General features: G+C 41.8%; 2 protein-coding genes and 1 pseudogene across 3 annotated transcripts; 2 read left to right on the top strand and 1 right to left on the bottom strand.

Annotated features, from left to right (window-relative positions):
* Positions 1-45803: 45803 nt before the first annotated feature.
* Positions 45804-46448, top strand: LOC119804423 (testis-expressed protein 13C-1-like). Its single transcript, XM_038315841.1, has one exon. It carries the CDS (start codon positions 45804-45806, stop codon positions 46446-46448), a length of 645 nt encoding a protein of 214 aa, XP_038171769.1.
* Positions 46449-71354: 24906 nt separating this feature from the next.
* Positions 71355-120527, bottom strand: Lamp2 (lysosomal associated membrane protein 2). Of its 2 annotated transcripts, none has more exons than XM_038315983.2 (9): positions 120326-120527; positions 105848-105963; positions 103562-103775; positions 94710-94868; positions 92797-92990; positions 91465-91587; positions 84642-84705; positions 83613-83777; positions 71355-71873 (listed from the first exon to the last, which is right to left on the bottom strand). In XM_038315983.2, exons 1-9 carry the CDS (start codon positions 120387-120389, stop codon positions 71734-71736), a joined length of 1239 nt encoding a protein of 412 aa, XP_038171911.1. In that variant the 5' UTR covers positions 120390-120527; the 3' UTR covers positions 71355-71733. The 2 variants fall into 2 exon arrangements, with proteins under 2 accessions (XP_038171911.1, XP_038171912.1); XM_038315984.1 differs by lacking the exon at positions 71355-71873 and adding an exon at positions 78758-81111.
* Positions 101559-101734, top strand: LOC119804586 (annotated as a pseudogene).
* Positions 120528-144179: the final 23652 nt, after the last annotated feature.

The following is a 144179-nucleotide window of genomic DNA, read 5'->3' as shown; positions in this document are numbered from 1 at the left end:
CAAACAAAAATAGGGCTGTTATGCCTGTGGCTGTGTGTTAAGAAGGCTAAGATATGTAGTTCCGTGTCTCACTGGAGTGAGGAATGTAGATAAGAATCTGGTTTACGATACCTTCCCACAATAAAAAAGCTGATGACAAATAGCCTATGATAGCAATCCAATTATATTTTTAGACAGGATCTTGCAATAACGCCCAGACTTTCCCTCTTCCTGCCTCTGCCTCCAAGGTGTGCAATCACACTTAGTTCTTCTAGTGTTTGTTTGTTTGTTAGAGGCTTTCTCTACATAGGCCGGGCTAGCCATGAACTCAAGTCACCTCAGGTCACCTTGTCACCTTGTCAATTCTGGCTATAAATGGATAGGTACAGTGATCTCTGATTAGGAAGAACATAATACTAGAGGATCAGACTGCGATCAAGCCAGTCAATAGGTGGGCCACTGAATCAGTCAATGGGATAACTGGGATCTAGGGAAGAGAAAAGAAAAATGTGTTAGTGTTCTCTAAGGGAACAGAACCGATAGAATGAAATACATGTGCATACATATATATTTATGTGACATATATGCACATACACACATGCATAGACATATATGGATGGGGATTTATTAGAGTGCCTTTCAGGCTGTGGTCTGGGCAGTTCAATAATTACTGTCTCCTGATGGAAAGGCTAAGAATTAGTAGCTGTCCACTCCACAAATCTAGATGCCTCAATATTTCCAACCTGGTGTCAGAGAATTGGGAAGTTCCTAGAGAGCTGATGGGCTTCAGTTTACACTGGAATCTGGAGGAAAAAGACTGTAACAGCAGTGAAGGAATGTTTTGGCAACAGGATGGACGAACTTGCCAGTGACCACGTCTTAGTGTTCTATTGCTATGAAGAGAAACCATGACCATGGCAACTCTTATAAAGAAATCATTTTATTGGGGTGCCTTGCTTACAATTTCAGAGGTTCAATCCGTTTTATCATCATGCCGGGGAGCGTGGTGGCGGGCAGGCAGATGTGGTACTGCCGACAACTGACATACTGGGTGGTATCCTGAGCATGTGAAACCTCAAAGCCCGCTCCCACAGCAGCACACTTTCTCCAACAGCGTCATACCCACTCCAAAAAAGCCACACCTCCTAACAGTGCCACTCCCTAGGAGGTTATGCGGGCCAATTACACTCATGCTACCATAGACAGTGAAGGCAAACAGGCAGAAAGCAAAAGCTTCCTCCGTCATGTCCTTTTATGTGGATTGCCACCAAAAGGTGTGACCAAGGTTTAGGGTCCTCAAATGTTCCAGATTTGGGGTGTGTCTTCTCATCTGAAGTGATCCAATGAATAAAATCCCTCACAGGCATGGCCCAGTGCTTACATTTTAGTTGATTCCAGATACAATCTAGTTGAGAACCAAGATTAGCCAACACAAGAACTATTTCTTTGAGTTTCGGTTTGTAGCTCTGGGAACAGGTCACAGCCTTGCCCATGCTAGGCCAATGCTGAAACACTGAGCTACATCCCCAGCCCTTGGAATTAGCTTCATTTTAAAGTTTTTCCTTATCAAAAAACCTCAAGGGAGTCCTATAAGGCATCCTCCCAGATATTCAAAACAAAATGTAACAAAGAAGATAATACGTGTTTTTCTTTCTTTCTTTGTTTACATATCAAAATACGTGTTTTTCTTTCTTTCTTTGTTTACATATCAACCACAGTTTCCCCTCCCTCCTTCTCCTCACATCCTCATCCCCCAACTCCATTCTATTACTTACCCCTGCCCGCCCCCCGCCCATCCACTACTCCATCTCCAATCAGAAGGGATAGAGCCTCCCATGGGAGTCAATAAAGCATGGCATCTGAGGCAGGGACAAGCCCCTCCCTCCTGCATCAAGGCTGAACAACCTATCCCACCAGAGGGAATAGGTTCCAAAGAGCCAGCTCATGTGTCAGGGACTAGTCTTGGTCCCACTGCTAGGGGCCCCACAAAAGACCAAGTTACACAACTGTCACCCAGATGCAGAGGGCCTAGGTCATTCCCATGCCAGCTCCCTAGCTGTCGGTCCAGAGTCCGTGAGCCCCCATTAACTCGGGTCAGCTGTCTCTATGGGTTTCCCCATCATGATATTGACCCCTTTGCTCATATCATCCCTGCTCCCTCTCTTCAGCTGGACTCCAGGAGCTCAGCCCAGTGCTTGGCTGTGGATCTCTGCATCTGTCTCCATCAGTTACTGGATGAAGGTTCTATGATGACAATTAGGGTAGTCACCAATCTGATTACAGGGGCAATCCCTTTCTAATTTTATCTTCTAAATGTGAGAGAGAGGGATGGAGAGAGTATGCATGCGTGTATCTCATGTGGAGGTGAGAAGAAAACTTGCAAAAGTTGTCTTTTCTACCACGTTGGAGCAGGGCACTAAACTCAGGCTGTGAAACTAGGTGGAGAAGCATCCTTATCTGCTAAGCCATCCCACTGACCTACAATGTTGTTTTTAAGTAATTCCACTTTATTCTCTTGATTGATTTTTAAGCCATAGTATCTTTTTTATAAGGCATCTGTGGTGGTTTGAATGAGAATGGCCCCATAGACTCATAGACTTGAATGCTTGATCACAAAGAAGTAGCACTATTAGGAGGTGTGGCATTGCTGAAGTAGGTGTGGCCTTGTGGGAGGAAGTATGCCACTGTGGGGTGGGAGTTGAGGTCTCCTAGGCTTAAGCTATACCCAGTGTCACAGCTCACTTCCTGTTGCCTGCAGATCCAGATGTAGAATCTTCAGTTCTTTCTCTAGCACCATGTCTGCCTGCACGCCACCATGCTCCCTGCTATAAGGACACTGGGCTAGATCTCTGAAACTGTAAGCAAGCCCCAATTAAATGTTTTTTTTTCTTTTTAACATTGCCATGGTGTCTCTTCATAGCAATAGAAACCCTGACTAAGACAATGTTGCTTTTAACAACCTTAGATATTTTGCTATGGCAACACAAAACAGAATAACATGAGAATTTTCAAACATATACTTTCAGCTTTATGCCATTATTTTCATTCATTTTCTTCTATATATTATAAATATCATGCTACATGATCATGTTTGCTTTAACAAATTGTGGTTTTATGCATTATAACTTCTGTATGAAGATATTATTTAGAATGTATTAGAATTTATTTAACCATTTCTAAATTGTGTGTTATGCTTGTTGACACTGTGTATTAAAAAAGAGCATTCTTGTGTAAAAATGAATTTGCATACTTCTGGTTATTCAGGTTATGTTTTTGTTATAGAAAAACTCACATAAGTCATATGTGATAGCTAACACCTGGAATCTCAGCACTCAGGAAGCTGAATCACAGAATTGTCATGAGTTTGAAGCAAACCTGGACTACATAGTGAGTTCCAAACCAGCCTGGGCTACAGAATGAGACTTTGTTTCAAAGCAATTTTGAAAACAAATAAAACTTGTCACCTTAACCATTTTAAGTACATATTTCAGTGGGGTATAGTGTATTCATATTGTGAAACACAGCTCTGTAGCTTTAAAATTTTTTATTTAAAATATATCACTTTTCCCTTCCCTTTCCTTCCTCCAGCCCCTCCCATGTTCCTCCCTCCAATGCCTCCCCTCCTCTCAGCCCCACTCAAGTTGATGGTATGTTTTCTTTCATTTAAATCTTGCTAGTTTAAAATTCTATATGCCTTTACAGCATCCCCTCCTCCCAACCTCGGGTATCAACGATTTTATTTTGATTTTTTTGTGCATCTGGCTATTTGGATATCCTACAAAAGTGAAATCATATACCATTTACTTTCATGACTGACTTGTTTCATTTATCTTCATGTCCTCAGGGTTCACCCATGTTAGAGCATATGTCGATATTTACTTGTGTGTGTGCATACATGTTCATATGTGTAACCCCACTTGGCAGGGTCAGCTATTCAGGGTCCTCTGAAGGGGCGTTAACCTGAAAGACATGAGCTGAAAAGAGGAAGGAGACCAAGCAAGATTTTATTGTCAAGGACTCCGTTTATTGGGGTGAAAGTTACAGCTTATATACCCCTTGAATGGGGTGGAGGTAGGGGTAGGCTGGGACTCTGCCAGGGTAACTGAAGGTCATCAGTCAGTACCTGGTGTAAGCTGAAACATGTGATCCATTAACATTGGAGTAAGGGGCGGGTTCCATTAACAGATAGTTCTCAAGATAGTTGGGATGAGGGGTGGGATCTCCGTAAACATCCTTAGGGCAATGACCTCTGCTATCCTTTAGGACAATGGTCCCTGACAAATCCCAATGACCTCTGCTATCCTTTAGGTCGATGGTCCCTGACACATATGTATATAGGTACATGTATGTGCCCATGAGTGCAGAAGTTGACATCTAATATTGTCTTAGTTAGGGTCTCTATTGCTGTGAAGGCACACTATGACCACAGCAACTCTTATAAAGGAAAACATTTAATTTTAGTGGTTTACAATTCAGAGGTTTGGTCCATCATTGTCATCATAGCAGGAAGCATGGCAGTAAGCAGGCAAATATGGTGCCAGAGAAGTAGCTGAGAGTTCTACATCTGGATCCCCAGGCAGCAGAAAAAGAGAAAGAAAGAGAGAGACTGGGCCTGGATTGAGCTCCTAGCTAATTGGTCTGCTCCAGGGAGCCCCTATTTCTACCTTCCAACCACTGGAATTACATGAGCATGCATGTTCTCAGGAACACCTGTACTATTCTTTTCAAGGGGGCTGCACCATTTCAGAGTCACACCAGCTGTCCAATTGCTCTCATTTCTGTACATCCCGACCACCACTTGTCATTTTATAATTTTCATGATAGTAATCATGAAATGAGAACTTCCTGTGGCTTTCATTTTCATTTCTTTGATGATTAGTGATGTCGAAGATATTTTCATTTGTCTGTTGAGCACTTATAAATAGCCATACTGAATATCTGTTTCATTACTGTTACAAAAAAGACAAGTTAAGGACAAAAGGTTTATTTCGGCTCACAGTTTGTGGTGTAGCCCATTATGGTTGGAGCTCAGCAGTAGGAGCTTGAGACAGCTGATCATACTGCAACCACAAACAGGAAGCGGGAGATAAATGTTCATTCTCAGCTCCTTTTCTCCTTTATACTCAGTTCCAAACCTCAACCCAGGGAATAAAGTCACCCATAATTAAAGTGAGCCTTCCCACCTTGCTTAACCTACTCTGGATAATGCCTCAGAGACATGCTCAGAGGCTGTCTCCTAGGTATTCCAGAACCTGTCAAGTTGTCAATATTACTCATAAAAATAGCATCTTTGGAAAGATGTCAATTCAATCCTTTGTTCATTTTTTACTTTACTTTCTTTCTTCCTTCCTGTTTTATTTTTCGTCATTTAGTCCAGGCCAGCCCAGAATTCACCATGTAGTTCATCCAAACTGGCCTTAAACTCATGGCAACCCTCCTCCTTCTGGCCCTCCAATGCTGGGATGATGGGTATGCAGCATCATACTTGGCTTTGTGTAGCTGATTGTTCATTACTCTTTTTGAGAGGTCCGCCACCTAGCTCCCACATAAATAAACAGAGACTTATTCTTTCCTATGAATGCCTGTTTTTCTTAGCTTGGCTTGTTTCTTGCCCATTTTTCTTAAATTATCCCATCTACCTTTTGCTTCTGGGCTTTTATCTTCCTAACTTTTGTATATCTAACTTTCCTTCTTACTCCATGGCTGACTGGTGGGTGGCTGGGTGGCTGGGTGGCTGGGTGGCTGGGTGGCTGGGTGGCTGGGTGGCTGGGTGGTTGGGTGGCTGAGTGGCTGGGCGGCCCCTAGTTTCATCCTCTTCTTGTTCTCTTGCTGCTGCTCCTCTTCCTGTTTCTATGTCTACTATGTCTACTCTCTGCCTGTCAGCCCCACCTACCCTGGCTCCTGCTTCACTATTGGCCATTCAGCCCTTTATTAAACCAATCAGGTGTTTAGATAGGCAAAGTAACACAGCTTCAGAGTTAAACAAATGTGGGGGCTGGAGAGATGGCTCAGAGGTTAAGAGCACTGACTGCTCTTCCAGAGGTCCTGAGTTCAATTCCCAACAACCACATGGTGGCTCACAACCATCTGTAATGAGGTCTGGTGCCCTCTTCTGGCCTGCAGGCATACACACAGACAGAATATTGTATACATAATAAATAAATAAATATTTTTTTTTAAAAAAAACAGAGTTAAACAAATGCAATATAAAAGAAAGCACCACATCTTTGCATCATTAAACAAATGTTCCACAGCAGAAACAAATGTAACACATCTTTAATACTCTACAACAGCTTTACCTTTCTTTGAGACAGAGTCTCTCGCTTGGTTGTAATGAATTTCTGAACCCCAATAATCTTTCCACCTCAGCATTCCAAATGCTGGGATTACATAGCCATCACTCTTCTTCTTTTTCTAAAAAAACATTTATTATTATTTTATTTTATGCATATATGTCTATGTGTATATGCACACATGCATGAGGGTGCTCAGAAAGGCCAAAAAATGGCATCAGATCCCCTGGACCTGGTTGCAGCTGGTTACAGTCTGCCTTATGTGGGAACTCTGCAAGAACAACAAGCACTCTTAAGTACTGAGCCATCTTTCCAGATCAACCGCTCTTTGTTTTAGTTGTATTGTTGGATTTTTATACTATCCAGATAGAGTTCTTTGTGTCCTGAAAGTTAACCTATCAGATGCATGATTTACAAAGAGTCTCTCATATTCTGTATATTGCCTTTCCACTGATATCTGTGTCCCTTGATGCACGGGAGTGTTTAAATTATACATGGTCACATTTGTCTAACTTTATATGTTTAGGTCTTTAACTCATTTTTAGTTAACTATGTGTGGTGGACAATAAGACCCCAATTTCATTGTTTTGCATGTGGATATATAGTTTTCTCACAACCATTTGTTGAAGAGTCTATGCATCTCTCATAGAATAGTGTTAACATCCTTATGAAAGATTATTAGGCAGTACATGTGGAAATTTATCTGGGGGACTCTATTCCATTCTATTAGTCTATTTATCTTTGTATTATATCACATTGTGTTGATTAGTTTTGTTTTGTGATATATTTTGAAATTAGAAAGTGTGAGTCATCACTTTGTTCTATATATTTTAATATAATATTTTATTGATTATTTGCAAATTTCATATATGCAAACGCTGTATCTTTACACTTATCCCAACTCCTCTCCTTTACTCCTCCCAGATATACTTCCACTTCCCTTTTAAAGATTTTTATTTTTAATTATTTGTATGCATGCGTGCTGGTGCACATGAGTGTGGGTGCTTGTGAAGTCCAGAAGAGGTTTTTGGCTCTCCTAGAACTGGAGTTACAGGTGACCTAAGTGCTGGAAGCAAAACTCATGCTCTTTACCACTGAGCCATCCCTCTAGTCCCAATCTGTGCTTCTTAACTTCATGTTGTTGTTATTGTTGTTGTTATTGTTGTTGTTATAACACACTGAGTCCAATCTGTGCTACCCATATGCACATGAACTTGGGGTCATCCATTGGAATTTGGTTCACTTACTGGGGCCACACCCTTAAAGAAAACTGACTCTTTCTTTCCCTCAAACCATCAACTGTCAATATCTCTAAGAAGTCAGGGATGGGAGACTATGAACCCCTTTCCACGTTATGCTAGAATGTTGACTGGCTTGCTCTTGTGCAGGTATTGTGCAAGTAACAACACCGGCTATGAGTTCATACATATAGTAGCTATGGTGAGCTCATGAGTGCAGTCATCTCCAGATGATAATATTTTGGCTCTGTCTGTCCAACCTCTGGCTTTTACAGGCCTTCTGCTCCAATCCTTCTTCTAAGATGTTTCTAAATCTTGAGAGGAGGGAAAACTTTGTTCTTTTTAATCGTTATTTATCTTTATTATATGCGTGGGTAAGTGTACCTGCTTGTGTGTGGGTAACCAAGGAGGCCAGAAGCCCCTGGAACTGTAATTATTATAAGTGGTATGAACTACCGTGTGGGTGCTGAGTATTGAAACCTAGAGAAGAAAAGGGCTCTTAACAACTGAGCCATCTCTCCAGCCCTAAACTTTGTTCTTCTTAAAAATTTATTTATGAGAAATTGCCATACTGATATCCAAAGATGCTGTACATCCACGAGCAATGCAGGAGTGTTCCCTTTACCCCACAACCTCTCCAGCATAAGTTGTCATCAGAGTTTGTGAGCTTGGTTATTCTTACAGATGTAGGATGGAATCTGAGTTGTTTTGATTTGCATTTCTCTGATGACTAAGGATGTTGAAGATTTCCTTAAGTGTTTTCAAACATTTTAGATTCCTCTGTTGAAAGGTCTCTGTTTAGGCCTGCACTCCATTTTTATTGGATTATTTGTTCTTTTGATGATAAATTTCTTGAGTTCTTTGTATATTTTGGAGATCAGTCCTCTGTCTGATGTGGGGTTGGTGAAGATCTTTTCCCATTCTGTAGGCTGTTGTTTTGTCTTGTTGATCATGTCCTTTGCTTTACAGTCCCATTTATTAATTGTTACTTTCAGTGTCTGTGCTACTGGGGTTATATTTAGGAAGTGGTCTCCTGTGCCAATGCGTTCCAGTGTACTTTCCACTTTCTCTTCTATGAGGTTCACTATGGCTGGCTTTATGTTGAGGTCTTTGATCCATTTGGACTTGATAGATGTGGATCTATTTTCATTCTTCTACATATTGCTAACCAGTTATGCCAGCACCATTTGTTAAATATGCTTTATTTAACATAGACCCAGCAATACCACTTTTGGGCATATACCCAAAGAATGCTCAATCATACCACAAGGACATGTGCTCAACTATGTTCATAGCAGCATTGTTTGTCATAGCCAGAACCTGGAAACAACCTAAATGCCCCTCAGCCGAAGAATGGATAAGGAAAATATGATGCATTTACACAATGGAGTACTACACAGAAATAAAAATGACATCTTGAAATTTGTGGGCAAATGGATGGAGCTAGAAACATCATATTGAGTGAGGTAACCCAGACCCAGAAAGATAATTATCACATGTACTCACTCATAGGTGGTTTTCAAACATATAGCAAAGAAAACCAGCCTACATTGCTGAATGAAGAAAATGTGGAATATATACACATTAGAGTACTACTCAGCGGTAAAAAAAATGACATCTTGAATTTTGCATACAAATGGATGGAAATAGAAAACACTATCCTGAGTGAGATAACCCAGACCCAAAAAGATGAATATGGTATGTACTCACTCATTAGTGGACTCTAGCCATAAACAAAGGACATTGAGCCTATAATTCACAAGCCTAGAGAAGCCAAATAAAAAGGTGAACCCAAAGAAAAACATATATAGATCCTCCTGGAAATTGGAAGCAAACAAGATCACCGGGCAAAAGTTGGGTGCATGGAGGTGGGGGTAGGAATTGGGGTGGGATTGGGGGAAGGGGAGAGGGGGGAGAGAAGGGAGAAGGGAAAGACTGGGGAGAGCTTGGGGGAGTGGGAGGGTGGAGATGGAGGATGGGCATATACAGGAGTGGGGAAGAAGATATCTACATTAAGGGATCCATTTTAGGGTTGACAAGAGACTTGGCTCTAGACAGGATCCCAGGTATCCACGGGGATGTCCCCAGCTAGGTCCTTGGGCAGCAGAGGAGAGGGTTCCTGAACTGGCCTTGCCTTACTATCACACTGAAGATTATCTTGACTATCACCATAGAAGCTTCATCTGGCGATGGATGGAGACAGAGACAGAGACCCTCATCAGAGCAACGGACTGAGCTCCCAAGGTCCAGTTGAAGAGCAGAAGGAGTGAGAAGGTGAGCAAGGAAGTCAGGACCGCGAGGGGTTGGTTCACCCACTGAGACAGCGTACTTGATCTAATGGGAGCTCACCAAATCCAGCTGGACTGGGACTGAACGAGCATGCGATCAAACCGGACTCTCTGAATGTGGCTGCCAATGAGGGCAGACTGAGAAGACATCAATAATGGCACTTGGACCTGTTTCTACTGCATATACTGGCATTTGGGGACCCTAGTCTATTTGGATGCACACCTTCCTAGACCTGGATGGAGGGGGGAGGGCCTTGGACTTCCCACAGGGTAGGGTACCCTGCCCTCTCTTAAGGAAGAAGGGGGAGGGAGTAGGGGGAGTTGGGGAGCGGGAGGGCGAAAGGGGAATGGGAGGAGGTGAGGAAGTGTAAATTTTTTTAATGGAAAAATAAAAAGAGAGAGAGAGAAAGAAAGAAAGAAAGAAAGAAAGAAAGAAAGAAAGAAAGAAAGAAAACCAGTCTACAATTCACAATCCCAGAGAACCTAGACAACAATGAGGATCCTAAGAGAGACATACATAGATCTAATCTACATGGGAAGTAGAAAAAGGCAAGATCTCCTGAGTAAATTGGGAGCATGGGGACCTTGGTGGAGGGTTGAAGGGGAGGGAAGAGGCAAGGAGGGGAGCAAAGAAAAATGTAGAGCTCAATAAAAATCAATACAAAAAAAGAAAAAAGGAAAAAGAGAAAAAATTAAACTTCTAAGCAAAGCTCTATGACTTCAGAGTACCATTCTAACTGCATAGGAGTCCATCGAGATGTGTGGGGTTTGGACTGGGGCAAGGGTTTGAGTGGTTTCCTTAAACCAGCTACATGACGTTTTTTATTTCCAAATTAAACACTGTTTTACATTTGAAATATTTGGGATTATGGCTGGCAGACAAAAAAAAAATAAGTACGTTCATCCAGTATATCTTAAATTATGTAGTTCTCATATCTAGAAAGTCTACTTCCTTCTAGTATTGAATGCTTTACTTGGCTTTCAGATCATATGAACTATATTTATATTAGTGTCTGTTTCTACAAATTTCATTGTCTTTCTTATTTTTTTCTTCTCAGTGTCTTGTTTTGGTTTGGTTTTTGAGACAGAGTCTCCTGTAGTACAGACTAGGCCTCAAACTCCATAGCTGAGGGTGGCCTTGAACTCCTGATCCTCCTGCCTCTGCCTCCCAAGTGATGGGATTATAGGCATGTGCCACCACATCCATCATGGTTTTGATTTTAGACAAGTTTTCATTATTTGGCTCATGATCCTCTGCCTCAGCCTCTCAAGTGTTGAGATTTCACAATTGTCCAGCTTTAGGGTTGGTTTTGACAGATAGATAGGCATATTGCCTTGTGGTGAGTTAAGTTTCCTTTGAGGTTTGATGCCCTATAATTTTGACTGGATGCCCAATGGTGTCAAATTTTAATTTGGGGACATTACAAATACTCTTGCAATTTGTTTTTGGCAGCTAAGTTCATGAAAATGGTTGCATCCTTTAGTGTCATGGGTAAAGGTCTTTCAGATGAATAAAGACCTTCAGTTACACGTGATAGTGCACACCTGTAATCCTGAATATTCAGGAGACTAAAGCAGGAGGATTGTCAATTTGAGGTCAGCTAGGGCAACTTAGCAAAAACATCTCAAGGTTTGAAAGGGCTGGGATGCTAGCTCAGTGGTAGAATACTTGTCTAGCTATCATGTGTGAGACCGGGAGTTTGACTCCGATGGTTGACTGTTAACAAAAAAAAATCACTGTATAGTCTTTTCTTCACTACTTAGGCAAGGCCTTCTTTAATGCTTTTCTATTTCATGAACTGTAAGATTTTTGCAGTTTGGCTAAAAGGAATAGACACTACTACTGCTTCCAGATCTGGGTGTTCTAACCATTCTGTGCCACTAATTCTTTAGCCTTGGGTAGTTTCCTCAAGTGCAAGCATGGATCTATAAAGTACCTGGGAGGACCATCAATGTACAAGGGTGCCCTCTGCAAGTCTATGCAGTCCCTTCTGCACATACATTATTTCAACTTAGTGCTATGCCTGGCAAAATCTACACTCTGGTTGCTACAGATTCTCTACTCTTCTCTTCATTTCATGGGTCTTCTCAATTTTTACCTGGTCTCCATGCCAACCTTCTGCAAGGCTGATCACCTAACCACAACATCAAGAGGTTGTTGATCAACATGTGAAGAGGTTGGAAGGTTTCAAGTTCACAGACAAATTACCCTGGTGCAGCTGCATCCCCTTTAATAGCTATTTAATACCTTCTTCTGTATGTGGCCTGACATCTTTGTGACCATTAGACATGTCCAAACATCCTCTTGGTTTCCAAGCAGGCAAAGGACTGTGAATGCTGTCAGATTCTTAGCTGAGGCCTACAGCAGAGTTTTCCCTGTTTTGCTGTAATGGACCTACCTACCGCTTCCACCAATGTATTTGAAATTATGATTTATGACTTTCTTTGTTCTGTTACTATAAAAACTTTATCAAATCATTACCACGTCAGAGTGTGGAATTTGGAGTAACCTAATTTGTGTTCCTGAGCCATGGTCACTTGAATTTAGCTCTAAAATAAACTTTCATCCCCATTGAGGTGAAAATTTTGCTTTGTTTTTTTATTTAATTTGTTGTTTTTGTTTTTTAGTATTGACAATCCAAAAGAAGGATGCATTAAGTTACTTTTCTCATTACTTTAAATAAACACCTTATTAAAAGCAACTTAAAGGATGAAAGATTAATTTGGCCTTATAGTTTGAAAAGGTATTATCTATCATGGCAGAAAAGGCATATCTTTGGGCAGCTGTTTCCTCACTTTTTGGCATACCAAGGGGCAGAAAGAACAGGAAACAGATATTGGCTATAAGCCTTATGACCCACCTAGCAGAGATCTACTTTCTCCAGCTAGGCTTTGCTACCAGAGGTCTACGACTTTCCCAAACAGTGCCACCAACTGGCACTAAGTGTTCAAACACATGAGCCTGTGGGGGACATTTATCTAAACCAAAACAAAATAGAGGGTAGTTGAAAACCCTGCTGCTATCTTATACCAGACAAGAGACAGTGACCAAGCTCCAAATTGAATACTGCTTCACTTCTGTCTTCCACCTCCCACAAAGGAGTTTCCTTGTGGCCCACCCATATGCAAACATGAAGGAAAAAGGCTAGCAGCTGAGTCTAAACTAAGTTTACCCACAGTCTTAGATTTCTGTGCTAGACCGATAACCATAACCAAAAGCAAGCTGGAGAGGAAAGGGTTTATTTGGCGTACACTTCTACTTCTTGTTCATCACTAAAGGAAGTGAGGACAGGAACTCAAACAGGGCAGGAACCTGGAGGCAGGAGCTGATGTAGAGACTGTGGAGGGGTGCTGCTTACTGGCTTGCTCCTCATAGCTTGCTCAGCCTGCTTTCTCGTAGAACCCAGGACCACCAGCCAAGGGATGACACCACCCACAATAGATTAAGCCTTCCCACATCAATCATTAATTAAGAAAACGCTCTACTGACTTGCCTACAGGCAATCCAATAAAGGCATTTTCTCTATTGAGATTTCTCTTCCTAGCTGATGTCAGGTTGACAAAAACACATCAGCAACACAACCAGGATACATACTATGAACCTGTCACATAAAGTACTTTATCATTTAAGACAGTTTAGTGAGTGAGCTATTTTGCCCATTCTTATCTATCTCAATTTATTCCTACTACAGAGAAAATCTCATGTGTTTATCTTGTATCTTTCACTCTTGAGATTTTCCTTAATTCGACTAGTGTTTATTAACGTCTCTTGAATTCTCTGAGAGCACATTTACATCAAAAAAGTCAAAACTCTTCTTTAAGTATTTACTTTGCTATATAATTTTCTTTCTTAATTGCAGTTATTAGAATCTGAAAGAACTATGTGGAATAGTAATTACAACAGCTTACCTGATCATCTTGAAAACATTGTGGTGTATCACTCCAGAATATTTGTTTTCTTTCTTTCTTTATAGCTTTTAAAAATTAATTTTACTGTTTTGACTGAAACATAGTATTTTTCATTGGGATGATGTGGTGCATGTACACATTGCACAGTGAACAAGTCAGGGTAATAGCATTTCTATCATCTTACGTAAGCAGGTACCTCTTACTTCTACTCTGTGTTTTTATTAAGAGTACTTGGTAGATATTATGAAAGCTCTTAAAGTACGTTGTCAGTACTACCCTAATATATCATCCTTTGGTTCATTTTGTTATGAATTACACTGATAGGTCTATTTATACTGAACCACAATACTTACTTATACCTAACCACTTTTGTATTTCCTGAATGTATTTAACACAATGATAACACCTTTGACATTATCAGCTCGGAATTCTTTCAGCTGCAAGGATTAGAAAGCCTATCACAAAACATCCTCAATCATAAAGACATCTGAGCTCTTTAGCGCCAGGAGAAATGGTCATTTTAGGGGTTGAATAGCATCATCAAGGACTCCGGCTCTTTTATTTCCCACACTGTCATTACCAGGATGCAGCAATAGAGAAGTTGATTGCATTGTTCAGCATCTGACTTCTGATAGCTCTTCTTCTCTATGCTTTGCATCCCAGCAAGCTTGTCAGAAAATCCTGATTCTCCTTCCTCTCCCTTTGAGACCTGACATGGCTTCAAAATCTGTAGTCCCCTTCTAGTCACAAATCCTTTCATTCAGCACACCTCCTAAGCACTGTAAAAACCCATTCGCGTTTCCCTTTCTTACTCATCTTGGGATGCCTGTCCTCGTGGTCCTAGGAAGCCTCATTGGAACCAGCCATCAATCTCCCCCCATCCTCTTGATATGTGTGTAGTATCATCAGTCTTGACACCAAAAGCAATTTTGGGTGGAGCTCTTCTCTCCTGTCTAAAATTAGCACTGTAAGAAGGATGCCTAGACCATAGTCTTAGCATAAAAACCTCCACAGCCAGGAGCCCTTTTTATCTTGCTTTGACTTGTCAACTGGCTGATGCCTGGGAGGGGGTTGCATAATGTCTAGCTTGTACTCTGGGTTGGACTTTGCTCTTCTATGTTTGCTTGTTTCTAGAGAAACTATGGTATAGATTTAACTGACCTAAATCAGAGGGTTTGGTCATTAATAATTAATTAGCATACCTGTATGGGATAGGAGCCTTGCCTGTGTGTTTTTGGCCTCGACCTATCTGTGTATCTCAAAATGGACCATGTGTCTTCCTTTCTGTGTAAACTGTGACTGACAGTAAGATGAGGGGAAGGCTTTACCCTAAGATTGCTTCTATGTATCAAGAAAGCACTGCAAACCAAGCATAGAAGCACACACAAGTAATCTAAACACTCGGGAAGCTGAGGCAGGAGGATGGCAAGTTAAAGTCAGCCTGGGTTGCATGGTAATATAATAGCAATTAGAACTGCAACATAGAAACATCAGGATATCTCTGATAAATAAAAGGACCCAGGGATCAATACAGTTGTTCAAACTTCATACAGACATCTTAGCATCATTTTTTTCTGGCTGAATGTTAGAATCATCTGCAGCATTTTTCAGACTCTTGGGCCACTGCCAGTGATCTGGCTCTCTGGTTTGTCCAGTGACAACAATAATTCCTTTCCCAAGGTTCCTTGCTTTGATTTAAGGCACTCTGACAATCTACTGCCTCATAGACTCATATTTTGGATATGGTGCTAATTAAGGTCACACATACCTTGTGCACAGCATATATTTAAATCACAATGCAAGTCTTCACCAAGACATTTCTTGACCCCTTTACTGATAGTGACCAAGGCACTTACTCACTTCTCAGAAAACATGATTCTGGGCTGTTGGACAAAGCATTCGATGACATTTTCACCTAATTTATAGGCTACAGGCTTCAGACCTCAAAGAGTGTCAGAATCTCACTTAAACAAATTTAAATTCAATTAAATGAAGCATGATACATTTTGTCATCAGTCAGAAATCAGGGGCGAATTACAATGAAAAGCCGTAATCTATAGGGTGTGTGTGTGTGCATAGGTGGTAAGACCAAGGCTTTGCACACACTAAGCACGTACTCTCCTCTGAACTGTACCCCCAGCTCCATAATTCCGTTTTTTGTTAGATTTATAATAGCTTTTAAGACTCGGCTCTGCACTCTCAGTGTGCCCTACATTTGGCAAAGTACTAGCAAAGGTTTAGTGCTTCCTCTTTTGGTACCTGCAAGTTCAAACCATACAAGCTCCTACACACATATGGAGCATTCCAAGACACACACAATTAAAATTCAAAGCTTATCTCTTTCCTTACTCTCTCAAGGTAAGCTTTTAGACCAACTCGGAAGGTACTGCTGGCCTTTTTAAAATTCCATTGTATAAATAATTATCATTTCCATATTTCATTAGTGTGTTTATGAGATCATCTGTCCCACTTAGGGTTTCTTTAAAAAAAATTTATTTAGCCGGGCGGTGGTGGCGCATGCCTTTAATACCAGCACTCGGGAGGCAGAGGCAGGTGGATCTCTGTGAGTTCGAGACCAGCCTGGTCTACAAGAGCTAGCTCCAGGACAGGTTCTAAAGCTGCAGAGAAACGCTGTCTCAAAAAACCAAAAAGAAAGGTGTTTGTTCAGCCGGGCGGCGGTGGCGCACGCCTTTAATCCCAGCACTCGGGAGGCAGAGGCAGGCGGATCTCTGAGTTCGAGGCCAGCCTGGTCTACAAGAGTTAGTTCCAGGACAGGCTCTAGAAACTACATGGAAACCCTGTCTCGAAAAACCAAAAAAAAAAAAAAAGATTTATTTATCTATCTACTTATTTATTTACTTATTATGTATACAATGTTCTGCCTGCATGTACACATGCAGGCCAGAAGAGGGCACCAGATCCCATTAAAGATGTTTGTGAGCCACCATGTGTGTGTGCTGGGAATTGAACTCAGGACCTCTGAAAGAACAGCCAGTGCTCCCAACCGCTGAGCCATCCCTCCAGTCCATAGTTAGGGTTTCTTTGCTGTGACAAAACACCATGACCAAAGCAACTCGGGGAGGAATCAAAAGAAATCAAGACAGGAAGTCAATCAGGGAAGGTATTTGGAGTCAGGCATTGATGCAGAGGCAATGAAGGGGAGCTGCTTACTGGCTTGCTCTTCATAGCTTACTCAGCCTACTTTCTTATAAAACCCAGGACCACCAGCCTAGGGATGACACCACCCATGATGGGCTGGGCCCTCCTCCATCAATCACTAATTAAGAAAATGCCCTGCAGGCTTGCCTGTAGCCCGATCTTATGGAGGCATTTTCTTTTATGTACTTAATTGATGGCATTGATGGCAGAGTAGTTTTGTTTTATGAAGACCTTTACTATGGGATCTATATTTTGCTTCTGGAATATCCCCTGTAACTGGCCTATGGTGATGCTGTAATTGGATCCTTGTGGCCACCTTAAGACCTAGAATTTCAGGACATTTCTGATCACCTCAACACAGTGGCCATCTGGAGGTGGCTTCCTCTGCATTGTTTTAAGTGAGGTTTCCTACTTTCAGACAATTTTAGCTTGTGTTAGGTTGACATAAAACTAGCCAGCAGACACTCCAAATTAAAATTGAGGTAGAGGTTCATCCTGTTCATTCATAACAGTCACAATAAAAGTCTTCTCTGTCTCTTCTCATGGTCTCCCAGGATGAACTGTGGCTCTAAGCAACACATCCTTGTACCATTATCCCAAAAGATGGTGACTCATGGTAAAAGAGATTCACTTTCCTGTGACTCTGCCTAATGCACAAAGGAAAATCTTCCTCTGAAATCTACAGCAGGTTTCCTGATGCATCTTACGGGACCACCTGAGATTCCAACACATCTCTCAGTTGATCACCAACCGCAGGGGACAAGGTTGTCTAAAATAAAATCACAAGACAGTGAGCCAGCCTATAGAGCATGTGGAGGAAGTTTGCTGTTGCACTCAAAAAAAAGCTGAGATATGCCATAAAAGAGGTCTAGGTGGAAAAAAACCTCTTAATAGGTTCCAGAGTGTTTTACAATGTGTGTAGGCTTAAGAAAGACAATGGGTATAGGGAGTCATAGAAAGAAAATCTTTAAAAAGACAGCAAAAGTAATATAAAAGGAAAAAGCCACATAAAGATGGGAAATACACAGAGAGTCTGGATCCTGTATATTATTTTGTAGAGTTTGAATTTTTTGATTGCTGAGAAGCACTGGGCAGCTGCTAAGAGACCTGGAATTGAAAGAGGGACTGTACAAATAAACCAGCCTGGATATTTTAAGAATGCCTTAACTTTAAAAAAGTCAAAAAATGTATTTGTCAAATAGAAATCAAAAGTCCTTTGGAGAACAGGTTTTGCTTGGTTTTCACAGGAAATAAGAGGCTGTGGATTCGTTCCAAGTTGATGTGGATCTGGTTTGATCAAGGGAGACCCCGTGAAATTTGACAAGTGATATCAGCAAAGGTTATAACTGGTCTTCCCAGGACTTGGCTATTATCTCAAATTTTCTCTCTGGGACCCTAAAATTACTTCACCAACAATCAGCAGGAAGCAGTCTAGAGAACACAACATCCATATTCCCAAAAGAAAAGGGGTGTGGGTGGTCTTTGGTTATTTTGTGGGCCATGCATGTTTGTTATAATTTAGGAGAATACAGGAATATAGGATAAAAAGCAATTATTAATCTCAGATATTTTGCCTTGGCATGGATTTTGGTATAAGGATATAAATCCAAAGTCAATTTTGTTACACTGAATATATATTTTTATTCTTGTTTAAAGGACCTTTGTGTATTTTTACAACACACTGTGTATATATTTCTACTCTTATTTAAAAAAAATTTGTATATTGATACCAATTTAAGGTTATTTTGTGACAACATATTGTATATATGTTTTTGCTCTTGTTTAAGGTATTGTACCTATGCAGTTCATTTTAAAATGTAAGGTAAAATTCTAGTTTTTGAAAACTATTATTAGGAACTATTTAGGATAATCAAGAAACACAGGCCAATAGTTAGTCATCTATAACAATCAAACTTGTAGATATGCTAGGTATGTTTTCCAGATAATATAGACATATTACAGATAGATAGATGGTCTTTAAATACTTCAAAGACTTATAGAATATGGCATTTTAAATATTTTGTTAATTTAAAGTTTTTGGTGACAATGAGACACATCTGCTCCTGGCAGCACCAATTTAATTCAGAGAAGATATGAGCATTGAAGAAACTCCTTGTGGAGTTTGTTTTCATTTTGGCAAACTTAGCATTGAGCAAAGAAAGTGATCTTGCCTTTGACTGCTGCTATGTACTGTGTGGACTGGACATGCAGGACCCACAGAAGAATGACTGCTGCAGACTTTGCCAAAGCAAAGCAGGATGGTTATTCAGGATTCTTGCTTCTCAGAAGAAACTGCCAGATATTCTGCAGGTACAGAAGAAAGTGACTGACAAACTGCCAATATAGGTGGAACTGTCTTTGAAATTTTCTGCTTCATGGGAAAGTCTGCTGGATACCATGGGTGTGTGGACTGAAGATGGATGCCCCAACAATACAGAAGAACTTTGGGTGACTGTTCAGACAGTGAGATGTCTCTGTCAATTCTAGAGTTTTGGAAGTTGCTTACAATGCACTTCCTGTTTACTTAGGTGATAGTATATCCTTCTGGAGTCTTTGATGGAGATGAATACTAGATAGGTATAGTTGCAATTTTTTAGATATGATAGAAAGTTAGGTATAAAATTTTGGATTTACTAAGACACATTATGGAGGATTTAAATTTACCAGATACAAATGAACTGGAACTCAGTACATTGTGAATGTAATCTTTATTTGATAATTGTTCTTATTGTGTACAGTCTTACTATGTTAAAGTTAAAACTTTTCCTTTTAGTTTAGAAAGAAAAAAGGGTAAATGTGGGCAAGTATTATTTTCTGGTATGTGACTTTTGTTTATGCTGCATTTGTTTAGCTCTGTGAAGCTGTGTTACTGTGCTGGTTTAAAACACTGATGGTCCTAATAAAGGGGCAAATGGCCAACAGTGAGGCAGGAGAAGGGATAGGTGGGATTAGCAGGCAGAGAATAATAAATAAGGAAGAAAAGGAGCAAGAGAACAAGGAGAGGAGATCAGGGGCCAATCACCTCTATACAACAAGCCATGAAAAATAAGTAAAGAAAGGTATACAGAAATAGAGAAAGATAAAAGCCCACAGGCAAAAGGAAGTCAGGATAATTTATGTTAAGAAAAGTTGGCAAGAAACAAGTCAAGTTAAAGCCAGGCACTCATAACTAAGAATAAGTCTCAGTGAATGGTGGGCCCCCAAAGAATTCAAAGAGCTTAACATTAACATTACACAAGTTCTCTCTTTCTCTCTCTCTCTCTCTGTCTCTCTCTGTCTCTCTCTCTCTCTCTCTTTCTCTCTCTCTCTCTCTCACACACACACACACAACATATACATGCATACACAAAAATAAAAGTATTCATTAAAACACTAAAATTTTCTAAAATTCTTATGTATAGAGAACCATCTCAAACTCCCATAGAACCCAAATCCCTCATATTTTATATATATATATATATATATATATATATATATATATATATATATATATATATATATGAATTTAGCAAGTATAGTTTTCTACCAATTGTATCTAATTGGTGGAAATAATTATATATCCACCATTATTTTATGATAATTATATATCGATCACAATTAATTTATCTCCACTATTGGGATACGAATGGCATGAGAACCAGAATCTTTTCAATGTGGTTCACCACATTTTAATTAAATTTACAATTTAAACAGCCAACTTCCAAAAGACATAAAAAGTAGTGGATCTGATGACAAAACAGAGCAAGAAGGCAATAATATATAATATATAAGTCAGAAATTCAAAATTCTGTTGGAGGAAGGATGTAAATTAGAGGAGTAGTAAGGACATCTGAGATGAGCATACAGCATAGAAACAGAAGTCCAAAGACAAAAGTGGTGAACACAACACACCAGTTTCCTGTTTAAAACTCCTCAGTGGGTCACAGGGTAAAACAGATTAGGAATTCCTTTTATGAATTAGAAGAGTCTTGTAATAAATATAGTCACGAACAGAAAAAGAACATCAGGAAGTCCAAGAAAGGGGAGACAGAACAACTTAAAAGTGACAAGAAACAAAGAGAATGCAAAAAAAAAAAAAAGCGGTCTGTAGCAACACTTTCACCTCAGAGGAAAGGAGAGGAACAGGGGACAAAGATGACAAAAGCTGAACCTACAAGGTATGACAGGCAGTCCAGGCGACAATGGACGGCAGTTGCAGGAAAAGCTTACATGTCTCACAAGCCTAATATCTACTGGGGTGGGGGTTGGACTGGCAATGAATCGAGGGGCTTTGCAGCCTAGCACTGGAGAATCTTCTAATCCCTGATCTTGCTCCCCTTATCCCAGAGTGCTACAGCACAGCACTGTCTTGAGAAAGGGCCTATTATTTGAGACTACATATTCTGAGGAGCTGAAAGCAAAAAATAACCACAGTCATGGAACTGGGGACAACAGCCCAGTTTGTGGCCAAGAGAAGGCCACAAGAGGTAGTCATGAGAAAAGGAGGATTGGACACCATCTGCTGTAAAGTTTCAGTGACAGGGCGTCAAGGCTGTGACACTGGTGCCCCTATCCACTGTGGTGACACGAGAGTACTGTCACCAATTACTGTGGAAGCTGAAAGCTTCAAAACTATGGCGAGTAGACTAACCTTCCTCCAGCGTTGCCAACTGTGCTGGTTTAAATGAAAATGTCCCCATAGACACATAGGGAGTGGCACTGTTAGGAGATGTGGCCTTGTTGGAGTAGGTGGCCTTGTTGAAGGACATGTGTCACTGTGGTGGCAGGCTTTGAGGTTTCCTATGCTCAAATTAGGCCTATGATGGCAGTCTCTCCCTGCTGCCTGAGGATCAATATATAGAATTTTCAGCTCCTTCTCCAGCACCATGTCTACCTGCACACTGCCATGTTTCCCACAATGACAATAATAGACTAAACCTGTGAAAAGATAAAGCCAGCCCCAATGCTTTCTTTTATAAGAGTGGTCCTGGTATCTCTTCACAGCAATAGAAACCCTAACTAAGACAGAAGTTGGTACCAGGGACTGGGGTATTGCTGTGATTGGCCTGACAATGATTTTGTTTGGAGAAATATAGAACTTGGGACTTTGGATTAGGAAAGCAGTTGAACACTTTAAGCAAGGTTTAATGGGACATCCTACTAGGAGCCACGCTGATGGTGATTTTATTGTGGGGACCTGGCTCAAGAGGTTTCAGAGAATTTTAGTATGTTGCCTAGTGACCGTTCTTGTGATGTTTTTGACCAAGAATGTCTGCTTTCTGCCCTTGTCCCCCAAAAAATCCATCTGAGGCTAAACTAGAGAATTATGGATTAACAGCTTTGGCAGAGGAGATTTCAAAACAACATAGAATCGACTGTGTCCTGTGGTTATTAGTGGTCATGCTCAACCAATCTATAATGAAAAGGAGTAAATGCAAAATATACAGTTGGGCTGGAATTGAGTGCACCCAGGCCGGTGGGAGGTCCCCTCCTTCATTTGACTGCCCGGAGCAAGGTAGGCCTTTGTCTGAGAGCTGCTCAGCCTGCAAGGGGACCTGACAGTCTGCAGGAGGATCCATCATTCTTTGGGGTGAGTGAGGAGTGAGTGCCCGAACCAAGGCAGCTGCCCGGAGAGGGACCACCGACTCTCCACAATTCCCCCTGCCACCAGCACACTTCCTGCTTTTCCTGCAGGGGTTATTCTCCCCGGATACCGCCTCTCTCTCCCTGTCCCTTCCCAGCTTGCACCCAGAATCCTCCCCCCCTCCCCCTGCCTCATCCTCCCGTCTTTGGGGCCACAAAATCCCACAGCTCAGCCTGTTTGGGCTCTGGGGACCTGGAATTGAGTGCACCCAGGCCGGTGGGAGATCCCCTCCTTCATTTGACAGCCCGGAGCAAGGTAGGCCTTTGTCTGAGAGCTGCTCGGCCTGCAAGGGGACCTGACAGTCTGCAGGAGGATCCATCATTCTTTGGGGTGAGTGAGGAGTGAGTGCCCGAACCAAGGCAGCTGCCCGGAGAGGGACCACCGACTCTCCACAACTCCCCCTGCCACCAGCACACTTCCTGCTCTTCCTGCAGGGGTTATTCTCCCCGGATACCGCCTCTCTCTCCCTGTCCCTTCCCAGCTTGCACCCAGAATACTCCCCCCCTCCCCCTTCCTCATCCTCCCATCTTTGGGGCCACAAAATCCCACAGCTCAGCCTGTTTGGGCTCTGGGGACCTGGAATTGAGTGCACCCAGGCCTGTGGGAGGTCCCCTCCTTCATCTGACTGCCTGGGGCAAGGTAGGCCTTTGTCTGAGAGCTGCTTGGCCTGCAAGGGGACCTGACAGTCTGCCAGAGGATCCATCATTCTTTGGGGTGAGTGAGGAGTGAGTGCCCGAACCGCGGCAGCTGCCCGGAGAGGGACCACCGACTCTCCACAACTCCCCCTGCCACCAGCACACTTCCTGCTCTTCCTGCAGGGGTTATTCTCCCCGGATACCGCCTCTCTCTCCCTGTCCCTTCCCAGCTTGCACCCAGAATCCTCCCCCCTCCCCCTTCCTCATCCTCCCGTCTTTGGGGCCACAAAATCCCACAGCTCAGCCTGTTTGGGCTCTGGGGACCTGGAATTGAGTGCACCCAGGCCTGTGGGAGATCCCCTCCTTCATTTGACTGCCTGGGGCAAGGTAGGCCTTTGTCTGAGAGCTGCCTGGCCTGCAAGGGGACCTGACAGTCTGCCAGAGGATCCATCATTCTTTGGGGTGTCCTGCTCCAGTTCTAAGGCCATCCACCCAAAGGGGTCAGACTCTGGCCTCCAGGCAGGTCTGAGGATTCCTGTGGAGGGGTGCGGGCTCCTTCAGATTGTGCTGCCAGGTTCGTTGTGTGGTATTCCATCCCGCCCTGCCCCCACCTTGGCCCTTTTGTCTGGGCTGCGACCCTGGGCTGCCTGGAATCCCTGATCCTGTGCCCTGACATTCCATCTGAACTGGTGAGTGAATGCGGACCCTGGGGCAACCTGCCCTGGAAGAGAGCACAGACCCCCTACCCCCACTTCCCTCTGCAGGCTTGTGTCGGTTTCTCCCTTCCCTGTGTGTCTCCCAAGCTTTCCCTAGTGTTCTCAGGTGTCCTGCTCCTGTTCTAAGGCCATCCACCCAGAGGAGTCAGACCCTGGCCTCCAGGCAGGTCTGAGGATTCCTGCAAGGGAGTGTGGGCTTCTTCAGATTGTGACGCAAAGAATAGGTCCTCCTCTGGCACTGGGGAGATCCAACCAGTTTCAGTCACAGCAATTATTGGTCTAGGACACCAAACACCTCCGCGCTCCTTTTGAAGGAAGAGATGGGCAGGCGCCAATGCAGGAGCTCCTCCAACAACATGAAAGGCAACATGACATCACCACAAGCCAGACATCCCGAAACAACAAGAATTGAACACCCTACCCCAGAAGATATAGAAGAAACCGACATTAAACAGTACTTTATGAAAATAATAGAGGACCTTAAACAGGAGGTAAAAAAACTGCCATAAAGAAATGGAGATGACAAACAAAAAGGTAGACGAAATAAATAAATCTCTCAAAGATACCCAAGAAAAACAAGAAAAACAAGAAAAAGCAATCAAACAGGTAATGGAAACAGTACAAGACCTGATAAATGAAATGGAGGTATTGAAGAAAACACAATCTGAGGGACGACTGGAAATGGAAACTCTGAGTAAATGAACAGAAACTTCAGAGACAAGTATTTCCAACCGAATACAAGAGATGGAAGAAAGAATCTCGGACTCTGAAGATACTATAGAGGAAATAAACTCACAGATTAAAGAACTAAACAAATCTAACAAATTCTTAACACAAAACATTCAGGAAATCTGGGACACCATGAAAAGACCAAACCTAAGAATAATTGGGGTAGAAGAAGGAGAAGAATTACAACTCAAAGGCCCAGAAAACATATTCAACAAAATTATAGAAGAAAACTTCCCCAACCTAAAGAAGGATGTTCCTATGAAGGTACAAGAAGCCTACAGAACACCAAATAGACTGGATCAAAAGAAAGCATCCCCACGCCATATAATAATCAAAACACAAAACATACAGAATAAAGAACAGATATTAAGAGCTGCAAAGGAAAAAGGTCAAGTAACATATAAAGGGAAACCTATCAGAATTACACCTGATTTCTCAATGGAAACCATGAAAGCCAGAAGAGCTTGGATAGATGTGCTACAGACACTAAGGGAACATGGATGCAAGCCTAGACTATTATACCCAGCAAAGCTTGCATTCACCATTGATGGAGAAAACAAGATATTCCAGGACAAAAACAGATTTAAACAATACGCAGCCACAAATCCAGCCTTGCAGAAAGTAATAGAAGGAAAATCACAAACCAAGGAGTCCAACAACGCCAACAATAACTCAGGCATCTAGCGACCCTTCACCAGCACAACTAGAAGAAGGGAAACACACAAACTCTACTACTAAAAATGACTGAAGTTAACAACCACTGGTCATTAATATCACTTAATATCAATGGACTCAATTCACCTATAAAAAGGCACAGGCTAAGAGACTGGATACGAAAACAGAATCCAACATTTTGCTGTTTACAAGAAACACACCTCAACCACAAAGACAGACATCTACTCAGAGTAAAGGGATGGGAAAAGGTTTATCAAGCAAATGGCCCTAAGAAACAAGCGGGTGTGGCCATACTAATTTCCAACAAAGTTGACTTCAAACTAAAATCAATCAGAAGAGATGGAAAGGGACACTTTATACTCATAACAGGAAAAATCCATCAGAATGAAGTCTCAATCCTGAATATCTATGCCCCTAATATAAAAGCTCCCACTTATGTAAAAGAAACACTTCTAGAACTCAAGGCAGCCATCAAACCACATACACTAATAGTTGGAGACTTCAACACTCCTCTCTCACCAATGGACAGGTCAATCAGACAGAAACCTAACAGAGAATTGAAAGACTTAATGGAGGTAATGAACCAAATGGACTTAACAGACATCTATAGAACATTCCACCCAAATAGGAAAGAATATACCTTCTTCTCTGCGGCTCATGGAACCTTTTCGAAAATTGACCATATACTTGGTAACAAAGCAAACTTCCACAGTTACAAAAAAATATTAGTAACCACCTGTGTCTTATCGGATCACCATGGATTAAAATTAGAATTCAACAACAATGCTACCCCCAGAAAACCCACAAACTCATGGAAACTGAACAGTCAACTACTGACCCACACCTGGGTCAAGGAAGAAATAAAGAAAGAAATTAAAGTCTTTCTTGAATTTAATGAAAACAAAGACACAACATACTCAAACCTATGGGACACAATGAAAGCAGTGCTAAGAGGAAAGTTCATAGCACTAGGTGCCCACTTAAAGAAAACGGAGAAAGCGCTCATTGGTGACTTAACAGCACACCTGAAAGCTCTGGAAAAAAAAGAAGCAGACTCACCTAGGAGAAGTAGAAGACTGGAAATAATCAAATTGAGGGCAGAAATCAACAAAATAGAAACACAGAAAACAATCCAAAGAATCAATGAAACAAGAAGCTGGTTCTTGGAGAAAATCAACAAGATTGACAAACCCTTAGCCAAACTAATCAAACGGCAGAGGGAGAACACGCAAATTAATAAGATCAGAAATGAAAAGGGGGACATAACCACAGACACAGAGGAAATTCAGAAAATCATTAGATCTTACTACAAAAGCCTGTATGCCACAAAATTGGAAAATGTAAAAGAAATGGACAGTTTTTTAGATAAATACCATATACCAAAGTTAAACCAGGACCAGGTAAATGCTCTAAATCGTCCTGTTAGTCGCGAAGAATTAGAAACTGTTATCAGAAACCTCCCTACCAAAAAGAGCCCAGGACCAGATGGTTTCAATGCGGAATTCTACCAGAACTTCCAAGAAGACCTAATACCTATACTCCTTAAGGTATTTCATAATATAGAAACACAAGAGTCACTGCCAAATTCCTTCTATGAAGCTACAGTTACCCTGATACCTAAACCACACAAAGACTCAACCAAGAAAGAGAATTACAGGCCAATCTCACTCATGAACATTGACGCAAAAATTCTCAATAAAATACTGGCAAACCGAATCCAAGAACACATTAGAAAAATTATCCATTACGATCAAGTAGGCTTCATCCCAGAGATGCAGGGCTGGTTCAACATACGAAAATCTATCAATGTAATCCATCATATAAACAAACTGAAGGAAAAAAACCATATGGTCATCTCATTAGATGCTGAAAAAGCATTTGACAAAATTCAACACCCCTTTGTGATAAAGGTCTTGGAGAGATTAGGGATACAAGGGTCATTCTTAAATATAATAAAAGCTATTTACAGCAAGCCGACAGCTAACATCAAATTAAACGGAGAGAAACTCAAGGCTATCCCACTAAATTCAGGAACACGACAAGGCTGTCCACTCTCTCCTTATCTCTTCAATATAGTGCTTGAAGTTCTAGCAATAGCAATAAGACAACATAAGGGAATCAAGGGGATTCAATTTGGAAAGGAAGAAGTTAAACTTTCATTATTTGCAGATGATATGATAGTATACATAAGCGACCCCAAAAACTCCACCAAAGAACTCCTACAGCTGATAAACTCCTTCAGTAACATGGCAGGATACAAGATCAACTCCAAAAAATCAGTCGCCCTCCTATACACAAAGGATAAGGAAGCAGAGAGGGAAATCAGAGAAGTATCACCTTTCACAATAGCCACAAATAGCATAAGATATCTGGGAGTATCGCTAACCAAGGAAGTGAAGGATTTATTTGACAAGAACTTTAAGTCTTTGAAGAAAGAAATTGAAGAGGATACCAGAAAATGGAAGGATCTCCCCTGCTCGTGGATTGGGAGGATCAACATAGTAAAAATGGCAATTCTACCAAAAGCAATCTATAGATTCAATGCAATCCCAATCAAGGTCCCATTAAAATTCTTCACAGAGATTGAGAGGACAATAATCAACTTTATATGGAAAAACAAGAAACCCAGGATAGCCAAAAAAAATCTTATACAATAAAGGTTCTTCTGGAGGCATTACCATCCCTGACTTCAAACTCTATTACAAAGCTACAGTATTGAAAACGGCTTGGTATTGGCATAAAAACAGAGAAGTTGACCAATGGAATCGTATAGAAGACCCGGATCTTAAACCACAAACCTATGAACACCTGATTTTTGATAAAGGAGCCAAAAGTACACAATGGAAGAAAGAGGGCATCTTCAACAAATGGTGCTGGCATAACTGGATGTCAACCTGTAGAAGAATGAAAGTAGATCCATATCTATCACCATGCACAAAACTCAAATCCAAATGGATTAAAGACCTCAATATTAATCTGAACACATTGAGCTTGATAGAGGAGAAAGTGGGAAGTACTCTACAACAAATGGGCACAGGGAACCGTTTCCTGCGCATAACCCCAGCTGCACAGACTTTAAGGGCAACATTGAATAAATGGGACCTCCTGAAGTTGAGCAGCTTCTGTAAAGCAAAGGACATTGTCACTAAGACACAAAGGCAGCCTACTGACTGGGAAAAGATCTTCACCAACCCTGCAACCGACAAAGGTCTGATCTCTAAAATATATAAGGAACTCAAGAGACTAGACGGTAAAATGCCAATTAACCCAATTAAAAAATGGGGTGCTGAACTGAACAGAGAATTCTCAACAGAAGAAGTTCGAATGGCCAAAAGACACTTAAGGTCATGCTCAACCTCCCTAGCTATCAGGGAAATGCAAATCAAAACAACTTTGAGATATCATCTTACACCTGTCAGATTGGCTAAAATCCAAAACACCAATAATAACCTTTGCTGGAGAGGTTGTGGGGTAAGGGGCACACTCATCCATTGCTGGTGGGAATGCAAACTTGTGCAACCACTTTGGAAAGCAGTGTGGCGGTTTCTCAGGAAATTCGGGATCAACCTACCCCAGGACCCAGCAATTCCACTATTGGGAATCTACCCAAGAGATGCCCAATCATACAACAAAAGCATATGCTCATCTATGTTCATAGCAGCATTATTTGTAATAGCCAGATCCTGGAAACAACCTAGATGCCCTTCAGTGGAAGAATGGATGAAGAAACTGTGGAATATATACATGCTAGAATACTACTCAGCGGTAAAAAACAATGACATCTTGAATTTTGCAGGCAAATGGATGGAAATAGAAAACACTATTCTGAGTGAGGTAACCCAGACCCATAAAGATGAACATGGGATGTACTCACTCATATTCGGTTTCTAGCCATAATCAAAGGACATCGAGCCTATAAATTTGGGATCCTTGAGAAGATAATAAGAAGGTGAACTCCCAAAAAAAGATATAGTAATCCTCCTGGATATTGGAAGTAGACACGATCGCCAGGCAAAATTGGGAACTTGAGGGTTGGGCAAGACTGGGCCAAGGGAAGATGGGGAGAGAAAAGTGTGAAGGGGAGAGCGGGGGGGGGGGAGCTCGGAGGAATGGGGTGCTTGGGATATAGGAAGGGTGGATATGAGAGCAGGGAAGCATATATCTTAATTTAAGGAGCTACCTGAGGGTTGTCAAGAGACTTGACCCTAGAGGGGTTCCCAGGTTTCCAGGGAGACGCCCCCAGTTAGTTCCTTGGGCAGCTGAGGAGAGGGAGCCTGAAAAGGCCAGTTCCTATAGCCATACTGATGAATTTCTTGCATATCACCATAGAACCTCCACCTGACGATAGATGAAGAAAATGACAGAGCCCCACATTGGAGCACCGGACTGAGCTCCCAAGGTCCTGATGAGGAGCAGAAGGAGAGAGAACATGAGAAAGAAAGTCAGGACCGTGAGGGAACCTCCAGCTGGCGACAGATGGGGAAGGTGACTGAGCCCCACATTGGAGCACTGGACTGAGCTCCCAAGGTCCCGATGAGGAGCAGAAGGAGCGAGAACATGAGGGAGAAAGTCAGGAACGAGAGGGGTGCGTTCACGCATGGAAACGGTGGGACAGAACTAATGGGAGATCACCAACTCCAGTTGGAATGGGACTGATGGATCATGCGACCAAACCCGTCTCTCTGAGTGTGGCCAACAGCGGGGGCTGACTGAGAAGCAAAGGACAATGGCTCTGGGCTCTGATTGTTCTTCATGGACGGGCTCTGTGGGAGCCTTCTCAGCTTGGTCGATCACCTTCCTGGACCTGGGGGGAGTTGGGAGGACCTTGGTCTTAGCATAGAGTGGGGAACCCTGATGGCTCCTTGGCCTTGAGAGGGAGGGAGGGGAGGTATGGGTGGAGGGGAGGGGAGGGAAGGGGGAGAAGGAGGGGAGGGAAGGGGGAGGAGGAGGGGAGGGAGGGGGGAGGAGGAGGGAAGGAGATGGAAATTCTTAAATATAAAAAAAATAAACCATGAGGAAAAAAAAAACACAAAATATACAGTTGGATGAAAAGGGGGCACCAGGAAGTGTAAACGGATTAAAGTAAAGCCTGACGCTAAGTGGAATAAGGGGACTGGTGACCTCAGAGAAAGACCACACCCAGATAAACTTCCAAATTGTGAAAAGGGATTAAAGAAAAGCTTACAGCCAGACATGGTTGTGCATGCCTTTAATCCCAGCACTTGGAAGGTAGAGACAGGCAGATGTCTGAATTCAAGGCCAGCCTGGTCCACAGAGCAAGTTCCAGGACAGCAGTGAACGAAAACAGAAAGCTAGTAAAAGTGTATTTGAACAATGAGGTCATGTTCCAGCTCCATCAAGCAGCAGAACTTGGCAGCAGCTTCAGTCATATGGTTCTGCCTTTAGAATCAAGATTACGAGAAAGGGGTTATGAAATCTCCCTCCACAACTAAGGAAAGTGGCTGAGGCCAGGAATATGGCAGGGGTGTCTCTCTACATGGAGGCCCAGAGAGGCCATGGTGTGAAGCTCTGAAGGTGAAGTCTGGATTACCTTGGAGACCCCAAGATGTTAGATGCCAGAGCCGTGGGATACTGTAGGAAAGCTGCTAACAGGGAGTAGAACCAGCCCAAGAGAGAGATGGGTGCTACAGTCAACAAAGCAAAACAGGAGTTCGATATCTGAAGAGTGCATTGACATTAGACACGAAGATGCAGAATTTGGAGTTTGCCCTGCTGATATTTGGTTTTCCTTTGGTCAAGTATTTTCTCACTATGCTCCCTTCACTACATTTTGGAATAGTAATGTATATCCTGTGCCATTATCTATTAAATATATGTGATCTGATTTTCATTTTGACTTTACAGGGAGCTATAGTTAAGAGATTGCCATGAATAGCAGACATTTTGAACTGTGGACTTTTGGACATTGTTGAGACTGTGGTAGACTATGGAGACTTCTGAAGTTGAACTACATGCATTTTGCCTGTAGAGGGTAGGGAGTGGTTTATGATGGCTTGAATGAATGTCATAACCTCATAGGTAGTGGCATTATTGGAGCTGTGGCCTTGCTGGAGTAGCTGTGGCCTTGTTGAAGGAAGTGTGTCATAAGGGGTGGGCTTTGAAGTTTCAGAAGCTCAAGCCAGGCTTACTCTCTCTTCCTGCTGCCTAAGGATCCAGGTGGAGAACTCTAACTCCTTATCCAGCACCATGTCATCCTGCCTGCTGCCAGGCTTCCCATCATGATGATAATGAACTAAACCTCTAAATCATAAGCCAGACCAAATTAAATCCTTTCCTTTATAAGAGTTTCCATGGCCATGGCATCTATTCACAGCAATGAAACCCTAACTAAGACACCAACCTGTTATGAATATTTTCTAACATGAGCTCTCTGCCGACACAAAATCCCAATCAAGCCAAATCAAAACAAACCAAATTAAAAGATATCCAGGTTTAATTGGACTTCTGTGCTCTTCGGTGGCCCCAAGGGGAATCAGAAAGCCGCCGAAGCGCGACTGACCACCAGGGGAAAGAAGGAAAACCATGCGTTTATTTTTGGGGGAGGGGTTCAAATAGCCTGACCTTTCCTGGGGAGGGGTCAAGGTTTGGCGGGCTACCTTGGCCCTCCTTGGGGAAGGGTCAAGGTTCAAGGGGCATAGGGGCGGAGCCTCCAAAGATGGAGGCCAGAGACAGGATTTATACAACCTACCCCATGAAGTTTCTGCCAAGCTAAGAACCCTGAGCTTGGGTCCATTGGCAAGATAGAGTTCCATAGCCTCCTCCCTCCTACAAGATGGTTTCCTGCTAGACAATCATCTGAAACTGCTGAGACGGGCAGGTAGAGTGTCCACTTGGAGCTCATTTGGGTTTGTCTCTTCCACTGTTTTGGCACTCTGTTTGCTTCCCTTACTCTCCAGTGTACTAGGGGCATTATTGGTTTGGAGCTTTTAGCACCAGGGTACACAAAGTGAAAAGGGTAGGACCAGAATAAGTAAGAACCTGTCTGACCCATAGGCAGCGAAGCTCTTTGGGGTCTGGTGGTTCACAGTCCATAAAGAAGGAAGTTACTAGGCAAATGCAGCCCAGTCATTGGCTGCACAATCCTGACCACAGCAGCCCTCAGCATCATGAATATGTGCAGTGGTAACAAAGAGGAGCTAAGATAGACCCCAGATAGGACTCTCTAGCAAACTGCCTCTCAGTCTCACACAAGCGCTAGACTCTGATATTAGAAGAACCAGGAAGAAACTTCTCCAGTTTCTTGTTTCCTTTTATTCTTAAACTTTTTTTTTTTACCGGTAGTTTTAGAATTGTGTTGTTTTATTTAAAAAAAAAAAAAAAAACAACTTTTAGCAATTAAACTTTTGATTCCCCCTCCCCCTTTTTTGACTTTTTTTGAGACAATGCTTCACTATGTGGCTTTGACTGGTCTGGAACTTGCGATATAGACCAGTGTGGCCTCGAAGTCACAGAGATCCATCCGCCTTGCCTCCAGTGCTGGAATTAATACACTCCCACTGCCTGGCCCTCTTCTTACACTTGTCTAATTGCGTGTGCATATATTGTCTTCATTTCAAAGTCAGATTTTTAAAATCTCTTCATCAACCTCACATTTCTTTTAATTATCTTTACTTAAAAAATATATGTATGGGGAAAAGGGGGATCATGCATGTTGCAGTGTACATGCAATAATTAGAGAACAGAGTGTGGGAGGCAGTTCTATCCTTCTGCTCCTGGGTCCCTGGGATCAAACTCAGATTGTCAGTCTTTGTGACTGGTACATTTACTTGCTGTAGTGGTTTAGATAAAAATATCCTACATAGGCTCACTTAGTTCAATACTAGGTCCCCAATTTGTGGAACTGTTTGGGGACTATGAGAAGGATGCTGAGATGATGACCTCCCTAGGAGGTCATGACCTCCTTATCTGAGAAGGGATGGCACTGGAGGCAGATTATGCAGTTTCAAAAGCCCATATCAGGTTCTCTCTGCCTCCCACTTACAGAACAAGATGGAAGTTCTCAGCTGTTCCCAATGACACACCTCCGTTTCATCATGATCTCTAGCTCTCTGAAACCATAAATCCCACACTAAATACTTCCTTCTGTAAGTTGCATTGGTCATGGTGTTTTATCACAACTACAGAAAAGTGACTAAGACACCAGCTGAACCAGCCACCTAGCCCACATTTATCCATTTTAAATGCACTTATATTGTTTTTGAACCTCTATTTTATGAGGCAATTGGTGTTATAATATTTGCCTGTAGTTGGGTGTTGCTGTAATTTTTTAATCTGGTTTCTTTGAACACTGTCACTTTTTGCTGGCCTTTTGCCTCTCTGATCAGAACTGGGGGGTTGAGCCACTAGCACAGTGGTTCTCAACCTGTGGCTCACAACCCCTTGGTCAAATGACCCTTTCACAGGGGACACATATCAGATGTCCTTCATGTCAATTATGTACATTACCATTCTTGACAGTAGCAAAATTACAGTTATGAAGTAACAGTGAAAATAATTTTATGGTTGGGGGTCACCATAACATGAGGAGCTGTACTAAAAAAAGTCACAACATTAGGAAGGTTGAGAACCTCTGCTCTAGCAGATGGCAGAGTTCAGTAAGAAGACTCCCATATAAAACTTAAAGAAATATTAATTACAATAGATACAATAATAGCAACACAGAAACAAGAATATGAAAAGCAAGACAATATGATTCAATCAAAAGTACGTAACTCTTCAATAAATATGCCCAAAGATATGGTGAAGTGGCTGAAATACTGAAATAAAAATTCAAAAGTCTGGTTTTTTTAAGAAGATCAATGAGGGGATAGTAAAATGGCTTAGGAAGGAAAGTGCTTGTCAAGCAAGCCTCACAACCTGAGTTTGCTCAACACAGCCCATGGTAAGGTGGAAGAAGAGACTGAATCCACAAAGTTGTCCTATGACTTCCACATGTGCAAACACACACACACACACACACAGAGAGAGAGAGAGAGAGAGAGAGAGAGAGAGAGAGAGAGAGAGAGAGAGAGAGAGAGAGAGAGAGAGAGAGGCTGTATTAGGTACTTTTCTTTAGCTGTGACAATACACCATGAACGAGGCAACTTAGAAAAGAAAGTTTTTATACCAGCTGTGGTGGTGCATGTCTTTAGTCCTAGCACTCAGAAGGCAGAGGCTCTCTGTGAGTTGAAGGCCAGCCTGGTATACATAGTGATTTCCAGGATAACCAAAGATACATAATGAGAACCTGTCTCAAACAGACTCATAAAATATTTAATTAGGCTTATGGTGTCAGAGAGCTAAAGTCCATGATGGCAGAACAAATGCGTGATGTCAGCAACAACTGAGAGTTCACATCTTGATCTACAAGCAGGAGGCAGAGAGAGCACACTGAGAGTGGCAATATATCTTGAAACCTAAAAGCCCAGCCCCAGTGACACACCACCTCCAACAAGACCACACCTCCTAATCCTTTCCAAAATGTTCCACCAACTGGAGACCAAGCATTCAAATACATGAGTCTGTGGGGCCTATTCTCCCCCAAACTACCACACAGATATAACTTACCATGAGTAAAACATTTAAAAGGATAAATGAACTAAAAAAAGGATTCAAATCAATATGAATGAACAAATAATTCAATTCAGGATTTGTGTAAGAAACTCAGCAATTTGGATAGAGAAGGAGAGATTGAGTTGGAGGGAGGAGAGACATACTAATAAAAAGGGTAATGTTGGAAATGAAAAATGTAATAAGTAAAACAAAAATCTCTCAGTGGAAAACACCACCAACAGACTATACCTGGTGAAAGAATATCAAGATCGAAGAAAAAGTTGAAAAGTTAATATACTCAGACAACAGTGTTGTTACCAAAAAAGTCTCATGACCACAATAGTCAAAACCCATGGGACATGATTACAAGCACAAAACCTTCAAAACTGTGCTATAAAATGGGGAGCTACTGACATCAAACATAATCAATGAAATTATAACCAAAAAAATCAAATCTGAGAAAAGAAATATATATCCAAGTGTGAGTGGTATTTAGAATTCTATTCAGACACAACCAGAAAACTGCCTTTCCCTGTCATATCATAGCTAAAATATTAAGTGCAAAGAACAAAGAAATACTGAAAGCTGCAAGAGAGAAATGTCAAGTTACTTACAAAAGCAAACCTATCAGAATAATAGCAGACTTCTCAGCAGAAACCCTAAAAGCCAAGAGAACATGAATTGATGTATTTCGAATGCTGAGAATAAAGAACTTCAAAGCAAGGCTACTAGATCTTGTAAAGTTATCCTTTAAAATGAAAGGAGAAAGAAAGATCTTTCGTGGAAAATAAAAACTAAAGCAATTTGTGTCCACTAAGTCAGAGTTGCATACGATTCTTAAAGGAATACTGCACAGAGAAGAGGAAGAAAGCTCAAGGAAAAAATAAATTACAAAAGCTCAAGAAATACTGTATCTCAGTAGAAATACAGATTAAAAACAAGAATTAGGATATTGGCCTGGAATGGAGACAGATGTTCTGTGAGTTTAAGGCCAGTCTGGTCTATATAGAGAGTTCCAGCTCATCCAGGTCCATGTCTCAAAAAAGGAATTTGAAATAATCAAACATTATCAATACAGTAAATAAGTAAACACATAAGATGAAGGAAAAATTGATACACACCATTCAGTAATAACTCTAAAAGTGAACTATCTTAACAATTGAAAGCAACAGATTAGCTTAATGGATCAAAATACAGTTTTTTCCTCCCTAAAGAATCTCACCTTACTAAAACACATACAAACTGACAGTGAAAGGATATAAAATGACATTTCCAGAAAATAGAATCAAGACCAATCAGAAGCATCTCTTCTAGTTTGAGACAAAACAGGCTTCAATCCAAAATTATCCAGAAGGGATAAAGAAGATGATTACATATTAATAAAGCATGTGTATTAATCAGGGCTCTCTAGAGGAACAGAACTGGGGTGTGTATGTTTGTGCACTTGTACATGTGCACGTGTGTGTGTGTGTGTGTGTGTGTGTGTGTGCTGTTTTACTTTTGTTAGCGTGACTTATAGGTTGTGGTCTGGGCAGGCCCCCAATGGCTGTCTCCTGATGGAAAAACCAAGGATCTGATAGGTGCAGTCCATGAGATTGGATGGCTCAGCTGCGCCAGTCCCAGGGAGGTCCTAGACAGCTGCTTGTCTTCATTCTACATTAGACTCCCAAAGAAGAAGGTTTTAATACCAATGAAGAATACCTCAGCAAGAGAAAGATAACCTTATCAGTGAGAGTGAGATCAAGTAGGCCAAGAGAAAAAGGTTCCTTCTTCCATGGCCTTTTATGTGGGCTACCACTAGAAGGTGTAGCCCAGGTTCAGGTTGTGTTTCCTCACCTCAAATTATCTAGATTTAGGGTGCATTTTTCAATCTTTTTTAAAAAGATTTATTTATTTATTATATATACAGTGTTCTGCCTGCATGTATGCTTGGATACCAGAAGAGGGCACCAGATCTCATTATGGATGGTTGTGAGCCACCATGTGGTTGCTGGAAATTGAACTCAGGACCTCTGAAAGAGCAGCCAGTGTTCTTACCTCTGAGCCATCTCTCCAGCCCACATCTTTCAATCTTAAATGATACAGTCAAGAAAATTCCTCACAGACGTGACTAGCTTCTTGGGTTTTAGTTAATTGTAGATGTAGTCAAGTAAACAATCAAGATTACTCATCATAGGATATAACCCATCAAGAGGTTATAAAAGGGCCAGCAAGATGATTTAGCAGGTAAAGGCATTTTATGCCAAGTCTGACCATCTGAGTTCAAGTCCTGGAATCCATATGGTGGAAGAACAACTTCCATAAATTTTCCCTTGACCTCAACACATGTTTGCTGCACTTGTACATGTATGTACATGCAATTGTGCACAATGCACATGTTCATGTGAGTACATGTGTAGTGGGAAGCTGCTTGTTGATTCCTGGTCACCCAGATAGCTTAGACCCAAAATAATCACACAGAACCTGTTAATTAAATCACTGCTTGGCCCATTATCTCTAGCTTATTATTGGCTAACTCTTACACATTAATTTAACTCATTTCTATTAATCTGTGCATCACCATGAGGTTATGGCCAACCATCAAAGTTTCAGTACATCTCTCTCCAGTGGCAGCTCCATGGCGTTTCTCTCTGTCTTTCTTCTCCCAGCATTAAGTCCAGTTTTCCACACCTACCTAAGTTCTGCCCTATCAACAAGCCAAGGCAGTTTCTTTATTCATTAACCAATAAGAGCAACACATAGATAGAAGGACCTCCTACACCACACATGCACACACACACACAATATATATAATTTTAAAAAATTAAGGCCACTGAGAAGGCTCAAGGGGTAAAAGGAATTTTCTGTCAAACCTAACAACTCAATTTTGATTCCTGAAGCCACAAGGGAAAAGGAAAGGTCAAATGCAACAAGTGTTCCTCTGGCATTCACAGATGTTCACATATGTGCACAAACACACACCCTCAAACTAATGAAATGCTATTTCAAGATTTTCTAACTTATAAAACAGAAGAAAATGAAATGCAATTTACAAGAACATTTGGTACGCAGCTAAGGCAACTCTAAGAAGAATGTTTTACAGCTATGAGTTCTTATATTAAAAAAAAAAAAAAAACAAAGACAGCACACACTTTGGTCACAGGACCTGAAGATGATGTGAGATTCCCCTCTGTATGCTGTAAATTTTTTTTGTTACCATTGTTTAATAAAGAATCTGCTTTGGTCTTTGGCAGGGCAGAATATAGGTAGGTGGGAAAACTAAACAATGCAGGGAGAAAGAAGGCAAAGTCACATAGATTCTATATTGCTGCTGAAGGAGAAAGGCACCAGAATCTTAGCAGTAGGCCACAGCCTCGTGGAGATACATAGCTTAGTAGAAATGGGGTGATTTAAGATATAAGTGCTAGCTAGAAATATGCCTGAGCCATTGACCAAACAGTATTGTAATTACTATAGTTTTGTGTGATTATTCGGGTCTGGGCATCTGGAAAACTAAAGCAGAGTCTCCATTTACAGTCCCTTTTTCTAGGCTAGCTTCCATAGTGCCACAAAGTACTAGGTGGGCATCTAGGAAAAAAGAGTCACAGTCTTACCCATCTGTCAGCTTTGTGAAGTACAACAACAACTCACCTGGAAAGATATGCTCAGTGGTGTACTGTGGCATGAATATTTTGAGCAGGCATAGCCAATAGCTGACTGGCTGAATTAAAGGCCTGCACAACAGGAAAAAACTCATGCCTGATATGGTAAATCCGGGAAAAAAATCCATGGCTAGAGAGGTAATAGACCCTAGGGGAGAATTTAATACTATCACTCTGCTAAATTGCCATAGTATCTCACTGCCTTCTAAATACTTATCCTCATACCCATAGATTATTAGCCCAGCTCACACTTCTTATCAGAGAATGGTGTAGGAGTTCCTTCTGTTTGTATGTTGCTTTCAGTGGTTAATGAATAAAGAAACTGCTTGGCCTAGTTGATAGGGCAGAACTTAGGTAGGTGGGGAAAACAGAGCTGGATGCTGGGAGGAAGAAAGGCAGAGTAGGAGAGAGCTGCCATGCAGCCGCCAGAGTCAGACATGCCAAATCTTTCCCAGTAAGTCACTGCCACATGGTGATACACAGATTAATAGAAATAGGCTAAACGGAGATGTAACAGTTAGCCAATAAGAAGTTAGAGCTAATGGGATAAGCAGTGATTTAATTAATACAGTTTCTGTGTGGTTATTTTGGGTGTAAGCTGGCCGGGCAACCAGGACAAACAAGCGGGCCCTCACCTTGCAACAAGAGAAGATTCTTTTCGCAGTGGTGGAAATTATTATGGAGAAAAGTGCAGGGAATACGTGACTATGGAGTACTCATTTCCAAATGGGGCATCTATTTCATAGCCCCGTCCCATAAGGCTTAGGAAACATCACCGAGGAGGGGGCAGAAAGATTGTAAGATCTAGAGTTTGTGGAGAGTAGCTTCAAAACTGTCTTATGGACACAACAGGCAGTTGAATTCATAAAGAGCTGTGGTAGTCTACACAAGATCTACACAAGTACAGTCTAGTCAATATTTCAACATGATGGAAAGAGGAGTCAAAAGGACTCAGTTCTAGTTGAGATGCTTCAGGAAGCCCATGCTGTCAGGAGATAGAAAGGTCAGTTTTCTCCAGGGGTGGGGCCCCTGGTAGTTTGTCCATACCACCATGGAGAGCCCTTCTACACACATGTGCTAGTGGGTAACACCAATTGGACTCAGTAGGTTTTATATATGCATATATATAACAAATATTTATATTAAATTATTTAGTAATAGTATATTATGTTTAAAAAAGCAGTAGGTTCAAGATTGTATCCAGTAGTCACATATGCTTCTCTAGACTATTTTTTTTGTCTATGAGCTTGGGAAATAAAATGATTTCAAAGTGAAAAAATTGGAGATCTCTCAAATAAATATCCTATTGATGTACCCTAGGGTCTAAGAAAAATGAGTATAATCTAAACCCTGAAGCAGTAGATAGCAAAAAGTTAAAAAAAAATCAACATAGAAATTAATAAAATAGAGACTAGGGGAAAATACATAGGCTCACATTTAAAAAATTGATTCTTAGAAGAAAAAAATGAGAAACCCTAACCAAATTAATTCCCCCAAAGACCTGAATTAATAAAATTACAGAAAAAGGAGTTGCTAGACTCCAATAAAATCCAGAGTTAATGAGAAATACTTCAAAATTTTCTATTCCAAAAAATCTAGAGTAGATAAAAGGACAAATTCTTAAACACCTATGACATACCAAAATTAAATCAAAATTATTTAAACAACATAAACAGAACAAAAACAAAAACAGAATTAAAGTACTAATAATTATCTAAACAAAGTAAGACTTACTAGACAGATTTACTGCCAAATACTTTCAAGCTTTTAAAAAGTCAACACCAATGTTTTTTCAAACTGTTCCATAAAATATAAAGTCAATGGATAATACAAAACTAAACCTGAATAAACAAAATTACCCTGATACTAAACTTAGTAAGAACACAACAAGAAGAGAAAAGTATAGACTAATTTCTGTGATGAACATAGATGCAAGGATTCTAAATAATCGTCTTACAATATGTATTCCGTAACACATTAAGAAGATCATACCACATGGCTGAACTGTTTTAATTCCAGGGATACAAGTTGGATTCAACATAAGCAAAAAAAAAGTGTAATAGAGTACACAAATAGAATTAAGGACAGAAACTATATTATCCTCTCATCTGATGTGCTAAAGATCTTCAAGAGAATTCAACATCCCATCTTTCATGATAAAGGCCCCAAAGAAACTAGAAATAGATGGACTATACCTCAATATAACAAGAGCAAAGGTATATGACAAATCTATGACTAACATACTAAATGGCAACAAAACTGTGATAGTTTTCTCTAAAATTTGGAATAAGACAAAGGTGTGCACTATCTCCTTTTTTATTCAATTTAGTGCTTGATGTCCTAGCTGGAGCAATATAATAAGAGAAAAATAAAATATATACAAATAGGAATGAAAGAAGTCAAATTATCCTTGTTTTCATATGGCATGATTCTAAACCATTGTGATTGTGAAAGACCCTTAAACCCCACCAGAAAACTCTTAGAACTGATAAAACTTCCATCAAAGTAATAAGACACAAATCAATATGTACCATACAACAATAGACTTGCCAAGAAAGAAATAATGTGGGGAAATGCTGTTCACAATAACTTTAAAAATACCTGGTAATAAACTTACTCAAAGAGACAAGAGACCTCTATGACAGAAACTTCAACATAAGAAGACATTAAAAGCTAAGACCTCGCATACTCATGGACTGACAGAATTTATGTTGTGAAAATGGCTACATTACTGAAAACAATATTCAGATTCAATGTAATCTCTATCAAAATATCAGCGATATTCTTTAAAGAATGAAAGAAAACAATTCATAAGGGAACCAAGAAAGAATCTACACAGTCGAAGCAATCCTAAGTACAATGAATGATACTGAGTGTATCACCATATCTGATCTCAAATTATATTACATAGGAGGCCAGGGAGAAGGATCAATGGGTACAAGCACTTGTCTTGCAAGACAAACCACCTGAGTTTGGATTCCTGGAACCCAAGCTAATGCAAACATAGTCTGTCCTCTGATCTCCACACCATGGAGAATAATCACTGTAGAGAAGAGATAGCCTAATGAATGGAAGAAAAACTTCACCAACCTCATACCAGACAGATGGTTAATATCTAGAGTCTATAAAGAGCCACAATATTAAGCAGCAAAAAACCCAATCAATGTAAGTGCTGATGAACTGAATAGACAGCTCTCAAAAGAAAAAATATGAATGGCTAATAAATGCTTGAAAAAATCTCAACATCATTAGTCATCATGAAAATGTAATTTAAAAGTGCTTTGAGATTCATTTTCACCCAGTAAAATGTCTCTCATCAAGACAACTAATGACAATTGCTGTCAGGGATGTGGGATAAGAGCGACCTTTATACACAGTTGATGGGGATGTAAACTTGTGAGGCTACCATGGAAACCAGTGTGCAGCTTCCTCCAAAGACTGAAAATAGAAAAATCGCATGACCTAACTATACTAGCACTCTTGGGGATGTGTCGTAAGGACTTTAAATCAGCATAACATAAAGATGCTTGCTCTTCTATTCATAACAGCTAAGAAATCCAACTAGTCTACATTTCCATCAACAGATGAATCAAATACAAATAAAAACAAGTAAATAGATAAAGTGTGCCACATAGACACATTGGAATTTTATTCAGCCAGAAAGAAAAATGAAATCGTGATTTTTTTATAAGAAAATGGATTGAGTTAGAAAGCATTACAATAAAACAAACAAGTTAGAAAGACAACTGCCTCGTGTCTCCTCTCAAATGTAGAACTTCTATTTAAAGTAATATATCTGTGTGTGTGTGTGTGTGTGTGTGTGTGTGTGTGTGTGTGTGTGTGTGTGCGCGCGCGCGCATGTGTGTAGGAAACTCTGGGTGATCTTATGTGGGGAGAGAGTATGGAATACATGTGACATGAAACCAGAAGTGTGAACCATTTGAAAGGGGGAGAAAAAGCAGCCAGAGAGAAGGAGGAAGCCCTGGAAAGGCAGTTGGGAAAGGGGATGCATCGCAACAAATCAGAGTGGCTAGTTGGGAAGAGGAAGGAAATAAGGAAGTAGTGTTTGAGTATAAGAGAAGTGATTATAAACAAAATGCATATATGCATTTACAAAAATGTCACAGTGAAACCCATTAATTTGTCTTATTGTTTGTCTGAAGCGGCGTAAACGAACGACAAACAGAATTAACTAGGCTAGATATTCAGCTTTAATAAAAGGGGAAACTTACAAAACCAGAGTTCTAGTGAAGAGCAGGAAACAAAGAGGGAAAACAAATGCACACGAATGTTTTAAAGGTATTTGGAGCCCCGGAGGGGTCACGCCCCTCAGACAAAGGGATTGGTTAGCTTCCCATCATCTACCCCTTTTGTCTAAATAAGACACATTCAAAATCAAATACAACTATATACAATGGGAACAGATAATAAATATAAAATTACAAACAGCAAACAATATTAAGCAAGAAACATATAACAAAAGTTTTATTAAGCATTCTACTTTAAGGAGTCTAAATAATGTAGAGGGTAACTACAATTATCTAATCTTCAACCCCATCAAAGATCTGAGAAGGGAAGTAATATTACTTAAGCAACCAGGAAGTACAAATGAGAAACTTCCAAAATGTGCAATAAATGACAGAGACAACTGACTACCTGGGCAATCACCCAAAGTCTCATTTGCAATGTTGAGGCAACCAACTTTGGCTAAGTCCTAACACAACCGACATGCCATTTTTCAAAGGCAAGAAACCTTTAGTAGAACTATCCTATCCTGTCTTGGCAAGATAAGACAATCCTGTTTTATCCACTTATGGATATTCTGTATCTTTGTCAGTAGTCGAGGTATGGGCTTTTCTTTGCCCAAAGGCCAGTTCTGCCAAGAAGAAGACAAGCTCCCAGTGGAGTGTCTTTGATGCTCAACTTTCTCTCGGGAGTAGAGCGGTGTTGCCAGGAGTGATTGTGTCTCATAAGTACAAAACTCTAGGTTAGATTAAAGGCCATGTTCTACAGCTCTTCAAGGAGGTCGAAGATTATACTATCTATACTAAATATAATCTCTATGTATCTAAAAAAAACCTGAATATCCTAAATATAAATATGACAAACATATATGACTATTGATTTATAATTCTTGATACCTATCTAACTTGAAGACTAAGAGGCTCCCCCATCATTTGTCTGTTTGGTTTTTTTTTAGGCAGGGTCTTACTAATAGCCTTAGCTAATCTGAAACTCACTGTGAAGACCAAGCTGACCTTGAACTCACCAAGATCTGCCTACCCGTGCCTCCCAAATGCTTCAATTAAGGGTTTGCACTACTATAGCTGGCCCTATAATTCATTATTTTCTACAATTGATATATGCTAAAAAAAATGCCAAATGATAGGCCAGTGAGATGATTTAGCAGGTAAAGACACCTGCTGCCAAGTCTAATGGCCTAAGTTCAATTCCAGGGCCCCCCAGAGTAGAAGGACAGAATTGACTTTGGAAAGTTATTCTCTAGCCTCTACATGCATGACATAGCATACACATGTGCACAAACACACACGCAAACTGAATGAATAAAGTGATTTTTTTCATGCCAAAAGCAGGGCTGTACAGATGGTTCAACACTGAGGCACTTGCACAGCTCTTGCAGAGGTGAGTTCAGTTTCCAGCACTCATGACTCTTGCAACCTCCAGTAACTCCAGCTCTAAGGGATCTGTTGCTCTCTTCTGGACTCTATGAGCACTTACAAACACATACACGCCACACACACACACACACACACACACTTAATTCTTATTTTAAAACTTTTATTTTTAAAAGTTTACATAGCCAGATGTTTTGCCTACATGCATGTCTGTGCACCAATGCATGCCTGGTGTCCAGGGAGACCATAGAGCATGTTGGATCCCCTGCATCTGGCATGATAGATGGTTGTGGGTTAATGTGTGGGTGCTGGGAATCAAACCCAGGTCCTCTGGAAGAGCAGCCAGTACCCTTGTCTTCTGAGTCATCTCTCCAGACCCACCACACCCACATAATTATAAAGCAAATGTAAACTTTTTATGTTTTTTAAAATTTTTAACATAAACCTTTTTAGAAAGACCAAAAAGAAAAGAACCTAAGTCATGACGGAATCTCAAAGAAAACATATTCAATAGCACTGGGCCAGCAGCTTGGTAAGGAAGAAACTGCTGCCTGACTTCAGAACTCTCACTAAAGGTTTGCAGATGAAGCCAAAGGGTAGCATTGACCGGCAAATGGAGAACAACAGTAAGGTCTCTAATGAGAAGAGAGAAAAGGTGGTGTTGACAGATGCAAGACACAGAACAAGGAGAAGAAATGGGTTTGAGCATGGGAGAAGGAACTTGAACAGCTTTGCTGTATTGGAATAAGCTATCTAGTAGCACAAGAGATGGGAGATATGCCAGCAAAATGGGTAATAAAATTTCCTAAAGCCCTTGAAGAAAACCAAGGGGTGTACAGACCAAAAATCCTGGCACTGCAGAGGATCAGGAGTGAGTCCATGGCCAATCTAAGCTACATTGCAAGAACCTATCTTGACAAATAAACAGACAGATAACAAACATAAAAGCCTGAAGGAACTAGAATAGAAATTACTGGCATCTAGAGTAAGATTGGAGATTTAAAAGCAAACCTGAAGGACTCGTGTTGCTCATATATTTGACTTAGGGAAATTGGGACTACATAGAAATTTGGATACAGAAACAGATTCATGAGACAAGGAGTTGAGCCATAAAAAAAATTTCCCAAAGCACCCGCTTTCTCCAATTCCAGATTGGAAATTCTTGTCAAATCCTATCTGTATGGCATTGACTCTAGATCTCAGCACTAAGGAGGAGATGGAAGCAGGTGAGTTGAAAGGTCAATGCTAATGTGGACTCTACAGGGAGATCAGGCCTTAAAAAAGAAAGGGGAGATAGAAGAGAGGGAAAGAAAGAAGGGGGAGAAGAAGAAGGAAGAGGACAAGGAGTGGAAAAGGGAGCGAGAGAGAAAAAAATTCATACCAGATGGGGTGCCACCTTCCAGAAACTCGGAGAAAACTCTGGACTCACTGCGGTTCCCAGGTCAGCTGTACTATCATGAACAAATACCCAACTTACCAGATGAGCCAGAGTTTTCTGTGCTACTGCATTTTGGTCCCAGCAGGAGGTGCTGCAGGTCTCACAGCCCATGTCTATGACGTCCCTTACGTGTTAATCCCTTGCATAGGAGGAGTTGGTGTTAGTGGCTTCAGGGCTTTAGTCTAGATGAGAAGGGGGAAGCAAGTAGGTAGGAGCTAGTAGCCAGGACTGGGCAAAGCACCAAGGTGAAGGGCGAGCGCATTGTGTACCACTCCTTAGAGCAGGTTCAGCCATGGCTGTGGACTTCGGGGACCCCAAGAGCGGTTTCCGCCACTGCGAAGTGGTCTTGTTCATCAATGAAGAAGTGCTGAGGAATGGTGGTGGCCCTGGCTTCTACCTAACCTTCCGTTCACGGCCCTGGAAGGATATAGAAGAGAGCCTGAAGTCTGTCGTGGCCGATATCCATGTACCGCGCACCATCAAGAGGGCCTGCGCCTGGAGTGCTCTGGCCCTGGGAGTAAGGGTGGCGTCGAGGCAACGAGAAAAACAGACACGACGTGTGCAGCACCTGCACAATAAAGTAGAAGAGCATGAGGCAGCCACCTGGACCTTGGCCACAGACCTGCAACGGCTGCGTGACGAGCGTGATGAAGTGGTGTCTGAGCTCCGCAATGCGAGAGACAGCCTGAAGCAAGTGCTCCGTGAGCGCGATATGCTGCACAAGAGGCTGATTGAGTTCGAGCTGTCCCAGCAGCTCCTCGCTGAGTCACAAGATGCTGGTTATCCGGGTACTATGCCGTGGACTCTGATGGTCAAAAGACAGAGAAAGGCTCTTGCCACAGGCTTGCAGAGTGGGCAATATGCAGCGTCCCCGAAGAAAGACCACATGGCATCCAAGTCATCCAAAACAGGTACACCAAGATCCACTGGTCCTTGAGCCTAGACCCCGCAGCCACTTCTACTAGTGTTCTCTGCATTATTGTCAATGGCATCTCCTCCCCATATAGAGTACTCTCAGAAGGGGAAGAAGGAGCTCCATCCACTAACTCCCTTCCTAACAGTTGACCACAGTGAGATCCCTGTGCCAGCACCTGAGGGGCCAAACTCATGGACAGAAACTACCAGATATAACCAGGGGAGCTGAGAGGCTTTGGCCCAAAACAAAGGCCCTCACTGAATTCAGGGAGGAAAAAAAATGAATGGAGATGTGCTCCAAAGAGACTTCATCTCCTGGCGGCCCTTTCCTAATAAGTGTTCATTCTTTCCTTTTATTTACTTCATATACTATTTGAAAACTCATCAAGTAAGACTTTAAACTCTTCCACTACCAAGCAATAACCTCTGGGCTTCTTTGCTTGCTGTGCTAGGGGATCTAACCCATGGCCTCCTGTATGCTAGGGCAGTACTCTACCAGTGAGTTATCCCTTTAATCTGCAACTACCCTCTTTTTTCTTTTTTCTTTTTTTAATTGATTTTTATTGAGCCCAATATTTTTCTCTGCTCCCCTCCCCTTCTACTCTCTCCCAAGGTCCCCAAGCTCCCAATTTACTCAGGAGATCTTGTCTTTTTCTACTTCCCATGTAGATTAGATCTATGTCTGTCTCTCTTAGGGTCCTCTTTGTTGTCTAGGTTTTCTGGGATTGTGGTTTGTAGGCTGGTTTTCTTTGCTTTATGTTTAAAAACACTTATGAGTGAGAACATATGATATTTGTCTTTCTGGGTCTGGGTTACTTCACTCAAAATGATGTTTTCTAGATCCATCCATTTGCCTGCAAATTTCAAGATGTCGTTATTTTTTTTCTGCTGTGTAGTAATCCATTGTGTAAATGTACCACATTTACCTTATCCATTCTTTGGTCGAGGGGCATTTAGGTTGTTTCCAGGTTCTGGCTACGACAAACAATGCTGATATGAACATAGTTGAGCACATGTCCTTGTGGCACGGTTGAGCATTCTTTGGATATATACCCAAAAGTGGTATGCAATTACCCTCTTTAGCACAGTAAATGTAATTGCATATGTGGATCTCTTTCTCCAGATTCAGTCATACATGTGTATGTATATATATATATATATATATATATATATATATAATTTGTGTTGTATTGAAGGATGAAATTCCACTGAGTATGTTCATTTGTCTTTAAAAGAAAAACATCTCCAGTTGCAGGGATGTTTACAAGTGAACAGTAGTTGGCTGTATTTAGCCACCAGTGTGAAGAAGCTGATGTTTTGGAACATTCTCTTTTCTTTCTCTGTGCTCTCCTCAGTTCCCTTCTTGCATAACTCCAGATCTTCTGAAGGGCACAGCTCTGTTTGTAAAACAAAAGATGCAGCGTGCTCCAGTTACATTGCTTTTTCTGTGAGAGCACAATTGCTGTTTCTTTCATTTGTTTTTATAACATTCATGGGTGCTATTCTTTGTGTCTCTAAGTTCTAGAAACTTTGCATGAAGGCGAAGAATTCCAAGTGTCCAGTGTGTGAGTCTTCATGAAATGTCCTTCAGCAGCAGCCTCCGCCTCAGTAAGACCTCAGCTAGCTGCTGCTACAAAGAACATGAGGAATTGAAGAGAAGAACATGTCTGGGTATATATTTTAGAACAACAAGAAGCATACAGGTTTTGTTAGAACTTAACCCACTGACATTGCAGAGTTCAAAGGGATTCGCGGCCAATGTAAACTTTTAGAGGATGTCACAAGTTTGTGGAATTTCATTCATTAGTTCATTGAACGGTTGTTGATAAGTTGGCATATGGTAGAAACTACAATTACATTACCCGGTATGCACATTAGAATCCCTTTGGGTACGGTTGGTTAGGTGAGAGTAGAGAACATAATTTCAGACACGGTGTGGGTCATGGTGTCCTTTTATCCTGCATGAAATAGAACCTTTGGAGAAACTCTATTAAAAAAAATATCAAGATCCATTTCTGTAAGTTGGGGGTGGAACAACATTAAGAGACTTTTATTTGGGAAACACTGAAGAGAAAAATAGTCTTGTTAAAATTTAGTTTCTCCCTCTATCAAGGGATTAATCTGATAATTAAGAAAGAATTTTAAAAGCTATATTATTAATAGTAAATTTGATAAATTTTGCATAATTTATAAAACAAAGTTATTGATTGGGAATTTCTAGGAGTTGGAACTATGTTATATATTAACTGGTACACATCATAATTCTTCTTGGTTAGTATAGCAAAGAAGTAGCATAATTTAGGATACAAATTAGATCAGAACTGTTTTTCTCTGTCTTCCATATAATGTAGTCCTGGATAAAACCAATAGAAAGAATAGCTGGACCCATTGTTTTTTTCAGTCAGTTTAAGGACAACATGAAAGCGATCTTCATGGATGGATTTGAGTAACCAAATTGCTCCTCTTCTTAGTCTCAAGATGACCAGGAAGGTGGCTTCATGAAAATACAGGCAGGCCTTTTCTGATCCTTTGGCCCCTTCCTCTCTTGAGGTGTTTCCCTGGCTTCTCACCAGCCTACCTGGTGGATCACTAGGCTGTCTTGAAGTATTTAGGGCAATGTTGGCTATGCTCCCCAGCTTTCCATCCTGAGCTGCCTGGATCTCAAGTCCCTCTCCTGTCAGATTCGATGAAGAACATCTGGACAACCACAGCACTCCGTATGGAGGCTGCTTCTTTGGAAGGATTAATTGGGTTTTAAATAGAACTGATGTGTGGGAAGGCACCCTTCCCAGACTCCTCTTCCAGTCAGTGTAGGATTTGCAGGCTTTATATTCCCCTGGGTCAGTAGTGGCAAGGCATGGAGCCATGGTGGAGTTGGGCCTGTTAGGTTGGAGCCACCTTCAGTCTGACGCTACAAGTGTCCCTGAGATCCCTGAAGGATCCTGCCCAGCTAACCAGGAGGTGCGTTGTCAACGTGTTTCTGATATTAATCGGTAATGGAGAGTGCACTTGCCTGGGGTGTGTTTTGTGTAGCTTTTATTTCAGAGATTTGTTCACTTTTCCTCCATCCCCACAAGGTAAAGAAAGTTCACCCTCATTCCCTGTTGGAATGTCGCTCCTCTTGTGATGATTACCAAGAATTGGAGGCATCTCTGTGGGGGCTTCAAGCCATTGTAATTTTCCCAACTACCCTCATTATGTGAGTCTGCATGGGCCCTTGAAAGCAGGCATATCTGCAGTTCCTGAGCTAGGAGAGTGAGGTGGGTACTCCCCCTCGATAACTGGGGCCCAATATCCCTTTGTGAAATAAGAAGTCATTTTCCTGTGGCTGCCCAAGGTTACCTAATATAAGCAGAAGAATCTGCTTTTCTGCCCTCCAAGGCTTTGTCCCCATACTCCCAAACACAATTTTTCTTCCTTTCTTCCATCGTTCCTCCTTCTTTCCCCTCTGTGTTCTCTCTCTCTCTCTCTCTCTCTTCCTCTCTCCCTCTCTCCCTCTCTCTCTCCCCTTCCAGCACTCTCTCCCATCTGTCTATCCATCTGTCTGTCCTGTGTGGCCCAGACTAGTGTTGAACTCACTAACTAACTGATGATTCGGCACCTCCTCTTGCCTCTGCCTCCTGAGTGAAGCCAAGGAGTGAAGTCGAAGAATGCCATCCAGAGCCTTGTGCATGCTGGGTTCCAAATAAACTACATCTCCAGCCCCTCTCCTACACATAATCTTACCAAGGTGCTTATGATTCTGGAAGGTAGCCAAGCCACAGACTAGTCACACTATAAATATTCCACGAGGCTTAGCAAGAGTATAGGTTGACTACCTGCTTGGTATTGGGATGGGAAAGGAGGCAAATTACAGAAGTGACCCTGTCTCTGCAGCATTCTCATTGCTCAGATTTGTGATTACTTATAGAGTCTGGGGTGCTGGAGAGGAAGGAGTCCACAGGGATATTAGCCTCAAAGCTAGACTGTCAGGGTTAGGGTACATTTTATGGTATTCTTGTATGCTACTCAAGCTCTGTGGAATATAGGAAGGATAGGACACAAATGAGACTTCGAGTATCATGATCCGTCTTAGTGTGGACCAATAGCATCGAGATTACTGGAAATTTGTTAGTTGTAAATTCTCAAGTACTACTTCATACTTGCTGACTCCAGACATGTTACTGAATATTCCAAGCCCCCTCAAGTGTTGGCTCCTCCCATCTGCCATCTGGGTTGCTCTCTATAAGTATGTGATAGTGGTTTAGAGGAATAGCAACTAAGGACCAACACATATCATTGAGTGCTTAGTATTTGAGACCTCATGGCAATTTTGCTGTTGGTGGCTGCTAAGGTTTAAATGTTTATCCCTCCATGAAAGGTTTCTGTATTTGGATGCTTTGTTCCCCCAGGATGAGAAATGATCAGACCTTCCAGTTAAGTCCTAGTGAGAGGTCCTTAAGCTACTGGGAGCACACTACCAGAAGGGAACATTCTTCTCCGGGAGTGAATTTTGAGACACACTATAAAAGCATGAGTGTGAGTGTGATTTGTGGTTTTTTTTCTTGCTGATCAAGTCTTAAATCCAATTAAGCAGATGTTGGTTACCAGCAAAGTATGTATGCCACTACTGCACCCTTAGGGTTATCATGCCTTGCTGATTGTTATTGTGGCATATAGACATCATAGCTAATTAGGTGTGTTGGTTGCTTCTTTTCTTTGGAAGCTTGCATGGTGCCTTCTGGTACAATGAAAGCTAGTTGTCAAGGAGGACTCCCTCATTCTTCCATATTTATTTCATCCCCCTCTCTAAAGATCCCCCCTTTCTCATTTCCCCAATCAGATCACTTGTACACTGCTATTCCAATCTCTATTAGTCCCAACCCCCTACCCCACCAAATGGCTCCTTTTTAACTCTCCTGGTTTCTGCAGTTGCCCCAGCTTATGAACGCACATCTGATGACTTGGGAGAGGTCACGCAGCATTTGTCTAGGTTATTTCATTCAGTATGATATTGTCTAGCTTCCTTCATTTACCTGCTAAGTTCATGATTTCACTTTTCTTTACATCTGAATAGTATTCCATCCTTTATATGTATTATGTTTTTATTATCCATTCATCAATTAAAGGGCATTTAGGTTGTTCCCATTTCCTAGCTATCGTGAATAGAGCAGCAATTAACATAGCTAAGCAAGTATCAGTGGTGTAGGATGTCCTTTGAGCATATGCCAAGACGTGGTATAGCTGGGTCCTATATGATGATTTTTTTAATTGTATTTGTTTATTTTTATATTCCAACCAAAGTTTCCCCTTCCTCCTCTCCTCCAAGTCTCCCCGCCTTCAATCCTCCTTCCCTGTTTCTCTTCAGAAAAGGGGGACCTCCCATGGCATATTAAGTTGCAGTGAGAATTAGGCACTTTTCTTCTAAGGCTGGATAAAACAACCCAGTAGAAAAGGGTCCCAAAAGCAAGCAAAAGAGTCGGTCTCTCTCTGTTTCTCTCTCTGTCTCTCTCTCTCTCTCTTTTTTCTTTCTTTTCTTCTCCTCTTCATCCTCTCCTCCTCCTCTTCCTCCTCCTCCTTCATATACTTTAAGAAGAATTGGATATAGATATTCTTTGAAAGTCTGGTAAGATTCTGCTGTGAATTCATCTGACCCTGAATTTTTTTTAACCTGGAAGGCATTTTTATTATTTCAATCTCATTTGTTATGGATCTGCTTAGGTTGTTGAGTTCTTCTTGGTTTAACATTGGTGGTTTGGCCGAATCTAGAAATTTATCTGTTTGTTTTAGGTTTTCTAGCTTAATGGCATACAGGTAGTACATTTTAAAATATTCCTCTATAATATTGGAAATTTCTTCATTATCTCTTATAAAGTTTCCCTGTTCAGTTCTGATTCTAATATGGGTCCTCTCTTCCTTTTAGTTACTTGGGACAAGGGCCTATCAAGATTGCTTATCTTCTCAAATAACCAGCTCTTAGATTTGTTGGTTGTATTGCTTTTTTTCTGTTTCATGATTTCTACACTAATATTTATTAATTTTTGTCTTAAACTGAGTATGGATTTAGTTTGTTCTTGTTTTTCAAATATTTCTAGTTGCATCATTAAGTCATTTGTGCTATTTCTGATTATTTTTATGTAAGTCCAGCTGTCATAGGACCGCTATCATTATGTCCCAAGAGCTTTTCTATGTTGTGTTTCATTTTCATTCAGTGACAGAAAGTTTTTGAAATTTCTTTCATTTCTTCTTTGACCCAGTCATCATTCAGTAATGAGTTGTTTAATATCTGTGTTTGGGTATAATATCCTATGAATATCTGTTAAGAGATATATAACGTCAAATAACTCTACACTTTCTCAGTTTATTTTTTGTCCAAATGACCTGTCTATTGGAGAAAGTCGGGTATTGAAATCACCTACCATTAATGGATTGTTGTTAATCTCTGTCATTAATTGAGTAATGCATATTTATGAAACTGAATACCCCAGAGATTGGTGAATACATGTTTAGGATAGCAGTGCCTTCTTGCTTAACTTGTTCACTTGATAAGTAAAGTATCCCTCTTTATATCTTCAGATTACTTTTAGTTTGATGTCTATTTTGTCAGATAGTAGGATAGTGCTGCCTGCTTGCTTCTTGGACCCATTTGGTAGGAGTACTTTTGTCCATCCTTTTACTCTAGAGCAGTATCTATCTTTAAAGCTGTGTTTCTCTGCAGGGAAGGGGCATTTTGAGACAGGGTTTCTCCAGTTAACAACAGTTCTGGCTGTCTTGGAACTAGCTCTTGTAGACCAGGCTGGCCTCAAACTCAGAGATCCACCTGCCTCTGCTTGCTGAGTGCTGGGATTAAAGGCATGTACCACCACTGACCGGCAAAGCTGTATCTTATAGAGAACAGACAGGTGGATTTCATTGATCCATTCAGTCAGCCTGTGTCTTTTGATCTATTAAGGCCATTGATATTTAAAGTTATTATTGAGCCAAGCGGTGGTGATGCATACCTTTAATTCCAGCATTTGGGAGGCAGAGGCAGGCAGATCTCTGTGAGTTCAAGGCCAGCCTGGTCTGCAGAGTGAGTTCCAGGACAGGCTCCAAAGCTACATAGAGACCCTGTATCAAAAAACAAAACAAAAAACAAAGTTATTATTGAGATGTATGTGCCAATTATGTTCGTCCCATTGTTGGTTTGGGGTACTGTGTTCTCAGTTGTAGCTTGTGTTTTAATAATTATGGATTCATATTTCTTTACACAGTCTTTCTGCTCTGCTCATTTCTCTCTTTATCCAGAAATAACACTTCCTGTATTTTCTTTAGGTTTGTTTTGTTTATTTAGGTGTTGTTGGGTTTGTTGGATATATTTTTTTCAACTTTTAAATTAGATTTATTCATTTTATTTTATGTGTTTTGCCTGCATGCATGTATGTGCACCACATATGTGCTTGATGCCCACAGAAGTCAGAAGAGACCATTGGATCCCCTGGAATAGGAATTACAGATGTTGTGAACCACTATGTGGGTGCTAGGAAACAAACCCCTGTCCTCTTCAAGAGCAAAAAGTTCTCTTAACTGCTGAGCCCTCTCTCTATCCCCACTCCAAAGCTAATTCTTTTTTATTATTTTTTCTCTCTCTCCCCTTAATGCTGAGAGTCCCAGAAGAACACCAAGCGGCACAACCATAATGTATATGCAGAGGACCTAGCTGATATATATATATATATATATATATATGTATGTATATATATATACATACATACATACATATACATATATATACGTATATATGTATATGTATATATATACAGGGTCCCTAGTTGTCGGTTCAGTCTGTGAGCCCCTATGAGCCCTGGTTAGTTGATTCTGTGGGCTGTGTTCTCATGGTGTCCTCACAGTGTCCTCAACCCCTCTGGATCCTACAATGCTTCCTCCTCTTCTTCTGTTGTGTTCCCCTGGCTCTACCTAGAGTTTAGCTGTGGGTCTCTGCATCTGCTCCCATCAGTTGCTGGAAGATGCCCTCTGATGACAATTGGGCAAGGCACCAATTTATGAGTATAGGCGAATATCATTAGGAAACATTTCATTAATTTTTTTCTTTCCTTTTTTTGACAGTAGTGTTTGATTCTATCCTGGGTCTCTGGGCTGGCCTGCATCTAGTTCTTGCCAATCCAGGCAGTGTCAGATGTGGGCTCCCTCTCCTTTGCTGGGCCTCAAGCTGGACCAGGCATTGGTTGGCCAGTCCCAGAAGTTCTGTGCCACCACTACCCCAGCATATCTTGCAGGCAGGACAAATCGTAGGTTGAAGGTTTTGTGGCTGGATTGAGGTCCCAGTTCCACTGCTAAGAGTATTGCCTTGTTATAGAAGACAACCATCATAGAGCCTTCATCCAGTAACTGATGGAACCAGATGCAGAGATCAGCAACCAAGCATCAGGCCAAGCTCTGGGAAACCAGTCAAAGAGAGGAAGGAGGGAATGTATGAGCAAGAGAGGCCAAGATCATGATGGGGAAATCTACAGAGACAGCTGAACCAAGCCTGTGGGAACTCATGAACTCTAGACTGACAGCTGTGGAGTCTCCATGGGACCAAACTAGGCCCTCTACATGTGGGAGACAGTGGTGAAGCTTGGAATACCTGAGGAGCCCCTAGCAGTAGGACCAGGGTCTATCCCTGGTGCATGAGCTAGCTTATTAGAGCTCATTCCCTATGATGAGATGCCATATCAGCCTTAATGCAGGGGAGAGGGGCTTGGTCTTGCCTCAATTTAATGAATCAGGCTTTGTCGACTCCACATGGGAGCCCTTACCCTTTGAGAGGAGTGGATGGGGGGTAAGTTGGGTGGGTGGAAAGTCGGAGGGAAGGGAGGCGAGGGGTTAGGGAAGAAGGGAGAACTGTTGTTGGAATGTAAAATGAATTTTTTTTTAAAAAGGCAAGAAGATGACCAATTTGGACTCTGTATCTCCCATTACTAGGAGAGTTTGCTGGGGTCACTCTTGTAGATTCCAGGGAGTTTACATTGAACTAGGTTTCTACATTGCTCCCAAATGTCCCCCCAATTCCAATCATCTCTCCCAGTACTGTCCCTCCATCCCTCCCACCCCAGCTGATCCCTTCTGTTCCCACCCCTACCTGCCCCCAGTCTACCAGCAAAACCTATTCTATTTCCCCTTCCCAGGGAGATCCATGCATTCTCCCTCAAGCCCTCCTTGTAACTTAGCCCCTCTGGGTCAGTGGATTATCTTTACTTAATAGCTAATATCCACCACATACCATGTTTGTCATTCTAAATCTGTGTTACCTCACTCAGGATGATCTTTTCTGGTTCTATCCATTTGGCTGCAAATTTTATGATGCATTGTTCTTAAGAACTGAGTAATATTCCATTGTGTAAATGTACCACATTTTCTTTACCCATTCTTTGGTTGAGGGACATCTAGGTTGTTTCCAGTTTCTGGCTATGACAAATAATGCTGCTATGAACATAGTTGAACAAATGTCCTTCTGGTAAGATGGAGCTCCCTTTGGGCATATACCCAAGAGTGGTATAGCTGGCTCCTGAGGTACATTAATTCCCAATTTTCTGAAGAAAGCACCATACTGATTTCCAGAGTGGTTGTACAAGTTTGCATTTCCACCAGCAATGGAAGACTGTTCCCCTTACTCCACATCCTCTCTAGCAAAAGCCGTCACATTTACTGTTGATCTTAGCTATTCTGACAAGTGTCCTGAGTACTGGGATTAAAGGCGTACACCACGACCACCGGGCACTGTATTTTTTTGCATTGAGATCTGGACATGTGAACTTGTTCTGTTTTGTTTTGTTTTTCAAGACAGGGTTTCTCTGTGTATCCCTGGCTGTCCTGGAACTCACTCTGTAGACCTCCTCTTGCCTTGCCTCCCTTGTCCTCCTTGCTGGGATTAAAGGAGTATGCCAACACCACCAGCTATGGACTTCGTTAGGTCTGATTCTGCCAATGACAGAGCAGGTTGGGGCGGAAGAAAGGAAGTGCAGGCATGTTGAGCCCAGAGGTTGGAAATGGCTCAGCTGGAATGAAGTCAGGCAGACAGAGTGGACTGAGCCGCTCTATAGTATGTGCTTTCTGGTCCAGTCCTAGAGTTTAAGGGGAGATCTGGCTTGGTGGAAAAGTTGGCTTTGTCATGGGAGTTAGGGAGGATCTTGACCTAAGCCTAGAGATCATCTGAGGCGTAGCCAGGGGAACCACACTAAGCTGGCACTGGGCTAGATGCTAAAGGTTGAGAAAAAAGTGTGGATGGAGCAGTCACAGAGACTCACCAGGATAGATCCTCACGAGGGACATGAAGTGCCCCTGGGTGGGTACAGGGGTTGGATGAGCACAGAAGGGACCTGGTGGTGGTGGCAGGTAGGGTGGGTCATGGGAGAAACCTAGAAGTTGGTAGTGGTGCAGGCAGGATGGCCAGACTATTAAGGAATACAGACATGGGACCCAGTGGAGGCCACTAAAACTCTTTTCTTTACAAAATGGCCACCTTAACTATTTCATTTTAGTAGCAATAAATCAATAAATAAATGGATTGATACAGTGCTTACCATCATTGTGTATTGTATAGCTATAATAGATAACCTCCTAGGAATTCTTCAAAGAGCTGGGCGGTGGTGGCACACACTTTTAATCCCAGCACTTGGGAGTCAGAGCCAGGTGGATCTCAGTGAGTTCGAGGCTAACCTGGTCTACAACACGATTTCTAGTACATCCAGGACTGCTACACAGAGAAATCTTGTCTCAAAAAAGAGAATTCTTCAGAGAACATGTTTACTCAATTTAGTGCAAATCAATCACTTACCCATAGTCATTCATTACCTGGAAATCAGTGTAACCTGGATTCAAACCCCAACTTGTCGGACATCAATTCCATGCTGCTTCTACTGTGGTGCAATACATTATTAACATTTTATTCTTGACAATTAATAGTAAGCAACATGGTCTGATGATGCCTTGGTCCACAGAAATGACAAAAGGATAAGGAGATTGAGTTACAGAGGTGATCTGACAGACAGGGAAGAGGATGGAGACATCAATACAACCAGGCATATTCCCTAGTGTTGGTACTAGAAAAGGAGGTGACTTTTCAGCACATGGTCTGTTGACATCATTAGGGACATTGACAGAGTCCTTTCCCCTAACCATGTTCAACTCCTGTTTGTTGCAACCACAAATACTGGCTTCCAGCTGGCCCCTCCCTGTGAGGGCCTTTGTCCACATTGTACGGAGAGGTGTTGATGACAGAAAGTACCTCTTGGTTGCCACCCGAGACAGACTGGGGTGCACCCATCTGGGGTGAGAGCCCGTGAGCCCAGGACTATGTGACTAGACTAATGAACAGCACCAAAAGAGGAATTCTTCTTGATGAATGTATATTTCAAAGAGTGATGTAAGATATGGCAGAAGTGAAGGCTTTGTCCTTCCACAGGGTAGGTTCTCACTTCTATGCAGAAGACAGGAGAAAGCCAAGGAGATTCAGAGCCCACTCTGAGGAGATTATTTTCCCAAGCCCTTTCTCATTATCAAAGAAAACTGAATTCACCGAAACTGAACTACAAAAAGTAGTGAAAGCCATTCATAACCCAAAAGCCGGGAGGAAGTTATTTATAGTTTGATCTGATCTATTTTCTTTCTATACACAAACGAAAACATCTCCACATCATATATATATATATATATATATATATGGATAGATGGATTTTTTTATAGGTTCTGCAACTGTAGAAGCAATGGGCCCAAGTGTATCCTTCAGGTGTGGACTGTGTAGCCAGCATGAGAGACAATTCAGGGACAGGAAGAATGTTTGGAGGGTAAAGGAGTGGTGGAACAGAGGAGGAAAGGTTCTCTTACCAAAACAAAATGGGACAGTTTTGAGAACCAATCTTAGATGTCCCCAGATGGCACTGGATCTGTTGTGGAGCCAAAAAGACTTCTGTTCGTCCTGCCTCACTGCCCAGTCACTGGGATTATAGGGCATGCGATGCTGGGGGTTAAACCCAGGGTTTCATGCTTGCTAGGCAAGCACCTTACCCACTGGACCGCATCCTCAGCCCATTATTTTTACTTAATAGACATACCACACATTGTCGCTCTTATTTGAGAGTATGATTTTAAGTGGGTCTATGATATCCTAGCATATGAATGTTTTACTCGGTATTATGCTAGTATACAGCTTTCTGATTCACAGGCAAAAGTGAGTATTATCATTAAAAATATGGCCAATCTAGGAGGCTGGTGAGATGGCTCAGCGGGTAAAGCACTTGCTGGGTAACCCCTCAGAACCAGAACCTCAGAGCAGAAGGCAAGAACCGCTTCCACGAGCTGTCTTCTGACCTCCACCCATGTGCCATAGTTAGAGCACACACCTACTCTCACACATCGTACACGTGGTAATATTTTTTAATCGAAATAGACATTTAGTCTGATAGTTACCTTGTTTTCATTTCCATTTCTTCAGTGATTATGAAGGCGGAGCAACTTCTCAAGTTGTCTATTTGCAGCTTTTCTGCTATGATTCACCTGAGTCTTTGCTCTGATTCACTTACGGGAATGGCTGTCTTCTCGTGGTTTGTCCGTATGTGACAGTAAGGATATTATTCTAACATGTACTTCAGGAAACAAGCATTTTCTCAATTTTGCTTTTATATTTAACTTTCTGTCTGGTGTCACTTTAATGCTCAGAAGTAGCAAATTTTATGTATTGAAATGAAATGTCTTCTTTTCCACTGTCATTTTTCAGCCTTCATTTTGTGTGTGTGTGTGTGTGTGTGTGTGTGTGTGTGTGTGTGTGTGTGTGTTGCGATGCTGGGGGTTATTCCACAGCCCCATATGTGCTCAGCAAGTGTTCTACAAGAACAATATCCCAGTATTGTGCTCTTTCAGGTAATATACACAGCCAAATTTTAATAGACCAACAGCTCAACAGATAAATGACAGTACACACAAGCATTCTTTGTTTGTTTGTTTGTTTTTCGAGACAGGGTTTCTCTGAAGCTTTGGAGCCTGTAGACTAGCTCGTGTCGACCAGGCTGGCCTCGAACTCAGAGAGATCTGCCTGCCTCTGCCTCCCGAGTGCTAGGATTAAAGGCATATAAGCATTCTATGGAGAGAGAGAGAGAGAGAGAGAGAGAGAGAGAGAGAGAGAGAGAGAGAGAGAGAGAGAGAGAGAGAGAGAGAGAGAGAGAGAGAGAGAGTTTTAATTTATAGAGTTGTTCTCTTCAGATCAGTAGGGGGAAAAGTGAAACACTGAAAATGACACTTAGCTATCAAAACAATAGTTATTTATTTGGGGGAAATAGGTTTAGATGCCTAACTTCAAACATTAAAATGAATGTAACTACGCTTAAAGAGGTTAAAATTTTAAACTACAAAAGATCCAGAATCAAAGATAGATGGATTTTTGATTCTGGCTTTGTAACATATTTCAATAAAGGCATTGTTATTACTCACCAAGTATGGCATTTTAATTATTATTTTATTTTCTCTATAACCAGTGTGTGCTGTACATGTGTATGTATATGTGTACCAGCAGAGGCCAGGAGGACCTCAGGAGTCTTCCTCTATAGGTATCTGCTATATTCTCTGAGACAGGGTCTCACACCTATCCTGAAGCCTACCATTTCGGAAGCTCAGCTATCTGGTCAGCACGCTTTCTGGATCCATCTGTCTCTTCCACACAGCACTGGAGTATAAGGCATACATGACGGTGCCCCAATTTTAGGTGGGTCATGGGGACTCAAAGCCAGGTGCTCATCCTTGCACAGCAAGCCACTTACCCACTTAGCAGTCTCCCTTGCTCAGATTTTTCAAACCGGATGCACACCTACACATAATAACGGAATACACTGTAACATTTCAGTACATTTCACTATACATATGTAGTGATCAGTTCAGGGCGACTGATATGTATTTCTTTGTGGTGTGAATATTCACAATTCTCCATACAAGTTTTTAATGTTTAAAATGACATTTTCCAACTATAATTACCCTAGTCTGCTATAGAACATTAGAGGCTATTCTTCCTACCCAACTTTATCTCTGTACTCTGAAATCATTCTCTATCCATCACATTTTCCCTATACCTTTCCTGGACTCTAGTAACCATGATTCCCTTCCCTATTTTTTATGTAAACATTTTAAGGTTGCTCATATCAATGGGAATGTTTGGCATGGTCTGTCTATGCCACATATATTTCACATAACGAATATCCTCCAATTATATCCACACTGCAGCAAATGATCGAATTACATTTTTTCCTCTTTCTACACTAAAAAAAAACATGTATGGGTGTTTTGCCTGCAAGCATATCTGTGCCTTATGTGTACATATGTTGCCTATGGAGGTCAGAAGAGGGAGTTAAATCCCCTAGAACTGGACTTACAGATGCTTGTGAGCCACCGTGTGTGTGCTAGGAATTGAACCTAGATCCTCTGGAAGAGAGCATCCCAGTGCTCTTAACTGATGAGCCATCTCTCCCATTCCAGACTGCACTCTTTTGAGATTAAATGATGTTCTACTGTGTATTTGTACAACACTGCCTTTATACTTCATCTGCCAATGTACACATAAGGAGCTTCTACATCTGGGTTCTGGTGAAGAGCGCTGCAACTAACCTTTAAGTATTGAATCACACCGGTTTCATTTCCTCTGGATTGGAACCAGTGGTGGGACTGCTGAATCATGTGACAGTTCTATGTCTACTTGTGTGAAATCTTCAGATTATGTTCCACAAATATATGTCCACAGCAACAGTTTTCAACCCTTTGCCAGGATTTGATAGTTTTTGCACTTTTCGTGGTGAAGTAGTACCTGGCTGTGGCTTCTTGGTATTCATCACCTATGCATTCTCTCAGATGAAGCTTGAAAATCAAAGAATTTATTCCTTTGAGTCTCATACGTTCATCTTTCACATGTATCCTGAGACTCACTATGCAGCTTCACCATTCAGTCTTCTTTTTCTAACTCAGTTTGAGTATCTGTCTTGTTTTATCTCTGTTTTATTCATACACCTCCAGGTTTTATCTCAGCCTTATTCCCTCTCCACTTCCTCCTCCTGTGATCACATCTTAAATTTATTATCTTTAAGGAAAAGGTTCAGCTCGACAGCATTAAGCAAATATTTATCGCCCACTATATACTTGTGGCACTCTCTTCAATCTTTTCAACTCCACAGCACTGAATGCATTGCTATACTAGAGATGGGGAAGCCCAACTCGGAGAGGCTAAGGAAATTGTTCAGGGCCGCATAGCTACTTTGTGGTTTAAAAGCCAAGGTTCAAAAATCTGTTCTGACATATATGCCATTCTAGAAGATACAGCACTGAAACGAAAGCAAAGAGGACACTGGACCTGCTGTCTGCCTTAAAATTGAAAATTACAGCAGCCACAGATACAGACTATTGTTTGGAATTAGAAGGGACACAGTAACTAGTATGTTGTTCCCTTAGCCATCTGGGAAATGAAGAGGCACTTACTCTCCCGTGTTTATTGCTATACTCTTCATAATAACTAAGAAATAGAAGCACATCAACGAATAAGAAAAAATAGTCACTATGTGCAATGGATTTTTATGCTGCCTTCAAAAAATAAAATCACAGGGCCGGAGAGAAGGTGGAGCACTATGAGTGCCTGCTGCTCTCTCTAGGGGACCTGAGCTCACAACCTCCTGGAACTTCAGATCCTGGGAATCTAACGCCTGCTTCTGGCCTCTGCATACACACAATTGCACATGTATACATACAAATAAAAATAAGTCTTCTAAGAAAGAGAATCCTAACATTTGTGGGGAAATATGTGGAGCTGGGAATGATGGTAAGTGACATAACAGGCAATTGTCATACACATTATAAAGCATATTCTCTCTCAGGTGGATCTTGGTAAAAAAAAAAACAAAAAAAAACACGTTTTTACTTTCTGGATTTGTGGTTTTGTGGGTGTGGTTGCTGGTCGTGAAACTAGAAAGGGGACCATGAGAGTCGATCCCCTGAGATGAGAGTTATAGATGGTTTTGAGCTGTCATATGGGTACTGGCGATTGAGCCTAGGTCCTCTGCAAAAGCAGCTAAGTGTTCTTATCTGCTGAGCATCTCTCCAGCCCCACATGTCAATTGCTAAAAAATAAAGAACAGGATCAATGAGGTGGCTCAGTGGGTGAGCGCAACTGACACCAAGCCTGATAACCTGGAATTGATCCTTGAGATTCCCATGGTGGAGGGAGAACTGACCTCCCTCCCAAAAGTGGTCCTCTGACATTTGCACATACGTGCATGCATGTACACAAAATAAAGCTGTAAATGAAAGTTTCAAAAAAGAGAGAACTGGTATGTTGTCCTATAGGAAGGCTGTAATGAGAGAGTATATAAGAGGCCTGGCTTGATCTGCTACCATGATAAGATGGTGTGTTTAGCTATTCTTTACTAGCTAATGATTAATGGTAAATGATATAATCTATGTACAGCACTCTCCATGGTGCCCAGAAAATATCAATTCCAAAATCCTTTTTATTCCAATTTTAACATCTTTGAAATCAGCAGGTCTCTTATGGCTACGTTATAATTGGTAATATTGATCTTACAATTGATAGATCGTAGACTTGACGGAATAAGGCATGTGGTGCTTAATAAATGCTTAGCTACTGCATGAGATGATTGCTCAGTCATTCAATAAGTTTTTTTTCTCCTGCACAAATTATATGCCAGGCGCTGGTTTAGGTATTGGGACAAAATAAAAGATTCACCAACAAATCCTGTTCTCACTAAATTAGTCTTCTAGAGGGAAACATACATTAACAAGTAAGTGACAGGGCATATCTGATGGAGATAAGGGACACAAGGTAAAAAGAATGGAACGTCATGGAACTATTGTTTTCGTGTGTGCGTGCGTGTGCCTGTGTGCGCGCGCATTAGTGCATGTCCACATGCACATGCAAAGGCCAGAAGACAATGGATGATTTTCCGCCTTATTTCCTTGAAACAGGGTTTCTTCCACCCCCCCCGCCATACAATATATTTTCAGCATGTTCCCCTCCTCGAACTCCTCCATCACCCTACCCACCCAACTTCATGTTTTCTCTGTGCCTCTCCCTACCTCAATCAAAAAAAAAGTAAGAAAAAATTCAAAACAAAATGAATAACCACCCCTACACAAAACAACAATAACCAATAGCAACAGCTAAACCATGGAGTTTCTTAGCAGCCTAAACGTCTGCCATTTCAGTTCAGCTGGCTGGCCAGCGAGCTCTTCCACCCTCTGCCTGTCTCTATTTCTAGTGTTGAGGTTATGAGTATGCACGGCCATACCCAGCTAGGGCTTCAGATTCGGGTCCTTAAGCTTGCACAAGTGCTCTTACCCAGTGAGCCATCTCTGTGGCCTTGGAGTGCCATTTTAAACAGGCTGGGCAGGTAATGCTTCACTGACAAGATGGTGGTTTAAAAAGACTTGACTGGGGCGAGAGGGCAAGCTATGAAGAGAGCTAGGGAACAAGCTTCCCAGCTAGAAGGCACAGAAAGTGTGAGGACCTTGAGATGAGAACACCCTTGGGGTTTGGGAGGGGTCCATATGGCTAGATAAATACATTTAAATATGAAGGGGAGAATCGCTCTATACTTTTTCAAAACTGCTCTAGATTTGGGAGTAGGAGCTGTGTATCAGAGCTAAAACTGCCAAGTGTCATAGCTACAGTGCACTTAAAGCCAAGGGATGACTCGGGGATTGGAGTGACAGTAATTTAAGGAAAGAGAGGACAGAGAGCGTTCCATTTAGTTTCTTAAACACACTAATGCACAGTCAAAATGATTCATGATGCAGAAGAATTTAAGGGCAGAATGATAATGGTACGTGATCAGAATGGCTGAATGAGGCTAGCTTGGAAAAAATGACATCCAGAGCTTAACATCAGATTAATAAGGTACACTGCAAACTGGCAATGAACTTTCGAAAGGCACGCTGCCGCAACGGTCATCCATCCTTCAAATCTCCAGACTAGTGCAGAACATGCATGGATTGATTAGAGGCAAGCTGGGAGAGCACGAAAGCCGGGTTTCTGGAACTAACATAAGGCAAATGCTTTATTAGTCTACCATTTCTTAGCAGGGCAGGATGCACAATGCTAAATGGCATGATCTGTGGGGACAGACAAAGCTGAGCTCAGGTGTCAGTTCAGCCACTACCTTTAACGCTCCAGTGACCTTACCTCTGTAAACTGGGAGATTATATGCAACCTCAGAATTACTGTCCTGAATGGAGCGAGCTGAGTCAAGTCATTAGCACTGGAGCTGCTCACTTAAATGAGATGTGCTACCAGGCATGGTGGTGCACACCTTTAACATTGGCACCTGAGAGGCAGGAAGATCTCTGGGAAGCTCACAGCCAGCCAAGGCTATATAGTGAGACCCTGTCTCAAGAAAAAGAAAGGGAAGGAAAGGAAAGAAACTAGAGCGGATTTGCTATTAAAAATGCATTGTGTACCAAAATTTGTTGTACACTATAGATAGCTCTTGAGAGAAAGCAATCCGGATTTACAGTGCCTCCGAAATACTTAAACAGTAAAGTAATGGAAAAGAGGAAATGCTTCCTCAGGGTTCTAAAGACAGGACTAGCTTTCAAGGATTAGATACAACAAATGTAAAAGGTTCAAGTTGATCATAGAAACCCTTAAAAGCAATACGCATACTCTTCTTGCTAGCTGTAAACTTCAAGCAAGGTATTGAATTGTGAAACACATTCAATAAAGGAGCTGAAACAAGAAATATTCTACAGAAACCCCCTCCTTCCCCAAGCAGTGCCATCAAACACTGTATAGGGCCATTTTCCCAAGCTATTGAAGCTGCGTATGGCAGTGCGGTCTGTAACATCAATACCCAGGAGGTAGAGACAGGAGGCTCAGGAGTTCAAAGCCTTAGCATGTTTACATGAGATCATGTCTCAGAGGGAAGGGGGGGCATAGCTGGGTGGTGGTGGCACAGGTCTTTAATCCCAGCACTTGGGAGGCAGAGACCAGGTGACCTCTGTGAGTTCAAGCCCAACCTAGTCTACCAAAATAAGTACCTGGACAGTTAGGGCTGTTACACGGAGACACCCTGTCTTGAAAAGAGAAAAAGGGGATGCATAAAAGAAGAAGCTGTCACAGAATGAAATGCAAACATTTAAGAAAAATTAAGTCAGTGCTAAGTTTCTTCTCCCACCAAAATATCCGAATTTATGTAAACAGAAGGGAGTATAGTTATTATTTAACCTAGTCATCTAATAAATGAGTGGGCAGAGGGTTGAAAGGAATTCAGGGAACCTTTCAGTTCCTCTCCTGCCTGCTGGACAGCATCTATTGATCAGAACGAACTTCAGCAGAGTACAGAGTACGGAGCTTACAAACATGTAAGTACATTTATCAAGAACTTAAGAGTTGATGTATACATTTAGCTTCAATAGCTTGGGGAAATGGCTCTATACAGTATTTGATGGCACTGGTTGGGGAAGGAGGTGGTTTCTATAGAATAGTTCTTGTTTCAGCTCCTTTGGTTTGGGTAGTTTCTTGGCATTTTCATGACTCTGTAGGCCCCCATATTTGAATTGTCTATTAAAAGGGTTCTAGTGTCTGTCTTTCTTACAATGGAACTTGGTCAAGTTGAAGACCTTTGAGATCATGATTCAGGCTGGCACATCAAAAGAACAGGATCTAAAGATACAAATCAATCTAAGCTCTTATGGCTGTGCACACAGAATAAAAATGAAGTTATCCATGGTGGCATGGAATATATATCACCTTTATTAGCTTTAATGTATCAATTCAAAATCACACATAGGAGATCAAATGAATACCACAGCATACTTTATTTTTCCACGAATCATTAGTTCCTTAAATGAATAAATCCAAAACTTTAAAGAGCAGCAAGCATCAGTTCTCCCAGAGAGGCTTAGGTGGAAAATGATTCGCCAATCATTGAGTTCGAAGTCCTAGTCCAAACCACTGTTGCACTGATAGAAAATGAACTCACCAAGAAGAGCTAATTGAACACTCAACTCAGTTCACGGCCTTTAAACTTCCTATATTCGATTGGCGTTGAAGCAGCTTTTTAATCTTCTATGATTATTTTGTATTTTAATGCTCAGAGAATAAAAGGCATGTCTTCTAATTATCTAAGATAAAGCCATGATTCCTAATGAAGAATTAGATACATTCGTTTCCTGCTCAAAAAGTAAAAAGATTTTAAATAAGCCCATACTTTTGGAAGCTATATGATTATTCAAGCCATATATTTAGCAAGCCAGAAAGTCCATTTACTTAATCAGGCTTCTAGATAATCATCTCAAATATATGTCAAAATGAAGCCACTGTTGTTTCTAGTACCAAGTGACTTTTACTAAATAACAAATAAGCATAAGCCTTTGGAGGACATCTTTTTAAAAGCCATTTTTTTATATCCTGGAGCAAATGGAGCACTTGACTCTGCTAAAGGAGATGGGATTGAGTAATCTGGCACTCTACCAAGTTGGGAGTCCCTGCTCTTGGGATGGACATAGAGGTAAGATAGTAGGGAAGCAAACTGACAAACTTGCTTTCTTTTTAACAGAATTTCATAACTGCAGTTAATGGCAAAATATCCTGGCATCAATTCACGACAGCAGCATAGTGTTGAGCAGCCGCACTGTGCTGAGAGGTAGATTGGGACTTGATCCTGGGATCTGCTACCAAACTGACATCACTTAGACTTAAGATCAATATTTTAGGCTTAACCAAAATCTCTGAAGTGAATCTCTGGATTCTTTTGTTTTTAGTCGAAAGGGAAAAGGCTCGAGAAAATCAGCATCTGCCTCGCGCTAATATCAGGCGTGCAAAGCTGACATTTGGAACCTAAACATGCACAGCATTAAACTTCTAGAAATTCATCAGCTGAAGATCTTCAATCCAGAAAACATACTGATGAGTAGTCTCTTATTGCCCTACTCCAGAAGCATCATCAGTGGCTCCTACAGGGATATACGTCTATCAAGATAAATACATTTCTAAGAGCATCCCAGCCGAGTTTTGGTTGGCGGCCACTTGACGGATGGCACGCTGGGCCCCACTAGATTCTACAGTTAGCATGAGCTTCTGTGAGAGGAAAAAGTCAATGCATTAGAAATATCAATTTGAATTCACTGAGGCACAAAAAGTATACAGAAGCAGTTTTCTTTTGTTGTGCAGGATGAATTAACGTTCTGAACAAGTTAAAAGCTGGGAAACAGTTCTAAATCATAGCCTTAAAAAACACAGAGCCCATTCCAAATCAACACCTTACAAAACGCTGAGTGCTACTTCATCTTGCAGCATAAATATAACCAATGCATTCCAAACTGCAGAAGCCCCCCCCCCCCCGAAAAAAAGAAAAATCCTTGTTGAAATATTATAGCTTTAACAGTAATGGAGGAACAGGCAGTTTTCTTTTGAGTGCATTCTTGTTTCAAAACGTTAAGTTTTGCAGTAATGAGGGCAGAACTCAACACTTCACATATACATGCAGTACCACTGGGGTATACCCCAGACCTCCTCTTTAAGTAAAAGAATTACACAGGTTTAAATAATTCTCTTTAGAAGGTGAAGAAACTCATTATGAGTCAAATTTTATGTTTGCCAAAGAAGATGAATTGATTAAGTTTTAAACTTTATTTTGGGGAAGCAAGTTAAATTCTTTTATCAGCTTTGATTTTGCAAATAACATCAAAGTAGCAAAATACAACTAACTGCAACATATAAAATTATACTTCAGTAGAAATGCTTTCAAAAATTGGATCCAGATGCTTAAAATGATTTACTTTAAAGAGACATAGTCTAAAGTGTAAGTGCTCGTTCAGTTACATCTTAACAAATGTAGAAGAAAATGAAGGGGGAAAAAGACTGGTCCTAGTACATTTCTTAAATATGACTCATGCCCAAGGCAGCCTGCAATTCACTGTCATCAGTCTGGAAATCTGAGGCTATCGCACAGCGACTCTTTGCTGTTAGCCAGTGGACGCACTAGACTGAGCTGATTAGACCGACTGATAACCAGTACGACTTTTCCTTCTTCCAATCATGTAAGATACAAACACAGCAATTATAAGGAAGCCCAAGGCCACACCCACTGCAACAGGAATAAGAAAGCTGAGGTCAGAGTCAGCAGCACATTCTTCAGCTGTTAGAAAAGAACAGACAGACAGCAAAGAAAGGAAATTAGTAAGGGGTGCAATGAGATAGGGAGAAGCAAACAAGAAGCATTTTGAGAGTGTAGGCACACGATAATCTTTGTAGAGCGTTCCCTTTTTCCCCAATATCCACCCAAGAATTCCGTAGCCACGGATCACTGCTTCTTACCATTTCGTGTAAAGCCAAACAAATTTCTCAGGACACAAGGGGAAAATGGGAAAGGGTTCAAATTGAGAACTGAGGTTATACAATGTAGTTATATTATTGGCACATATGATTTTAGAGTTGCCTGACAGTATTAGGGAAACGGCTGCCTCTGAACCACCCCCATTTCCTTTCTCCCTAGCAACACCTAGTCTTCAAGTGTAAATGGGGACCCAGCTCAATGATGAAGTGCTCACTCACCTAGCATCCCTAAGGCTCTTAGGCGCTTAGGTTTCCAAGCACATTTGGAAAAGAAATTCTGTGTAAGTAAAAGAAAGGATCACGATAAAGTGCTATAGTTCTTTTAAAGATTAATTTCTTTGTATTTTATGTATGTGGATGTTTTGCATATACGTCGGCCTGTATACCGCCTGTTCAGTGCCCTGAAGTTACAGGTGGGTGACAGTTGTCGTATGGGTGCTAGGAACCAAACCCAGATCCTCTGCAAGAGCAACAAATAGTCTTAGCAATCTCTCCAGTATCATTCCTTTAACACAGGTGCTAGGTAGCTCCCAGGTTACATGGAATTCTTTTCAGCTGAAGGCCTTGCTGAAGAAGAATCTAAGGCCCCCAAGTCCATCCCATGGTATCCAGACCACAGCGTGAGCAATGTGGATACTAAACTGACTAAAGACATAACTGAACTGGAAATCAGACTCTTTGTGGTGCTACCTAACTTTAGGGCTTTGCCAAGTTATTTAAGCTGGACCTCACTTCCTTCAACTACTAAAAGGGAATATTGACACCTACATTATAAGGTACTTCAGGATTAAACGTATTTTTAAAGTATCTGACCCACTGCAAGTGAGCCACAATTACTCATTCCCTTGCCTTTCCCTCCTATATTTGGGATCAGAAATCCCAGCAGGTGTGTCTTGGCAGGTGACTGCGATGGCCTATGTTCATTATTTCAAAATGACTGAAGCAAAACAAAGGACCACGCAAAGTGCCCACCCTCGCTCTCAAAAGTTCACGCTTCAAATCAGGCATCATGTTACCATTGAGAGGCTGCATTTTATTGAGATTTTGAACCAAACACTAGCGAGTTCGTTGCCACCAGACAGGGAACGTCAGTGGAGTGGTGTCCCTGTCCATACAACTGTGGACTTCAGAGTAAATAATCTCTAAGGGCTTTTCAGTACAAGGCTAAGGCAATGAATAAGTGATAATGTTTTGTGTGATCTGTGATCCATTAACAGCCTGCATGTGTCCTCTGAGACTTCCTCTCCTTACAGTGTTGTCATTCACAGAAACACTGGCATGGTGCAGAAAACATAATGTGAATTTCAGGAACTACAATTAGCCTCTTTTTTTTTTTGGAGGGCTACTGTTTTACTGAAAGCTCCCTAACAGACACTGACAGCTGGGGTACCTAAACACATTTGTCCTGCTAATTAGTACGTGACAGAAACTCTGAACGAGCCAATATACACATTGGAATGAATTAATGATCGTCTCAGTATGAACATGGTCTCATCTGCTAAATCTCTGGATTTATTTATATATTCCATCAGCACCCCACTTTTACCATGAACATGTTTTACTGTGGACTGTCTAGCTAATTTTAATGCCGACAGCCCCTTTCTACGCCCCCCCCCCGCATGGTGCCCCTCAGCGGCTGTCTTAGAGAAGCAAGAGCGTAGCTGCCGTGCTTCGCTGCCTCCCTTCTGAGATTGCTGTTAGCTTATATTTCATAAGTACCAGTCTGATGACAACACTAAATAGATTTTAATGCTCCAGAGATCAACAAGATGAGGTAGAGAAACACAACACAATCTGTCCTAATTAGCTCATAGAATCTTCTATCTTTCAGTGTTAATCAGGCATCCAAGGGGGAGGGAAACAAGGCAAGTGGTTAAATATTAGAATCTTTTCCGTCTATACTGCTGAAAAAAATAAATATTTTCTTAAAAGCTCAGATTGGGCATGGTAATACATGCCTGGGGTCTTTGCATTTGACAAGCCAGGGCAAGTGGATCTGTGAATTTGAAGCCAGCCTGCACTACAGAGCAAGTACCACCAGACCAGCCAAGGCTATAGAAACTCTTGACTCATAAAACAAGCCCCCCACCAGCCAGGCGGTGGCGGCGCACACCTTTAATCCCAGCACTTGGGAGGCAGAGGCAGGTGGATTTCTGTGAGTTTGAGGTCAACCTGGTCTACAAGAGCTAGTTCCAGGACAGGCTCCAAAGCTACAGAGAAATCCTGTCTCGAAAAACCAAAAAAAGAAAAAAGAAAAAGACCCCCCCCCAAAAAAAAAACCCTCTAATTAAGAAGCCAGTTTTAGTTCTGTTATAGCCTCCCCGGTCTGTTTTTAATCTATGGAAAAAAATCACAAGTTTGAGAATCTAATTTCATATTTAAGTGGAACTCAAAGGCAACAGTGGAAGTCATTATGTTAAAAAGATATAACACTGGCTTCTCTTCACGCTTTGTAAAAACTGTGGCTGGCCCTGATGCCTATTTCTACTTCATACCCTTGAAAACCAAGTCTGAGCCTATCTGCTGGGCATTTTCAGCATGGTAGTGATGAGCTTAAATCAGGACAGCTGTTACACACCGAAACAGAACACCAGTGGCGAAGCAGTATTTATTAATTCCAGTAAGATACAACTTCATTTGTCTTTTTATTATGGGCATGTTAATAAGTTTAAGGCATCTCAGGTTAGGATCCCAATTTGGCCAAAGCTTCTTAAGACAGATCTTAAAACATTGCACATACGTCATACATGTTCTTTTTCTTTAAAGCCAGTCTGCATTTTAAGCCGATCAGAGGAGAACATTTTTTTTTTTTTATGAAAGAAAGACTGATCTCAAAACGCTGGGGCAGATTTAGGAATGAAAGTTCCAAGGTGTTTGTTTTAAGGAGCAAAGTGCTTCATACACTGACAGGCAAGAAAACCTTGTTATCTGAATGTACTTTGGAATATAATCAATCAGACTGTAGGCTCTAAAACTGCTCATATCCAGTATGATGGCGCTTGAGACCAATAAAATAAGCCAGCAACACTAGAATAAGTACTCCTGCCAGGGCTGCTCCCACGACTATGGGCACAAGGAAGTTGTCTTCATCTGCACTGCAGTCTTGAGCTGGATGTGGAGAAAGGACAATTGAGAACAGAAACAATGACATTTCCAATGTCTCCATTTTAAGTTCAAATGACAGCCCTTCCCACCATACATATTTTACATCAAAATAGCAAGTCATTGGCATTCTGTATCAGTAAATGAGATGTTGCCCAAAAGAGATCCCTTAAAAAAAAACAAACAAAAAACCAGCACTTTTATGCAGTCACCCCTCCATAAAAAGCAGTCACTGGGGGAGAAATGTGTACAGTAATCACCTATTCCCAGAGATCTTTCAGAAAAGAACAATGAATAAATATAATTTGATTTCCCTAATCAGTCTTGAGCTTTCAGAGGCAGCTATCATGTTGAATTCTGAACGTTATAAGGCACTAAACTAACTCACCAAATGAACAGCTATTTAAGGCTGCCACAAGAGCTCAATACGCAGTATGTGAGCTCACTTGGTAATGAGGCAAGCTAATCTGGCCCTGCTGGCCTGTTGGCTTCATGATGTGCATGTAGTCTAGGGAAAGAGGAATACTTATTCACTACTGGTAGGAACGTAAATTTGGTTTCGCCACCATGGAAATCAGTATCAAGTTTCCACAGTGGGGGATTGTGAATCTGGAAAAGGGACTGGTCAGGAAGGGGGCACACTGATAGGGATGGGAGGGAGAGAGTAATCAGGACACAATATATAGATATATCAAACTGTCAAAGAAAATTAATCTGAAAAATTAAAGAGAAATGCCATACATACAGTGACCCAGAAATTCTATTATTAGTTATATATCCACAGAAAATTAATTAAAAAACAAGACACCCTAAAAATAGAATTACTGTACGATCCAGCTATCCCACTCCTCAGTATATATCCATAAATGAAATCAACATGTCAGAGATACCTGCAAATTCACATTTATTGCAGCAGCGCTAGTCATAAGATGCAGTCAAAACCTAACTTAGATGTCCAACAAGTAAATAAATAAGGAAAGTGTGCTATATATACAAACTTTATGTAGCCATAAAGAAAAATGAAATTCCATTTGAAGGGAAACTGATGGAACTAAAATCAGCATGTTAAGCAAAATCAGCCAGACTCAGACAAATACCACTTTTTATATGCAGATTTTAAATGTGTGTGTAAATACAAAGGAGACCATGAATGGCAGAGAAGCTTCTGAAGAGGCAGGATGATAGAGATATGTGATATATATGTACTGCTATATAGATGACATGAAAGCAGAAGGGGAAGCTATTTGTCAAGAAGGGAGCATGAAGGACAGGGAAGACAGTGAGGAAGGAGAAAATGAGAACAAAATATAATGGAATGTATGAAAATGCTACAACAAAACACTGTATGCTAGCTTAAAAAATAATCTGTGTAGTCTAGTGTGAGAGCGAAACACAGAAATCAGTGGTTAGAAAAGCAAGATATGCTATGATGGGGCAAGCAAAGCACAAGGTATGGAAGTGGTTCAGGGACCTAGACAACTCGCTTTAGTTACATAAGACAACTCGGAAAGGCATCTGAGCTGGGTTTGAAGACAAGGAATTAACCATGCAGGTAGTGGGAGGAATTGCAAGTGTAATAAACAGTGCAGACCAAAGCACAGAGGGTAAGAAAACATGGAACTCCAGGAGCAATGCAAGGCAGATGACACAGAACTATGGATGGGTTGGATGGAAGTCAGCTCACAAAAGTACTTGACACTCTTAGGTGGTTCTGCCTTATCCCCATGGAAACAAACAGCAAGAGGAATTCAGCAGGGTACTTGTTTCAGAATTGCAGATGGAAGATTGCAGGTAGTAAGCTAGGAGCCATCATCTCTATTGCTAGCATCCAAGTGACTAATATAATTTTCTTGAACTGGGTGAACGAAGTGTAGATGCAAAAGTGGGAGACCACAGACCCGTTTTAAAGGCAAAATTGACAAAATGGGTATAAAGCGTGTAACAGGCTGCAGTAGCAGGATGGTTCCCTTGAGTGGTTACGGAGATGCTGGTGCCATCCATCGTGATAACCCAAAAGAAAGAAATGTGAATTTTAGTCTTGTTGCATTTGGAGTTATTGAGGATGAGTGGGACAGAAAGTGAAAGGGGATCTGGAGAAGAGAGAGATACTCGGTTTTGGATCGAATTTAAGATGGCTGTGTCCCCAGGTATAGCATGCACATAAAGGGGTCTATCCAACAGTAAATATCTGCACATCTGTATCTATTGCTGCATTAGTAGTAAACAAATACAGAGTAGGAACCGGCCTACCTGTCTATGAAAAAGGAACTAGATAGCGAAAATGCGGTACATAAACACAATGAAAATGAAACCATTCCACCTGAATGAATTTTGATGGAACTTAAAATTAGCATGTTAAGCAAAATAAGCCAGACTCAAAGACAAATCCCACGTTTCTTTCATACTCAGACACCGTATTTTAATTTGTACATACAGTCATGAAACTAGACCACGGGAGGGAAAGCTATTTTTTAGAGAGGAAGAATGGGATACAATACATGTCACATGAAGGCGGGAGAGGGAGGGGAGGGAAAGAGCATCAGCAAGAATGGGTGCTTAGGAAAATGTGGTAACGAAAACCCTTCCCCTATATAGTTGTATAAAACGCTAACAAAAGACGTCTAGGTACCAACCAAAATATCTATTAACTGGTACAAGTAAAATGAAAAGGGTCCATAGAGAAAACCCTAGGGATACTAGCATTACAGGGGCAAAGGTATAAAAAAAGTAGGGAAGGCAGGAAGAAGATGGTGTCACAGCTCAGGAAGGGGAGTGCTCCAATTAGCATGGGAGAAGAGCTTAATATTTTCAGAATTCTGGAACGATGCATATTGGAGCTAGTCATGTGGAGGATAAGGTATGAGTCAAACTACTGCAGAGACAGTGAATGGCAAGTGACCAGTCATGACGCCAAGGGCTGAGGAGAAGGAAGTCGTTTGCATACAGTTAAGAGTCCGAGAAAGACAGCAGGGAGGTGCTTAAATAGAGACATAAAGAAGGGGGGGCATCTGAAACGCATCTGTAAGAGAGATAAATGTTCAGAAAATGAGGGAAGAAAAATTTTCATAAAAAGAGCAAGGTTGGGCCGGGCGGTGGTGGTGCACACCCTTGATCCTAGCACTCAGGGGAGGGAGGGAGGGGGGGGAGGGAGGGAGGGAGGGAGGGAGGGAGGGAGGGGGGGGAGGGAGGGAGGGAGGGAGGGAGGAGAAGAGAGAGAGAGGGAGAGAGAGAACGAGCACAAGGCTAATGTTTCTCCTCCATTGTCTCAGGCAAAGTGTACTTTGCTAGAATGTGTGTTCTCTGTAATATCTCAACAGATTAAAGAGCAGATATGGAGTTATAGGTCCCCTTTATAAAGACATGGAAGTTTTTAAGACTTAGTGTCTTCAATTACTGTCTTTGGTTTAAAGAAATAGTTACATTTAATGGAAAAAACAAGTAAATTTTTAAAAAGAGCAAGGCTAATGACATATTGAAGATGTTTAATGGACTGTTTCCTAAGACATAGGAGGACTGAGATTCCAGAAAACACTGATCAAAAAAGAAAAACTTGCTATGACTGCAGGGAAGGATGGAGAGAAGACACTTGCAAAGATTCACAGAGGATCAAGATACTAAAATACCACTCATCAGTACTCCTGACTCCCCCTGCTCGTGTTGCCTGGAGTTTGCCTCCAAAGATTGGACTCTACCAGAGGTTGATTAACCACATTGTTAAATAAGCTTACTAGGATTGTGTCAAATAAGAATAAACAGGGTTGGAGTTAAGAGCACTGGCTGCTCTTCCAGGACCTAGGTTTGATTCCCAGCACCCACATGGCAGCCCACAACCATCCGTAACTCCAGTTCCAGGGGATCTGGTGCCCTCTTCTTCATTCCACATTGAAAGGGCACACAAGTGGTAGACAGACATATGTGTTGGCAAAACTCTCATTTACGTAAAACAAAAAGAAGGAATAAATGTAGAATAAAACGTAGCTCTGATCATGATTTGCCATCACAAAATGTGCCAAGCTCTTTTCTGATGGCCAGCCTCTAGGGCAGTAACTGGGAATCAGATGCAACCCTAGGGTTTATAGGCATTCTGACATTGACTCTGGCTGCCAACTTGATGGTCATTTTAAACTGGGTTCTACTAAGAATCCATTGAGTTGACAAGGCTGATTTGACTTGTGAACAGATGGTACTAAGGCGTTCCCAGCTAGCTCCACCCCTTCAATTTCCCAAATTACCAACCAGCCTATAAACTATTAGCTGGCACATACCATAAAGTATTATGCCTTAGATTTAATAACTATTGGATTTTTAAAAATTCATTAGTAGATTAATTTCTTACTTTGGCAAAAGTCTCAACAGTCCTCTTGTCCCCAAATTGGGTGTTTGACCTAGTACTAAGATGACTTTCATAAATACTGCCAATAAGGCTTTCATGTAAGACAAATATTCCCAGAGCAGATCAAAAAGGCAATTCCACTAATACAAAGATCTTTCTAGATGTTGCCACTTACTTAAAATTCTCAATTAGTATGTGAAATATTAATTTATAATAACTATTGATTTTATGAATTCTACTTTAAAAGAGTATGAAGGACTTGAAATGAATTTTGATTTAAAAAGTTGTTTTACTTTTTGTTCTTTGTTTTTGAAACAGGGCTTCACACAGTCCAGATTGGTCTCAATGGTCTCAAATTTACTATGTGAGCAAGGATGACCTAGAAATCCTGGTCTCCTGCCTCCACCTCCCAAGTGCTGAGATTACGAATGTGCTCCACTACCACAGTTCATGTCAATAAGACTATGTCCTGAAGAAAAGCCTCAGCTATTTGCTTAAAATACACTTAATAGTATAATGGAAATGTTTCTAGAAGAGGAATAAACTGTATTTGTATGATTTTCTTAAGACAGGGTCTTAGTGTGTCATCTTGTTTGACCTTAAACTCACTATGTAGACCAGGCTTGAACTCACAGGGATCTGCCTGCCTCATTCTCCTAAGTGCTGCAATTAAAGGGGTGAGTGGCACTGCGTCTGACTGTTGAAATCCCCCACCTCCAGCACTGGAACTTGAATTCAGGGCCTGATGCATGCTAAGAAAGTACTCTGAGATACATCACTGAAATATATCACTGAGATACATCCAATCCTGTGAAAAAATTTCCAAACCACGGGAGCAATAGAAATTTTTAAAGATTAAAAAAGTTTCATGCTCATTAAAATTTCATTGAAGTTACCTATAAAGAAAAAAATAAAACCCTGCTAATCTTCAATATTCTACTCAAAGATCTTTCAAAGATAATTTTAGCCTAAGAATTAGAAAACACTTATCTATAAGAATATGGAACTCCTCTTAAAAACTAATTATTTTTTGAAAGAGTCACTTCGTGACTCACCTTCTAATGTAACATCTTATGTATCTTTTAGATCTATATTCAAAACATTTCAAGTACATCACATGAAGCTGAACGGATACGTGATACTGGAACAGGAGAGACGGCTCAGTGGGTAAAGTGCATATTGTGTAATATGCCTAGCATCCACCGTGTTCATCTGCAACCCCAGGTCAGCACAAGGGGAGGAGATGGTAGATCCAGGAGCACTCTGGCCAAGAAGTCTAGAGGAAACAGTGAGCTTCAGGTTAATGAAGACCCTGTCTGAAAAAAATAAAAGGTGGAAAGCACACAGGAAGAAACCTGACCTCAGTGTAGACTTGTGGCCTTCACATGCTTATGCTCGGACAGCCAAAACCACACACACACAATATACACACATACAAGTACACACGCATGTACATATACAAAATATTTGAAGCTATTCAGTATAACTTATATATGTCAACACCAATTTCAAAGACATCATAGTTAGACAAGAATTTAGCTACCAAGGTAAAAGAAAAGGAGATGAATAGAAGAAAAAGGAGGCCAAGACAATTTAACTTTCTCTACCTAAACAAACAGATGAAGGGCTACAATCTTAAAAATAGATGAATCTTCTAAAACGTCCCCCTGACAACATGCAGGAAGTGTAAGATGGTTACAGTTACCTACTCACTGAGTTTGAGTATGTGTTTGAAATACACCTTATGGCTTTCCAGGTTTCTTCTAAAATACTCAAGGGTGTAGGTACCTTCCCTGAAATGGAAGGTAGAACTCGAGGAAGTAAGAGTCGGCACAAGTTTCAAGTCTCCAATCCCTTAGCTGAATAAACTGAGGCTAACAACCCCGAGGAGTCCAGCAACTGGGTCCAAGTCTCACCAGGTAGCTAACACTCATGCTGAAAAGGGTGGTAACTAACTGTAATCCCAAGGCTTACCTCGGGAACCTAGGGGACAGCTGCCAGCGGGGCTGCTACACTGCTGTGCATGGCATACTAGTAGGACTGAGAAACTATGTGGAGATTTTGGGGATATTCTAACAGGCAGATTGTGTTATGGATATGAAATCCTAGCCTCAGCTTAGGAATTGAGAAAACTTTACCAAAAAGATGTTCTGAAGCTTTAACTATGAGACAAATATCCTCGATTACTATTTTCCTCACTAGCTGTGACTGACTCAACAACATTGCTTACATGCACACATGTCACACACACACACACACACACACACACACACACACACACACTCCATATCAGATTTGCCAACGAAAATCATGCAGACCTGCAGTCTAGGTAAAGATGCATGTCTCATGTAGTTCTTATTCTGCAGCCATCCTGTGTCAGTCAAGCCTTACATATGGGGTTTTCTTTCCAGACAGAGTAGCACACAGACAAAATGTATTGAAAACAATCTAGTCCTACTTTTAGCCACTTATTTCTAGGGCCATTTTTTTGTTTGAAATCGCCATCATGTGATATATAAAATTTTCACTTTAATCAATGGGAAAAAATGTGAGCAAATTTCCTTAAGAAATAAAAGTATCTTTATTGATTTAGAAGCAATGTTGGGCAAACAGACAGGCAAATATCTGAGAAGAGATATCGTACATCAACTAGCACTTTAAACATTTGAAGAAAAAACACGAAAAGTACTTACATGGACCAGTTGTTTATACAAATGCTAAAGCATGGAAAAACATCCCAAACCAAAGAGTATTACCATCAAGGCGCAAAACCAGAAAAACAAAACAAAAATACAAAAGATACAAAGATTATGTGTCTCTAAGAAATAATAGTGTAAATAGCAGTACATAAACTGGCCCATGTAAAATACAAAAATATTCACTGAAGTCAGATCTTTCTATAAAACAGTGTTTTGGAGGTATTTTAATATGAATCCGATATATAATCTAAATGTAAAAACTTTTAGAAACATTAACAGCATTAAGCCAGTGCCACCCACTTGTGCTAATTAGTCTTTAAAAAAACTGTTTTGTTGATTCATGACAAATGTCTCTAATACCTATGTTCTTAAAAGCATAATCCTTTCTTTTAAGATTAACAAGCTTATGCTAAAAACAGTTTAAATGGAAAATATTTTAAAAATCAGATTTGTTTCATTTCTAGCAAGTGTTTTAAGCTGGCCATGCAGTTCCCTGTTGCTCTAGGAGACGGTTAGTCAGGAATATGATTCTGTAAGATTTTCAGGCTAAGTGGACAGTAAGTTAAAGTGACACATCTGTCACTCCTATAGAACTCAAAAGACAGTTACAGACATACACATGCTAACATGCAATTGCCTTTATATGTATGCATATGTACTACATATTCAACATAAGCATTTTGAAATCCAGACAGTTCATTTTTGGGTGAATGAAAGGCATATGATCTGCCCTCCCTAAATAATAAGAACCTTCTGTAAATGGCTACAGGCCAATATTTTAAGAAATGTTTACTGGGTCATACCAATATGTATGTATGTATGTATGCATGCATGCATATATGTATGAAAGATCTCCTAGAAACTGCAAGGAATACATGACGTATTAACTATCTGGCTGAAATAATTTGCTCCCTCATATAAGCATTAGGTGATGCACAGCAAATAAACTGGTGCCATCTCTGAGTACAAAACTGAATATAAAAGCACCACAATGGACAGTAACAATGTAAGTTTTGATTACCACAGAACCATTTAAAAATGAAGCCAAATTAGTAAATGCTGTAGCAGTCAATGCGAACTGGAAATGAAGAATGTGTTGTTAATGGACTAAGGCAAGACCATGACTTTTCGGATTAGGTGCAAGCCATTTTATGAGTGTAAGTGCACTTCGTTATCTAGGTTCTAAGACATATTGACATTTCTTCTTGGAGAAAAAAGGAAAGAACAAAGCACATTACCACCAACAAGGAAGACTGGAAGGTTCAAGAGAAATCTGCATTCATCTTAGTGCTGCATGTAGAGGCCAATTTCTGGGTACAAAGCACTAATGCCCTCATTTGGCACTGCCTAGCAATTATCTCTAAAGCACCTAAAAACAGATTGAAATGCCCAGTTGGAATTGCCTTGTGTCTTGCAATTTAAAAGATTGAAATATCCAGTTTTTTTTTTTTAAAAAAAAAAGATTAAATAAAAAGATTAACATCTATTCTAAAATTTAAAAAGCTTTTGTGCTTTTGTCTTTTCAGCCACATTAAATACAAATGTATTCAAAAAGCATGAGAAAAGAATTGTACTGGCAAGAGCGTGATACTGCTGGGCTCTGCTCAAATCTACTGATATCTCTTTCATAGGTCAATGCCAAAGTAGCTAAGTCAACCTGCAAACAAAAGTCACAAACGATGCAAAAGGAGCAAGTACAAATTCTGGAGATCGTGCTATCCAAAGTCAACCTCATGCAGGCAGAGAAATCTCTGCTCTCTTTCCTACACTGTCCATTCTTGTCAAAATTTAAGTCAAAAGCGGCGGCACAAATTGCAGCCAGAACCTGCAGTCCAGGTAATTCTGCACATGTCTTTTGCTATACAAGTTTTAAACTCTTTGGTTAGGGAAACCAAAATCACACAACTCCTTGGTAGTTGATAGTATTTGGGATTCTTTTGTTTAAATTCAAAATCTACCATACCACCCAATCTAAAAGCAGGACTGTAAGTAAATGTACCTTCAATAGTATTGCATACGGGAACTTGTACTTGCTTTCTTATTTTGTAACAGAGATCACATGTGGATTAGTGTTACAGAGTCTGATATCCAGCATAACTCTTTCTTCTGCCAATTAGGTAAGCAATCACTATAACAATAATCAAGCCTGAAAGACCAGCACCAACTATAATTGGTATTAGAATGGTGTCATCATCCAGCGAACACTCCTGGGCTGTAGGTGAGAAAAAGTGTGTAACAAATAATGAGTATAATCAAAAAGAAATGTCCCAAAGTAAAAGATATTGATTCAAAAGTCAGAAATTCTTATAAATTTCAACAAAGGCAGGCATATATTTTTATGATAAAGTATAGAAAGTGGTGACCAGTTAAACCTAAAATCCTAAAGTATATTTGTTTTTCATTTTTGAGTACATACAAATATTCCTATGTGTGGATAATGTAGACTCCTTTATAGCGCTACATAAAACCACATATCATGTGATATACGCACACTGTGTTATACTTCTAAGATGGGAAAATGACTTCAACAGAAATGAAGAGACCTAACCCAGCCCATATCTACAGAACTAGTATAACCTCTGAGTGTGAGACCATACATCTCTGGGGAGATAGAGAACACCAGGGTTATCACTGGACTGAACAATTGCTGGCTCTGGAATTCTTAACAATGGGGTGGGGGTCAAAACTACAGCCAATGGTCCAAACCTGGCTGAAGAGCTAAAAATAACATCAATAATTTTAAATGACTGGAAAAGAAGACAGTCTTTTGTGAGACATGAAAGTTGCATGAAATTCAAATTTTCATGTCCCTAAAGTTTTACTGGAACGCAGCCACACTCAGCTGTATGAATTGCCTAGGGCGGTTTCCAAACTACAATGACAGAGCTGAATAGTTGTGACATACATCGCATGACCTCAAAGCTTGAGAGAGCAGTTTAGACTTTTTCTCAAAAAGCTTGTATGTCCCTGGCTAAAAATATGTGATTTGGGTGGGTGGAATAATTAAGAAACTAGGACCGCTTACTAATTTGAGTGTGTTTACTACGTGTTTTATCAATCTAGCTCAGAATAGGAGGTCAGAGGGGCTATTTTTTCTATTTATAGCAAGTAGTCTGAACTAATAATATCCAATCAACACTCTCCAACCTGACTGCAATTCTATTTCCTCCCTGAATACACTTAAGTATTACCTGGGTGTTATATTTATAGTTACGCACAACCAAGAACCTAGTTCCATAAATAGATCATGCATTCAATATCAGTATTAAATGTTATATATCTCTCTGGCACCGAAATGTTCAAATTAGGCAAAGAGCATAGCTCATCTGGGGCCACTGCCAACTAGATAAACAGACCTGAACTGAAAATAATACTGCAGCGGATTTTAAATTCTAAATACAAAACCTCAAATTAGGATAGTGTAGGGGAGCTAGATGACGACTTAGAAAATAAATCTATTTACAGGATCAAAATAATTAAAGTAATAGACAAAATAAACACAGGAAGAAATTGGATTCTGTTTTGGCTTTTTGAAGCTGGATCTCATACAACAGCAGGCTAGCCTCAAACTGACTACATAGCCCAGGATGACCTTGACCTCCAGATACCCCTGCTTTGATTACCTGAGTACTGATGGCCACCACTCCTGGCATGGAAAAGGAGTCTTGAAATTTTTTTAAGCTGTGATTAACCTTTCTTCTCCCAAGAATGGGAGGGTACAGGGCTTGTGTCTTTGGGCCCCAAACGAGACCACTAGGCTTTTGGTACCCACTGCAAAGGCGGCTGAATAGTCCACAGCACATACACTTTAATCACAGCTTCTCCATTTACTTATCGACCTCTAGATTAAGTGTTTGAAAGGATGGGGATGACTGGAATAGCTCTTCTCAGCAAAGATCTGCTCCACAAAGCCCCAATTTTAAGTAATTGGCTTAAAAGCATAAGTCACTTAAGGAATTTGCTGTACTTTCTTTCAGTCATGCAAATTTTAATCTGCAATACCAAAAACATAACATCTTTCATATTCACACAAATATAATTAACCCCACATGAGGATTTCATTAAAAACCTGATAAAGGCCATCATTAGCCCAAAGTAGGTCTTCAAAAAGCCTTAATTGAATTAAGACGTGCTTTAAGAACTGTATATCATTTTGGCTAGCAAGACTAGAATTCATGGGATGTGAGAACTACCTACCACTCTTTATCTTGTGTCTTAAGCAAATCAAACCAAACTGTTTTTATTTGGATATGAAAATGTTTTCCAAGAGGATGGTCTCAAGAAGGCAGATGTAATACTCCAAGTGTAACCCCCACCCAAATCCAACCCTAGGCGAGCACCTGTTTTTGTTTTTAAGCCAGGGCTTCTCTGTGTAGCCCTGGCTGCCCTGGAACTCAACTCACTTTGTAGACCAGGCTGGCCTCAATCTCAGATATTCACCTGCCTCTGCCTCCTGAGTGCTGGGATTAAAGGTGTGCGCCACCACAACTGGCTGCACCTGTTTATTAAAAAGGACCCTTAAATACTTTAAATGATTTTCAGATTTTGAAAAATTACATCTATTTTGAGCAAATGATTCTTTCAGGCTGTGAGAGCTTTCTATCAGAATCAAGAAAGGAATTCATATTTCTCTATGTTCATGTACAGACTCAGAGGAAAGGCCAGCATAAAGTGATAGAGGAACATAATAAATAAAGTTTGCTTGACTCTTACCTGTGGAATACTTTCCTTTTGTCACATTAAAAGGCTGCACCTTTAGGTTAAAGGTGTTGATCTGAAATGTTCTAGACACGGACATCACCTGCTCTTTGTTGCACATGTAAGAACTTCCCAGAGGGGCATCCCAGAAGCTCAGGTTGTTATTTGCAACACTGAAAACTGCAGGAAAAAGAACAGGCAAGTTAACTACTTAATCTATCAACAAAAGAAAAATCAGTCGTTAGGGTTGTGTCTCGTGTGTGTGCGCGCACGTGTACGTCTGTGTGTGTGTCTGTATAGATGCACCTGGAGCTGCATGTGTATAAGCATGCAGTGATAGCCAGATCACATCCTTCAGTGGACAAAGGGTCTTTCACTGGCTTATGGTTTGCCAAGTAAGATGGCCAGCAAGCTCCAGGGATCCACCTGTCTCTGCCTCCCTAGCACTGAACGCCCAAGTGCACACCACTGCACACACTTTCTTTTACCTGGGTTTTGTGCTTACAAGCTCTTGAACAACTTAGCTAACTCCCTAGCACTTTCTTGAGGGTTTTCACTAGAACACAGCAATTTTACCATCACTCAGTTCAACAGCAACTCTTGCCATCACTGAGTTCACTTGTTTGTTGTATTTTCTTTGGTTTCTGAAACAGGATCTCACTATATAGCCCACACTGACCTAGGGTTCACTATGCATCCCAGATTGTCCTCAAACTTATGATCCTGCCTCTGCTTTCCAAGGCTGCAGTTTCAGGAATGCACCATCACATCCACTTCTCCCTAATCTTTCTGTAAATGGTTCTGTAGTCTAGAACGCACTTGTTTCCTTAACAATTATCCACCATACTTGAAAAGATGACCCTGCAAGGGAGATGATTTTGCAAGTATACTATAGAGTTCTACATTAGGTTTTAAGTTGTGATCAAGAAATACTTTTTATATAATATCTTCTATTTCATAAGACATGATCTTGTCATTAGCTAATTATTTCCACTCCTTTTACAAAACCTACACTCCTCTCCCCCAGGCCAGTGCTGTGCTTACCTGAGCCATCAGTCAAATTCATGCTGATATTCACTTCCTTCAGATAGAATCGGTTTTCACTCTTCTGTTTGAAAAAGAGCTTCCAGTTAATCACAGCTGACTAAAGAAACAGTCAATAAATATCTGCAGAATAGCAATGGAGTACTAACAGCACAGCTGAGGAAACCACGAGACATCAGCCAGCAGTATAAACTACAATTTAAATCTTCTCACTAATTTAACAAAACTATTTTCCAATCCATTTTATTTCTAAACTCTTTGATCATGGCATTCAAGCATTCCTGAATACAGGATGATTCATCTCTCTTTTATTCTTCTTGTCACTTGCTGAGTCCATACTAGCCTAGGTCACAATGTGACCTTTTTTTTTTTTGGAGACAGGGTTTCTCTGTGTAGTCCTGGCTATCCTGGAAGTCCAAGACTGTCTGGTTGTTCTGCAGACCAGACTAGACTTGAACTCTGTTTTCTGAGTTCTGGGCTTGAAAGTATGTGCCACCATGCCAGGCTGCCCTTCTTTCAGATCCTCCAGTTCTGTTCCTCTATTTTTTTTATGTATTCATTCATTTTTTTTAGTGTTTTGTTTTGTACTTTTGTTTTTCTTTCCACTGCTTACTAATCCTTGGCAGCCCAGGACACTCCTACAAAGAATTGTTGAGCCTGGCTAACAGCACAGAATTTTACAGCCCACCTAGAATGCCATACTCAAGACTCTCTGGGAGCTGGGGCCTGGTCATATGCACCACACTGGGGTACGTCCTGTCCAATGACATGTCAGCAAGTCATATCAGTGTTCCATGCTGGCCACTCGGTTCTAGCTCTGAACCTGTTACTGGATTTCAAACCAGATCTTGGCTTCCGAATGTAACCTCAGCATCCCCTGTCCCACCCATACTTACTGAGTGCTGGGCCTTGACAGTGTTTGCTCTGTTCCCTTATTTTCATTACTATTATCTATTTTATTTGCTTACCATATTGATTTTTAATCCTATTACATTTGCATTTTATTTTTTTTCTAACCTTTGTGGTTTGGGGCTGGAACCCAGAGCTTACTGCATGTAACATGCAAGTCTTATTCAATTGAGGACATCATCAGGCCAATGTTTACCTACTAACATGCTTATTGCACTTATTTATTTTACCTGTGCGAATGTGCATGCACAAACTCATAGCATGGCATATGTGGAGATCAGAGGACAATTCATGGCACTTGGCTCTCTCCCTCCACCATGTTGGTTCTGGGATGAAACTCAAGATATCATCAGACTTGGCAGCAAATGTCTTTACCCACTGACCCACCTTGCCCCAGTTTTTAATTTTATTTACTCATTTATTTTTGTAAGACAGGGTCTATTATATATCCTCTAGCTGTCCTGGAACTCACTATAGAGGCCAGACTAGCCTCAAACTCACAGATCCCCCTGAGTCTGCCTCCCAAGTGCTGGGTAGTTTCATTTTTTAATTAACATATATCTTACTTTTACTTTGAGACTGTGACTTGCTGTGTAGCCTTGGATAGGCTGAAACTTATTATGTAGACCAGGCTGGCTTCAACTCAGCAATCTCCCTACCTCTGCCTCCCAAGTGCTGGATCAAAGGCTTGCACTACCACATCCCACTGATTATATTAATTATATGTATTTTTTGAGATAAGGTTTCTCTACATATCCAGGGCTGTCCTGGAACTCACTCTGTAAACCAGGCTAGCCTGGAACTCACAAACATCTCCTGCCTCTGCCACCCAAGTGCTAGGATTAAAGGTGTGCAGCACTACACCCAGCACTTATTATATGTGTTAATGGGGCTCGATGTCATATTCTGACACATGCCTACAGTGTGTACTAATCAAATAAAGGTATCTGGCATTCCCCTCACCTTAAAATTAGAACTGTTAATGTTTTTTTTGTTTTCTTGCTTCTTTAAAGATTCATTTATTATATATACAGTGCTCTGTCTGTATGTACACCTGCAGGCCAAAAGAGAGCACCAGATCTCATTGTAGATGGTTGTGAGCCACCATGTGGTTGCTGGGAATTGAACTCAGGTCCTCTGGAAGAGCAGTCAGTGCTCTTAACCTCTGAACCATCTCCCCAGACCCAAACTGTTAATGTTTGAAGCTTTGAGGTCCCCTCTTCTAGATCTCCATAATATAAAATAGGTTACTCTGAGCTAGTCATCCCATTGTGGTGTGGATCCTATCCAGTATCCCTCTACCTAGCCCCGCCTCCCCATCTGTATCTTTCTGAAACATTCAACTGATCAACCAGCCATTCCAAGAATATAAGTGCTTAGTATACACACAGTAATATATCTAAGCGCTCCATGGAACTAACAAGTTGAAACAGACGTGTATCTTCTGATGGAAGAGTGTCTATGTGTTACTTTCATTGATTTATAAAGAAACTGCCTTGGCCCTTTAAGAGGACAGAAAATTAGGTAGGCGAAGTAGACAGAACAGAATTGTGGGAGAAAGGAAGCAGAGTTGGGGAGACGCTTCAGGCAGTCGCCATAAGCAGTCGCCATAGGCAGTCACCATGCTTCTCCTCTCCAAGACAGATGGAGGTTAAGATCTCTCCTGGTAAGTGACCACCTCGTGGTGCTATATAGATTACTAAATATGGGTTAAAGCAAGATGTGAGAAGTTAGCCAATAAGAGCTGAAACTAATGGGCCAGGCAGTGTTTAAATGAATACAGTTTCCGTGTAATTATTTTGGGTAAAGCTAGCCGGGATACAGTCCCATCATTCCTTCTACAATCTTGCCCTCCCTACTGCTTGCCATCTGCCAAGGAACAAAAAGTCAAGGGCTTGCTTAGAATTTATGAGCCCTGGAGTTCTGCTCCCCACACCAACCCCACTGGCCCCTGGACTTTAAAGAAAAGATATACAAATAAGCTAATCCTGTTACATAAAGAAAGTGGCAAGAAAATTGACAGGAAGAAATTATTTCCAATGAGGGAAGATGCAAAAGTCATGCCAGCTGAGGAGGGATGGTGGATTTGGGGTGGGCAGGATTTGTTTACAAAACAAATGGACAAAGAATATATTTGAGAAGGCAATAGCATAAGCAAAGGTAATCAATCAGAAATAAGTACTATCACACACTTGAGAACTAAGTGCCAACCATTGTTCTTTCTGTATGTGAGATAGTGGAGATTAATCCTAGCATTCTATACATGTGGGGCAAGCATCCTGACACCAAACTATATGTCCCCAGCAATTTTATTTGCTATTTTGAGACAAGGTGTCACTAAGTTGCCCAGACTAGCACTGAAATCACATAGCACAGTCTTGCCTTGAATTTTCAATCCTCTTATCTCAGCCTCCCAAGTAGCTGGGAGTATAATGCCTATGCCACCAACCCTGGCTCCAACACCTCTATACTACTGATGCCATTATTGTGTCCATTATTGAAGATGAGTCATTCAAGCACAGAGTTGCTAAGTGACCTCCCCCACTGCTGCCAATTAGTAATCAGTGAGCTGGAATGTAAACCCAAAGTCTGGCTACAAATATATGGACTGGATACTGCTGTGCTCAGGCTTCACAAGCTATGCCTGAGAGTCAGAGTGAAGGAAGGCCTGCTGGGAATATTATTTTAACATGTGTTACTTTTGTTTATGTTGCATTTGCTTAACTCTGTGAAGCAGTGATATTTGCCTATCTAGAATACCTGATGGTCTAATAAAGATCTGAACAGCCAATAGCAAGACAGGAGAAAGGATAGGCAGGGCTGGCAGGCAGAGTATATACAGAAGGAGAAAACTGGCCAGGCAATGGTGACACACACCTTTAATTGCAGCACTAGAGAGGTAGAAGCAGGCAGATCTCAGTGAGTTCGAGGCCACATGGTCTACAGAGGGAGTTAAGGGACAGGTTCTAAAGCTACACAGAGAAACTCTATCTTGAAGAGAGAGGGAGAGGGAGAAGGAGGGAGGGACGGAGGGAGAGGGAGGGAGGGAGGGAGGGGGGGAAGAACTGGAAGAAGGGGCTCTGGAAAAGTTGGAGGACATCAGGGGTCAGCCACTCAGCTACACAGCAATTCATAGAGTAGGAATAAGATTTACAGAAGTAAGAGAACAGGAAAGCCAAGAGGCAAAAAATAGACAGGATAATTTATAAATTGAGGAAAATAGGCAAAAAACAAGACAAGCTAAGGCTGGACATTCATAACTAAGAATACGCCTCCATTTGTGGTTCATTTGGGAGCTGGGTGACAGGCCCCACAAGAAAGTCCAAAGAACTTAACACCATACCACTACTACTACAAAGGCCTGTGTTGTACGAGGAGGGTGGCTCTTTGTACCAGCCTCCCGGCTAGCCTATACCCGAAATAATCACACAGAAACTGTATTCATTTAAACACTTCCTGGCCCATTAACACTAACTTCTTATTGGCTAACTCTTTCATCTTGATTTAACCCATTTTTAATAATCTGTATATCACCACGAGGTCATGGCTTACCGGGAAAGATTCAGCATGTCTGACCTGGCGTCTCCATGGTGGCTCTCTGAATCTGCCCTTCTTCCCAGCATTCAGTTCTGTCTACTCTGCCTACCTATGTTCTGCCCTATCAAAAGGCCAAGGCAGTTTCTTTATTCAACCAATGAAAGCAACACATAGACAGAAGGACCTCCTACATCAGGCCTGTCCTTTCGGTATTGAAGAGCCTGGTGAAATGAGATACTGACATTTGTTCTTGGGTATTATTTTTTGAGACAGTGCCTACTGTCCAGTTAGCCTTGGACTCTTAATCCTCCTGCTTCACTATAGGTAGATATATACCACCTTGCCTGCCCCCCCTTTTTTGGTTTTTCAAGACAGGGTTTCTCTGTGGCTTTGCAGCCTATCCTAGAACTAGTTCTTGTAGACCAGGCTGGTCTAGAACTCACAGAGATCCGCCTGCCTCTGCCTACCCATTAAATCTCTGCTGGGATTAAAGGCATGTACCACCACTGCCTGGCTGATAGCTACTTCTTATATATCAGATACTGAGACTCTATCCCCATCCCTACATATATAGTAATATGAATTGAAAGCAAAAGTGGTTTTTATACAATTATACAACAGTACTGCTTGAGAATGGTGGTGGCTCCCCATCTTCCCTCACCCATAACGATCTCCTATTCTTCATTCCCATTTGCTACTATTGCACATGCACATCCACCAATCACATAAAATTAAGACTAGTAATTGCTTCTGAGATGTTAGATATTAAGGTCAACTATTAACGGATGCTAGCAAGTAGAACAGGTATGCCTAACTGCTCAGAGTTCAGCTCTTGACATAAGCATGAGCAACAAAAGTCTGAATGCTGGCACTAGAGGATCCTGATTTAATGAGTCAATGTATGCACTTAACACAGAGCCTGTATATAACAAGAGAATTGTCCCTCACATTCTCAGAGGATTAGCACCAGGATCCACTACAACCACCAAAATCTAGGATGCTCTTTCTCAAAATGGTGCTATTTGCTTATGACTTACACATGTCTTCTGTATCATCCCCCAAATTACTTATAATCCTTAAATATAAATGCTATGTAAAAGGAATAGTGTAGGGGTCTGGAGAGATGTATCAGTGGTTAAGAGCACTGACTGCTCTTCCAGATGGACCCTGATTCAATTCCCAGATGGCAGCTAACATCTGTCTGTGACTCCAGTTCCTGGGGACCCTACACCCATGGCAAAACACCAATGCACATAAAATAAAAATAAATTAAAAAAACTCCCAAAAGTTATCTTCTGACCTACACACACACACACACACACACACACACACACACCCTGAAGCATGTACAAACGAGAGGAATGTTGTATTATTTACATTTTAATAACAAAAAGTCTGTGCATTTTCAGTATAAATGCAATTTTTTGTGGTTCTGGGGACCAAACACAGGGTCTTGAACATTCTAAGCAAGAGTGTCTGCCACTAGGCAGGCGGATCTCTGTGAGTTTGAGACCAGCCTGGTCTACAAAAGCTAGCTCCAGGACAGGCTCTAAAAGCTGCAGAGAAACCCTGTCTCGAAAAAAAAAAAAAGAGTGTCTGCCACCAGTCTTGAACCCCAGACCTTTTTACTTAATATTGATTCAAGGTTGGTTTAATCTGTGTATGCAAGACCTAGAGAAACAAAGAGCTGACTATGCTCATTAATGCTAGCTATTACTAATACAGACACTATTATAAAAATCTTAATGAGGACTGAGAGATGGTTCAGCAGTTGGGAGCAGTGGCTGCTCTACCAGGACTCAGGTTCAATTCCCAGCACCCACATGGGGACTTGCAGCTGTTTGGGGCTTTAGTTCCAGGGGATCTGGCACCCTCACCCAGACATACTGCAGGCAAAACACCAATGCACATAATAATAAATTTATCTTTTTAAAAAGGAATCTTAAACTGGGAGGTGGTGCCACATGCCTCAGGAGGGCAGAGGCAGGTAGATCATTGTGAGTTCAAGACCAGCTTGATCTAAGAGTTCCAGGCCAGCCAAAGCTACACAAAGAAACCCTGTCTTGAAAAAAATAAAAACTAATTACATATGGAATATTTATACAGTTAGGTTTTTTATGTCAGTTCATTCTTGCTCCTAAATTGGAGTATTCATAATGGCAGAATGGCAACATTCTGTGGTTACTAATACATGAGGCCAGCACACAGAAAACTGAACTGACTCAGAGACAAGCAGGAATAAGTTAGCTTTACTTTATAGTTAGTGTTATAAGGGAAAACAGCCAAATATCCCCCACACATACACCTACCGCTGTTTAGACTTTCGGGTGTACTTTTCAGAGAAAGAACTTAACTTTAGAAAACAGTTGGCACTCACCACAGCGAAGATAAAGTCAAGATACTTAATTTGGCTGTTGCTCAGTCTGAGTTGAGCAGTTTGAGGATGACAGCTGCCAGTGAAGTTAGTTGTAGTGGGGTTGATGTTAAAAATGAAAGGCACCTTAAGGAGAATAAACAGAAGGAAGGTATGATTAACTAAAAGTCCATAGCACAGCCTTATACTCTGATAAAAAGCAACTTCAATGTACAACAAAAACTCCTTTGTTTCAATACTTGAATTCATGGTGTCTTACTTTCAAGAAAACTTGGCACAATTCCTCAAGCTATGACTCAGTCAACTTCAACAACAATAACAAGAGGGAAGTTTCCTCAGTAATGAGCCAAATAAACACACTTTTACAGAGCACAAGAGCCATCTGTCTCGCTTGTTTCAATCATAGGATCTTGAAAATGGAATTTGTTCAATGGCACTCCCCCTGGTGCCCCACTGAGGTACTGCAACCAAACAAGTACTTGGCGCATCTATCTGGGCTCTGACTCATCAAATAGCTTCGTTCTGGCACATCAACCTACAGTGTGGTTCAAAGAAAAAGGTGAAAGAGCTTTGGTTTTATTTTTATTGTTTGGTGGTGTTGGGATAGAACCCAGTGTCTTGTGCATGTTATGCAAGTGCCCCACCACTCAACTGTATCTATCTATCCACATTCCCAAGTGAACTATGTATGCTGAGCTACTGAAGGCTGGTAGAATCTAAAGCATGAAGAAGTCTTTTAAATCGGCAGGTTTTCTATTGGTCAGAATGCCTTGAGGATGTCATTAAGTCTTCATGGTTGTAGTTGCATTTGAATTGTAGTTCAATAAATAAAGACTGGCAGAAGATCTGAGAGTAAAACAGTCCCCCTGGTCAGCCTTACAGACCAGATTATGGTAACACACACCTCTAATCTCAGTAGCCATAATGACACACAGCTTTAATCTCAGTAGCCACACTAGTAGCCACAGAAACTGAGGGGGGCATGCCTTTAATGACAGTGGTGCGTACCCTTAATCCCAGCCCTAGAGAGGAAGACAACTCTTAATGCAGTCTCCTTCTGAGATTCCGGGAGGCAGGATCGCCATTTTCGGACTGAGGTGGAGGTAAGAGCCAGTGGCTGGCTGTTTTGCTTTCCACATCTTCAGATTGAACCCCAATTTCAGACCCTGAGTTTTTATTAATCATGCTTCACATGGTTATAGCTATTCCAAACTAATCAAAACTTAAATCTGCATTTAAACTTAAATGATTCTAATAACAGTGCTGAAGTGCGTGGGAAGGGCTGGCTATACATTACTTGTGATGACATTTTTTTGCTGATAAGAACAAGCCTACCTTCTCCTCAGTGATGTTCAGCTGAAGCCCCATGGTAGCCAGCAGACAGGTAGCATTGCCATTAGTAACGGAATAGTTTCCAACCTTTGGAGTTGGAGTGGGTGTTGGAGTTGGTGTCGCAGTTGGAGATGGCACAGTAGTGTGAATGACGGGCGCTACCGTGGTGCCAGATGTGTCTTCCTCACATACGTATTCTAAAACAGAGGATAACATGAGACATAGTGGTCGTCGTGCTTCATTAGGCCAGAGGAGAGCAAACTACTTCTGAGAGTTAGGTTCTCAGAGTCTACAGTGTTAGTTCAAGCATATAAAGAGCTTGGTGGTATATTTTTAAAGTGGATGAAGCAAGGTTCTTAAATTACTATTTCATATACAGATAATTTCTTGTGAGTTTTGACCAGAGTAGACAAACTCAGAACACATGAAAAGGTTGTAGCTACTCAAGGGTGGCCACATACTCTTCTTTTTCCGGCCCACAAAGGTCTTTGTTTCAAAGAACTTCTCCTGCCTCTGACGAGAAATTCATAGCATGTCTGAAAATACCCCACCCCCAGCTAAAATGTCCTTTTCCCTCCAACATACAACCACTGTGAGGAAGGATACTGCTTCCTTAAAAAAAAAAAGAATTTGTAAATAGTTTAAGGATTTAAATACAAAGGAATCTTTTGTTTCCATTAGCCCTACAGCAGGTCACAGGCATTTAAATCCTTCTTAGAAAGTGTTAGTAGTTTTCTAATAATGAATATGAAATTATTACATTTCCATTAAAAGGCATATAAAATTATTTTAAAACCAACTTCTAAAAAGTCAAGGTTAGAACACAGAAATCTAATTTCTAAACTTTGGGCACAGAACTGCTAAGAGTACATGGCCAACTATTTGAAGATTTGGTCAATGGTCAGGTTTTATAAGCTGAAAACATCATAGAAAGTATTTTTTAAAGACTATTCCAAGGGCTAGTTAAATGGCTCTATCTGTTCTTCCAGAGGGCCTGAGTTCGAGTCCCAGAACTCAGGTGGCCCACAACTGTCTGTCACTCCACTTCCAGGAGATCAGACACCAGGCATGCATATGATGCACAGACATACATGCAGGCAAAACACCCATAAAAATTAAAAAAACATCAAAAATGACCATTCCAGAATCAGGCATGGTGGTATACATCTTTAATGCAAGCAGTCTAAGAAAGAGGAAGAGACAGGTAGATCTCTAGGAGTTGGAGGTTAGCCTGGTCTCTATGAGTTCGAAGTCCTGTCTCAAAAATCAGCCAAGGCTGAGGCTGGAGACATACCTCAGCTGGTAAGGTCTGCTCTGCAAGTCTGAGAGCTGAGACAACAGCAGAACTCCTGTAGAAATCTAAGCATGGAGGCGCATGCTTGCAATACCGGTAGCTCTCCACAACTCACTGCACAGCCAGCCTAACCTACTCAGGACTACTTTCCAGGCCAGTGAGAGACCCTATGGCAAAAACCCATGTGGAGTAGACCTGAGAAATTATATCCAAGGTTGACCCCTGGCCTCCAGAGTGCATGCTCTCCCACTCCCCCCCACACACACTACACACCCACACACACATGCCATCCCTTGTGTATAATAAACTTGCAGCTGAAATTACGAGTAAGAACGACTATCACTTTTAAGTCGGGCATGCATGGTGAGCACACCTTTAGTCTCAGGAGGCAGAGGTGGGAAGATCTCTGAGTTGGAGGCCAGGCTGGAATAACAGCATGAATTCCAGGACAGCCAGGACTACAGAGAAACCCTGTCTTAAAAAACCAAAACAAACAAAGAAGAATTTCTATCATACTGAAAATATTTAGACTGTGCCTTTAGGAAATGTTCTCAGATGATGCCCTCAATGAATGCTACCTGAAAATAAGTCATATAATATAAATCCATATTTTAGGACTCACCATTTTTACTCACTGTGTCATTTTGAACAAAAGCTTGTACATGAATGTCCCAGTAGTGCTGGACCACAGAACTGATGTTGAGAGTTAATAAACTATTGCACCTAAAGATGTCATTCAATGGAATTTTGAATCTCTGAGAACTTTTAACAGCAACACTTCCTATAAAACAAAATTAACAATGGCATTTACAGGAAGACATGAGAAACTGTTAATATGTTTATATTAACATACAAACATAGGTTTTCTTTTCTTCTAGGCCTCCCCACCCCATGCCAAAAGTGATAAAATGTGGGGCATGTTGACAGGAATGACAAGTTCACTGTCACTGACACTGTAGGGAGCAGGGAAGACCTTAAGGGTTAAGAATGAAAGAAGTAAGACTGGAGGAGATAGTTCAGTGGTTAAGAGCACTGGCAGTGCTGGGCGGTGGTGGCGCACGCCTTTAGTACCAGTACTCGGGAGGCAGAGGCAGGCGGTTCTCTGTGAGTTCAAGGCCAGCCTGGTCTACAAAGCAAATTCCAGAACAGTTAGGGCTGTTAAGCACTGGCAGCTCTTCCAGAGGTACAGAGTTCCATTCTCTGCACCAACACGGAGGCTCACAACTGCTTGATTCCAGTTCCATGTGATCTTCCACCCTCTTCTCGCCTCTGTAGGCAGCAGGCACGCATGTGATGTGTAGCCATACATGCAGGTTTTCTTCTTTGTCAGCTACTGTTGTCATTAGTTTGGGTGCATGTGCATTCATTTGCAAGCTGGTTATAAACACATGCGGGGAGGTCAGAGGATGATCTGCAGGAGATGGTTCTCTCCTATCACGGGGTCACCACTCAGGGTGTCAGACTTGCGCAGCACAGGCTTGTACACACGAAGTCACCTAGACAGCCCCACATCAGTTTTTCTCATACAATATATTTTCATCATGTTTTCCTTCTCCCAACTCTTCCCTGGCCCTCCCCACCTTCTTCATGTTCCTCCCTCTCCCTATTCCCTCTCTCTCAAAACAAGCAAGAACACAGCAATAAAAATTGAAACAAACAAAATATAGTAAGATAAAAAGTGTCAAAAAGTCCACAAAGAAACACACACACAAAACACACAAAACAGGAGTCCATTTTTTTGTGCAGGCTAATTGTAGGGGGTACCAATTACAGATAGCTTCTTGGTTAGGAATGGGGCTTAAAAGAGGAAATAAAGCCTAATTTATTTTAAGAACTGTAAGAAATATGCAGCAATAGGCAGGGAAAAAACCCTAACTTTTAACTAATAGGGGAAAAGGACAATGGGCTGCTTAGGTGAAAAGTGAGAGTGGAAGGGAAGGGGCTGCCAACACTAACACAGTGAGTGATGAGTAGAAGGGAAAGCAAAGGTCAAATTAAAGATAGGGCTTAGAGACCGTAAGAAAGGAAGAGCACTGAGAGTGTAGCTCAGTGGTTAGAGTGCTGGCCTACAGGTACATCAGAAGTCCCAGGTTCAATACCCAGTAAACTGCACAATGAGATGGTAGAGTCACAACTGAAATCCCTGTCACTCCAGCGCTAGAAGCTGGAAGACTGACTTTAGGCTCGTGTGGTTTCAGCCGGCTAGTGGCCCACCAGGGCAACATTAGAAATGACAGATCTTCCTCTCTCTTGGGCTACTGAGATGGCTCCGCGACTTGGTGCACAGCCTAGTGATCTTCGCTTAATTCTCAGGGCCTACACAAAGATGAGAACCGACTCCACAAAGTCGTTCTCGGACCTCTACATGCACATGGTACAGCACACAAATTCACACATGCATACATAACAGTGATGATAATAATCATAATTTTTCTATGAAAGCAGAGTTGGATTAAACACAGATTTTTGTAATAAATATCTTTGTGCTACTATCCACAAGCATGCTACATCAACTGTAATTTATGAACTTTTTTCCTAGATGGAATTTAAAGATGATACCAACCAAGCGACAGTGGCACGGAATCCCAGCACTCAGGAGGTAGAAGCAGGCAAATCTGAGTTCAAGGCCAGCCTGGTCTACAAAGTGAGTTCCAGGACAGGACAGCCATGGCTGTTTACAGAGAAACCCTATCTTGAAACTCTGTCTCAAAAAAAAATGAATGAATGAATAAATGAATGAATGAATGAATGAATAAGAAAGAAAAATAAAGATGATTCCATCTCAGGAAATCTTTAGGTAAAAGAAGCTTTTACTATGCCACTGTGAACAGATTTTTCACTGTAATGCCTACAGTGAAACTGCAAAATACTGAGATCATGCAGATCTAATGGTTTAGTCTCTTAGAGAAGCAGAAAAGAATGTATTAATTGTTAGTATTCAGGCATCCGCCCTGGCCTGCCCTTGGGGTCCTGACAGGGTACATCCTCAGCTGCAGCCACTAAGAGCACCTCCTGTGCACATTCACTACGTTCCCTTTTAAAAGGGCCCTGCACACCTCCCATCTCTTTCTCTCTCCTTCTCTTCTCTCCTGCCATTCCTGTTTCCAAAGGCCGATCTCCCTCTTCCCTCCCCCTTTTCCCATTCACTTTTCCCCCAATAAAAAAACCCCTTCACCTGAACTCTGCCACATGGCATCTTTCTCTCACGTGCAGCATTTTTAATTTACAACATTGGTTCCCTGACTGGAGTCAACTTCTGGTCCTCTACAAGAGCAGCAAACACTCTTAACCACCTAGCTACCTTCTGTGCCTCTCCATCATATAACAAGGTAGCCACTTAATGCTGTCTTGGCACCCCCTAGTGGACAGATGAGGTTTGAGGGTTTTTTGAATTAAAATTGTTTTCCTAAAATTGTCTGCTTGTTATCAAAAAGGAACAGATGTGAACTTGCTATATAAAGACAGACCTCAAAAACAATGAAAGGGAAACCAGGCATGGTGGTGTACACCTTTACTTCCAGAACTCAGGAAACAAGAGGCAGATGGATCTCTCTATATGTTTGAGGCCAGCCTAGTCTACATAGTTGAGTTCCAGGCAAACGAGAACCACTTAGTTTGCCCCTGTTTCAAAAACAAATAAATCAAACAATCAAAAATACAATGATGGGGAAAAACAAGTTCTAAATGTATTAGGGTTATACTAAACTATATAAAACTACGACTATTATTCATGAACATCGATAATATACATACAGGAATGTTACACCTTAAAGTTAAAAGGCTAGCTCTTTCTAGCGGGCAGGAAGGAAAGTGAAGTCGAGGAGTACCTTAAATGTATCTGTAAAGTTTTATTTCTTTCAAATAATGAAGCAGACAATTTAAAATTACATCTGCTAGGCCAAGCACACTCCTTTAATCCCAGCACCCAGGAAGCAGATGCAGAAAGACCTCTGTGAATTGGAAACCAACCTGGTCTACAAAGGGAGTTCCAGAACACCCACGACTATACAGTAAGACTCTGTCTAAAATAAAAAAATTAATTCTGAGTAATGGATCTCAGTAGGTCTGCTATATTAGTCTGTACCTTTTTTGTATTTTAATCATGAAACATTTTTAAATAGCAGTTTCAAAGTTACTTCAATTATTAAATGCCTAAAAATTAGTATTTCAAAATACTAAATTATTTCAAAGGCAATTCTCTAAAGTACATATAAGGAAAGTATTTTAAATTCCAAATAGTTTTTGATAAATACTTTATTATACAGAAGATAGTCATAGAAAAATGATGTGGGAAGGTCTTCTGTTTTAATAAAGAAACTGCCTTGGCCAGCCCTTAGGTGGGTGGAATAGACAGAACAGGAAGAAGGAAGTGAGGTAGATGGCTCAGTCAGATGCCACGCCTCTCCTAAATTAGACAGACTGCCATGCCTCTCCTCAGGGAGACAGATGCGATGAAGCCAGCCTCCAGGTCAGACATGCTGCATCTTTCCCAGTAAGACACCACTCGTGGTGTTACACAGATTATTAGATATGGGTTAAAGCAAGAGATGTGAAAATTAGCTAATGAGAGGCTGAAACTATGGGCCAGGCAGTGTTTTAAATGAATACAGTTTGTGTGTTGTTATTTTGGGTTTTAAGCTAGCCGGAGGCCAGGAGCGGGGCGGCGAGAACGCAACCCACTGCTCCCCACTACAGAAAAATTCATCGAGCACTTGTTTAAAATAGAACAAGGAAGAGGGTTAACATGTCAGTGATTTTATCTAATGTGTCAGACTAAAGCCATCCTCCTTTAACGGTTGCCCATGTAGTTGGGACATGCATTGCATCATCTCCTGATTATTATAACAGCCTCTGAAGCTGGCTTCTCTGCTTGTAGTCTCCTCACTTCCAAATTAATCCAGCAGTAAATATTCTCTACAAACCATTCCCTCTGCTATGCTTGTATCATTTTCTGGCTTAGGAAAACCTGCCACAGTTTCCCTAGTGCCTATCCCATCATGCTAAAGACCCTTTCTTGGCTTCCCAGGCCCCCTATAATGAGGCCCACTGCATTGAGCCAACAGTCTTTGCAGAATTTCTGTTACACATACAGACAGCATGGATTGTAGTCAGGCAACTCTCCAATGGCTGCTGTGTATCCTCTGCTTCCCCCTGGTGGAAACATACTGCTCAGATTTTTCCACTTACATTCTATCACTAGCCGCTGCAACTCAGGACCCATTTCTCCACCAAGCTCTTTTACTCCTCCATCATAAACTGGCCTCTCTTTCTGTTTCCAATCTCTCTTCTCTCTCTGCTCCTCCTCAGGACTACTAGTGAGAACACTCAGAAAGCAGGCATTCAGTCCAGGGATCCACAGATGCAATTGCGAAATGCACATTACATTCTAAATTTATTGTGTGCTTTGAGAAAGAGAGTCTAGAACTGCCCTCACATGTTCAGAAAAGATTTACGAACTCTCTACCCACTGAAGCAGAAACTAGAAACAACAAAAAATTCAGACTGAGCTCAATGTTCTCCCTATCACTTGGGAGCACAATTAAGCTTTGTCTCCCTCAATGATTTCTACACCCCTTGAAAGTCAAGGACAAATCTTATCCTAGTTATTAAAGATAATGCAACCATGCCTTACCCACAGAGATAAATATCTAAATGGCCAATAAGATCTTGCCTCAGTTATTCTCTCAAATTAAGAGATTAGTCGAATTAAAACTTGGATGTGCACAAGAAAACCCACAGAATCAGTTAACCTGGGTTCATAGGAGCTCACAGAGACTAAACTGCATGTGACTGACCTAGGCACTCTGCATATGTTATGATTGTGTAGCTTGGTCTTCTTGTGGTACTCCTAACAGTGGGAGCAGGGACTGTCTGACTTTTTTGCCTGCTTTGGAGACCCTTTCCTCCTACAGGATTGCCCCATCCAGCCTTAATAGAAGAGGAGGTGCCCTAGTCTCACTGCAACTTAATATGCCATGGCTAATAGCCACGGGAGGTCCCCCTTTTCTGAAGAGAAACAGAGGAGAAGGACTGGAGGTGGGGAGACTGGGAGGAAAGAAGGGAGGGAAAACTGCGGTTGGGATATAAAAAAATTAATTTAAAAAACCTGGGTTTGATCTTCAAGTCTCTGTCTGTGCTAGAACTCGTTTAACATGAAACTCATTCACTTCTGAGTCTTTTGGGGCAGGGTTCAAGACAGGCTTTCTCTGTATAGCCCTAGCTACCCTGGAACTTGCTCTGCAGACCAGGCTGGTTAAACTCCGAGATCCACTTGCCTCTGCCCCTTGAGTGCTGGGATTAAAGGCATGTGCTGCCACCACCTGGCTTACTTCTGAGTCTTTAAAATATGATTTTTCCATCCACAAGTCCAAAGGTATTATTAAACCCCAGCTATAGGCACCTGATGTTGATCCATCAGTGTTCCTGCAGTTAGAATGGCATACTATGAGTGACAGGAGCTAACTACTCCAGACATCATATTAATCTAATCTCACTGGGGGGGGGCTGAAAGGTGAGAACTGTGTCCCTATCGGGAGCTGAGGACCGGCCCCAGCACTCTCTCGGGGTTCAGAATAGGACTGAGGGGTAAAACAAACTGACGGACTTAGGCATGTTTTTCCTGCAAGTTTCTTTATTCCTTAGGGGAAGATGAGTATAAGGATATAAGGCTTAAGGACAAAGCATCAGACATAAAGGTAAGGCATAAGGGTAAAGGATAAGGCTTAAGTGTGATCTCCACAAAGCTTTCAGTTTATACAGGCAGTAACAATGGTATCAAGCATGCATTTTCACAGAGTCATAGAAACCAGTGATCTGGCAAGGAGGCACCTTATGTCTCAGAGGGGGCGTGGCTATGAAGTTCCCCAGTGGTTGGGAACACATTCTTGGCAGCTACACCAACCTGCAGGCTTAATTTGCATTAGCATCTATCTAGCTGGTTGAGTTAAAAGGAATCTCTTTTGGGGACCTTGCTTTTGACTCCAGCAGGGTGCCCAGGTGAGAATTTTTCTCTCTGAAGCTAGTTTTAGTGACTCAGGCCTTTTTCCTGTATAAACAATTTCTGGGTTATGATCCCATGTTACTTGAAACCAAGGTGATGGGTAATACAGATTAGTAGCCTGTTAAGTCAGAGCAGAAGACCAGGAGATCATACCTTCCTGAGTCTGCTGTTAGAGCAGATATGCTACCTCCTGTATGAGGCTCCTTTCTTATCTGCAACTACTGTCTATAAAGAAAGTCTGTGGGAGCCGGGCGGTGGTGGCGCACGCCTTTAATCCCAGCACTCGGGAGGCAGAGGCAGGCGGATCTCTGTGAGTTCGAGACCAGCCTGGTCTACAAGAGCTAGTTCCAGGACAGGCTCTAAAGCCACAGAGAAACCCTGTCTCGAAAAACCAAAAAAAAGTCTGTGGGGGACTCCTGGCAAAGGCGACTGACTGCAGACAGGTCAGCGTCTTCCTGCTGAAGTGCAGCCATGTTTCTCAAGTATTACCTCAACCAACGTTAAAGAAATTTGATCCTATGGGACAACAGACTTGCTCTGCCCATCCTGCTCAGTTCTCCCCTGACGACAAATACTCAAGACACTGAATCACCATCAAGAAACCCTTCAAGGTGCGCATGACCCAGTAACCGCATCCTGTTCTCTGAGAGTTCATAAATTTCATCTGCTGCCCGCCCCCAGGCTGATTATCAGTAACCAAATGCATCAATCCGTGAGCAGGGACATCTTCCGTGACTGTTTGGAATCCGATCTCACCACGTGATTTAGTCTATTGTAATGGGCACCTCCTGTACAATCTTAACTTTGTTTTTCATGCTTTGAATTAATGCCAGGTTATTAAAGATAGAAAGATTTTTTAAAAAGTCTGTGGGGACTATTTTTATGTAGATTTTGGCTATGAGAACAGACTTGACTGGATCTTTTTCACGCCATGGCTTCATGTTGTGAGGGGAGGTATCCAGGTGCCCTACAGGAAAAGTCAGGTTTATACACTACTGGGATATTATAGAAGGGAGAAATGCCGTGATTCTACAAGATTTCTACAGAATTGACAGTGACTTATCCAGAGGAAAGATGCAAAATGGGTTCTCCAGGTGGAATGTACGTATACACTTATCAAAGATAGTCCTGTACGTATACACTTATCAAAGATAGTCCAGATCTGTCAGCTGTACATTTACTGTATAATGCTTGTGGGCTCACCACATGACCCTAATAAAATCAGTATCATAAACTCAACATGTTTATAATATGGGTGTGCAAACACCCATAACCTCAATACTCAGGAGTGCTAAGCTAAGACGAGTGTGCATTTTGGGTCAGTTTGACTTGCTTCAAAGACAAAAAACTCAAAATCTCCACTATACACATTTAAAAATATTTTAAGGTATATTTGTTTTAAGAATGATAAGACTGGCCTAATTATCTAAGTTGTTCTTGACCTGCTGGTGTCTCAAAATAGCAAATGCTGACCTTAGTTATTTTAACTGTAATCACTATTTTTCTATTTTTATTAAGATTTGTTTGTTTATTTAATGTACACTGTTCTTTTGCCTATATATATATGTATATATATACATATATACATATATACATACATACATATATATATATATATACACTGTGCGAGGGTGTTGGATCCCCCAAAACTGGAGTTGGACAGTTATGAGCTGTTATGTGGGTGCTGGGAATTGAACCTGGGTCCTCTGGAAGAGATGTCAGTGCTCTTAAGCACCAAGCCATCTCCCCAGCCCTACACTATTATGTTTTCAAGTAAAAGTTCATCTTAATAGTAAAAAGATCTGAGGTATTTCTTCTAATCTCAAATGACTGGACTTGTATACTTTCAGTAAAGAATTTTCTCATTCATCCAACATTTGCTGAGTTTCTGCTAATGAATAAATGCATGAACTCTGTAGCTCAGTAAACTTTGCTTCAAGCACTAGCTTTTCACCCACTCACTAAATTTAGAGCCTTTGGAGCCGGGCGGTGGTGGCGCACGCCTTTAATCCCAGCACTCGGGAGGCAGAGGCAGGCGGATCTCTGTGAGTTCGAGGCCAGCCTGGTCTACAAGAGCTAGTTCCAGGACAGGCTCCAAAGCTGCAGAGAAACCCTGTCTCGAAAAACCAAAAAAAAAAAAAAAAAAAAAAAAATTTAGAGCCTTTGGGAAAGTCACCAAGCTTCAATCCCTTTACTTACTTCCCAGGGCTGCTATCAATAGTTCACTCAGTAAAACACTGCATGGGACAATCAGGGTAATCAATGGTAAAGAGTAAGAGACTCCCACAGTGACAGTCACTATCACTTTGTGCCCAACACTGTTCTATTCATGGAGTCAGGACTGAGATGGGTAGAAGACTGATTTTTCATTCTTATTGAGAAGACAGACGAGCACACTAATGATCATTTTGTTTACATTTTTTGTTACTAACGAAAGGAAGAGAATGTAACACAAATCTAACTCCTAAGATTACCTTTATCTACAGCACCAGGAAATGTTGTGGTATCACTAGTGTTGTAGGAAAGCAAGATGCTGTCGATAAAATAATCAGATGCTTCCTTGGTAAAATTCACATTCCAAGAGACAGCGGATCCAAATTGTAGCACTATTTTGGCACTATTCTGGTCATCCCCGCAGCTGCTTCCATTATATGTCACTCCGGGAAGTTCTGAACTGGTTACATTTTTCTAAAAGGCAAAAGAAAAGTTTAGGAGTGGGTGAGAAAAAAAAACAGCAGTGAGTGCTACCCCTTTGCTTGGTATACTATGAAAACCGTTCTCAAATTCTTTAGTTACACACCAGGTATTTGGACAAGTTCATGTATGTCTAAAGAAAACAGGAAAAGGCACCTGGATGCTCCTTATCTAGCTGTGCGCTAACTTCTGCAGACCTGGAGATGGAATTCATGGTCTCCTGCGCAATGGGCAACTGTTCTACCACTGAGCGCTTTCCTAGCTTGTAGACTGGTTTTTTAAGTGATGCTATAAATAGGGCCTTAACAAAACAAAAATAAAGCAAAGGGGCCAAGGAAAGAAAAAACAAAAAGGTAGAGGGCTGGAGAGATGGCTCAGAGATTAAGAGTACTGACTGCTCTTCCAGAGGTCCTGAGTTCAATTCCCAGCAACCACATGGTGGCTCACAACCATCCATAATAAGATCTGGTGCCCTCTTCTGGCCCGCAGGAATACATGAGGCAAAATATTGTATACATACTTAATAAATTTAAAAAATCTTTAGCCAGGTGGTGGGAGTATGTACCTTTAACCCCAGCACTCGAGAGGCTGAGGCAGGTGGGTCTCTGTAGTCTATAGCCTGGTCTACAGAGTGAGTTCCAGGACAGGCTCCAAAGCTATAGAACCCCCCCCCCACGCAAAAAAGGTAGACAGAAATAGCAAACTAGTTCTTAGAAGTTGGGAGCTGAACAGATGGCTCAACGGTTAAGAATACTGGCTGCTCACCCAGAGGACCCAGGTTGGATTCACAGAATTCACATTGTGGGCTCACAACTGTCTGGGTTTTTTGTTTTCTTTTGTTTTGTTTGTTTTTCGAGACAGGGTTTCTCTGTAGCTTTGGAGCCTGTCCTGGAACTCACTCTGTAGACCAGGCTGGCCTCGAACTCACAGAGATCCGCCTGCCTCTGCCTCCCAAGTGCTGAGATTAAAGGTGTGCGCCACCACCGCCCGGCTTCACAACTGTCTGTTGACTCCAGTTCAGTGGGAGGCAATGCTCTTTTCTCTCCTCTGGCACCAGGCATAAGTAGTGCACAAATACACATAGAAAAATATTTTTAAACCCACACACTTATACATACACATATTTTTAAAAAAATCAAAATGTTTTAAAGATGAAAAAAAGAAATTTAAGATTTAATGTTGTATATTACTTCAGAAGTGGTTAAATACCATGAAATTTTCTCATTGGAATATAACCATCTCTAAGGAAAACTCAAAAAAAAATCAATGAATTAGAAGTATCCACTCCAACCTTAAACAGTGTACATTTAGGAGTTTAATAGTTTAAAAACACAGGCTTTAAGGGTTAGGTCAATTAACATGAAATCATGAAATATTATTTGTACATATATATTTTTTTGGTTTTTCGAGAAAGGGTTTCTCTGTGTAGCTTCGGAACTAGTCCAGGAACTAGGTCTTGTAGATGAGGCTGGCCTCGAACTCACAGAGATCCTCCTGCCTCTGCCTCCTGAGAGATGGGATTAAAGGTGTGTGCCACCAAAGGGTACAAAAGTCTAAATGTAAAACCAGATGTGGTGGCACACACTTTTAATCTCAGCACTCAAGAGGCAGATGAGGCTAGCTACCCTGGTCTGGAGTTCCAGGAGCACCTGGGCTACACAGAGAAATCCTGTCTCAAACAAAAAAAATCCAAATGTGAATAAATCCCTACTATAAGACTCAAGACAAATATGGGACTGGGAAGTAGGACAATAACAGAGTGTTTACCTAGTACCACCTAAGAGACTCTGGGCTCTAACCCTACCACCAAAACAAAAAAGCCTTTTTAAGGGACTAGGAAGATTGCTCAGTGGTTAAGATCAGTGGCTACTCTTCCAGAGGATTCCCGGCACCCACATGGTAGCTCACCATCATCTGTAATTCTGGCTCCATGGTATTCAATGCCCTCTATTGACCTCTAAGAGCACTATATGAACGTGATGCACAGATACCCATTCAGGCAAAACACTCATCTACATAAAAAGTAAGTCAATCTCAAAAAAGAAAAAAAAAAGTTTTTTACTTACAAAAGTTTCGTTTGTAGTTTCATAAAATATTGTGAAATTCATCTCCCATTTTGCAAAAAGGCAAGTACCATTTGAATCTGTCAAATTAAGTTCCAATGCAGAAGACTGAACAGCTCCTAGATTAAAAAAAAATCATACAACATAAGGTAAAAATAAATTCTAGCCACTGCTGAAGTTCAACTCTAAAATGAAAGCCATATGGTCAAGTATATGATGTCCCGGTGGTTACTTTCTTTGTAGTTTTGGTTTTTGGGTTTTTTTGTTGTTGTTTGTTTGTTTTTTTGTTTTTCAAGACAGGGTTTCTCTATGGCTTTGGAGCCTGTCCTGGAACTAGCTCTTGTAGACCAGGCTGGCCTCGAACTCACAGAAATCCGCCTACCTCTGCCTCCCAAGTGCTGGGATAAAAGGCGTGCACCACTAGTAATAAAGGTAGCATTTTCTCTTCTGGAAATAAATGTTTACTAGATCCTAGATACTTAGATGATGGCAGAAACTGGTGACTTTGATTCCCACATTCACTTGTGCCTTGTCAGGTCAGTGTTAGACAACTATAGTTGCCTTCTTGCTGTTCTTGTTTGTTTCTTGCAATGCTGTGGATCAAACCAGGGCTTCACACATTGGCAGGTGCTCTATTGCTTCTTTTCATTTTTGAGGTAACTAGGGTAGGGAGAAGTCTGGAAAGTGGATTAAACTCCTGCTTCTTTGAAACACATTCAGTGAAACCTTCTCTACAATAATGACAGGTCAGATGTCTTAGGCTCTTCCTCGGAATTCTGTTGCCAACTTTATGACCTAGGGCACATGGAAGTCTTCCCAAATGATGTTATTCTGATGTGATCAGGGTTAGCTCTTGAAGCAACATCTCAAAGTGCTGTTAGAGCCTGGATCCATAAGAAAAGTCAATCTTTACAAATGCAGAATTATAATTTATTTCCCTTTAAAACTGCACCTTTCACATGGACCTACAATTACTTCCTAAATTCTCAGCCTGCTCCTTCTGCAAATGGAGAAACTTTTCAGGCAGAAATGTTTTGGGACTTTTCATCTAACTTATCTCTCATCTTCTATACTTAAAAGGTTACTGAAACATTACCTATTAAACTCAAGGGTCTAAAGCTTCAATATCCTAATAGAAAAGGGGTAAATATGTCAGCAAATCCACCTGCAACATAAATAACAGGCAACCATCTGAGAATTGTCTTGCCTGTCTCATGCATTACCCAAGGGGAAAGTTGTTTTCCTGTTAAGATAGCTGCACACCCTTTAGTGCTATCCGAGCGATCCAGTGTCATCTATCTACAGGCAGGGACATGTTATTAGACTAAAGAGAAAACTGAGGAATACCAAACTGGCACGCGTCAGCAACAGCTTTCGAGCCGTACACAAAAGCCTACCTTTCATGCTCCAGAGATCTGGCTGCCTTAGCAAGGCCAAACGCTATGCTAAAGCTTGTGGTTGCTGACAAGGATTCAGAACAAGTTTGGATGAGGAACACAGGTTTTTGCCACTTCCTTTTCTCCAGACATGGAATGGAGCTAGCTGTCAAGCAGATCTAAGTCTACCCTTACAATCTTCCTAAGCACCTGGAAGTTTGCTTTGCCTGTGCTCGCCCTCTCAGCTTGGCATAAAGTCCTAAGCTTGTATCCTTGTATAAAGCCTACTTGGTCATGATAAAAGATCTTTCAATATGTTGTTACAATCAATTTGCTATGATTTCATTACGAGTTCTGCATCTACATTCATTACTGGTATCAGTGTACACCTCTCTTCTGTGATAGCCCTTACAAGTTGAGGCTAGAACTGTGGATATAAGAAGCTGAGCAGAGTAGATGAGAAAAAGGGGTGGAGAGATGCCAATCAATGGAAACGAAGTTCCAGTTAGGACAGCTAGGAGAGACATGCTTCATGGCACTACACAATGGGGCGACTAGAGACAGCAGCAATGTACTGCATGTCTCAAAAAGACAGGTCTTTCAAAGCTTTCCCCGTGAAGAAATGAGCAGCACCAGGGATCAATGTCTAGCCTGATTCTTTAAAATTACACAATACTCATATGTATCAACATCATAATACCCCATTTTATTGCATACAATTTTATGTTTATGTATTACTTAAAATCAATTTAAAAATAAAGGATACTCTTGTTCTACTCAAACCACTCAAAACTATTATGAAAATAATTGAGAAGCCAGGCATGGTAGTGCTCACTTACAAACCCAGCAGTCAGGAAGGTGAGGTATAAGGCTGCAGTGATGGCTGAGCGGTTAAAAACACCTGTTCTTTCTTGCAGGGGACAGGGGTTCAATTCCTAGTACTCACATAGTAGCTCACAGTCTATAACTCCAGTTCCAGGGGTCCCATATCCTCTTCTGGCTTCTATAGGTACATAATTACATACATGCAAAACACTAATATACATAAGAATAAATCTAAAATACTTTTTTTTAAAGAAAAAAGGCTGGGCTGGAGAAATAGCTCAGTGGTTGTGAGCACCAGATGCTGTTCCAGAGGACCTGAGTCCCAGCTCACGACCAGTAACTCCACCTCCTGATAGCCTCTTCTGGCCTAGGCCAGTGCCAGGAATACAAGTGGCACACAGACACACACACGCTGGCAAAGTACCTATGTAATGGTCTGTCCTGCCCCTTTAAGAGACAAGCCCCGCCCACTTCCTCCCCTGTCCTCCCCTGAAGCAGGCAGATCTTCCTTCCCCTTGCAGCCCAAGTCCCTTCCTTTCCATCTCCCAAAGAGGTAGTAGCTGCTGCTGTGGCTCCTCTCCTCCCCCCTCTCCCCACCTCTGCCTCTCTCTGCTCTTCCGCCTTCTCCCCTTATCCTCCCTTTTCCTTTCATAACCCACTAAATAGATATCCAAGCTCAATCTGCATGACGTGCCTATCTGTCTCTCTCATCCGCCATGTGGCTCCTTGTCTAGGACTCTGCCCCTCGTGGCCACTCGGGGGCTACCTGGCTGGGACTGGCTGCCTTCGTGACCTGTCATGGTCTCGGGACCCACTGCCCACTGTCACCACTCGGGGACCTGCAGCACGGTCTCTTGGCCCGCTACCAGCTGCTGCCACTTGGGGTCCTTCAGCATTTTTACCATTACAACCTATGCCCATAAAATTAAAATTAAATTTTAAAAATGTAAAAAGAGGCTGAGGTAGGTGAATTACATGTTCAAAGCTAACCTAAGCTACAAAGAAAGATGGTCTCACAAAATATTATCTGCAGGCAGGCGGATCTGTATGAGTTGGAGGCCAACCTGGCAGACGGAACAAGTTCCAGGACAGCCAGGACTACACAGAGAAGCCACATCTGGAAAAAAAATTAAGAAAAAAAAAACAGTGTCTCATGATAACTATTTTCTTCTCAAAGACTTTAAAGTGACAGGAAGGAAGTTGTGGAAGATAGTGGTAAGACCAATTTGCCCAAGGTGAGAAAGTAAAGGTTCCCAGAAGAGAGTTCAGGTTGGAGTTAGTTTATTTATCACTTAGAATCCAACTAAAGTAGCTAATGTACCTCCTGAAGCCTGAAAACAAGAATGCCCTGCGGCCCCAGACACACCTGGCCACCTCTGCAAAGCCACAAGCACCAGCACCTCTGCAAGGCTCACTCAGCAGTTTCCAAACCCAGATTCACTTTCACTTCCTCCTCCAATGGGCTGTCTCCTCAACCCGTACCTTGGAATACAAAGGCACAGCCTGGCATTTTGGTCCTACTTCTATTCCCAGTCTACCACTCCATCCTTCCACTACTTCCCACCCCTCCGGGAGTCCCTGAAACATGCTGCTAGACACCACTCCTCCAACGCTCCCATTTAAATGTTTTTACTGGGTCCCAAAATAAATTTAATTCCTGTCTGATTTTCAAAGTAATCTTTAATCTTGTCCCACCCTATGGCTTCAATCACTCAGACTATTTTCCCAGAACACACCCTTTATTTAATCTGGTTGAACTTGTTTCCAATGGGCCCAAAGGCTACACTCCACTCAGAGTGGCTTCTATTGTGTCTAGCACTTGAGAGCCACTTTCTTCTGCTGGCTTAAATCTTCAAGAAAGGCTATAAATGTGAAATAGCTGTACCCTTCAGCTTGATTCTAACGGCTGGCCCACATCACTGTGCTATCCAAACTGAAAAAGGTGTGCACTTGTTCTCACTCTCCCTTATAGCTAAAATGTTCCTAACCAAAAATTCCACCCCGGACTTAAAGTACAAGGACTGAGAATGGAGCCCCAGCTATAGATAAAGCATTCTATGGTTAAGGAAACAGCTTGGCAGGTTCAAGTGCCCAGGAAAAAAAGGTGACACTAGCCAGTGGTAGAAGCTGAAGTTTTGCACTTGGTCATAACAGTGCAATCCAGTATTGAATCAAGTTTTGGTACACACGGCCAAAGGAGTTCCTCTTTCCAAGTAATTTAATCTATGTACTTTTTTTCTATTTCTGTACATTATTTATTTATTTTGTGGTTTAGTTACTGAAAATTGAACTGGGGAGCAAGTGTGCTAGCACTCAACTACATGACCAGCCCTTGCTCTCTTTTTACAAAAGCAAAATATGTTATTAAGATGTTACATACACAGCATAACATGCAAGGAAAATATGTACTCGGTGCTAAGTACAGCTCAAAGCATTTTTTATTACATGAGTAAGTGAATCCTCCTTCAAAGAAGCAGAACATTCCAAGTACAGTGTCACTATCCATGGGAACATTCAACAGATTCCAGGACTCTCAAGATACCGAAGTTCACAGATGCTATAGTCCCTGACATAAAATGGTGTATAAAGTATTTGCATTTAGCCCATCCACACCCTCCCATATATTTTCAAACCTCCCTAGATCACTGACATAATACAATGTAAATGTGATGTAAATAGTTGTACTATGTCGTCTAGGTAGCAGCAACCCAAAAAAGTCTATACTTCAGCAGAAATACTATTATTTTCTCTCATACTTTGATCCATGGCTGATTGAACTTGTGAATTTGCAACCCATGGAAAAGAAAGAAGGCTGACTATACCTTCAAAGTTCCTATAGCTCCACGGTAAAATGCCACCCTGACTTGTAACAAGATAGATACTGCTGCCTGTTTTTTAGCTTGATATAAACAACAATTTACTATGCTGTTTTAGGTCTGGCTTCTTTAGATTCACTGTGATGTGTGTAACTGCAATTAGTTCATTATTTCTATTATACTGCTTCTGATTATGGGGTTATCTTGTTATATATCTTTAGTGTTGTAGATGAACAGCTAGAAGGTTTTCAATCTGCCCCATCCCTAATGCTGTTGTAAACATTCTTTGTGTATTGGTATACCTGTATGTGTTGAATATTTATCTAACAGTGGAATTGTGGTTTCAAGGGAGTATGCAAATGTCCCATTATAGTTTGAGGATTTGTTGTTGTTGCTGTCTGGCAGTGGGAGGTTGTTTGGTTTGTTTGTTTTAAAACAATCTTTTCTTCCTTTCTTCCCCTTTCTTTTTAAGGCAACTCCTCATACTAAGTAGCCTAAAATGGCCTTGAACTCAGTATCACGTGCTTCTGCCTCCCAAATGCCAGGATTAAAAGGCGTGACCCACCACGCCTAGTCAGACAACTAAGCAACTCAGAATGGCCTTGAACTCAGTTTCCCAGGCTAGCTAAGAATTCCACTCCCTGCTTGGAATTACAGGTCTGTGTTCCCTAACCCTGCCCCACTGTTTTCAATAAATTCCCTTTCTGCTCCAAATCCATCAGGTTTTCTTTCTGCTGCTTGTTTGTAAGTGAGAATCTGAAATGGAGCTGGGTGTGGTGATGCACGCCTGTAAATCCTAGCTAGCACTTGGGAAGCTGAGGAAGGAAGATCAATTCAAGGCTGTAGTCTAGGATAGTAAGCCCCCTCAACGGCTGTCTAAAAAAAAAAAAAAAGAAAAAGAAAAACCCCACAGACCCCATGCTTGCATGCTATCCAGCTCTCCAGTTAGCAGTACTTCTCTGAGAACTTCCCGTGAATAAAAGAGCCCTACAGAGCAGTCCGCAGTGCATATTAGCAGATCTCAGTTGACTTTACAGTATCTTCATTACCCTTATTTTTTTGTTCTTTCAATATTTTTTATTATACAGACAAATGATAAATAATTTTCAAATGAAGAACTCCAATTGCCAATAAATACACTGGAAAAGTATTCAACATAATCATTTTCTATCATTGAAGCCTGTCTCGCCTACCGGCAAAGGCTCTAAAACAGCACTTTTGAACTGTCCCTTCGAAGCAAACTAGTACACTGTGGGAACTGAAATACAGTAAGCAGTTTGTTATTACTAAAACACCAAAGTCTGTGTGCGAGTGATATATGTGGAGAGAGAGTCTCTTTTGCTAGTGTTTCCATCACTCATTTGAATTCCAATTTGCACCTATAACCATAAGATCCTATCTAAGCCAGTCCCTAGAAGTGTATCTTTTCTATGAATGTCATCTATCTTGTCTGTCACATTGGAGGAGATCTATTACTTTTCCTCTATCTCCTATCATTCCTAGTAGTGTTGAATATCTATTAGGTTTTCAATACTGATTGATTACATCAAAATGAAAATACCCTGCAACGTGAACCTGAAACCCAGCTGAGTCTAATTACAAGTGAGCCTGTTCTTTTGGCCTTCCAAACCATGAACTTAGCAATGTTGTGGATGCTGCCTCAAACCTCATGTCAGCTTACCATAAACTGTGACTCAGATTTCAAGCTAGCAATAATGCTTTTCCCATAAAGTAAAAGATTAATTTTGAAATGTTACACTTGAGTAGAATGTCTCTAGCGAGTCAATTCCACATTTAACTGCTATGCTTGATTTTTAGAATAGCCAAACTATTTTAAAGGCTGTAAAGCCTTTAAAAGCCATAGCTGAATATATTCTGGAATATCTGATGATAGAGCTGAAAATTTATTCTCAAAAGAAAAGAAGGGCTGGAGAGATGACTCAGTGGTTAAGAGCACTGACTGCTCTTCCAGAGGACCGAGGTTCAATTCCCAGTGCCCACATGGCAGTTCACAACTGTCTGTAACTCCAGTTGGGGAGTGGAAATAGCTCACAGAGACACACATGTGGACAAAACACTAGTGCACATAAAACAAAAATAAATTCAAATATATTCTTACATACACAAAAAAAGAAAAGGGTCAAGCCTCAAAAGTCAACATTCGAGTGCAATTATCTTCTCGGTACTGCTCTAACCAGGTCATTTAGAGGTTCGTTTAGAACTCAGCCACAATTATCAAAACACAAAGTATTGTATTAAAAAAATAGTGGCTAGATTTTTTTCAAGTCTATTTGGCCCAAACGTACCTGAAAAGTACACAGATTAAAACAAAGGCCAACTTGGCAGTGTTGGCGCATGCCTTTAATCCCAGCACTCAGGAAGCAGAAGCAGGTAGATTTCTGTGGGTTCGAGACCAGACTGGTCCACAGAGTTTCAGGACATCCAGGGCTACATGGAGACCCTGTCTCAAATAAACAAGAAATATAGATGGAAGATAGTGAAAAAAAATCATACAAGAGGGGATGGAGAAATGGCTCAGTGGTTAAAAGCACTGGTTGCTTTTCCAGAGGACCCAGGTTCTATTCCCAGAGCCCACAGAAGTCTCTAATTCTAGTCCCAGGAGATCCAACACCCTCTTGTGGCCTCCTCAAGTACCAGGATAAATATGATACACAGACATACAAGCAGGCAAAACACAGAGATAAAAATTTTAAAACTGAAAATAAGAATAAAAAATTTATACGACACAGTGACCTCAAAATCAGTATAATGAAGCAATGAAGAGAACCAACTGTGGACCTGAGAAGCTAAAATTCCACTCAGGAAGCCACGCTTACTAGCTGTGAGACTCTGGGCCAGTTACCTTGCCAAGAATTACAGCGTCTATTTGTCTAACAGCTTTTCGATGGGGTATAAATACTCAGAGCTAAGAGATGTTTTTCAAGCAAGTTAGACATCCTGTTTACAAGCCTCCCTTTCAGTAAACACTGGAGCTTAAAGAAAGGGACCCTTCCCATCTTAAGCTGTGTCTTTACTTTCATCATATTAGGCCCTATCCTAAACTTTACCCATTTACCTTGAGGTTGGTCAAAAGGGATTGGGGGGGTGGGTGAGAGGAGAGAAGGCATATGCAGTTGGAGAGATGGCCCGGTGGTTAGAGCATTGCTCTTGCAGAAGACCTGGGTTCAAATCTCAGCACCCATATGGTGCTCACAACCATCCATAACTCCAGTCCCAGGGAATGCAAATCTGTCTTTGAACTCCGAGGTCACCAGGCATGCATATAGTACACAGACATACATGCAAGGAAAACATACATATAGAATAAACCAAATCTTAAAAGGCATAGGGCCAGGAAGGTAGCTCAGCAGGTAAAGGTACTTGCTACCAACCTGACACCCTAAATTCAATCCCTGGGACCCACAAAAGATAAGTAACTCCTGCAAGTTGTCCTCTGCTTTCCACACGAGTACCACGCACATATATGTGTAAGTACACACATATACTTTACAAAACAGGGCAGGGCCTACAATCCCAGCACTCAGGAGGTTGAGGCAGGAGGACTGCCATGAATTCTAGGCCAGCCCAGGCTACTCAGTGAGTTCCAGGCAAGCTTGGGCTAAGGAATGAATGAGATCACTAGAAAAAAGTAGGACATAAAGGCCAATGCTTTCTTCCCTGTTTAAGGATGGCCTTCTTGTAAATTCCATCCAACGAACTGCTCGTGCTTACTGTGCCTCACATTTTTCCTTCTGTTAGGTCTGCTATGACAGAAAATAATAAGGCTTTAAGCGATGAATGTTAGCCATGCGAAAAGCAACATTTAAAATTAACTAAACATACTATTCTAAACACCATGAAATGACTTCCTTGATTATTTTTAAGGTCAGAGAGTAGGTAGAACGACTCTTGCAGTAATGGAAAGTGCCTATTGCTGAGCTACATTTGGCAGGCCTCCAGAGTGCTTTTGCAATGCACAGTGGGATACCAACAAGTACTCATAATAAATACACTTTGGGAACTGAAGAATCTCTGGCCACTTCAGTACAAAATTGTGATTAGAAAGTACAGCCTTCCTGAACCCGGTCGTTGAAGCTATCTCCAGCGCTGTGAAAGAAGGCTAGCTTACAGACAAAAGTCCACCGTACATTACTGGGAAAGAAGGCTAGATACACAGAATAGACCTGATATAGACCAGATATGCCAACCAAAGACTAATGGATTCATGTCAAGCCTGTCCTTTCAAGTATCTCTACGACAAAGAGACAAATTTTAACTGAACCATGAATTCAACATTAGCAGGTAAACAAAATGTGCTAAGGCTGTAGAAAAAAAAACAGTAACAACAACAAAACCGTGCTTAACATTTTGTCTTTCTGATGCTCTCCAGGAGGCAGATGCTGGCTGAGAAAACCTAATTCTCATCCAATCCTTCGAGTTCTCCACATTAATCCTCATGCCTAAGCAATGGGGCTAAATGTGACACTGCACCCCTTAAATCCCTGCACTAAGGAGGCAGAGGTAGGTGGATCTCTAAGTTTGAAGACCCTGGTCACTCCTAACCCCCAAGAAGGAGCACAAGTAAGAGAGACTAGAATTGTCATGTGAGATTATTCTATAATTATCTGTATTCTTACCACCGATTTTGAAGTTCTTGATCCAAAGACACAAAGAAGCTTTTTGGGAAACAGCCTTTATGGTTCACAGAAAACAAAGCCCACATCTGGCCTAATTCACCATCTTATCTGCTGTACCCAGTGAATATCCCCAGCAAAAATTTACTGACCTTTAACCACTAGGCCTGGTGCTACACAGGCCACGGGAAAGACCAGCAGCTAAACTCATCGCATCCTCTCAGAGACTAACACCATAAGGTAAAGAACAGAAAATAGGCTAGTAACCTAAGAGTTTGGGAGACAAGATTTATTCTTTTATTCTTTTTTTAGCTTAAGTAATTTCTTTTATGTTTGTTTTATTCTTATTGAAAAGTCGTAATATATTCTGATCATAGTTTCCCCTCCCCCAATTCCTCCAGATCCTCCCCACCCATATTATCTCAAATAGTTACAGGTAAGACGGACCTCGTTCCAGCACCAAATGTCATTCAATCCGAGAAAGCCCTATGATCACATAATATAAACCCACAGAGCATCCCTACCGCCCAACTATCTACCTAGTCATTTTCATTCCTCATTATCTGCTTCCTGTTTGTTATGGCCCTTGTCACTATCTGAAAATATTATTTACCTGTTGGGCTATCTTCCCCCTCTACAATGGAGATCATATGACAGCAGACCCTCCACTGTCTTGTCCATTGCTGTCTCCCTTTCATCTGCTTCTAGTGGTTAGAATGTAATAGGCAGTTAAAAAATATCTGGGGGAGAGAGCGACCCAACCTGGACTACACTCAGGATGCTCATCAAAGCTTTTTTTACCCCTAAGAGGGGCCTTGAAGCTTTTTTAAAAATCTCATTCAACCCCTTAAAAACAGAAGTTAAGCTAGGCATGGTTACACATGCCTTTAATCCCAGCACTCAGGAGGCAGAGGCAGCCTGGTCTGGAGTGAGTACCAAGACAGGGATACACAGAGAAACCCTGTCTCAAAAAACCAAAAACCGAAGTTAAGCTAGTTATAAAAATCGATGACCACAGAATTCTGTCACTAAGGAAACACAATTAAGCAATGATATTAGGAAAGGAATTTCACCTGTTGCCCTTTTCATGTTTCTAACTCAGACTTTTTTTCCCAATACGGTCTTTCAAATGAAAGGCAGCGAAAATTTTTCTGTGAGCAGTGGTGGTGTATGCCTTTAATCCCAGCACTCAAAAATCCAAATAAATCAATAAATTTCTGTGAGAAACACCAATCTAAAGTCTAAAAATGTTTTCTCTACTTATTTAAAACAAGGATTTTGATATGCCTTTTTCATAATGCTGGAGATTCAACCTAGGGTCTCTTACATTCTGTGCAAGTGTTTTATAACCAAGGTATAGGCGCAACCCTGTAGGGTTTTTTTTTTTCCTTTTAGTTTTTCCAAACATAATTTCTCTGTGTAACAGTTTTGGCTGTCCTGGAACTCTCTATGTAGATTAGGCTGGCCTTGAACTCACAGAGATCTGCCTGCCTGTGCCTCCCAAGTGCTGAGGTTAAAGGCATGTGCCACCACCGCCTGGCTAAAGTAGGTATTTTTAAGAGGCTACTGATAGAGCTGGGACAGTCAGGAAGTTGTAAATGAAACACCAGTGCACTGCTGGTAATGAGAGCACACATTCAGGACTGGCACCCAGGTAAGTAGCAGGCACACAGTAAGTGCCTACTGAGTTTTCAAACCCCTTTTATTGGGTGTCCATTCTGACATGGGAATATAAAAACACAAAGTCCAGAAAAGAAAAAAAAACTGAAGGCTTGATAAATTCTTAGAAGCAAAAGGCACACAGCATCTTGAACCTCACATCAAAATCAAGAGATGTCAGACTTTGACAGGGTTTCTTTGTGTAACAGTCCTGGCTGTCCTGGGAACTCGTTCTGTAGAACAAGCTGGCCTCGAACTCACAGAGATCCCACCTGCCTCTGCCTCCCGAGTGCTGGGATTAAATGTGTGCGCCATCACAGCCTGGCTTCCGCTAGACTTAAAAACTGGATCCTGGGTTGGAGAGGTGGTTTAGTGGTCACTCTTCCAGAGAACCCAGTTTTGGTTCCCAGTGCAGCTATGGAAACTCCAGTTTCAGGGGACGTAAGTGCTGCCATCTTTAAATTACCACAGGTGCTAAGTACACCTGTACTATACAGACATGCAGGCAGACAAAACATTACACAAAATAAAAAAAGATAACTCAAGAAAATGTTTACCCTTGAATCCTATGTTGTTACACATTGCTCCTGTAGATCCCTTTCTGAACTGGGGAAGGGAGGGAGTCAGCTTTGGAAACTACCCAAAAGGATGAATCAAGTAACTCCAGATTCACTGGGTGTGAGCTGTTCTATGTACTGTTTCACCTGCTAACTTTCTGCAGCAAGCAAGGACTGCTTTTGTAAACACAAACCGAAAGATTTCATTAAAAAAAATTAATGGCATAAAAACAAACATGTAGGTCAACTATGTTTCTTTCTCTGAACAATAACAGCACTGTGTTGGTGCAGATTCAATTGGCAGGGAATTACTGGTTAATAGCTGCTTTTGTCAGACGTGTTCTTGTCGCTGATAAGGTGTTTTCCACTGTAAACAAGCCTCTCGTGGGGTCGGCCAGCCAGCCTGCAGCAAGTGCTCCCCATGTAAGGGTTCGAATGAAGTGTCACAGCCCAATTTCAGAAGTATACAAGGAGTTACTTACACAAAATGTGGTCAGCTAGGCCAGATCAAGGACCTGCCAATGTTTTAGAGTCAGAATGTCCCATCTCTGGAAGACCTCCCAGAGATTTGGTTTAGGTGAATTATATTTTGCTGGCACTTCTGTATTAGAAATGGAAGTTAAGAACACTGGAGTCATGGGGGTGGGGGAGTGATATCATCACGTATTATGTAGCTTCTGGAAAATTCTACTGTATATAAGCAAAAGGCTGAGAGTGAAAAGGAGAAAAGAGCTCAGTACTGCTAGGGAAAGTTGTGATTGCAGAGGCTCCCTCGCAAGGCCCTTCAGGGTTACTGGATAAACTCATCTGATGCCATGCTCTGAAGCTGGGTTCCTCACAGGTGCCACTGCTAATGTGTTAAAGGAGATAACTTTTCTTTTCTTTTGGTGTTGCTCTGTGTAACATCCCTAGCTGTGCTGGAACTCGCTCTGTAGACCAGGCTAGACTCAGAGATCTACCTGCCTCTATGTCCCAAGTGCTGGGATTAAAGGAGGTGCCACCACGCCAGGCTGGAGACAACTCTGAGAGGCACTGTCCTGTTCTTACAGACAGGTTAGTAGGATCCCTGGCCTGTTAATTAGACACCGCCCTGTGAGATGTGCAAAACTGCCTCTAGGGTAGAGATGTATATACAAACACATATATGCATGAAATTAGAATAAATTAAAAAGGGGGTCATGAAGGAGAGCAGGGAGAGGTATATGGGAGAATTTAGAAGGGATTAAGAGAAGAAAAAAATGCAATCCCAATACAATCTCAAAAATAAAAAAAAAAAAACTTAAAAGCTATTATGGAAAATTTTTAAATGCCTCTACAATATATTGCCAAATGCCCACTGGGTGAGAACAGACTGTTCCAGCAGATTCTATTCCACCAAAATGTGAATTACAAATGTACCTATTTCTACTCCATTCCACTATGGGTCTTTACCTTCTATCCCTTTATTAAAGGACAAACAGCCAGAGCCACTGAGTAGCAACAAGCAGAGTAAATCAGGTCAGGAGGACACATTGTGATCAAAGTTCAAGTTTAGGCTATTATGTTAGTCTACTGGGGCGGATCACAAGCAACCTTAACCCATTTACTCTTACCACCAATCCTTAGGCTATTACCTACCACTTTTACACCACAAATAAGGCAATTGCAATGGGAAAGGAGGAAAAAAAACCCGAGGCTCTAAAGAAAAGGATGTAGAATACAAAAGTCAGATATACAAACTACCATCTTGGAAGCTCCCCCGGCTTTAGCATCTAGGAGGGATTTCTCTGTCGGAGTCTGGCGGGGAGGAAGTAGCAAAAAGTTACAGGGGAAAGAAAAAAAACCCACAAGATCCTCAACACCTATAAGTCGGATATTCACTCCCCACCCCCAAAGTTCTCCCTCATCCTGTTTGTCTCCAGAGGTTAGGTATAAATTTTCTTTGCAGTAAGTTACTCCAGCTACTTTAGATCCCTCTGCTCTCAAAACTCCAAGACCATCCTTAAACCCCCACATCGTTCCCCATCTTGTCACCTTCTCTCCTAGCCTCGGATCTCACCTAGAAAGCCCCCAACGCTGTCTCCGCCCCCTAGGCCCTACTGTCCTATATCTGAACCCTGTACTCTGACCACCAACAATTTCCCAGGGGTACAGCGTCTTCCGTGGGTTACAAATTTCCTTTCTCTGGCTATAGTTTTTCCACCATCTTCAAAACTCTTCCCTGAGACAAATAACCCAGACTTCCCGGTGTCTGTTCCCCTGCTCCCCCAGACTCTTTTCCAAGTTGTTCCCTCCATGCCAGGTGTCTGGAACTCTTCACTCCTCTGGCCTAATCTGATGCCGTCCTCCTCCACATCCCCTTACTTGCATAGTTGTTACTCTCAAGGGCCCTCCTAGCCGGCCATCCCTTAGCCAGGCCTTCTCTAGGTCACTGCTCAAGGCACCCCCCCCCGCCCCGCTCTCCTCCGCCGCCCCCCCCGCCCCGCGCCTCGGGCCGCCGCCGCCGCCCAGTGTCAGCTGCTCCTTCTCTCAACGCCTCCCCGCAGACCAGTCTTTCAGGTTGTGGCCTTTGAACCCCCCCTCCCTTCCCCCGGGCCCAGCTGAAGACACTAAAGGAGAGGGCCCGAAAACTCACCCAGGAGCAGACAGAACAGGACGAGCCCCGAGCCCGAAACCGGAGAGAGGCGGAAGCGCATCATGATCCCACGGGGCAGGCGACGACCTGACAGGCGATGGCAACGAACACCCTCGCAGACCCGGGAAAAAACGAAAGCACAGGTGACCACCGACCACAGCACCGCGAAAGCCAAGAATCGCCGCCTGGGCTCCAGTCATAAGACCAGGGGCGGAGATCTTTCTTCTTTTCAGCCAATCACTATGCAAGAAAGCAGTGCGAGGGGCGGTGATGTCCGGGCGGGAGGACAGGGTGGCCACGCCCTGACTTTTTGGTTCACAGTCTTATTGCAGTAGGAAGAGATATGCGCGGAGGGCTTTTTTTTTAAAGGCTAACAAGAGAGGAGGAACTTTTGAGGTTTGTAGATAGTGGGTTATTTCTGTTCCCAGTCCTTGAGAACAAACGGAATCATTTTTCTGGCATCAAAACGGTTGCTGGGTATCTCAAGGTAAATATATGCAGAAATATAACATTGTTATTTATATATGCAATTTATGCTATTGGTGGACGGGGAAGCTAGGGGTTAGTGTGGAGTCACTGACCACCCGATCAGACCCTGCTCTTGAAGTTCACAAAGTTACAACTCTCTTTCCCAGATGGGGAAATTGAAGCCAGAAAGAGGAAGCGTATTTTTAAATGAAGGAAGAAAAAAGAGAGAGAAATAAAACAAGACTAAAAGGAAATAAAGAACATCCCCCATTACTACCCAGAGGCACTGTTTACAAACATCATAAGCTTCCAGATATTTTTCTATGCATATATAACAAATGTTGTCTAATGACTAAACCATAGTCTGTGCACTTGCCAAATGAACAGTAAAGAGACACAACTTAATCCAACATAAGAAAACATTCAAACATAAAATTCTAAAGTCGGAATAAAACATTGTCCCTCCAGTGTTTGGCTTCCAAAATGCATTATACGCTACACACACACACACACACACACACACACACACACACACACGTGCGCGCGCCTTGGATTTAGAAGATTTGTTGTTGTTGTTTCTTATCTGATGCCTCACACTGAAATAAATGGCCTATGTCTGTCCCACCAACTTACTGTTTTTTTTCTTTTTGACGATACTAGAGGTTGAACCCAGGGCCTGATCACACATGCTCACCAAGCACTGAGTCCTTTTTGAAAGTTGTTTTGAGAGGATCTCACTAAGTTGCCTAGCTTAACCTTAAACTCACAGTATAGCTGTAGTTCAGGTAGAACTTGAACACATGATTCCCCTGCCTCAACATGACAAGAAGCTGGGAGTGCAGGCTTTCGCCTCCAGTCCTATCTTACTACTTTCTTAAATAAACACCTAGAGCGCTTCTGTCACTATGCATCATGGACCACACTTTGACAAACACTAAAATATAACTTCAAAAACTTACAGTCCAGAAGATCTTAAATCTGAGGGTTCTGTCTATAAGTTAGTTTGAGCAAAAGCTGAGGGGGCAACTAAGTGAATTCCCATAAATTCCTGAGACACTGATGAGGATTTCTCTGTGGAACTTTATAGATTTTTTTTCGAGATGGGGTTTCTCTGTAGCTTTGGAGCCTGTCCTGGCACTTGCTCTGTAGACCAGGCTGACTTCGAACTCACAGAGATCCTCCTACCTCTGCCTCCTGAGTGCTGGGATTAAAGGGGTGTGCCGCCACCACCCAGCCTTAGTTAATTTTCCAATGGGACTGGCGACTACCCATCCTAGCCCCCACTCCAGCACAGATAGTAATAGCCATGGATCTGCATTCACTGTTATTCCCTTTAATGAAATTAGTTCCTGAAAGTCAGAACACTAGCTGACAAGTGCTCTCTGTCATGGGTGAAACTAAGTCATGAGCAAATGACTTGCTGAACATGGGACTAACATGCGTGACAGCATTAGTCATTAGCTTTAGCAAAATGTCATTTGACTGTTCTCCCTCCCGTAAGAGCTGGCTAGAGCTGTGTCCTGGATCTGTAGAGAACACATGGCTGAATCAAGCCCTCAGAAGTTGTCCCACCAATCCTTATTCGTGAACTCTGTCCGTTTCCTCAACTCTCTCTCTCTCTCTCTCTCTCTCTCTCTCTCTCTCTCTCTCTCTCTCTCTCTCTCTCTCTCTCTCTCTCTCTCTCTCTCTCTTTCTCTCTCTCTCGGTTGTTGTTTTGTTTTTTGAGACAGGATCTCACTAATGTGGCCCTGGCTGGCCTGGAACTTGTATAGACCAGGCTGGCCTGGAACTCAGAGATCCTCCTGCCTCTGCCTCCAGTACTGGAATTAAAGGCATGCACAACTAGCTTGGCTGGAAGATCATTGATAAACCCTTTCCCCAGTATCAGGACAATGAATGATGGAGTAAAGACCTTGGGAAGACAAAGTTTGTCAAATGTGTAATGGTCTTTCCTGTCTCTTTAAGAGACAAGCCACGCCCAATCCCTCCCCTCCCCACTCCACTGAGGCAGGCAGACCTTCCTTCCGGCTGGTAGTCTGAATCTCTTCCTTTTCTATCTCCCTCTTGAAGAAGCAGCTTCTATCTATCCCCCCCCTCTCTCTCTCCTCTCTCTCTGCTCTTCTCCTTCTCCCCTTCCCTTCCATACTTCCATAACCCACTAAATAAATATCCAACCTCACTCTGCATAGCATGCCTTCGGAGGCATGGTCTCATGCACCATCCCTGCCCAGGACCTGCTACCTACTGCCACTCGGGGACCTGCAGCGTTTTTGCTGCTGCAGCCACTTGGGGATCTATAGCATTTTTTTTACCTTTACAATATGTACATATGAAAAGATCACACTGGCCGGGCAGTGGTGGCACACGCCTTTTATCCCAGCACTCAGGAGGCAGAGGCAGGAGGATCTCTGTTAGTTCGAGTGTACTGAACAGTAACACTTTGTCTCAAAAAGAAAGAAACCGCACTAGATTTGGTAAAGGATGAAATCCAGACCTTAGAGGAAGGAACTGAATTTACAGGTAGAGAGATTAAGAATCAAGAAGCAGGGGCTGGAGAGATGGCTCAGTGGTTAAGAGCACTGTTATTCCAGAGGACCTGATTTCAATTCCCAGCACTCACAGAGAAGCTCACACCTGTCTATAATTCCAGTTCCAGGAAATATGAAATGCTCGTACAGATATACATGCAGCAAAACAGCAATGACATAAAATAAGTTATGTATTAAAAGGAAGAATTAAAGCCAGGTGGTAATGGCGCACGTGTTTAATCCCAGCACTCGGGAGGCAGAGGCAGGTGGATCTCTGTGAGTTTGAAGCCAGCCTGGGCTACAAAGCCACACAGAGAAACCCTGTCTTGAAAAAAAAAAGGAATTAAAAACAAACAAAAAATTTAAAGAAATCAACAAGCACTATTGCTATCATCTACTCATTACCATGTGATCTCTATTATTACCATGTACCAGCTATGCCATATCTGGACATATGGCCCAAGGAGCCCACACCCTACAATAGCAATGCCTATACTTCTATAGCCACTGCTCTATTTACAGTAGCAAAGAAATAGAATCAGCCTAGATGTTTATTAATGAATGGATAATGAAAATATGTGTATTATATATTGTGATATAAATATATGTGATGTATATATTGTGTATATATGTGATATACATGTGTGTATGTATATGTATATGTATATATAATTAGTGGTACAGAAGAATGAAAATGTGAAATTTGCAGAAAAATTAATGGCTCTAGAAAACATTATTAAGTGAGGTAATCCAGGCCCCAAAAGACAAATACCATATGTTCTTTCCTATTTGAAGTGCTTACCATTGAGAATTGGTATATTCCGAAAGAAAAAGATAGCAAGAGGCCATTGGAGAGAGGGAGATGGGTCTTCAGAGCACATGGAAAATTGGCAAAGATGTGATATATTTGTTCATGCTGCATTCGTTAAATTATGTAAAGATGTGTAGCATTTGTTTCACGTTGCCTGCCTAAGGCACCTGATTGGTCTAATCAAAAGTTGAACAGCCAATTGCTGGGCAGGAGAAAAGATAGGTGGGGCTGGCAGGCAGAGATAATAGGGGGAGAAATCTAGGCTAGAGAGAAGGAAGAACAAGAGAGAGAAAAAGGAGGTGAGAAAGAGTGACATGCCTGGGGCAAGAAGCTAGGCAGCTACTAGCCAGCCAGACTTCAAGAAGCAGTGAAAGTATATACACAGAAATTTAAAAAGTAATAAGCTCTGAGGCAAAAGGTAGATAAAGAGAAATGAGTTAAGTCAAAAGAACTAGCCAGAAATGAGCTTAAACTAGGCCTAGCATTCAAAAATAGTAAGTCTCCATTTCATGATTTGGGAGCTGGTTGGTGGCCCAAAAGAAAAAGCCTGCTACAGAAAAAGAAGATGGTCAAGGAGAGAGAAGACACTGAGCATAGACAACTCTGAGCGGTGATAGGGGGAGAGGATGATGAAAAGGGGCAGGGGGAATACAAAAAACTAAGCCATGTGGAAATCTACTGATCTAGACACTTATTTTTAAAATATGAAAGTCAGTTTGGGTGACATAATTTATATGTGGAAAGGATGATGAGATAAACAAAGGGAGAAAGTGACTTTCCTGACATTACATGATAATTAAAAAAAAACATTTCTGGGCTGGAGAGATGGCTCAGGGTTAAGAGCACTGCCTGCTCTTCCAGAGGATCTGAGTTCAACAACCATATGGTGGCTCACAACCATCTGTAAAGAAATCTGGTGCCCTCTTCTGGCCTGCAGACATACATGCAGGCAGAACACTGTATCCATAATAAATCTTTTTAAAAAATTATTTTCTAAAAAAATCATTTCCTTGATATTGGGCATTAAATAATGTATCCTTCCTTCCTTTCTTCTTTCCTTTGGCTTTTCCTTTTATTGCTTGTAGTGGTGGACTTTTGTAGAAGCAGAAATCCACCTGCCTCTGCTGAGGTTAAAGGTGTGTGCCGCCACCACACCGAGCCACTTTGTCATCTCTCTTGGGGTTTTTGTTATTGTTCTTTATTTGTTTGTTTTTTAGGCAGCATATCACTAAGTAGCCCTGGCCAGCTTGGAACTCTTGGCTACTTAGACAAGACTGTCCTTGAACTACCTGCCTCTGCCTCCTAGAGTGCTGGTATTGAAGTCAGACACCACCTTGTTCAGGTTTTTTTTTTAAGTTGCAAGCCAGGCAGTGGTGGCTCATATCTTTAATCCCAGCACTCAGGAGGCAGAGTCAGGGGAATCTCTGAGAGTTTGAAGCCAGCTTGGTCTACTGAGTTCTGGGACAGCTAGAGATACAGAGAGAAACATTGTCTTGAAAAACCAAAAATAAATAATAAAAGAGCAGGGTGGTGGTTGGTGTGGGAGAATTGTCTGTGTTCTGTCAATCATGTTTTAAATTAATGCTGATTGGCCATTAGCCAGGCAGGAAGTATAGGTGGGACAACCAGACAGGAAGTAGAGGTGGGGCAATGAGAACAGGAGTATTCTGGGAAGAAGGAAGGTCTTTCTGCAGTCCTGCCCAGACACAGAAGAAGGAAGATGTGACCTGCCCTGCCGAAAAAGGTACCGAGCCATGTGGCTAGCATAGACAAGAAAAATGGGTTAATGTGTTATAAGAGCTAATACAAAGCTTGAGCTAATGGGCCAATCAGTTTATAACTTATGGAGATTTCTGTGTGATTTTCTCTGGGGCTTACCAGCTGTGGGAACTGGGCAGGACAAAAACCCCCAACAAGCAGGCCCTCATGTTACAGGTGGTAGCACAGACCTTAAAAGTCTTAGCACTTTTGAGGCAGAGGCAGGCAGATCTCTGAATTTGAGTCCAGCCTGGTCTACAGAGAGAGTTCCAGGATAGCCAGTGCTACACAGAGAAATCCTGTGTCGAAAACAAACAAAAAGTCATAGTTTTTCCTCATTCTTTTCTTTTAAGGCAAAGCCTTGAATTTCCTATGCCACTGAGGATGACCATTAGAGGCTGTTCTTTCTACCTCTACCTCCCAAGACCCCAATTTACAAAGGGCTGGGTAAAATTTATTTGCATAGCTTTACAATGGTTTATTTAAAAAAATAAATAAATAAGGGGCTGGAGAGATTGGCTCAGTGGCTAAGAGCACTGGCTGCTCTTCTAGAGGGCCTGGATTCAATTCCCAGCACTCATGTGATAGCTCACAACTGTCTGTAACTCCAGTTTCAGGGGTACCTGACACTTTCACACCAATGCACATGAAATAAATTTAAACAAACAAGCAAACAACACCCTCCTAAACCAAAACAAAATAAACCAATAAATAAACAAAGAAACATTCTTGCTAGGCATAGTGGCACATGTTTGTAATCCCAGCATGAAAGAGTCCACAGCAGGGAAAAGATCAGCCTGGGCTATACAGCAAGACCCTGCATAGTAAAAGAAAGTGTATAAATATATTGTTTTTTTGTTTGTTTGTTTTTTGTTTTTTGATTTTCGAGACAGGGTTTCTCTGTAGTTTTTGGTGCCTGTTCTGCAACTCTCTTTGTAGACTAGGCTAGCCTCAAACTCATAGAGATCCACCTGCTTCTGCCTCCCAGTGGTGGGATTAAAGGTCTGTGCCACCATGCCCAGCATAAACCACACTCCCCAAACTCATATGTAGTTAGTAGAAAAATTGTATCACAGCTGGGCAGTGGTGGTGCACACCTTTAATCTCAGCACTCAGGAGGCCCATTTGGGAGGAAGGTCTCTGTGAGTTGACGACAGACATAGAACAAGTTCTATGACAGAACTGGGCTACACAGAGAAACACTGTCTTGGGAAAACCCCCAAAAAATTGTATCACAGGACAGCACAATTTTATTTTATTTATTTATATTTTTTTATGAATTTGAGGCCTGATCTGACTGCATTGTCTAGACTGGTTTTGAAAGATTAGGTAGGTTCAAGCAATCCTCCTGCCTGAGAGCCCTGAATAGGTGTTCTTAGCATATGTCATAATATCTGCCTTGTAGCCATTTTAGTCTACAGGGAATTTTAATCAACAACTTTAGACTTAGTGTTCATTTTTGGACATCTGGAAATGTGTCACAAGGTAAGTACTTGGTGAGATGGGAGCAAAGCTGGTCCCGGCTGTCACAATGTTAAACTAGACTTCTGGAATCCATTGGCCCTCAGATTATCACAGCAACTTCTCAAAACCGTCAACAAGTTGGATCGGGCCCGCCTTTCTTCTTTCCGGAGCTGCAATTCTCCCCTGATACCTTTGCGCTAGTTGCATTATGACCACAGTTCATCTGGCATAACTCCCATTCCTTAAAGTCAACAGATTAACAAACTTTAATAGCATTTGAACAATGCTGTCACAGTAACAATGAGGCTAGTGTGAGGTTGATGAATTAGCCTTACTGACACATCAAAAGGTCCTCAAAAAGGAGCATGCTTTCATTTAAAAAAATCGTCAAAGGCATGTCCGTGGTGGTGCATGCCTTTAATCCCAGCACTCAGGAGGCAGAGGCAGGTGAATCCCTATGCATTCGAGGCCAGCCTGGTCTACAAAAGTTAGTTCCAGGACAGTTATGACTGTTAAACAGGGAAACCCTGTCTCGAAAAAAAAAATCGCCAGAACAGTATTGTTCCAAGGAGGGTTCGATCCGTGGAACAAAATGGACAGTTTAAGGATACACCTATGTGTGTTTAGATGGGACCATTTATTTTGTGCAGGAGTTGGACATGAGGTACTGTGCATGCTGGGCAAGCACTTTGTTACTGGACAAAAGCCCCAGCCCTTTTTGGTTTTGTATTTTTACTTTTGAAACTCAGTCTTACTAGGTTGCTCAGGTTGTCCTTAAATTCCCTCTGTAGCTCTGGCAGGCCTGAAGTTTATAATTTCTGCCACAGCATCCCAAATGACTGGGTTTCTATACTTGGACCACCAGTCCATGGCTCTAAAGTGGTGTATCAGTGGTTCTCAACATTCCTAATACTGCAACCTTTAATACAGGTCCTCGTGTTCTGGCAACCCCAACTATACAATTATTTTTGTTGTTATTTCATAACTGTAATTTTGCTACTGTTAAGAATTGTAATATGAACATTTTTGGAGAGAGCAGTTTGCCAAGGGGGTGGAGCCCTACAGGCTGAGAACCACTATAATGTATACTAAACGGAGCACTAGAAAGGAAATGAAAGGGCCTGGGAGAGCTGGCACAAACCTTTAGTCCCAGCTCTTAGAAGACAGAGGCCAGTGGATCTCTGTTAGTTCAAGGTCATCCTGGTTCCAGGCCAACCAGGATTACATAGTGAGACTCGCCTCAAAAAATAAATAACGGCAACAAAAAAAGGAAAATTACAAATTCCTTAAATTGGGGGAAATGATTCTTGTAAATTATCATGCAACACTGAGAATGTCACTTTGTCCCTTTGTGCATCTCTTCCTCTTCACACATACATTATTGCATCCAAGTTGACTTTCCTATTTTATAATTATTCTATACAAATTGTGTAGGAGCTAAATGTAGACCATTCTAAAGCCACTGCTAAAGACAAAAACAGATTGAAATCACCTATAGCTCACAACTTCTGCTGAGCGCATTCTTTGTCCCTCACCTCTGCCTCCCCAGGATGACTCCTGCTCCTCCTTCAGGTGACCCATTTCCCTCCTAAGCCAGCAAAGGAAGGAAGACCTTGAGCCTATGTGTTCCCCCAGCAACGGGGACTTCCCCCAAACAGATGTGTCTTCACTGGCCTGTTGAAGAAGCTGTTTTTAAAGCTGCTTCAGGGCAGAGAAGGTGGCCACATCTGTCAACAATCTGTTCTCATAATCTGTGCTCAACGAATGTTTCTTGAATTAATAAGTAAACAGAGGCTATAAGAATATTAGAGAGCATAACAATGACAGCACTGAGCTGGAGGAATTGTCCCAGCCTACTTCTTGTTTTTTTCCAGCTGCTTCTATCAGGGAAAGTGGCAGGGTTTTTTTTCTTTTTTCCCAGTTGACTAACCAGCAGTAACACACTTCTGACTCCTACTTTGACAACTTTCTCCTTCAGAATGTGTCCTTTTGTTGTTGAGTTTGGGTCTTGGCCTGCAGCCAAGTCTGGCTGTGGACTGTTTCTGTTTTGTTGTGTTGTGCTTTGGTTTTCTTTTGCTTTGTGATGGAGTTTCACTGGTTAGTCTTGCCTGGCCTGGAACTCTGCTATGTAGACCAGGCTGCCCTCAAAATGCATAGAGGTCTACCTGCCTCCGCCTTCTGAGGACTGGAATTTAAGGCAAGGGACATCACACCCTGCCGTCCTTGAGTTTATATCTCCCCCTACCTCAGTCTTTTAGGCTAAAAGACGGCGTCTGATGTATGCATAATTTTATCATCTGACATGATGTCTGACCTGTACATAACTTTATCATACTCTTTCTTCCTTTTGGAATCTTTATTTCTCTGTCTATTCCCGCATCTTTCCCGTGCACACGCGTGCACGCGCGCGCGCACACACACACTTGCAGACAGACTTTGTCATTTCTCCTCTCTGTGATTTTCTTCTTTTTTGAAAGGTGTGTGCTCTCCAATATATATGCATGTATGGCAATGACCCGGAACCAGAGTTACCGGTGGTTATAAGCTGCCTGATGTGGGTTCTGGGAACTAAACTCAGGTCCTCTGGAAAACCAATAAGCAGTTTTAAGCACTGATGCTACGCTCCAGCCTCTAATTGTTTTTCTTTTGAGATAGCATTTCATGCTGCTGCCTAGGCTGGCCTTGAACACTCTTTCCCAGTATTAGAATTACAAGCCTGTACTAGCGTGCCTTTCTCTGTGATTTTCAGTTTTTGTTTTACTTTAGAACCCAGGATAGCTTTGAACTTGAAGTGATCCTCCTGTCTTAGCCTCCCAAATGCTGGAATTCCACATGAAGCCTACAATGCCTGGCTTTAAGATTTGTCTTCATTTATTCATTAACCAATGAAAAAATTAAAAAATGTATTTGTCTTTATACTCAATAGGCTATGGAAGAGATAGATCCTGAGATATTATAATCTAACAAGTTTTAAAATGGCACACTGCGGGAAATAATGCCACATTGTTCCCTTCCTTCTTAGTGGAAGTTTAGAGGGGGAAATCAGATTAAGAAAGACTTAGCCCCCCCACCCCCGCCATTGATGATAGTCACTTAACCAAAGAGCTAACTGAAATGACTGCAACAAGCTCTTTGACATAGAAGGCATGCTGCAGATTTCCTGCTACAGAATGGCAGATATTTTGAAATCAGAAAGGGCCCTTATCTGTGTCAACCCTGCCACTTTGCTCGCCAAGGTCAAGTTGCTTACTCAAGCTGGCAGCAGAGCTGAGAACAGAACTCTTACCTCAGAACTTCTTGCCCCCTGTTCTGTTCTCATTTGGCTCTAGCTCCGTGTTCTAAAAGGCTCCCTTCATTAAAGTTTCATGTGAGTGAGAAAGGCACAGGAAAAGCTGAAAGCCCGGCGCACTTCTGCTGCAGAATTTAGTGGTTGGTCACCTTAGCACTCTCAGCAAACAAATGCAGAAGGTTCCTAGCACCTTCACTCCACAGGTGTTTTGCTTTCCCGGTGCATGCTCATGGAAATAGTTGTTGACTTACAATAGGCTTTTTTTTTAAACAGTCTAAGCCAGGCGGTGGCGCACACCTCTGATCCCAAGACTCGGAAGACAGAGGCAAGCGGATCTTTGTGAGTTCAAGGCCAGCCTGGTCTACAAGAGCTGGTTCCAGGACAGAATCCAAAGCTATAGAGAAAGCCTGTCTCGAAAAAAAAGAAAGAAAGGAAGGAAGGAAGGAAGGAAGAAAGAAAGAAAGAAAGGAAAAAGAAAGACAGTTCATCTAGCCAACCTCTTCACTGTTAATGCGAACAAAATTAGAAAAAAAGAAGCTGTTGAAATATCATGATGTATACCTTAAATGTGTTCAATTGTTATTTAATAACTAATAAATACAACCACTCCTGGTAGTGGTGTTACCAATATTTATTATTACAATATTAGTGTTGCAGTAGTATTTCTGATAGTTTTAGACATGGTACTACATACTACATACTAATGTGTTAATAGAGAACTAACACACACACACACACACACACACACACACACACACACACACAGTGGTGCTGCACGCCTTTAATCCCAGCACTTGGGAGGCAGAGGCAGGTGGATCTCTGTGAGTTCAAGACCATCCTGGTCTACAGAGGGAGTTCCAGGAAAGTCAGGCATGTTACACTGAGAAACCCTGTCTCAAAAAACAAGCCGGGCGGTGGTGGCGCACGCCTTTAATCCCAGCACTCGGGAGGCAGAGGCAGGCGGATCTCTGAGTTCGAGGCCAGCCTGGTCTACAAGAGCTAGTTCCAGGACAGGCTCTAGAAACTACAGGGAAACCCTGTCTCGAAAAACCAAAAAAAAAAAAAAAAAAAAAAACCAAAACAAGACCAAAACCAAGCAAACAGCAAGAATTATCACACACACAAAAGGAAAGTACAGTTCACTTGCTATTATCCTTTTCTGAAGCACATTTTCCAGTCCTTTCTACTGATACTCACTGGTTTCTGGGAGGTACCCACTCACCCAAAATTCTGTAACCAAGGATAGAGACAGCAGACAGCCACATAAAGCTGTTGAGTCTTTAGAATGCTGTCACATTGTCATATGTAACAAGATGTTCTTACCTAAGAGCCACCTGTTCTCCTTAGCAAAAAAAAAAGTGAGACTGTTTGTTAGTTTATTTATTTACTTTTTTTGGTTTTTCAAGACAGGGTTTTGCCATACATTTGGAGCCTGTCCTGGAACTCACTCTGTAGACCAGGCTGGCCTTGAACTCACAGAGATCTGCCTGCCTCTGCCTCCCTAGTAATGGGATTAAAGGTGTGCACCACCACCACCAGTCCATTAGTCTATTTTTATAAAGTTATTACCCCCATCTGTTTCTGTCTCTGTCTGTCTGTCTCTCTCTCACACTGTTTCTCTCTTCCTCCCTCTCCCTTTCCATTTCTTCTTGAGATCTGTAAATTTTTGAGGTGAACCGGGGACTACACAACAAAACCTTACCTAAAACAACAACAGAAGTTACTGAGCCTCATTTCCAGAGAATCTGAAGGTCTTAGTGGGGCCCAGGAATCTCCATGTTAATGAAATGACCAAATAATAAAGATGTTTGTGGTGTTAGTAGAGGAATCACTTTGGTAGACTCTTTTCTATATAATATGTCGAGAAATTTCTGTTGTCTACTTTTAACTTGGGCCAGGGATGGTGGGTAGTTCATGCCTATCTATAATCCCAACCGCCAGGAGGCTGAGAAAGGAGAACGGCTATGATTTCATGGCCAATCTAGTACACATAACAAAACCCTTTCTCAAAGCCCTCTCTAAAATACTTTTTTCTTTTCACAGAAATTCAGTCTGTGGCTGATACAACCAGATATGGGGAAAAGAATTCGAGCTTCCTGTTCTAAAGGGCAGAAACCAAGAATCCTGGGGGATGGTGTTGTGGTCTGTTTGTCCCTTTAAGAGACAAGCCCCGCCCACTACCTCCCCCCCAACCTCCACCAGGCAAGCAGATCTTCCTTCTGCTTCCAGCTTGAGCTCCATCTTTTCCATCTCTCTCCTAAAGAGGCAGCTTCTGCCTCTCTCCCTTCTCCCTCTTCTCCCCTTCCCTCCCCTCCTCTCTCTGTTTTCTCTCTCAGTCCTTCTTCTTTCTGCCCTTTCCCCCTTTCCCCTCCAAAACTCACTAAATAAATATCCACTTTCTCTGTCATCCCTCCCCCACCTGCATGGCTCCCTGCATGGAACCGGCTGCTTTCGTGGCACGCCAGTTGCCCGCTGCCTCCACTCAGGGAACGGTACCGGTTTACCTAAACCATAACAGAAGGGAGAGCTAAACTGTGCAAAGGAGTGGGTAATATGTAAGTGTTGCTCTGAGAGTGAGAACAAGTGTGCAAAAGAAAAGGGCAATCTCATCGTTATTTGTAGCACAGCACTATTCAGCCCAGGCTAGCTTCTAACTCACTGGGTAGCTAAAGCTGGCTCCAAACTAGCCTCCCTAGTGCTAGGATGTCAGGCATGTGCCTGCCACCGCAGTCAACCAGGAACTAGCATCAACGGCAGAAACATTTTCAGGAGTGATCAAAAACGTCAACTGATCCAAATTTTAAAAAGCAAGCTAATGTGATCGTTCAAATTCAGATGCTTCAAAATGTATTATTAACCGACTTGAACAGTGGCTTCACGCCGATGACATTGCACTGAATAGAACTAAACACGAAGTTTGGGGGGCTTGGTTTTCATCTTGGTTTTGCTGTTGTCCTTTGTGTTTTTGCTCTTTGAGACAGAGTCTCATAATGTGGGCATGGCTGAACTGGAACTCACTCTGTAGGCCAGGCTGGCTTCAAATTTATAGTAATCCACCTGCCTCTGCCCCCTGAGTGCTGGGATTAAAAGTGAGTGTCACCACACCTGGCTTGTTTTGTCTTCAAGAGAGGGTCTTACTCTCTAGCCCTGAATGGTCTGGAAATCTTAGCCATCTGCTTATTTCTGCCCACTAAATGCTAGGATCAAAGCTGTGGGCCACCATGCTCAGCAGAGAAGTTTGGTTTTAGATTGATTTTAAAAAAAAATTCTTAAGATTGGGAGTGATGGTGCACACCTTTAGCCCCAGTCCTTGGGAGGCAGGAGCAAGCAGATCTCTAAGTTTGAGACCAGCCTGGGCTACAAATTGAAACTCTCTCTCTCTCTCTCTCTCTCTCTCTCTCTCTCTCTCTCTCTCTCTCTCTCTCTCTCTCTCACACACACACACACACACACACACACACACACACACACACACAAAATCATTATTTTAGGGGCTGGAGAGAGCTCAGTGGTTAAAAACACCAGTTCTTGCTGGGCGGTGGTGGCGCACACCTTTAGTCCCAGCACTTGGGAGGCAAAGGTAAGCATATCCCTGTAAATTCGAGGCCAACCTGGTCTATAAGAGCTAGTTCCAGGACAGGCTCCAAAGCTACAGAGAAATCTTTTCTCAAAAAAACAAAACAAAAAAAAAAACCCAAAAAACAAACACCTATTCTTGCAGTGGCCCCAGGTTCAATGTCCAGCACAGACATACATCGAACAGCCATCTGTAACTCCAGTTCTAAGAGATCCCAAGTAACTACATAGGCACCTGCATGCTTGTGGTATATGTATACACACATAAGACAAAGCAAAGCAGAGGCTGGAGAGATGGGGCTGCCATGTGGGGGCTGGGTTCCATTCCCAGCCCCGACATGGCAGCCAGTTTCAGGGAATTTGACACTTCCATAGCAAATACACATAAAATAAAGTTAAATGATTTTTTTTAAAAAAGTAAGTAAATATTTTAAAATCTCTCTTACAAATACTAAATGGAGCTGAGCAGTGGTGCCAAATGCCTTTAATTCCAGCACTTGGGAGGCAGAGGCAGGTGGTAAACTCTGTTATGGCGGGGATTCTACAACAGACAGCTTAGGTAAAACCAAGCCAAGCTGGCAGGGTTGGGAGATTGTCTGGGCCATGGACTGGCTAGGCCATTAGGCCTTCCACCTGGTAGGCATTGAGTCCAAATCCATGTGGGTGCCAAATGAAGAAGAACGCTTAAAAGAAATCCCACACTAGCTCAGAATTGAGAAACAGATGGTTATTTATTTAGGGGTACACTCACAAATCAGAATCCTCTGTTTGAATGGAGATCAGAAACAGAATTCCGCAGCCGGAAAATGAGAGCGGAAGCAGGTGCTACATCGGCTTGTATAGTATAAGAGGTCACGCCCCAGGAAAAAGGCAGTTATCTCATGCAGTTCTGAAAAGACTTTGGGGCACCTTAGCATTACTCCACCCCCCCCCCTTCCTGGGAACCAGGACCCTGGTAACCAACCACGCGTGCAATGGAGCTTTGAGTCCTTTCCATCCCCATTGTAGTCTTTCCTCAATAGACCCAGACTCTGGAACTGGGGTGAGACGACCTGCAGGTGTTTCTCCTTGTAATCGCCATAGCATTGATCAATTAGAGTTAACTGACCGTTGAATGAACTAGTCACAGTAGTTGACAAATGATTTCTGAACTTTCCCTTTGATTCTGTACTACCCCCTCCCTGATTTTGTGGTTTTTCCTTTAAAAGAGCTTGTAATAGACAAAGCAGGGGTCCTTCTCCTCTCGAGGCTGAGGGACCTCTGCCGTGGAAGAATAAAAATTCCTCTTGCTATTGCATCAACCGTGCTGAGAGTGTCTCTTGGGGTGACTTCCTCCTTGGTGGGGCTTTAGGGCCCAACAGTTCCAGACAGTTGAGAGTAGAAAGAAGTTAGAAATCTTCCCTTCCTACTGACTTAACTTTAGCTCCTTTTTTTTCCTTAGGTTTCTCAAGACAGTTTCTCTGTAGCTTTGGAGCCTGTCCTGGAACTAGCTCTTGTAGAGCAGGCTGGCCTCGAACTCACAGAGATCCGCCTGCCTCTGCCTCTGCCTCTGCCTCCTGAGTGCTGGGATTAAAGGCGTGCTTACCAACGCGCAACTTCCTTTTAAAAATTCCAAACAAGACCTTGAAAATTAGTAACTCAGTGTGGTTGCACACTTCCTTAATCCCAGCACTCAGGAGACAGTGGCAGGAGGATGTCTGAGCTCGAGGTCAGCATGGTCTACAGACTGAGTTCCAGGACAGCCAGGGCTACACAGAGAAACCCTGTCTTCAGATACCAAACCAAATAACATACATACATACATACATACATACATACATACATACATATTAACTCACGGTCACATATTCTTACAGAGAAACCAAAAGACTGTTTGACAGAAAACTGCAAGGTGAGATTTAGCATCAGAAGAAAAGTTAGGTAAGGTGACTTCTAAGGACTCTGTCAACTTGGACCCCAATGCATTTGAAAGTTTCTTTGGTCTCAGTGTTTGGTACAGAATGTAGAGACAAATGCTTCAGAAAAGACTTTGCCCTTTTTCCAATTTATAAAACAAGCAGAAGTGGGCCAGGGGTCATAGGTCAGTCTTAGTGAAAACTTGCCTAATATGTATTAGTAATTATTAATAATACAAAGCTTTATGTTCAATCCTAGAATTATTTAAAAATTATATGTATATAATTTCATATATTTTTAAAGATTTCTGTTTATTTTACGTGCACGGGTGCTTGTCTACATGTGTGTGAACCACGCACCTGCAGTGCCTGCTGAGGCCAAATGAAGGGTTTGGCTTCCCTGGAACTGGAGTTACAACACACTGTGGGCCTCCATGTGTGTGCTCAGAACTGTACTTGGGTGCTCTACAAGATCAGAAAATACCTTTTTTGTTTGTTTGTTTGTTTATTTTTGAGACAGGGTTTCTCTGTAGCTTTGGAGCCTGTCCTGGAACTCACTCTGTAGACCAGGCTGGCCTCGAACTCACAAAGATCTGCCTGCCTCTGTCTCCCGACTGCTGGGATTAAAGGCACTGCTAGGTTGAAAATACCCTTTTTTTTACTGTCTAAGTGTCTAAGTGTCTAAGTGTCTAAGTGTCTTGCCTCCATGTTTGTAAGCACACCACATGCATGCAGTACCAGTGGAGACTACAAGAGAGCATCAGACCCCTGAGAACTGGAAGTGCAGATGGTCACCAAGTGAGTGCTGGGCACCAAGCCACCTCTCTGGCACCCTCCCTTAAATAATATATACCAAGGGCTGGAGAGATGGCTCAGTGGTTAAGAGCACTGACTACTCTTCCAGAGGTCCTGAGTTCAATTCCAAGCACCCACATGGTGGCTCACAACCATCTGTCATGAGATTTGGTACCCTCGTCTCGCCTGCAGGAATACATGCAGGCAAAACACTGTGTGCATAATAAATAAATAAATATTTTAAAAAGTTTACAAAAAATAACATGTATGAAACGAAACACTAATGAAAGGCATAGTGTGCGCAATGCCCTGGGTTCAACCTCTAGTACAGAAAGCGAAACAAAAAACGTAAAAGCAACACTAGTGTAGACTGCTGAGATGGCTCCGGGGTTAAGAGAACTAGCTGCTAGGACCCGAGTTTGCTTCCCAGCACCCACATGGCAGCTCACAAGTCTGGAGCTCCAGTTGCAAAACCTTCTTCTGGCTTCTTCAGGTACCAGAAATGCACACAGACCCACACACAGAAGCCAGACATTCATACACAGAAACTAAAGATAATGAAAAAAGGATTTAGAGTAACGGATAGAGGCGGACTTCCTGCCTCTGCTCAGGTTTGATAGACAGAACAATGTGCCCAGTAAGATGCCCATATCTTGATGGAAAGTAAGACAAAATGGAATAATGTCTTTCTGTTGAAACTGAGTTTGCTATCATCTGGCTTTTATTTTATTTTATTAATACAGGATCTCAGGCTGACTTCAAACTCGGGATCTCCTTGCCTCCACCTCCTGAGTGCTGGGACTACAGGTGGCTTTCCTCTGACTTTAAAAGGAGCGAATTATGATAGGTTTTCTGTACTGGACCTAATGTAGTCACAGGGTCATCATAAGGGAAAGTAGCAGAGTGGGAGAAAGAGAGGTGACAACGGAAGCAAGGGTCAGAGTAAGCTGACATGTCGCTGGCTCCAGGAAGGACTGACCAACAAGCCTCAAATATAGGGCATAAAGAACAATGGGCCGCCGAAGGCACTAAAACAGGCTGCAAAGAATGCTGGGATGGTCAATTCCAGATGTGCTAGTGCAGGGCACCAAAACAGATCTAAGGGACAATGTGAGATAGTGGTCCATGCTCACTAGGACAGATTAAGGCAACTTCAAGACTCCCATCCCAAGGGCGCATGGACAACATCTTGTTCTTTCCGATAGACCTGACAACTTTAGGGGATCGAAGTCCCTATACACAGTCTTGCATTTCACACGTCTAAGGATGAGTTATGCTTAAAGTGGGTTTCTGAGGACAGTGTCTCTTTCCTAGAAGTGACTGCCCTGGGAAAGGAGGCATGCGGGGGGACAGCAAAGAAGCTAGGATGCAGGTTCCTGCTGCTTGGCGCACTGGCACTTTTGAAGGCTTCTCTTTCCAGAGCACAAGAAGCAAAACAGCTGTTGGCGTGGGGAGCAGAAGAAGCTGGATTCTCCTCCATAACAGGCTCACGCCAGCTGTGGTTCTATTGGAAGATGGAGGAGGGGCCTGTGAGCCAAGGGCCACAGGCTGACTGCATGAGTTAGAAAGGGCACTAGGATAGTCTCCCCCAAGAACCTCCAGAAGAAATGCCAGCATGCGCCAGGTGGTGGTGGTGCATACCTTTAATCCCAGCCCTCGGGAAGCAGAGGCAGGTGGATCTATGTGAGTTTGAGGCCAGCCTGGTCTACAGAGTGAGTTCCAGGACAGGCTTCAAAGCTACAGAGAAACCCTGCCTATAAACAAACGAACGAACAAACAAACAAACAAACAAACAAATAAATAGGAAAAAAGAAAAAATGCCAGCATGCTGACACCTTCCTTTTAGGTCAGCGGACTTCCTGAATGGTACCACAGTACGTTTGCAGTGTCTTAGGCCACACAATATGTGCTGACTTGGTGAATCCACAAAGGAGAAATGTATGCCTTTTAGAGGGAAAGCAGTGGGCCTTTGATTGTTTCACCTTGGGAACTGACATTTGGAACATGTTGAATGGGAATATAGGTGTTATTTTTGTCTACTCTTCCTTTCTTTTCTTTCACTTAACAAAAATCCAGAGGGGATAGTGGAGGAGAAGAGAGAAGAGCTGTGGGGGGAGAGGGGTTCAGAGTGAGGAGAAGAAAGGGAGATGGAAAAATGTCAATATGGGAAAGAGGGGGTGGGAGAGGAGTGGGGAGAAGGGACTGAGAGGGCCAGGGGTGGCAGGGGAAGAGAGTGGAGAAGGGCAAAGAAGAGGGAGTGAAGGGAAGGAAGAATGGAAGAATGGGGGAATGGGAGTGAATAGGGAAGGGAGAAGCAGAGATCAGGGAGGAGAAGGCAGAGAGAATGTGCAGGAGGTGAGGAATCACCAGCTAGAAGAGGAGAGGGTGTAAGTTAACGGGGGAAGAAGATAGAAGAAAAGGTATGGAGTGATGGCAGCTAGGGAAAGAGGAAGGATAGATGTGGAAGAGGGGAGATGGGAGGACTGGAGAGGAAAAAAGAGGCAGGAATGGAGTGGGGTGTGTATGGAAGGGTAGAATAGGAAAAAAGAGTGGGGGTCATAGAGTTAGGGAAGTGAGATGGGGAAAGGGAAGAGAGAATGGGAGGAGGTAGGTAGAGGAAGGAGGAAGAAGGGACAGAAGAGATAAAGAGGGGATGGTAGAGAGAAGGGGAGGGGAGGAAAGGAAGGAGTGGGGGTGGAAGGTGGAAGAGAATTCAGAGTCACCAGATGAGGTAGTGTTGGCGGTTAAGGGGATGGTAACATAGAATCCAGGAAACGCAGGAAGGAGAGAGGAAAGGAAGTAGAAAGGGTTTGTGCAGGGTAGGGCGGGAGAGGGAGGTGGTAGGAGAAGAGAGAAGAGGAAGTGGGGGGGGGGAATTGGGTAGGGGTGGTAGCTAGAATGGAGGAGAGATAGAATAAAAAGAGGAATCAGAATGGAGGGAAGAGGTGGGAAGAGGAGGGGAGGGGAAAGTAGAGGGATGCAGGAAAAAAGGAAAAGCAATCAAGGGGAGTGGGGGGCACATGCTGGTCTCCTCGATAATCTCAACACTTACATTTCAGTGACTTCGTGGGCATTTGGAGGTCCTGGCTCCACTTTACAGCACAATGGTACCTTCTGTGACTCAAGTTCGAGGAAGCCAACTTAGAATCATATTTTCTTTTCTCTTCTTTCTTTCTTTTTTTAAAGACAGGTTTCTCAGTAGCTATGGAGCCTGTCCTGGAACTCACTCTGTAGATCAGGCTAGCCTCAAACTCACAGAGATTTACCTGCCTCTGCCTCCTGATTACTAAGATTAAAGGTGTGCACATCCACCGCCTGGCTAAAAGCCTTTTAAAATAACTTCTGTCAGTATCAGCAGCTACTCAAGTATCCTTAAGTTCAGGAGACAGTGGAGCCACTTACCTACTTTTATTTTATTTTATTGATATTTATTGAGCTCTACATTTTTCTCTGCTTCCCTCCCTGTCTCTCCCCCACCCTTCAATCCTCTCTCGAGGTCCCCATGCTCCCAATTTACTCAGGAGATCTTGTCTTTTTCTAATTCCCATGTAGATTATATCTATGTAAGTCTCTCTTAGTGTCCGCATTGTTGTCTAAGTTCTCTGGGATTGTGATTTGTAGGCTGGTTTTCTTTGCTTTATGTTTAAAAACCACCTATGAGTGAGTACATACGATAATTGTCTTTCTGGGCTTGGGTTACCTCATTCAAAATGATGTTTTCTAGCTCCATCCATTTGCCTGCAAAATTCAAGCTGTCGTTACTTCTTTCTGCTGTGTGTAAATGTACCACTTTTTTCTTTCCATTGTGTAAATGTACCACTTTTTTCTTATCCATTCTTCAATCGAGGGGCATTTAGGTTGTTTCCAGGTTCTGGCTATGACAAACGAAGCTGCTATGAACATATTTGAGCACATGTCCTTGTGGCACGATTGAGCATCCTTTGGATATATACCCAAAAGTGGTATTACTGGGTCTTGAGGAAGGTCGTTTCCTAATTTCCTGAGACATCACCACATGGACATCCAAAGGGGTTATACCAGCTTGCATTCCCACCAGCAATGCAGAAGTGTTCCCTTTTCCCCATAATCTCTCCAGCATAAGTTGTCATCAGTGTTTTTTATCTTGGCCATTCTTCTTCTTCTTTTTTTTTGGCCATTCTTCTTATAGGTGTAAGATGGAATCTCAGAGTTGTTTTGATTTGCATTTCTCTGATGACTAAGAATGTTGAACATTTCCTTAAGTGTCTTTCAGCTATTTTAGATTCCTCTGTTGAGAGTTCTCTGTTTAAGGTCTGTACTCCATTTTTTATTGGATTATGTGATCTTTTGGTGTCCAATTTCTTGAGTTCTGTGTATATTTTGGAGATCAGGCCTCTGTCTGATGTGAGTTAGTGAAGATCTCTTCCCATTCTGTAGACTGTCGTTTTGTCTTGTTGACCATGTCCTTTGCTTTATGAAAGCTTTTCAGTTTCAGGAGGTCCCATTCATTAATTGTTTCTCTCAGTGTCTGTGCTGCTGGGGTTCTATTTAGAAAGTGGTTCCCTGTGCCAATGCGTTCAAGTGTACTTCCCACTTTCTCTTCTATAAGGTTCAGTGTGCCTGGCTTTATGTGGGGGTCTTTGATCCATTTGGATTTGAGTTTTGTGCATGGTGATAGATATGGGTCTATTTTCATTTTTCTACATGTTGATATCCAGTTATGCCAGCACCACTTGTTAAATATGCTTTCTCTTTTCCATTCGATATTTTTTGCTTCTTTATCAAAGATCAGGTGTTCGAAGTTGTGTGGATTGATATCCGGGTCTTCTATTCAGTTCCATTGGTCCTCCTGTCTGTTCTTATGCCAATACCAGGCTGTTTTCAGTACTGTAGCTCTGTAGTAGAGTTTGAAGTCAGGGATTGTGATGCCTCCAGATTGTTTTGGCTATCCTGGGTTTTTTGCTTTTCCAAATCAAGTTGAGTACCATTCTTTCGAGGTCTTTGAAGAATTTTGCTGGGATTTTGATGGGCCTTACCTACTTACCTACTATTACTTACCTACTATTAATCTATATGCTCTTTTATTTAGAGACAGACTTTTATCTATCTCTGGCTAACCTCAAACTTGTGATTCTTCTGCATCAACCTCCTGAGCTCTGGGCTTACAGTGTTTGACACTACAACTGGCTTCTGTACTTTGTTCCTTTAAGCAGCTTGGCTCCCCTCCTCCCCTCTGCCAGTAACTTCCCTGCTGTTCTTCATGGCCTTGGCACTGGCTGCTTTGTCGGATCTGGAACATTCTTTCTCCACATATTCAGATGGCCAGGTCACTTTCTCAAAGGTTTTGCTTAATCGTCACTTTCCTTTTAAATTTTTTGTATATTTATTTTATTCTCTGTGTATGAACTTTATCCTGCATGTATGTATGTGTGCGCTATCTGTGTGCCTCCTGTCCAGGGAGATTAGAAGGGCACGTTAGATCCCCTGGAACTAGAGTTAGGAGTGGTTATGAGCCACCATGTGGGAGCTTGGAATTGAAACCAGGTCCTATGCAAAAACAATTTCTTAAACTGCTGAACCATCTCTGTCACTTTCTTAATGACGACCCTATTTAAAACTGATCCCACAGCGCACGTGTACACACACACACACACACACACACACACACACATTAAATTCCCCATTCCTATCCTATTTTTCATAACACTTACCTTCTTCTACCATAAAATAATATTCTTTCATATTTAGTATATGAATATACATATTAGAACATTAATGCCCAAAGTGAAGGAATTTATGTCTTTTGTTTTTACTAATATTAATATAAAGTACTAAGAATAATGCAAGCTAAATAACTGGTCCTTGGAAAATATTATTGAATGAATCAGTTTTTCTTCTCTGCCTATATTAGACCAGATCCCAGGATAGGGCTATAAAAGAAGCAAAACAATATGTGGTTTAAAATCTGCTTGTGCAAATATTACACACATATTTGATTACATTTTGGCTAGCCTGAGCTATAAAACACTTGGAGGCAAGTATACTACCTGTCTTTAACTTTTACTTAACTTCTGTGTTGCCCAACCCTTCCTCCCCATGTCCCTACCCTAAATGCTATTCTAATGGACACCTATTCTTTCCAAGTTCATCTTCACTATTCAATGCAAAGGATATTAAGTCATTCTTTCACACAATCTGCGAACTTGTGGAAACACATATATGTACGTTGTTGAAACCCTGTGGACAAACACAAAAGAAATTATTTAGAAAATTAATTTTGTGAGTTGTTTGTTTGGTTTTGAAACAGGGTCTCTCTGTGTAGCCATGACCTGACTGGGCTGGGACTTACTGTGGTAGACCAGGCTGGGCTGGGACTCACTAAGTAGACCAGGCTGGGCTGGGACTCACTATGTAGCCCAGGCTGTTTTGTTTTCTGTTTTTTGAACCTACATTTGAAGAAAAACCTCAAAGAAGTCTCCATGTTCAGAAGTAAGGCTTGGGTGTTCAAGCAAACTCTGACTCCAATAAATGAGAAGGCAAACTTATAAAACAGACTGGCTTGGGAGTGGCTATTAGCATTTCAAAGGATGCCTGACCTCATAAAAAGAATCCACAGAGCTAGTTTACTCAGCTTGCTCAAATGAAACACACACACACACACACACACACACACACACGCAACCCAGAACAAAGAAATTGGGCTTATGTGATCCATATTCAACTCATAGGATGGAGCATGTGCTAGCTACTAAGTTACACATTGGGGGATAGAGTGTGCTTCAGTTGTGAAATGCTTGCCTACCATGTGAGAGAGGCCTTGGGTTCAGTTCTCTCTGTACCACTAAAGGAAAATAAGTTTTCGGTAAATTTGGAAAGTGCAGGCATTGTGATGAGAAGAAATATTTTAGAAACAGAGTTGTTTAGGGACAATAATTTTATGTGCAATTGTTGTTTTGCCTGCCAAGTATGTGTGTATAAGGGTGTTGGATCCTCTAAAACTGGAGTTACAGAGAATTGTGAGCTGCCGTGTGGGTGCTTGGAATTAAACCCACGTTGTCTGGAAGAGCAGTCGGTGCTATTAACCACTGAGCCATCTCTCCAGTGTTATAATTCTGCTGGCCTTCCTTGTCACTTGGGTACCCAGTCCCTTTAAGAGACAAGCTCCGCCCCCACCCCACCCCCATTCCCGCCAACCATCCATCCAGGCAAGCTGATGCTGACTGCCTCTCTTCTCTTCGTTTTTCTCTCTTTCTCCTCCTTCTAGAGGAAGAGGTAACCATTGCTTCTCCCT

Source organism: Arvicola amphibius, chromosome X, assembly GCF_903992535.2.
Source record: "Arvicola amphibius chromosome X, mArvAmp1.2, whole genome shotgun sequence".
Lineage (NCBI taxonomy): Eukaryota > Metazoa > Chordata > Mammalia > Rodentia > Cricetidae > Arvicola > Arvicola amphibius.
This window is presented reverse-complemented; position numbering and strand designations above follow the sequence as displayed.

What these genes read in the sequence shown, in the direction of transcription:
- Lamp2 (XM_038315983.2), bottom strand. Translation starts at nt 120,389, where the DNA reads ATGATGCGCTTCCGCCTCTCTCCGGTTTCGGGCTCGGGGCTCGTCCTG. An exon ending in TGAACATCACTGAGGAGAAG is followed by an intron (nt 91,588 to 92,796) that starts GTAGGCTTGTTC and finishes ATTCTCCTTAAG; the next exon opens with GTGCCTTTCATTTTTAACAT. An exon ending in AAAAGGAAAGTATTCCACAG is followed by an intron (nt 71,874 to 83,612) that starts GTAAGAGTCAAG and finishes CTCCACATCCAG; the next exon opens with CTCAAGACTGCAGTGCAGAT.
- LOC119804423 (XM_038315841.1), top strand. Translation starts at nt 45,804, where the DNA reads ATGGCTGTGGACTTCGGGGACCCCAAGAGCGGTTTCCGCCACTGCGAA.